General features: G+C 32.3%; 10 protein-coding genes across 11 annotated transcripts in view; 5 read left to right on the top strand and 5 right to left on the bottom strand.

Annotated features, from left to right (window-relative positions):
- The first annotated feature begins 8,868 nt into the window (after positions 1-8,868).
- On the top strand, positions 8,869-18,214 carry LOC120343257 (choline/ethanolamine transporter flvcr2a-like). The gene is made up of 13 exons (XM_039412394.2): positions 8,869-9,493; positions 10,353-10,476; positions 13,252-13,375; positions 13,543-13,643; positions 13,802-13,897; positions 14,150-14,291; positions 14,821-14,949; positions 15,249-15,316; positions 15,903-16,015; positions 16,230-16,340; positions 16,731-16,836; positions 16,932-17,040; positions 17,598-18,214. The coding sequence occupies exons 1-13, from the start codon at positions 9,402-9,404 to the stop codon at positions 17,678-17,680; spliced, it is 1,398 nt and encodes a 465-aa protein (XP_039268328.2). The 5' UTR covers positions 8,869-9,401; the 3' UTR covers positions 17,681-18,214.
- A 198-nt stretch (positions 18,215-18,412) lies between these two features.
- On the bottom strand, positions 18,413-33,034 carry LOC120343256 (P-selectin-like). 2 transcript variants are annotated; one of them, XM_039412393.2, is made up of 12 exons: positions 32,812-33,034; positions 32,344-32,455; positions 31,723-31,846; positions 28,756-28,909; positions 27,559-27,632; positions 26,361-26,543; positions 25,969-26,086; positions 25,258-25,337; positions 21,287-21,448; positions 20,874-20,994; positions 18,892-19,139; positions 18,413-18,591 (listed from the first exon to the last, which is right to left on the bottom strand). In XM_039412393.2, exons 1-12 carry the CDS (start codon positions 33,012-33,014, stop codon positions 18,575-18,577), a joined length of 1,596 nt encoding a protein of 531 aa, XP_039268327.2. In that variant the 5' UTR covers positions 33,015-33,034; the 3' UTR covers positions 18,413-18,574. The 2 variants fall into 2 exon arrangements, with proteins under 2 accessions (XP_039268327.2, XP_077967440.1); XM_078111314.1 differs by lacking the exons at positions 18,413-18,591; positions 18,892-19,139; positions 20,874-20,994; positions 21,287-21,448 and adding an exon at positions 21,859-24,297.
- A 2,895-nt stretch (positions 33,035-35,929) lies between these two features.
- LOC120343459 (protein spinster homolog 1-like) lies at positions 35,930-42,960 on the top strand. The gene is made up of 10 exons (XM_039412640.2): positions 35,930-36,171; positions 37,772-37,918; positions 38,913-39,023; positions 39,151-39,313; positions 39,849-39,990; positions 40,267-40,362; positions 41,042-41,197; positions 41,408-41,530; positions 41,851-42,048; positions 42,459-42,960. The coding sequence occupies exons 1-10, from the start codon at positions 35,984-35,986 to the stop codon at positions 42,545-42,547; spliced, it is 1,413 nt and encodes a 470-aa protein (XP_039268574.2). The 5' UTR covers positions 35,930-35,983; the 3' UTR covers positions 42,548-42,960.
- A 59-nt stretch (positions 42,961-43,019) lies between these two features.
- On the bottom strand, positions 43,020-52,817 carry LOC120343458 (heat shock 70 kDa protein 1A-like). Its single transcript, XM_078111262.1, has 13 exons — positions 52,728-52,817; positions 51,399-51,528; positions 50,757-50,863; positions 50,364-50,615; positions 49,822-49,945; positions 49,225-49,378; positions 48,921-49,068; positions 48,375-48,545; positions 46,530-46,691; positions 45,826-46,056; positions 44,870-45,061; positions 44,482-44,560; positions 43,020-44,060 (listed from the first exon to the last, which is right to left on the bottom strand). Exons 1-13 carry the CDS (start codon positions 52,791-52,793, stop codon positions 44,056-44,058), a joined length of 1,821 nt encoding a protein of 606 aa, XP_077967388.1. The 5' UTR covers positions 52,794-52,817; the 3' UTR covers positions 43,020-44,055.
- Positions 52,818-55,948: 3,131 nt separating this feature from the next.
- LOC144420993 (uncharacterized) lies at positions 55,949-69,590 on the bottom strand. Its single transcript, XM_078110984.1, has 24 exons — positions 69,476-69,590; positions 69,218-69,304; positions 68,174-68,338; positions 67,351-67,443; positions 66,859-67,035; positions 66,585-66,677; positions 65,356-65,532; positions 65,011-65,103; positions 64,577-64,753; positions 64,290-64,382; positions 63,694-63,873; positions 63,247-63,339; positions 62,721-62,903; positions 62,535-62,624; positions 62,220-62,387; positions 61,777-61,866; positions 61,162-61,353; positions 60,797-60,886; positions 60,556-60,672; positions 59,147-59,230; positions 58,884-58,979; positions 58,447-58,542; positions 57,290-57,433; positions 55,949-56,873 (listed from the first exon to the last, which is right to left on the bottom strand). The coding sequence occupies exons 1-24, from the start codon at positions 69,545-69,547 to the stop codon at positions 56,751-56,753; spliced, it is 2,973 nt and encodes a 990-aa protein (XP_077967110.1). The 5' UTR covers positions 69,548-69,590; the 3' UTR covers positions 55,949-56,750.
- A 253-nt stretch (positions 69,591-69,843) lies between these two features.
- Positions 69,844-81,045, bottom strand: LOC120343056 (heat shock 70 kDa protein-like). The gene is made up of 14 exons (XM_078110771.1): positions 80,939-81,045; positions 79,664-79,765; positions 79,056-79,185; positions 77,345-77,454; positions 76,480-76,731; positions 76,017-76,137; positions 73,364-73,502; positions 72,869-73,016; positions 72,502-72,666; positions 71,857-71,964; positions 71,125-71,325; positions 70,820-70,900; positions 70,280-70,351; positions 69,844-69,876 (listed from the first exon to the last, which is right to left on the bottom strand). The coding sequence occupies exons 2-14, from the start codon at positions 79,727-79,729 to the stop codon at positions 69,844-69,846; spliced, it is 1,626 nt and encodes a 541-aa protein (XP_077966897.1). The 5' UTR covers positions 79,730-79,765; positions 80,939-81,045.
- A 1,881-nt stretch (positions 81,046-82,926) lies between these two features.
- On the top strand, positions 82,927-98,284 carry LOC120341972 (heat shock 70 kDa protein 1-like). Its single transcript, XM_039410593.2, has 15 exons — positions 82,927-83,107; positions 83,460-83,589; positions 83,854-83,960; positions 84,516-84,767; positions 84,863-84,986; positions 85,474-85,627; positions 85,984-86,131; positions 92,017-92,178; positions 92,626-92,778; positions 93,752-93,982; positions 94,246-94,446; positions 95,136-95,225; positions 95,353-95,493; positions 95,829-96,017; positions 97,504-98,284. Exons 1-15 carry the CDS (start codon positions 83,042-83,044, stop codon positions 97,531-97,533), a joined length of 2,178 nt encoding a protein of 725 aa, XP_039266527.2. The 5' UTR covers positions 82,927-83,041; the 3' UTR covers positions 97,534-98,284.
- On the bottom strand, positions 87,180-90,804 carry LOC120334093 (uncharacterized). The gene is made up of 4 exons (XM_078110947.1): positions 89,749-90,804; positions 89,494-89,557; positions 88,798-88,963; positions 87,180-87,993 (listed from the first exon to the last, which is right to left on the bottom strand). Exons 1-4 carry the CDS (start codon positions 90,055-90,057, stop codon positions 87,852-87,854), a joined length of 681 nt encoding a protein of 226 aa, XP_077967073.1. The 5' UTR covers positions 90,058-90,804; the 3' UTR covers positions 87,180-87,851.
- An 879-nt stretch (positions 98,285-99,163) lies between the features above and the next one.
- On the top strand, positions 99,164-112,508 carry LOC120343061 (heat shock cognate 71 kDa protein-like). Its single transcript, XM_078111178.1, has 19 exons — positions 99,164-99,677; positions 99,962-100,091; positions 100,827-100,936; positions 101,367-101,624; positions 102,266-102,389; positions 102,667-102,805; positions 103,580-103,727; positions 103,936-104,100; positions 104,516-104,647; positions 105,641-105,817; positions 105,987-106,175; positions 106,451-106,507; positions 106,592-106,747; positions 106,976-107,065; positions 107,337-107,519; positions 108,264-108,356; positions 110,082-110,234; positions 110,342-110,431; positions 110,866-112,508. The coding sequence occupies exons 1-19, from the start codon at positions 99,603-99,605 to the stop codon at positions 110,893-110,895; spliced, it is 2,499 nt and encodes an 832-aa protein (XP_077967304.1). The 5' UTR covers positions 99,164-99,602; the 3' UTR covers positions 110,896-112,508.
- A 6,249-nt stretch (positions 112,509-118,757) lies between these two features.
- The window catches only part of LOC120341969 (heat shock cognate 71 kDa protein-like), a 7,384-nt gene continuing 4,987 nt past the window's right edge, over positions 118,758-121,154 (top strand). Inside the window, exons 1-4 of the mRNA XM_039410589.2 lie at positions 118,758-118,870; positions 119,406-119,535; positions 119,838-119,944; positions 120,507-120,758. Of these exons, the coding sequence (XP_039266523.2) occupies positions 118,805-118,870; positions 119,406-119,535; positions 119,838-119,944; positions 120,507-120,758 (555 nt within the window). The 5' untranslated portion in view covers positions 118,758-118,804. The remainder of the gene's footprint in view (positions 118,871-119,405; positions 119,536-119,837; positions 119,945-120,506; positions 120,759-121,154) is intronic.

Here is a 121,154-nt window from a genome sequence, read left to right as displayed (position 1 = left end):
TTGGAATTGAACATTCTGTGATACAGCTGACAGATGACCAAATTGAGTTCAGATAATGTATCGAGTTGAACTAGACCATTAACCAAGATAGATGTATAAATGCTTTGGCACTGGCATTCACGACTCATCGGCTGTGGCCAAAACGCAATTACTGATTCGCAACCCTATTGGCTACGCGCCACATATGAGATTCATATTCAGTAGCGGTTGCGAAGGCGAGTAGTGAAAAATAATGACACAAAGTCAAGGCAGTCTCCACTAAGCTCTAACTCGTGCTAAAATCTGACCTGTCAATATCAAACTACTTTCGTCAATGACTGAACAAAAATGTCTATTATACTTTTAGAATCAGAAAATGAAAAGGAGAATTTCACTCGACGCATACGAGTGTCCGGCATATTATTTTCCCTTGAAATGTAATCGGATATCTCCACACGGATGATAGCCAAAAGTCGGTAAATTGAGTTCGCTTGAATGCGGTGCATGCTTTACTGAGAAACTGGTTATTTCCAAAAGTTGGAAACTACTATTTGTCTCAAAACATATAGAATATTAAACAACTCATACACGATACCGCAAAATATGTAGGTGAATTCTAATAACGATATGCATATAGTAACTATATTGTAGTAAACGAAACTGCCATTCCCTAATCCTGTTTAAACTAACATAATATAGTCAAATGCTATACCATTCTGAAATATGAAACGCGAAGCATTGTGCCAATTTATGGCCTATCAAAATAAAATGCGGAATGCGACAGACATAAGCGAAGAAAGCCTTCATGATTGCCGTCTTTGTTTCGCCATAATTATATGTTATGCACCCGATAATTACGAATGAAGAAGTACGAAACGGAGTGAAGGAATTTGACAGAAAGGCTTCACAAATATATGCATTCTAACCATAAAAAATATAGCAAAAACGTCAAGATTGAAGAAATGACTCATTTCTTACGCGAGGCAAGCATGCTTGTAGCTATTTTGGTATTCCCCACTTTCCAGTTATGTTTGAAACTCAGAAAAATGTAGTAAATTATTTACATGTGTTGTTATCATACATATTGTCAATCAATTTAATATTCTGACACTACTAACGCACCCAATTTAAAACCCTCGATCCACAGCCGCTATTTTCGTATAGCACATTGCGAACTCGCAGATTTCTGCATTATTTATCGTATTTTAAATAAAGTAACTAGAGACCAATGGTTTCTACGCGCAGATGGTTATCGCCCGTACCGTACCTCGCATTCTACCTGTTTTGATGTAAAAAATGGATCGGTTTACTCGACGGGTCAGTGAACGCATTAAGCGGGCACTTCCTCGTACAGGTGAGTGCTTACATTTTTCATTCGCGTGCGTGTTTACATCTAGGTTAACTATAAAAACCAGTGTTGTCACGGTATCGCTATAAAACTACATTTTTAGACAATGCTTATCCGCAAATGTTGTGAGGTGTGATTACGAAATATTTAACTGTAAAATATTGATACATTTAAGTCATCAAAATTCGGCCATTTGTTCGGTTGTTGCATAGTAAACGGGGCTTCGTAAATGTATTATGTCGTACGACGTTTTTAAAGTCATCGATGAACCTAAGACTGTTAATAAAATGTTAACGTTGCGTTGGATAGTAACGATGACCATATAAATATATTTGATGAAGCATAGACCATGTCCAAACCTCATACAACAAGCTTACATTTGTAACCGACCTGCGAAATCAAAATAAACCGAATCGACCGCTTGGACTCATTTTTCTATTTCCATTGTTGGAATAAGCAACAGTCTAGAAAAAGCTTCGCTAATCCCCAAACACCGCTAAACCGAGCATTATCCAATTACATATACAAATTAAGAAAATACACAATAATAGCTTACGGTTGAGCTTTTGAACTGGTGCAAACATTATCAGAGCCCCATTCAGTCCCATAAACAACATTTGTCGAAAAAAAACGTAACATTTTGAAAACATACGACCGCGACTGCATCAAATAATATGAGCTGCCTCACGTTAATAGTAGTTACAACATTATATTATAGGGAATTGAGTCCAATAAATCATTTTATTCTAGGTATTATTCTGGTTAACATTATTTATTATCACAGCGTACTGACTATGTATCTTAGCTAGCTTGTAATCGAGAATTAGGTCACATACGCTAAAGATATAAAAGCATCCTCATTTATTTTGGCTAATGTAGCCTAGCGCAGTCCACATCTTCAGCAGTAAATAGTATTCAGAGCTATAAATTTCAGTACCGAAATCTCGAACCATCATTTAACAGCCATTTACCAATCTCGCAGAATACTATGTCAACAGAGCCAGTCACAACGTTTTACGGCTTATACAGAAAGAAAACATTCTCACACAGCCAGAGAGTAAACAATATGAATTTGAGAGAATATAGCGGGATGCGTAGACATTTGAAGTAAACCAGAATAAATCGTAGTGAACGGAAACAGCTAGGTATTGAAGGTACATCTATATAATATTATACATGAATCACAACAATATATTTATTAGTTTGCTTTCGATCTGCAGATTTGCCCTAATAGTTTAGCATTGTGTTAGGTACAGCTATTCTACAGAACTGTTTGACTCATATTTGATAGAATTTCGACCGCATAATGCCATAATAAAGTCTATAACTTGGCCCCGATAAGCGCAAGAATCAAATGTGCTTTGAGCCAACAGTTATTCGTGCCGAACTAATCTAAGCGAAATATTTTGAATTGCTCGTCATTCCTATAACGGTCAGCCCACATTTTTAAAACTGAACTGTTCTTCTGGGGGCAATAGATCCCTCTTCAGTAGGTCACGTCACGTTAGTTCATTCCGTGAAGATTTGATCCGTTGCTATCGGTAAAAGCATTCCTTACGCAACAGCGTGTCCTGTGCAAATATTTCGACAACATTTTACACAATACGTCACAGCGATTTATATTGGTATTGTAAATCAACTGACGATTCATGAATTGCAAAGCAAGGTTCGTAATTTTATCGCAATTCACGTGAGGCCTATTAATGAATTGTGTCTAAAATATATAGCTCAATAAAAATGTTTGTGGACCCTTCTATAAATACGAAAATGCATTGCGAAAAATTTCAAACCGAACATTTCAAGTAATTAACTTATATAACTGAGGATTCGAAATACAAACATGTTCTTGATTCCAGGTAGTAAATTTTCATCAAAAGGGAATTCGAAACCGTTAACCTTATGTCATGTACGCAATCGGCAACATGAAGAGATCTCTGAAAATATTTTTCCGAACCCGATATCATAATTGCTAAATAAACTTGAACTTGTGACCATAATATCTATGTAAATTATATTAGCTGCATGGTAGTCTACCAACGACCTTGGAAGTTTATCAATACGACGAAATTGGTACCATGAAGGAAAAAGTGATAAGCTTGGGATTTTTGAATTTACAATTATTCTATGTAGGTATAATATTTATTATTGAATATTGTAATATTTAGTTTGTCTTGAGTTGCGCAAACAAATGATCTGAACCCCATCCTCGTTTTTAATAACAGGGTGGGACAACAGGAAGGTAATAGATATGCAAACAGGCTAGAGCTTTAAACGCAGGGGGAAGAGAATTATTGACTTAAAATTTATCGAATTTTATTGGTTAAATTTATAATATTTGAATCTTTGAATCAAGCGTACCTAAAACCAAAGTAAAAGTCTTGCTGGAAATTTTTTTCATATTTCATTTAAAAATAAGTGGTATTTCCACCGGGGTTCAGAAGTAGTGTACAATATACCTAATGCCTTTCAACTTACGTTTCTTTATGATTTACGAATTTGATGTCTTGTTACTCTAACATAAAAGAACTTAAATTCGATGAAATTGTGAAAACAATAGAGATTTGAGATTAAAAAGTTCCGACATATAGCAATATTTAAACAAACATAACTGTTTGAAAAAAACTCTCTTACAGCATTCAAAAAACCTGATATCTTATTACCTCATTCTAATTGCGCGTACAAACAGCAACATCATGTTAATCTATATTTAGGTTATGTCAACATATTCCAATAATTGCTAGGCCTTGCCGGGCTAAGTTAAAATTAATATGCAACATAAATAAGCAAAATATGTACCTCGAATATCAGTACTACACAAGCATATTCGAGTTCTAGGAAATAATTTACCTTAATATTAAATTTATATTCAAATTTGCGGCATTATCCCCCTTTCTCAATGAAGTATTATAGGCCTATATTTATCTTTGCGTTTTGTTTCTTTTAAATTCAATTTGAATTCAAATTTTTGATGACTCTGAAGAGTATTATACAAAATCTCCTATCAGGGGTGACCACTGGGAATTCCGCCGTGACATGAAGTTCATACTGCGGACAGATGTGGACCACGTAAGAACGTCATATTGGTATGAAAAAGGACATTATTATTTAATTAAAAATAAATGTAGATGTTTAAGCGTAAATATTCCCATGAGATAGCCTAGCCATGATGGCAATCTATATCAATCATCTAGTTCGTTGAATCTTATAATTATAAATTCAACAAATAAATTTTGGATGATGCATATACTCTAGAATTCTAGATACTCCGCCAAACTTGATTGGAAGACTATTACTTCATTATATGTTTTAAAACTAATGATTTTCTTGTATTAAAACCTATGTCCCGCTCAGAAAGAACATTGCACAGTATGTATCAAAGACTAATATATATATTCTAGGGACTGCTAGCCGAATTTATGATACGTATGTGACGTATAGACAGACGTCTTTCCGCTAAATTCCAAATTGTCAGATGGGTAAAACTTAATGTATATAACTAAAATTTTCTGCTTTGGACTATACTTGCCACCTGACAATCTGCGCATTTCGCATCAATATTCTTGATGAACGATAAAATAATTACCTTCTTAGCAAATTGTACACTTTGAGATAGGTCTTCTTAATGTGGCCCATAAACTAATTATTGATTTTAAAGAAAGCTTACTAATCTTTGGAAGAATGTGTCATCATTCTAAGTGTAATATCTATTCTTTGTCGAAATGGCTCTTATCTAACCTAGTCTATCTTTTGGTTTCTCCCAGCATTTTGGTAAGTTTTCTGATAGTGATGTAGAATATCATTGCCTGGGGCAAAACATTTAGGGGAAAAGGAATAATTTCACATATAATTCAGAGAAATTATGGCATATATGACGTCTGCCAGACATATCGTTTAAATGGCCACGGCTCATTATTATTGCTATCTATGGCCAAAGGAGAAAAACAAATATAAATTGCACCATTACTGCCATTACTCGAACGATTTTGTTTTTATTTTCCTAACATTCAGTGATGTGCACGATCACACATGTGTAATGTGTGAGATTACTATGAATATACATGGTGCCGGCGTGTAACTTTGGAAAAAATTTTAAAAGACCACTTGTAAAGATAAGTGTATTTTGGAACCTTTTAATAAGACGAAATAAATGAATAATGATCAATGGCATCACCCATATCATTGAGAAATGAACTTTAGTGCGCTGGGACACCATCTACTGTAAATACGAATGCACATGTTTAACTTCACGTTGAAGTATTTTGGATGATAGCAGTATTCATAGTATTTAATGAAAGTATATATTTTCAACTCAATGATAATTTTCGAACTCATCGTACGGAGAATTCAACTTTACACGAAGAAGTGATTAAAGTTACAAAGTAACATAAAAGAATTACGAGCATGTCAGGCAAATTTTTAGGCATATACTTGGTCCAAGAAAAGCTTATGATTTTAAAATTTTACCTATCAACGAGTAGCTTTGTTTCCTTGTGGACGGAAAATTTCATGAAAAACTAAGCCATGGACTAGAATTTCACTTGCATGATGGCGGACCGAGGCAAGGCAAGCCTAGAATGAACGAAAATTTTATGAACAACTAAACCATAGAAAAAATTATCTATGTGTAATTCAATTTTCGTGCATAAAAACCACTGGCAGCAAAAGTGGGCTGACAGCACGTGAGACTATACTAAGATACCGGCAAAACTGTGCAAGCCTGGTCGTGAAATTACGCACATACAGAGCTCGCAAATTTTTTTGAAATAAATTAGAGTAAACGCCTTCTAACGACAACAACAATATTTAACAACAATCCACTAAACATTTAAAAGAAATTGGACGCGATCAGTTAATGGGAAAAAAGGCAAGTTTTTCACAAAAAGAAATGACTAACAAGAACAGCATAATAGCAAAACGATTCTTATGTATACTTCGTGTCCAATAAATAAACAAAAGAACGGTGCTCAAATATGGAGACCAAATCCAATGAATGAAATCTGAGGACTACAGCCGCCACGTTGTCATAAAAACGAGTTCACGCGAATAAAGTTAAAGCAGCGGAATTGTAGATAAAAGATCTGTTCTCATAAGATATTTAAGAGAAAAATAAGTGATAACTATCTAGCAATTATAACTATCTCGATTCTATGAAAATTTCTAAGCAATTGGTCGAGTAATTGAAGATCGAGAACAACAACAACATCATGACAAAACGTCCCATATGTACATTTCGTGTCCAATAAACAAGTTCGTGAACTAAGCTTTCATAAGCTGAAAAGTCTAGCAAAACAAAAAAATGACTTTCAAATCAAAACACTATGTTATTAAAGGACAAACAGTATACATAAGTGGGGTCATGTGTCATGGTTGTGCAGGATGTCTCTAAAGTAGGTATACACTTTTAATTTTGATTTGCTTTACAGGTAGAGCGTTCATTTCTTCAGAAAACATAGTATGAATAAGTAGTAAAATTTAGGTATTGTGTGCATTTTTCGTCAAATCGCAGAATGACAAGGAGATTAACCTAAGAAATGAGGTGGTAAATTGCTGTTTGGCAAAAAGCATATAAATCAGTAAGCCAAGCTCAGCGCCTCTTTAAAAAATCTTTGAAAGTAATTAGGCTTCTACACAACGAACAACTTATGCAATCATCGTAAATATATAGAAAATGGTTCTGAAAATTGATGCACAAAGATCAGAAAGACTGAAGAGCGGATGACGAGAGAAAAACCTTCGGGTTTTAGTAGAGGCATATGCATTGAGTCAAGGAAAGGCAGCAGTGGAACTGGAGATCAGCCAATCATCTATTCAACGAATGTTACGCAAAGATATTAAAGCGTTTCTTTACAAGTTTCAAACTGTACACAAACTTGAAGACGAAGATTATGACCGTAGGATAGAAGAGTGTGAAACGCTGCTCTATCACTACGAAAACGATCCATCCTTGACAACTTTTGGTTCAGCGATGAAGCTGTTTTTTTTATTTTTCTGGAATAGACACATAACTCGAATATGGGGAAAAGAAAATCCCAAGGTTATCGAGAAGAAAAGCGTGATTCACCGAAGCTTGTTTTGTGGTGTGCAATTTCCGTTAACGGCTTCATAGGCCCTTATTTTTTCGTGATGATGCCAGAAGAACCACAACTGTCAAAGGAAAAAATTATCTGAAAAGACTCCAAAACTTTTTCCTACCAGAGCTGATAAATATTGCTTCGTTTAAAAACTTTTACTTTCAGCAAGATGAAGCTCATGTACATTTTGCCAGGAATGTCAGAGATTATTTAAATCATTTTTTTTCGATAGGTGGATCGGGCGCAGAGGTCTTCTCAAATGAGCCGCACGTTCACATGACTTAACCCCATGGGACTTTTTTTCTTAAGAGTAAAGTTTACTCCACACGACATCAAAACCTTCAAGAGTTGGAACAAAAAATTAGAGCAACATGTGGACTGGTTAAACAAGATTCATTGCAAAGTGTTGGTGGTTGAGGTCTAATACTCTGTCAATAAATAAATTCAACGAAATATTAAAATAATAATCTGTTTTTAATAGTTTATATAGAATATTTTTGTAAACTTTTAGCAAATTTGAATATACCATTCGATTGTTATACAAGTTTTGAAGTGTATACTTATTTTGAGACACTCTGTATAACGCGTTGCGGGATTTAAGACACAAATCACCACAAAATTACAAAAAATCAACACTTGTACTTTGTTAACCATATGGTATATTATTTAAATTTGTTTGTTAGTGCCACTATCAATTTTCCCCAGTGAATAGGATTTTAAATAACTGGGGTCCAGTGTATATATATTGCCTACTAGAGTGTGTGAATTTGAATAACACATAGCTCTTAATGGAACTAATATATGCAATTGTATGAATAGAAAATAAAATGTTTTAAATTGATTGAACTTTATCATCTGCAATTTGGACGTTACCGTAGCCTGGTATATCAACATGACGTCTCGTACGCGTTTCAACGAATGGGTGTATTTGCGATTAGCAACCTGCATCTTGTATTGGAATTTGAAAATCAAACATTGGCGGAACTAACAAAACAAAAGTGAGATTTCGCACCATGAATTTATATCTCACAGAGGTCATTATCTTTGTTATAATTTGTATATATTTAGTATTTAGCGACACCCCGTTTCAAATCTTCGAATGGAAGTTTTAGACAGCTAATTTCAAATACAACGTAGGGATACGAGAAACAATCAAAGGTTAAGTAATATATGAACCTCAATAATTCGTTAGCTTCACTTGAAGGTCAATATAGCTAAGAATAGCAATTTTTGTTTAACATTTGCTACTGTTGAAATAATATATTAACAAATTTATTTTTAACAACAAGATACCGTAAAAAATTGTAATGTATGAGGGTGTCAGTTTCAAATGGGAACATTCATTCAAATGAGATAAGCAATGCCTTTGGTATCATAGTATATTTTTTATTTTTGGAGAAAGTTGGTGATAGCATCAAATATTTATTGCAAAATATTTCAGAAGGAATTTGTTGCGTCGATTATCCGTTTTGTATCATTCACGCGCACAGTCAACATAGGATACAGGAGGAATAACTTAGTCTGAAAAAATCTACCGTTGAGACATTGCTTCCTCCGACTTCCGGTTCAACAAAAATCTTTTCCCAAAGTGTTCCTAAAAAGCAAAGAACTTCCTGTTATCGAGCAGACTTGGTCAGGCGTGGCCGTGTTCTTATGTGTTTATTTTCTTGTATTTTCATCTGTCATGTATGTTAAGAGTTATGTTATGATTGATTTGTCAAAATTTAAAATATTTTGCCTTACGAAGAAATATATATCTGTATTACTGCGACGTATATTCAGAACATTCGTGTTGCTATACATTAGTAGCTCCGTCTTCTTGGTGCTTGCTCGTGACCTCGCCCTTTAGATTGTTATTTTTTATTTTTTTAGCAAATCCTTGAAAATAAGAAGAGAAAATACAGTTGATGTAGTTGCGGAGTGCTTCTAGAGTTGGCAGCAATACTAAAGTTTATTTGCTTTATTTTTAGAAGTATATATATTAAAGTTAGATATATATAAATATGGATCAAATAACACCAAATGAAAATCTTGCGTTTGACGATGAAAATAATGAAGAAAGACAAAGACTCCTGAGCAATCGTAGCGGACGATTGTAAGTAAATATTAAATTAACAAAACCGGATAATAGTTCAATTTGTACAATACCATACTTTTAATGTAATTGAATTAGAAAAATAGTAAAGATTATATAACCTTATTTTTAAATCAACGAGTCATACTTTTTTTTGGAAGAACCATGCAAACCTGATTTTTCTTTCACAAGGACAAAACCTGATTAATACAAAGTATTTCTGATTTTGGATATGTTCAATCTGTACCTTCATTTACGATTTGGATTTATTGCTCAGTTATATGCTTAAGTGAACATATATTCTTATGTCAGATTCTTGACAAATAGCAATACCTAAAATCAATTCTAAATGGGTCAAGCTAAATGTTTGGCTATATTGTCATATCAACTTACTCCCCATATCAGATTTTTATTTCAATACTTTTCAGCCCAATAAAGCTATAGGAAGCTCAAATAATGAAACAGTGAATGTCAGACATTCTATAGTCTGTTGGCATACATGCATTTTTGAGTTCATATTTATATACCTGTAAATAAAATACATATGTTAAAAATATTTCCGAGTCATTATTTTTTTATAAAAACATAATGCGACAATTGAGTGGTAAATGTATGGGTTTTGTCTTCTCTAATTCCACTATCTTAGTACCAATAGATATTATAAATTGAGCGCCTTCAACAAATAAACCCGAGTGATAATTGTTATAAAGTATAGAGAGCGTAAACGTTTTCTATGTTATATGATTGTTGATTTAGTAGGTTCAATTAAGTGTCTAAAATTACTCATGTTACTTATTCTGAGTCAAGTAGTCAACTACTGGGAAACTTAAATAAATAAAATCAGATAAATGTTTCACCTATATTTCTTGGTTTCTTACAGGCATAGTGTCGTGTCATCACAGCGATGGATCGCACTCATTCTTGGTTCTGCTGTTGCTTTAATTAACGGTTTCCAGAATTTACAATTTGCTGGATTTGAACCACAAATAGTGAAATATTATAAGGTTATGTTTTGTGATATTATAGGTACTGAAGTTAAACATTTCAACTATAATTGAATACACATTCAAACACACACAAAGTAAATGTACACTTTGTAATCTTTACCCAAATAATGGTCATGTAACGTGAACTACAAATTCATGTAAAACACAGTTGGAATGGTTGATTAGTCCATGTTTAGCAATTAGAAATGACGAATATCAAATGCTCTAAGTTCTCGATTTGATTTTAATCTTAACGTTTAATGCTTCTATCCTACTAGCAAGACTCCGGTGGTTCCCAACCGCCATAACCATATTGCGACGTCTTTAGCGACACCTTGGCGCCGAGTAATCACACATTTTTCTTTTTCGGCTCCGATTCATCGCGAATGCGCTCTATCAAATCTCGCAAGTTTCAGAAACCTAAAAATCGGCAAGCGTGCTTTTCTGTTCTGCGCTTTTTCCTGATTAGTATGACCATCCATATAAAACGTTATGTATATTTTCTTTATTTAAACCAGAATACAGTCAAGAACAGTATAATATTCCAGTAAGATATAAACTTGTTGCGACACTACATGTGGTCACGAGACGCGCACTACTTTGCAGTCCAGATTAGGAAAGAATCACTGTCTCAATTTTGGATATCTCTTTATAACGAATACCCATCGCTATGTTATCAAGCAATCAAACTGTTGTCCGTGTTTTCAACCAGTTACTGCGTTTTGCGAAAATAAACATTTTCATCTCTAACTTCAATTGAAACGAAGCAAAGAAATCGCCGCTGCTGAGCAACGTGTTGCAGAAACTCATTTGAGGCCTCGTTTGCAATCCTATATTGGAAACGAAACAGCAGCATAATTCTCACTAGAGTTAATTGTGTTTATACATGATTTGGCATGTACATGTTTTTATGTGAGCTATTTTATGCGTGCCTTCCTTTCGCATAATGGATGCCAAGGACTGCATTTTATTACGAAAATAGATGTTATTATTTTATGTTTCACCCATTTCAATTTTTGGCCAGCACATTATTTGATAATTTTTCTTCGTGTGAAATGTTTTTAAGTGTGCCTTTTTAGTCTAAAATCATATTGAATGCCCGACATTGCAATATATTATCTGTAACGGTCATTTCAATTATTTGCCGGTCCGCGAGTAAATTTAATTTAATTTTACCGGTCCGCCAGGATAGAAAGGTTGGGAACCACTGACTAGAGCAGTGTTTCCCAACCCGAGTCCGCGGTCTCAAATGAGTCCGCAGAGCGTTTAAATGAGTCCGCAACGAGTCAGAAATTCACTGCGGGCGGCAAACGTTTTTGCGAAACTTAATTGACTATCAGTCAAGATAGGATTTGCGTTAGAATTTACAAAAAAAAAAACATAAAAAGTCAGTTTATTCACATGACATTAATCGCGTCAATAATTACTGGTTACTGAGTAGGGCTGGGCATATATTCGAATATTCAACTATTAGAATAGCACATTTACTAATCGAAAATTTGATAACACGTGACGCGACAGGTCACTTGCGAGTCGCTTAATCGAGCGATTGGATTTCACAACTCACTTGTGGATTTCCGACCAAAACAAGAGTCTGTACACGCTTCGATAGATTCGTAATAGGTGTTTCTCGCGAGTTCGAACAACGAGGAATAAATTATTTTTCTGGTAGGTGTAAATGGTGGCAACCCAAATTTTCTAAATTTTAAGAGCGGTGCGCGATCGATTAAAAACTCTTTTTTAGACATTGCAAATTGCAAAATTTCGGGTGCTACCGTTGTATACGTACCAGGGCATTTTCCTTTAGGATTCTCTGATTTACTGACTCCACTTTAGTAATGTCGCACAGTAGTAATGTCGAATTCACACAGATTTGTCAAATTCACAAAAATACGAATCAAAACAAGATATACACTTTACCACGCATTTTTGCGTCGACGGATTGTCATGGTATTTTCTGAGTAGTATTGCTCTTATTTCGTCAACACAACCGTAGATTAAAAGAATCACACATGTGAATGGAAAAAAATTATTGAAAAGTCGGCTCTTTAACGAGTGACGTATACGCGACGATTACTTCAGAAGTTGTTCGCGTGAATTTCAAGGCGATTAATATGCAAAGGTTGTCGCCGGTGAGAAAATAGTCCGCGACCAAAAAAAGTTGGGAAACGCTGGACTAGAGCATAATACTGTATACAAAACAATATTATTTCAATTCAACAAGGTTTTTTCTACACAGGTTGTTCATTATATAAGTTTATTATTAACTCACCGTATATGTATAAATATATCATGCTCTATTTTAGGAATTTGTCATAACATAGTCTAAACCGCGAGTTGCGAATGCTGTCGATGCATTCAAGTCTATTAATTAAGGTCGTCGCGGCTTTGAGTCACAAACCGAGTCCGAGAAATGGTAGCCTGGAAGAAACGTTGCATAAATGCCTGCAACGACATAAGATTCATTGAACTTTACTGATCTGAGTTAACTTTTGTAATTGTAAAATTTCTACATAGTCTTTTACCTGTAAGAAAATAATAACAATGTTTTTAACTTGAAATACCGAGTTTATCCGGAGTATATATTCAGTTTACGGGAAGCTGGTTTCTAAATAGAGAAATAAGTATATATAGCCGTTTTCTATAATGTCTATTTGTTGCGTACTAATAAACATTTTTTTTTATATTTCAAATTGTTCTTGAAGATGGGTACTTTTTTAGTATCACAATAAACAGCTTATAAGACTTTAGGGGAATGAATTAATGCGCTAACTTGAACCTTTTTGATTATAGATTTTACCAATTCTCGGGGATCTTTTGACGCAAACCTACTACATATCATTTGTCATACTTGGTTTTCCTGTTATTTGGCTGATTATGAAGAAAGGTTTGCGTTTCACGGTTATAAGCGCGGCAGGTAAGTAAATTTGGAATACGTGAAAGCAACTAAACAAAGATTTATGCGAAGAAAATTTTGATTAGAACTGATTTATGTAAGCCAGATCGTTGGATCAAATAATTATAGAATACTAATCTTAACAACATTTCAAAATATTTATTATATATTTTCATATATACATTAAGCTCTATCTGCAATCGGCGCTGTGTTAACTGTGGTTTCAACGACAAACAATCAATTGTATTCTGTGGCTCTCATTTCTGAATTCTTTGCTGGAGTCGCACAGGTAAGTCGTAGTAAAATATATTTTCTGCAACCTTTATCACCAAAAGTATTTATGTCAATATTGTATGTAATGGCATAAGATAAATTTGTGAAATTTATGCAACATACTAATTGCATGCAAAAAAAAATAGCTCTTCACCAGAAAATTTTTTTTTTCAGGTTTTTGTTCTTTGCCTTCCTTCTCTCCTTGCCGGAAGCTGGTTTCCATCAAATGAAGTTTCAACTGCTTCGGGAACGATTGTGTTTTTCTATGAAGTAGGTTATATTTTCTAAAACTTTGGTAGTCAAATTTGGTTCTCACTGTAATTAGATTATTAAATAAATTTGCAACACATTCATTTTTTACCAATGCTAATTTTCAGCTAATAATGTTTATATGTTATTATCCTATATACAGAAGTCAAGTTAGCAGCTAAAGCTGTTCAAAAATTTTGAGCATTATGTAAATCTATTAGGAAACATATGTTATACAACAATACTGATTCATGTAATTTATATTGTTTTTAGCTGGGGAATGGAATAGCCTTGTTAATACCTCCATTTTTAAAGAAGACTGAAGAATTTCATGGAACACTGGGCAAAAATGCTGTGACAACATTTGCAGCAGTCGCCTTATGTGGAATAATTGTTTATGTTTTTGTTCAAATTGGTAGGTTATTACAGAAACTAAATGTCGAAATAAAGTTGAATAAAAACACTGTTAGTTGTATAATTTTCTGCAGTATTTAAGTATGAAATGCGAAAAGTTGTATAAACTTTACGTAACCGTCAATACGACGTTTTATCCTCATATAGGCTTTATAATATAATAAAAATTTACCTCATTACCTTTTTCTCGGGCGTCCAAGTTATCAAATCAATCGAATTTCGAATTTTGACTTGACGACTGAAATTTAAAAGTTTACCGTAATAAAATTTATGCTATAGGGCGTAGTGTGGCTATAATTGTATCGAGACAATAAGAACTCCTGTCTTTTCCGCTAAATGTTATTGTGACAAATATAAATAAAATAATGTATGACATATAATATTGAAATGCTAATTTATTCTGATAAATTATTGTTAATAAATATACAGGGTGGCCTGAAAAATGGCGTAGGTGCCATTATTTTGGTCTTCATGTATCTGTACTAAACTTCAAAAACTATTTCAGTTTTCAATTTCTCATGTTTTTGTAGCATTCAAAGAACCAGCTGTTGAAGTTCAGCTTGATGACGATAGTGGAAGCCAACCGATACCATCTTATTTACAATCATTGAAGGATCTTATGACAAATAAGAATTTTGTTCTTCTTTTTTTCTCCTATGGTAAACTCAAATTACTAGAACCGTGCAGAAGTTAATTTTTTCGAATATTGATTTCAATCTTCGGAAGTATTCACAATTATTTTTTTTAATCATGCTACCGTTAGCTTTTGTTATCCAGAATATTTCTCTGACGTAATTTGCTGAAACGTAATTTTACTTTCATAATAATGTATGTAAACAAAGACAGTACTGAGATGAACATGAACGTTTATCTTGAACTTGCCCTATATTATGTGTCTTAAATATTTATTATTTGTGAATGCAACTTATTAAACATTTTTCAACAATGAATATCACAGGCATTGACTTCGGAATCTTTAGTGCATTGCACTCTCTTTTCAAGATCATAGTCTATCATAACTTTCTGGTAAGTTTAAGATGAAACTATCGATTTTTTATATGACTTTAAATTGATAACTCGTTAGTTGAACTTGATGAATGAATGAATGTTTATAAATGAATGCTTATATTCAAAAAATTAACCATCGTGCATATATATTCAATTTTCGAAATGCAAACCTCAAATATCCTGCCAGCTTGCGGCTTGGGTAGTCCACCTTCGGATCGTTCGATAATTTGTTAATTGTTGGACATGTTATTGTTTGAAAAAAATAATAATTTATCTCTGTATTTCAAAATTTCCCCCAGTTTGAGAATCATGTGCTTTTCATGATATAATTTTATTTTTAATTTCGATAATATTGAAACATTTCGCCATCGAGAGTTTTCGGTGCTAACGAGAGGGTATAACTGAAGTATATTTTGTGTTTATACATGTGTAGAAAGTACCCGCCAATAGTGCAAAAAGGTGAGATTTTAAATAATACCCCACCCCCATTGAGCACTTCAGAATGCGATCGCCACTTTAGTGGTTGTGGGGGTGTTTTTATTGGCGGAAGTTTTCTACGAAATATCCTAGGTCATAAGCGCACTAAGTGTTTCATTGCATTTAGGAAGAGGGAATAAATCATTTTACAACAGGTCAAATAGTGGCTTTCATGATTCTGGTGGGAACGCCTGCTCCAATTATTTTTGGACTTTTATTGGATTACACCAAGAAGTTTATGTGAGTGATTGTTAGAATATGTTTTGATTTCAAGAATATGTTTGAATTATGCTATAACAGATGCTTGTTCAAACTTCCCAAATTAATCTGCCCAAGTTTACCCTGTGATATACTATACACAGTGATATTACAATTTCAAGTCAAAGAAGATAATTTTTATCCACATTTATTGTGAATTTGCCGATAAATTTCTGATCAAGTAAATTTGTTTTAGATGGATTCTTGGATTGATCCATTTTATCTCTATTTTATCTTCGATGATGCTGATATTTGCTATGGAAACAAAAATCATGTGGTTGACGTGGGTATCAGTGGGTCTGCTTGGGTAAGTTTTATTATTTTGAACAGTACTCGAGGGGCCAAAATATTGTATATTAACGATTTTGGGCCATATTACAATACTACGATTTGAAATGGCGAAATGCTACGTGCATTCACAGCGAAAAATGATAAGGACCTCGAACAATATCGTAATGATTTGAATTGATTTTTGCCCCGGAATCAAAAAAGCTGATAATGAAAACTGGCCCCCAGCTCAATTGTTTTTAAATATATCTTTTTTTATTGCCAAAATTTTAGTAAAGGCCGTGCATTACGAATGGATCACACCAATACTAGTTTTTCATAGTTCCGTGATATCGAGTGCATTGTATGCTGTTGCAAATTACAAATTGATGACCCTGGAAATCTATTTATATTTCCTTCTTTCGTGTAGATTTGGATTGACAGGTAAAATGTCAGTTGGCTTGGAAACCGCAGCGGAAATGACGTACCCGATTCCGGAAGGAACTTCATCAGGATTGCTTGTTTGGTCCATGTCGGTAAGAAAATGAAAATTATTGTCGGGTCAAAAGTAAAATATCGTTTATTGCTATAGTATAATAAAGTATTTTTTTGTTTTACAATTGTTTTACAGCTGTTCACAACAATCTTCATACAAGTTTTCCGTTTTCTTTTGACATTCTCCAATCTATACCTGAATGTATTTGTGTCTTCTTGCCTTATTATTGCGTTCATTTTCACATGTGAGTAGTTGAATTAAATGATTTAAATATTAATTAATTCATTATAAAAATTTATTGGACGATTGTAATAACTCGACAACTATTTTGCGTGAGTAAAATCTTCAATCCAATATTGAGCGACGTCATGTAAGTGTATTATACCCAAAATAGGTTTTCCTGGGAACGTGTCGGTTTACAAAAAATAGTAAGTTTCAAACGGTCATAAGGTTAAACTAATTTGGATTTTTCATTTTATTTAAATTTACGTGAAAAATATGTGCATAACGAGATCTTATGTATTAACTTATGTATCACTTTACCTATTCAAAGGCCGAAAAAACTACCAATAATAACACAATTATTCACCACAAATTAATATGTATATCTTCAAACCAAGGCGCAGTTTATATCTAGTTTACTCAATAATGATGTCAATGTTTTCTATGTTACCAAAAAAAAAGACTTTTGACAACAATTTTGTGTACCCAAAAGGATTAGTTTTGAAATTGTTCCTGCTTAAATAAAAAACAAAATTATTGAAGTCCTACATAGTATGTAAACTTGTTCCATTTTCTTAGGTTTCATGAAAGAAGATTTGCGCAGATCAAAAGCACAATTTGAAGCCATGATTGACATTGATGATGACGAAATAGAGAGATGAAAATATTTACTGATATTTGTTAAATTTTTTTTGAAATAGTGAAAGATAAGGAAAATGATTAATTCATATTTCTTTTGTAAATTTCAAATTTCACATTCTAAAATCATTTTTAGTAATTTTTTCTCAATCTTATCTCTGATTCAAATCCACGCCTGCTACATTTAGTTCTATATTCAAATATTTCGAAACAATGTCTTTGAAGTATTTCAAGACAAATACATTACACTTATATCAAAGTTATATTTCATAATTTATTCGTCATTTAATATTATTGTTTAAGTTCAAAACTCCGCTGTGTGTTACATTGAATTTATGCTACGGCTAAAATATTAATGCAACATAACTTTTAAGTATTGAAATAGAGGCAAATTTTAATTCTTGTATATTTGAAATATAAATTTTTTCATCGTTATTTAATGTTGCATAGAAATGCCTGATTGTAAATAAAGCTATTATTGTGCAAAGCTATCAGTTATATATGACGTCGTCCTATATTCTAGAAGTCTCGATGGTAGATATAATTTGGCACCTTACAAATTAGATCAATATTTCTTTTTAGATAAGACATAATTAAACTCTTTTGAAAAAAATGGCATGCTTCCGTAAATTTTTTATATAGTAATAATATTGCTTGAGCATGACAAGACAATTAATACTTGTGTTTTCGCGTCTTTTACAACGAGAGTAATCAATATTAGTAAATATTTTGCAATGAATCTTGCACACTTATCTTCTCAAATTATTTATTAATTACAATGACTACTAATACATAAACTACAACATTCACTTGATAACAATATGGTACGATATAAATAACAATAACATAATATTCACTGTTGTCAAAAATGCAACATTCTACACGTTCTTTACTTCTCGTCATTCCACATATTTGCTTTATGGGCAGCTGCACTCTAAAATTAATTTTTTTTTGTTTAACATAGGTATTGTGATACACTTATTTGCATCATATAATAAACTTCGGACTTTACTTTATTTATATTTGAGGGTGGAATTTTCAAAGAATCCAAATTATGATATCTCGATACAACAGCAGTAATAACAATACAACACCCTGGCTTGGTAAATGAATTTAACGCAAAACAAAAACAAATCATATAACATATATTTTTGTTTTATGAATATAAAGCAGCTTTGTAATGATTTGCGCACTAATTTTAAACTATAAAAAACGAACAGAAACAATAGCTTACCTTTGCATTTTGGTGCGGCCTTGAATGGCATTGACCATGCGCCGTCCGATTGGCAAGTCATGCTTGCTGGTGTGAGAACTTCACAAACTGATCCAATTCTGTCATCATGTGAACACTTCAGAACACTTTCAACCAATGGTTGGTTTGCAACATCACCACATAATTTTTCTTGACATATGACAGGAGATCCAGTCCATTTGCCATTTACACATTCACGGTGTAAAGTTTCTCCAAGCATGGTGTAGCCACTGCATTGATAAAAGTTTATATTAGTGTTGTTAAACCAACTATTACGCCAAATACGGAAGTAATTTGTCAATATTTGACACTTTGCAGTCAGCTTCATTTTTCAATAAATAAAATATTCATTAATTTCACGTGCATAAGGGTGTAACATTAAATTATTAAAGAAGTGTATTTAATACAGGTACAACGTCATATTTATAGGTACACACATCCTTTCGCAGCGAGGTCAGATTTATGCGTATATATATATATGTATACGCATAGATCTGACGCATAGATTTCAAAAGATTTAAAAAAATAATTTACTCCGTTTTAAGCACTTCTTTGACAGTTCATTATGTTTCACCAACAATTCGGCGCCAATAGATTTTTTAGATTTACTGTTATGCCCAAATGCACCAATTACAGCATTAAAATGTCACAAGATGACTTTCTCAAGACAAAATATGAATATAATCGCAATTCATGTCGAGCATTGACCAATACTGCGTTATTTAGATAACTATCTTACACAATTGGGTCTTTTATTCACAAAACTATATCCTTTTGACACATGTTATCGATAGAAAAATCGATAAAGCATTAGCCACAACAATATTATGGCATTTTGACATTTTTTAGTGTAGGCAATTTATATGTTGTATATTCGAAATACTTAATACAAATATGTGAATCATGTGGATTCGTGCAAACCAATTCATATATCAGCAGTAAGGAAGGTTTTAGTCACTATTTATCGGCTTCAAACCAAAACCAATAACATTTATATAACTAGAAATAAGGAACAAGTACTTTATAAAATGACAACCATTTGATAAAAATTATATATTATACTTAGATTTATTCTTCCAATGTTTGCGACTTCTTCTGATTAAGGGAAACTATTATATAATCTTATTTACTGAACTGCCAGCAAATTGATATATCTAACAGAACAACCAAGCAATTATACCACTGATGGTAAGTAAGGCTGGATTAAAATAGAAAAATTAAAGTATTAGAAAATATTTTTGGAACTTCTCTCAGTTATGCGAGAAACCATTTGATTAATAGCATGATAAGCGCTACTTTACCCGCAGCGTTTGCTCACATAGCTATATGCAAATTTAGACTAAACAAGCGAATGATAAATTGCTATTTTAGACGTAGACTTTGCAAAGTCATAAGTTATCTTTTAAGTTCGTATTTTTTCAAGTTTTTTGATAAAATGAGCTGGCCATTTTAAATTTGAAAATTTAAACCGGATTTATAACGTAATAGCCTGAATAGATTAGAGTCACCTCAATGATTGATTGATTTTGAAGCACAAAGTCAGACAGGAGACTTAATTGAATTTTGTTATCAAATACCAGATTGTTTACTCGATTTAAAGTAGTAAGGATATTGATTGGATTAAATTGGAAAAACGTATTAGGTCACTTGATAAAAATTTATATAATTGTGTTTATCAGGTCCAACTCCTCGTAGTATGTAAACCAAAATGGCGGACACCGGAACGTAGTATGTGTACCAGGTTAGGGTTAGGTCATAATTTTAAGTACAAATATTACTGGAGGCACTTGGCTAGTCCCCGAACTTTTATTAGAACTACAATAAGGAAAATTTGAATAAAATTACTGCCTAACCCTAACCTGCTACACATACCACGTTCCGGTGTCTCACATCTTGGTTCGCATATTACACGAGTACCGAAAAAAATACTTAAACTGAAGAAAATTTACAATTGTTTTTCTCACTTTGCACAAATATATTTGCAGATTGATCCATTATCGTTTTCCTTTGAGCATTTGATCGATCCGAAGTCTGGAGACTTGAGAGTTTCGCATGATCCAAACATCGATTTAACATCATAGTATCCTGAGTGTTGGAAAAATATTTTTTTATTTTATTTAATGATCATACCATATGTATGTATATTCGGGTCTCTGGCAATTTGTAAGTAAATCTAACACGTAATGTGTTATCATAATATACAAATTCTTAAGTGAATGACTATTGTCAGAAATTGATCAACAAATATAAAAAAAAATGTTCGATTTCCTTTTTCGTGTAAGTAAAAATTTAAATTATCTTTAACATTTGAATATTTATATATGCATTCCTAAAAATCGCAATGACTGCGGAGGTGATGAAACATTGTAAGACTCACCAACTTGTGTGCATGTGTGGGAAGATTGCCAATGTCCGTCTCCCTGACAAGTCATTGTCGAGGGCGTCACAATGTTGCATATCGAGCCAACATTTCTGGAATTGCTGCATTCCACGAGACCGGAAGTCATGGATACAGAAGGGCAAAGAATTCCACTTTCTTCTATAAAAAAATATTTTCATTCATTTTTTTGATTGCAAAAATTGTTTTGAAATTATTCATTATCAAGTTTGCAATTTGACATAAAATTATGCTCAATTTTTTATTTGTTTGATTGGAATATCCGCATTCATAATATATCATATTATGTTTGATATATATTATTCACCAAATTAAAAAATAAATCATAGAACACCAGCACCCTGAAATCTTTTAAATCATTTTTCAGTTCAGAAAATTGCAGGAAGAATGTTGTATGCTTTTTCGCGAATTACCGTTTCTGCCAACTTGAATTTCCTCAGAAGAAAGCACTGGCAGTTTGACCGTGTGCAACAAAGTTCAAATTGCGGAAACGAAACTAGCGAAAACATTGATATTAAGAGAAAAATTCAGAACAATTACCGACATGACTAGGTGATTGTCGTTAGTCGTCCTTTTTATTTTTATAGTATAGAAATAGTTCATGCAACATCACTTACTATTGTACAGGAAAAGATATGTTAAGAGCATTGCAAAGACATTTAGATATCTTCATAGAAATTTAGATTTCATATTCAGCTTGTATCGATACACTGTTTCGTAGAGAAATGTTGATTAGGAAAGATTTGAACTTATTTGCTGCCAGTCGAAAGAGCATAAGCCATAAGAATAAGCCATTCATAAGCCATTTTTCGGATAGTTTTAATCACAAAATATGCAGAATAGGTAGAATGGTAAAATGATAAAATTGAAAGCAACATTTTAAAAATTGGAAGACACAAATAGGTATAACAAAAAGTTATTGATATGAAACAAAAGGATTGGATATAAATATTGGAGAGTTGATAGTATAATGATTACTAACATTAATCACTCCACTACAAGTTTTTTAAATACTGTATTCTCGCTTTAATAAAAATTTGTATTCAAGAATAATGTTTCCAGCGTTCATTCAGACTACAGGACTATACTTGTAATATGTTTCAGTCAACTGTCAGCCTAACAAATTTTTTGCCGAATGTAAAATTATAAATATCCGGTATCTGAATTTATTATACAGTTAAATTATTTGCTCTAAGAAAAAAGAAACAAAACTAAAATGAATTTAAAATATATACAAAAAACGACATTAAAAAGCAAACATTATGTATATTATTATTCCCTGGTTAATACCACATTTGAAAATTATGGAGCCCTATTCGCAAGTTTTTCTGCTATTTGGGCATCATCCACCCGCAGAGCATGTCTGTACCCAGGAATTGGCCTCAGCTTAACGCCATTGTCAAATTCGGTAACATCCATAATAAAGCACATTTTGACTGTCGCATAGTAGGTGAACGATTTGCATGGAATTTTGGTTTCGTAGCAACACCTTTTTTCACAATCTTCCAATGTTCCTCCTCGATAACTAATATAATTTGGATCCACGACACCCTTGAGATATGCATTTCTGTACATAACATAACTCATTTTGCAAGCTGGTTTTGGATTAGGATTTTCTGGGCTGATACCTTCTTCCATAAAAGCAACATCGTGGACAGGTCCTAAAACTGGATATCTTGCAGTGAACTCAAAGACTGTTGTATTTAACATCATAGGCGTTGTTTCTGTAGGAAGTGTTTTCGGCTTCCTCGTTCGTCTGATACGTTTTGTAATATCTGTTACAGTTGTGAGTTCCGATGTTGAAATGTAAAGCACATCTGTAATAGGAGTAGTACGAGGCCTGTTTCTACGATTTTTGGTCTTTGTTATTATTGTGATGGGTTTTGTAGTTATAGTCGTTGGAGTAGTGGTAACAGTTGTAGTACGAGGCTTAGTTCTGCGAGTACTAGTCGTAGTTTTGATAGTAGTTGTTGGTGTAGTGGTTGTTGCCGGAGTAGTAGTTTTGATAGTAGTTGTTGGTGTAGTGGTTGTTGCCGGAGTAGTAGTTTTGATAGTAGTTGTTGGTGTAGTGGTTGTTGCCGGAGTAGTAGTGACTGTTGTTGGAGCTGAAGTGGTAGGGGTTGTTGTTGGTGTAGTTTTTGGAGTGAAGGTAGATCTACTTGTTTTTCGTGGGCGAGGAGTAGTACGTTGGAATTTTGTTCTGTTTCGAATTTTTCTATTCGGTCTTCTGGTGCCAGAAATTCGACGTACTCGTTTTGTGGTAGTAGATGCCGTGGTCGTCGGATCAGGCGTTGTTGTTGTAATTGTAGTTGGTGTAGTCGTAGTTGTAGTCGATGTTGTCGTTGGTGTAGTCGTAGTTGTGGTTGTTGTTGGTGTTGTTGTAGTTTTCTTAGTTGTTGAAATTGGTTTTGCTGTGGTAGTTTTCCTACGGGGACGTCTTGTTGTAATAAATGTTCTTGGATTCTTTCGTGGTTTCCTTGTGGGTTTGACACGCGGAGTTTTTCGCTGCCGTTTTGTGGTGGTAGGTACTGTTGCCTTTATTGTAGTAGTGGATGCGGTTATGGTAGTTGTAGTACTGGGTATAGTCGTAGTGGTAGTAGATGAGGTGGTGGTTGGCGCTTGTGTTGTAGTTATTTTTATAGTAGTCGGCTTAAGCGTAGTACTTGTTTTGGTTCTACTCCTTAAAGGACCATTTCCACGAGGACGTTTTAATGCGCCTTTGGGTCTCGATCTACGTGAAGGACTTGTTCTTCTCCTTGGAACTTTTCTCGTCGCCCGCACAGGCTTTGTGGTAGTAGGAGGAACTTGTGAAGTAGTTATGGTTGTGGTAGTAGTTGGCGTTGTAGTTGTAGTTGTCGTAGTCGGTGCTTCGGTGGTTGTAGTAGTCGTTGGGGTAGTTGTTGTTGTTGTTGTTGTTGTAGATTTTGTAGTCGTTGCTGTTGCTGTAGTCGTAGCTTCAGTAGTGGTTGTTGTCGTTTTTGGTTTCTTTTCTGTAAAATTTACTACTAGTGCAAAAACTGATTTTAATAAATCCTGTGATTTAATATTTAAGATGATAAAACTTTGAAGCTATTTTTTAAAGGTTTGAAACTGAAAAGATAAATTGATTATAAGGCCATAAAAGTGAATTTCATTCAAATAATTCTGTTGGAATAGGAAAATCACAAATTGTGAAGCAAGAAAGTAATCACAAAAACTTTTGATGATTTCATCAAAAGTTGGGTAGGATGCCAGCATGCGATAGTTTTTGGGTTTTGTCAATCAATCATTATAGCAATCATAAGAAAAATAATCAATTTAATAATGAATCTCAGCAATTATTAATATATACCGAGACATATGATAATAATTGTTTCTATGGCTGCTTGAACGAAACCCTAGTCACAAATGCTACTTTGGTGTAATAAGCATAGATAAACATTAAATAAGCAAGCTAACTATATTTTTAAACTTTCTATATTTTCAACATTTTGTATGTAATGATAAAGTGATACATCAATGATCAAAATTAACTAACGCAAATTAGTTATATCTTGACTTTGAACGGAAACACGATGTGAAATTATTGATTGCCAAGTAATTAATTTTGCTGCATTGAATATATTAATTAAATCAGGATGTCTGATAACTAATTCCATGCGGCTTGGAGCCAAACATAAAACTCAATCCAAAAGAAATATCCCCTTCGTGTTCTCTAGAATTAATACTTCGATAGTACTCTGAAAATTGATTATATTATATTTTGGACGATGTTGGTATTTGCTACATGTCAGAAATGTTTGAACTAAATTACCACCCTGTTTCACTTATGGCTTATTAATAGTACAAAAATATCATTTATTTTCTATATCTTTCATCAAAATTCTTACAACATGAGGAGTTATAAAATCTACATAAAGTTGTCCAGCTTGAAGATTGTAATTATTTAATATGACTTTTTAGTAACTTACTTGCACATAAAATTGGAGAGCCTGTCCATTTTTTGTTCCTGCATACCATCTCGTTAGAACCACCAGCTTTTGAAAATCCACTAAAATATAAAGGTATTTATTTATTGTTTTTCGAAAACAAAAAAGGTTACAAAAAATATATATTACTGTTACTCGAGAATAGCTATATATGAAATAGTGTAATTTTAATGCTCACACGCTATGCTGGTGATATTTTTTATCTCAAAGTCATTGGAAAAATAATTGAAATCCCAAATATGGTTGGCAATATATATATATCAATAGACATTTTAAAATACCACCAATATGTTTCGTAATTGAATTTCTGTCGGATGGCAAATCACCTTTAATGACACAATGTATTAATATAATGCCGTATTGTCGACCTGTCTAGACAAGTAGAGTCAAATCATAGAAATAATGCTGCCGAGAAAAGCAACACATATAAAATGAATTGTGAACCGAATTAATATATTCTCGACCTATAATAAAATACAGACCACAAAGTGACGCACTTTCATTTCAGAGCATTTCACTTTGATGTCAACATAACTAAAATTATTTTAAAGTAGGAATATTAATTACTTCAAATCAACTTAAACATAACCTATATCAGTACTTTATTAAAACAAACTTTTCCCCAAATTTAACTTATTATTTAACATATAAAATATCGGATATGTAAAAGGAAACAAAAATCAAGACACTCACGTTTTACAGGTGAATTTACAAACCGACCCTTGATTGAACGACCTGGTGCACCTGACATTCGCATTAATATTTCGTGGAACTGGTTTACATTTACGAGGTTGTATTGGCCGTGGATTTGCTGAAAATTTATAACATTGAGTCAAATATAGACAATACGAAGAACTTGCGATAAAATAGACATATTTCCAACGCAAGACAGACAGTTTATTCTTGTCGACAGTTTCAATTACACTATGTTAAGAAGATAAAATTAAATTCAAAACACATTATTGTAAATTTCCTATTTTAATTACAGTATCAATGATTCAGAGATCAATTTGGTAATTTTCTCCGTGTCCACCTACTAGCCCGCATCAGACAGAAAACCATAAAACATAAAATGATATACTTACTGTCGATAACACATTCTGGTGGACTCATAACACTCCAAGTCCTATCCGGTCTACATTTGGTTGCCCTCAATCCTTTCAGTTTAAAACCCAAATCACATGCCCAATTGCACTCGGATCCTACTTTGTTCTTATTTGTACATTTTATAGTACTTCTCAGAGGATTCGGGAGTTCATCCATGCATTCTAGAAACAACAAAAACCACAATCAACTCGGTTCAAGGTAGTCGGATTGTTAGTTGTGAAAACTTATTATAATAAACGCGATTGAATATCAAAATATTTTGACGTAATGGTTTATTTTAGATTTTTATGGGATATTGAAAATTTCGGAAAAAGGGATAAGTTCTATATACTTGATATCAAATACAGACTATTCATTCATGGTGGTAAAGTATAAAACAAAACATACATTTTGAGGTTACATAGTTGGTTTGATATTTATATTCGCGATATACATTTAATGAGTATCATAGTTCAATCAATTTCGTTTTATTGTTTGCCATAATTTTGCTACATGAGCATTCACAAATTTACTTTGACTAATTTTTCTATTGGGATCAATTTCGAGAATTATTCTGATACGCTTGTCAGTAAACCTGTAAAATTGATTGCCTCCGAGCTGCCAAACTTACTATTTACATTTTGAAGGGTGAGACAAAATATTCCTTATTTTGCCTATTTACAATTTACTCCAATGAATCACCAATTGTTTTATAAATGTACTCATTCGGAATATTTTTTTAGGCCCTCGGACATTATGAAAATCTACAAACCAGCATCTTTGAATGCGGGCCAAACTGTTAAAAAATGTTATGCCATTGCAATACTTCAGGGCACAAACCAGATCAACGTCATATTTAAATGTCAACGTTAACGTCATTGAAACTCGTGGATATAAATTCGTGCGAATTCAGATATTTTCAAATAAAAGAAAAATTCATAGTAGTGCATAGTATTCATTAATTATATTTTACAAATCAGATAAAAATAACTTTCATCCGCGATCGCAAGTCTTACATTTTCTATAAATCAGAAAAATAAAATAAAAATAGGTTTGGCATCAAAGTGTTTCATCGCTCAACTTTCTGATGAAAATCTAGAAACATTCCTATTGACTGATATGAAGAAATTTAGCTATCGTGAGACATGATATATAGGGATATTTTGATATATATATAGATAGAGAAAATTAACTCACCGTCAACACAGGGTAACATCAGTTGATTGCAGTTATTACTTCTACACATGCATTTACAAACGGAATTCTTTCTTCTAGAATAAGTAAAATCACAAACAATATTATGACTCAGAAATAATATAAAATGTACTTGTGCGGCTCTTCATAGTAACGAATTTATTCTATATATCCCGAGCAAAAGGTAATTTACTATTAAACTGTTTATCTGTCGTTTACGCAAATGTCGGATGAAGATTTCTATCATTTTGAATTCAGAAACACATTTGACAAAATGCCAGCAAAAAAAATTTACTTGGGTTAACCTCTGATAAACAGATGTTATCAATCGTAAATAGATCCACACAGTAAACAACAATTCACTGCAAGAAATTGCGCGGCATATGGAAATTCCAATGTTTATCTTTCTAAACATAAGTGAAGCCTCTTCTATTTAATATTTTTTTTTATTATTATTGCACATTCACGAGTAATTGTGAACAGATTGAACTGATTAAGCAACACAATCTACAGCATAGTTTTGAAACGTTCCTCTTTTTTATCTGCTGCATGGTATAAAAATAAATTGTTTTTATATCGTCATAAAATCAATAAGAAAATGTTTATTCAAACTCCTGCAACACATAACCTAGAAAATGTTTGTATATTTTATATTGGTTTGATAAACAGAACAATTTGATGTAGATTGTCTTTACACAAACCACTATTATTGACAAAACGGAATATTCTTGCAGAACCTTCAATACAAAAATATTAATATACAATATTAGCAACACGTTAGATGCTAATTTGTTTTCTTTTTTATTTTGCTTCAGGCGCCATACCTTTGGTTCTTATCACGTTTTTAATCAAATAGTTTCATAATCCCAATTTACACTGCAAACTTGTAGACACACAATTCAGCAAAATACAGCGTATCATAAACGTTAATGCCTAAATTTTAATGTTATGAAATTGTTGAATGTTAAAATTTGTTTTCCAATGTTTTACTGAATCGAGGAATATTATGGTGTGAAAAATACTAACGTGACAGTATTTTTCTGAAACACTTTCAATGGTATAGATCATTGAAGTACGAAAAATAACAAAATCGCCACACTTTTTACAAAATAGTTGAAATCATTTTCTGTTTTCAATATATTTCTACTAGAACAATATAGCAGTAGTATTATTATTGAATATACAGGACAAAGTACATACGTTTTACCACAATTTCCGACACTTTTTGATAATTTTGGATCATATTGTGCACATCTCTTGGTAATCGACATTTTATCGTTATCGAACCTAACAACGTTAAGACAAGCATCTTTATCCGCAGGACATTCCACAACATCTCTTGATGCGTCACATTCTGAATAATAGAAATACTTGTTGCGGCATGTTTCGCATTTTTGCATTTTTACAAACACCACTGTATATTTATTAGTGGTCCCGAGGCAAAACAGTCAGGTTCATTATCATATTCAACAATAATACTGGATTACACACAGACCCAATTTAAGAATATTTATCAAATGTTAATAAAAACTTCAGGCATATATATATATGTGTATATTTATTAATTTGAAATTGTAAATTGTACAAAAAGAATAATATAATGTACTTTTGCATAAACGGTAATACTAAAATGATATACCAATTTAGTCGAATATTTATTCAAATAACTTAAAGCTACTGGTGAAGTTCAACATGCTGTAATCAAAGATATTCGCCCAGGGTCAGATTTTGAGCGGTAATGTATTTCTACATATTTTGTTGCACTAATAACATCAACTATCACAACCGAACTGTAATCTGATATAAAAATATGGCTTATGTCACGTGAATTGGCTGTTCGATTAAACCGTGTAAAGTACGCACTGTCACTTATTGCTGAAAAGGCCAGCATTACGAATCGTAAACTTGGCTGTGGGAAAATAAATGTTTCAAAAATATGTACAATTACTATAAAACAAATTATGCAAAATATAAAATTATAAGGTATAGAATTAATTGAAATGAAGTTTGTATTAATCGACTCAGTTTCTCCAGCCAATAAGTGGGCGTGTGATGAACGAATCCATTTTGTTAAATTTTAAATATTTTAGGAAGTGAGAGGGGCTTTCGGTTATTGTTATGATAACATCACGTCTGTCTGGTGTTTATAAATTGCGGTACGATAAAATTCTAAAATATAGCCCGAAGTTAGAGTATAATAAATCTAAAAGAATATTATGCCATGATTTCACATCAGTAAAATGTTGATGAAATGGCAAAACCGCATCTTGATTAAATTTAATAGATATATTTCAACAATAATAAAATTATGAAAACGATGCGGCACCAAAACGTCTATTTTAAGGCGTCACATAAAATAAGGTGGTTCTGACCTATGACATCAAAACAGAAAAAATGGGCATCAAACAATAAGCCGAACACTAGACTAGGTAATTTTTTTGCTATAAAATTTTAATAAAATATGAAATGGCCGATTCGCTACACGAAACAATGATGCGTTCATCTGGCGTATGCCGACACGATGACTGGTACGAGCGGATCGCATAAATTCCTCATGGTATTTTATAGCACCTTGACGGCTTGAACTCATTAGTCAAATTTCCTAATTTGTTACACCGCGCCTACTGAAACCCAAAACAACCGGACATGTGACTGGTACTAACTTACATATGTTTGTGGTATTAACGTATTATCAAATATCAAAACTTGTAAACTTGCAAAATTACATGAAAAATTTAATTTTACAATTCTTTGACGAATTCGTCGACGTAAAGTCAAAACCGGTCTCAAGTATGTTGCTGTTAAATTAACACATTGTGGGCACACCTACATGATGCCTAGAGTTGATTCATTACATATGCGTCATGTGATATCGGAAAAAATTACGAATTTCGCTTATGAAGAGGATCGTATTTCCTTATTTTGAGATCAATATCAGTTAACAACTGAAGAATTAGTAGTCTGAGTCAGTATTTGCCTGTCATTAATATTTACCGATTGGTATAATTAATCTTAACTTTATTTTTAAACTTGTTAAACTTGATATCAAAACATACAAACCCACAAGGTTCTCAATCGTTATCGCGATGATAAATGCGATTACATGAACTTTAATAGTTTTATCTTTACCAAAGACGTGCGGTAGTCCAAGCCTAAACATCAGAAATCCACATAATTTACATAACTAACCCATGATAAAAAGAAACATAAAAATACTTCTCGCATCAATTCCACTACATGCCAAATATAAAAATCGATATTTAAATGTGAAATTGAATAAAATTGTGTACAAAACAAACAATACCAGATCAAAAATTCAAAAACAATCTCATAATCTCGTGCGTGCTATCTCAATTTCCGATGTTTGTATTAAATTATTTGATATTTTCATACAACTCCAGAAAAGGCCAAATAAGGTTAAAAATCATTTGACTGGCGTCAAGTAATAGAATTAATGTCTAAGCCAGGAGATTAAGTGCATGAGAAGCTTGCAAACAACAAACAACTGCGAATTTAAAGGGATTAATATTAAGAAAAAACATTTGGATTTGCATATTCTATTGCTGGTACATTAGCAGATTAGCTTAGTCTAGTACAAACAATTTTTTTTGTTTACCATGCAATTTTATCAAATCTGAAATCAATTTAATATTCTGGAATATTCTTCTTCTCATAAAATAAAATACGTCTGTTATGTCATATGAGATTGGTAAATTATAAATTGTACTAATAAACAAATATACAGTGTGTTCATCAATCGAATGAATTTTTTTAAAATTATTATTGGGATTTCTGATCACTCTGTGTATTGTATTCAGAAACAGGATTTGTAATCATATGGCTGCATAGGCATATATGGTTCATGTAATATACATGTTAAAATATTCAATATTTATATAGAAAAAACTTTCTGATTCGAGGAAATCAAGAAATTGAGATTTTTAAATATATTTTTCCATGGTTTTTAAGTCATTTGCAGTTGTAGTACGTTTTTAATGAATAATGTTACATATCCTATTTTTTGGTTTCGAGATAACAGAACACATGTTGATCTACTGTTATTATTAATCGGTATATATACTTGCTGTCAAGACAAAGACATATTCATCATAAAGTTTATTAATTTGATTGATTCTATTGATATAATTCACATTCCATTTTTCTAACCTTCATTGGCTTCTACTCCATTGCATGTATAACACATCTGTGCTGTTCGGACAAGTTTTTCTTGTACCGCGCCCATCGGCTGTCTATTTTTGTTTGTGCCTTGTACTTGTATGACATATTCTCGCTACAATGAAAGAAAGTTGCTGGTTAACTGATTGTCGTATTTGATACGAAATTTCACTTTGGAACCTAAATTCAGTATTCAGTTGTTTTTTTGCAAAATATTGTCTTTAGAAATTGTTCAATTAAAGTACTAACACAAAAAACGCAACTCAAAAGAAACGGTGCGAATGGTAAAACTATGGATTGGGTTAAAATTTTGCACATACATGGAACACTTTCAATTAGTAAAATTCTCTGAATTTAAATACAATCGGTTGATTTACCTGTGTTTGAGTCCTATTATGTAGAATGTACCAATAGCACATTAAATTATAACACATTTTAAATAGGGCGAATGAGTTGATGCTATTGGAGATATATTTACTTTTATTTAAATGAACAACTAAAACACAACAAACAAATAAAACAACAGCATTTTCAACGCGAGTACAAAATAGCTTACTATACATCTATTGAATATTACTATTCCAATTTTTCAATTTTATAGCATACACTTACCCCGGGTATGAGATTTCTCAAAACGGCAGATCTTTTTTGTACGCTAAGTATTTGACTATCCGTTGCTACAGATTGCTCAAACTTTCCATCTATCCATTCCTTTGCAGAAACTCTGAATGAGATAGTATAATATCATCACGTTATTCAACTCACAATACCATTACCACATTAGTATTAAATGTTTGTTCAGATAATTTCCTGTTCTTAAATTTTCAGTCGTAAGAGAAGTTGAACATATCATCACATATTTTCTACATTCTATCTAATGAAATAAAATGAAATTAATTTTTCAGCATTTTTATACTAATTTTATGTAGTATCGGTGGATTAATAACAAATACATAGACATATGGTCATATAAAATTATTTGTGATAGAGCATACAAAAATATTTAAATACCGTAGCTCACTATATATCAATTTCAACTGAGAATCTAATATCATGGGTGAAATAATAAATTTTGCTTACAAAAACCCAGAAGCTCCTTGAATAAAAGAAAATCCAATTTCTACTCTTGTTGTTCGTACAAGTTGTATATTGATATTCGACTCCTTCTTCATAGCCTGAATCCGCTTCGGTACATCGCTTCTCCTAGCAGCTGGTTTTTTCTTTGCCGATAATACTGATATAATTAACAGATAAAATACAAGCAATTGCAATAGTTTCAACATTTTCTCGTTCTAAGGTTAGAATGTCGCAACGTCTATGTCAAAAGAAATCGGTTTTAAAACTGTCGTTTCATGGCATGGCAGGAATATTATATATGTCTCTCTCGTATTCCAATAATTTATTCTGTGACGTTAAGTAATGTCTCGACCGATCAGACAATTCTCTCGGATTACGCATTTTTCATAGTCGCCTACATATTTGATGAATAACTCTATGAACCTACGTACATTGATGTTATTACTTTTAGAACGATCGTGAAGTTGAAATTCTGATTTGTTCAATATTCTATTTTGATTGTACTTCCACTATATTTTCACAATATTCCACGTACTTAGTTCATTGATTAGATATCGTCATTACCATATGTTTGATATATTTTAATTATGTTTTGCGACTGACATGTCTATTTTTATTCAGATGTTAGGTTCGTTATACCATTGAACTCAAAAGCATGATGCATATGCTTCCAAACTTTTTCTTACAAAATAAGATGCATCACAAATCCATGATATATTTTTGGCAAAATATTTGACAAAATACCCTTCCGCTGGAATAGATGTCATAAATTTATTCACGATTGCATGTGAATACATGTGGAAAAAGAAACTTCTTGGCCCTTTGACGTAAATGATATCAACCATACCGAAATTTACAACGACATTTGACATTTATGTTAATACAGAAAATTGTATTAGTAAAATGATGTCATTCTGTGAGTTTTGCACAACATTAATTGAAACATGACATCTCGTTGAATTATATAGAGTTATTATGTATATTCAAGAAGAATTCACCCATGTCACGTAAGCCTGGGTGTATTATTATTCGAATTACCAATCATTCTAATATATTATTGGTATTTTGCAAAAAATGCCATATTCACAACAAATATTCTCCATTAATTAATTGACGCGGAACACGGAAATTCATAGACAAGTTGGGCTCAGCTTTGTTCGAACGTTTCATCATTTTTTCATGATAAATAAAAGTCAAAAATTATCTATTTAGTAGGTTAGTGGCTGTCGCGAATTTATTGAAAGCTATCGATTTTATAATGAATGTGATTTTCGGAACCGATTGTTTTGTTTTAATTAAAAGTCGTGTTAATGGTTTTGTGCCATTGTGTGTCGGAACTAATATTCCAATTAATCAAAATTTTAATAAACACCGAAGCATAAAAGTAATTGAGGAAATTAATGGCATTTCCGAAAACCACAAATATATTTCGCGAATTTCAAATCTAAAAAATGTCAGAATTATCTAATATGTTATATATACGCTCAACAATTGTTGCCAAGTAATATTTTTGGAAAAAATTATGAATATTAAAAATCTTATTTTTTATTGAAGGAATAATGGAGTAAGATTTTTTCTGACATTTTTCTGAGTACTTTTTAAAGAACTTTTGTCACTTTGGGCAACCCTTAGGTTCGTGGACATAACTCGGTTGAATTTTATTTTTAGACACTTTGGAAGTTAATACCATAATCATAATATAATTTGTAAAAGTTGGTGGATATGGTATTATCTACTATCAAAATTATAGTAGCTCCGTGAGTGTGTAGCACCTATTTCATGGCCATGAATACATCATTGAAAATCTAACTTTTTTATAGTATGTAACTTATATGACCTCACAGTGAGCGTTAAATGGTACGGATTATCGTCGTATCGTAAAAATTTCTCACCTGTTCTTGTTTCACTGCCTTGCAAACAAGTTATACGATAAACAAACAGTTCTATTATCATGCGACGTCATTCATTCATTCAGAACAAACATTTCCTATGTAGCCATTTTATAAGAATGCTCATTTATTATACCATTCAATATTGCGTACAGCTTACGCTTACGAACGTTCAGATGTCCGGTTTAGGTCATGTTACGTAGCAGCTCACTGGTATTAAAAGCAAAATCAAAACTTTAAGAGGCGTTAAGTAAAGCAGTTGGCTCCGAGAAAGATGTACAGTATATCTTATAGGTGGAAGGAAGTTAAACCGGAGTCACAGGTATAATTTTGAATATCAATTCAGATTATTTTATTTTCATGCTCCACAGGAAGGTTTTTGTTCAAATGTATATCGAGCTTAGGCTGCAAATATTCATTTGCCCCACAATTGGCGACTGTAATTTGTCTGTAATCTCGCCAATGGATGTTGAATCTTCCTCAGTCCGTTTTTCACCACAAAACAAGCGTGTATCACGCGATGGCGTGAATTAGTAGGAAAAGTTATTATCTTGTAATAAATAACACGCTAAATAGCCTGCATTGGCTAAATATTTGATTACAGATAATAATCTAAAAATTGTCCACTTCTGCCTTGGGCTGTGCATGGATTAATTGAAGCTGGTCTTACTCATATTGGTGATTAAACAAAATTTTTGCTACGTCTTCTCACGTTGCGGGCAAAATAAAAACCTTAGAGCGTTTTAAATATGAAGTTTGATAATATAGTTTAGAACTTGTAATCGCCAGAAAAGGGCAGGCCCAGGGTTTTAAGTCGATATTGATAATACGGAAATGAGATCGCAAGTCTGGTTTTACGAATTACCTGACATCTTGAAGTTAATGGTGGGTTAGTGGGTTAATCAATTCGGCCAGGAATTTCACTGCAGCTTCAAGATTACGATAATATTCATTTATTCGAATTCTAAATAGATTAAAGAATATCATGCCCTTAATAAAAAACCAATGATTCGAGAGATTGTCTTACGACATTTATAGAAAAATTCAAACTTTCTGCTTTCCGTATCTTTCGTACAAACACTACAACAGCAATTTCTGTAACATATGTACTGTCATAGTGACGCAGATACTTTTCCGCTGATATCACGATGTTACCGTTGTTATTGAAAGAAATTAGTCAATGATGAATGAATTTGATTTCTATAATTTTGAAACGTTTTTCAGTTGTAAAAGATCCAGTCAGCTAGTTTGTGTTTAATTTAGTGAATGTAAAAGACTGAAAAATTATGTGGTTATATCTTATACCATTAATGTTGGGATATGGATGTGGAGAACTCGGACATTATCTTCTTGCTGTGACGTCTCGTCCCATGGCACAAGATGTTGGATTTGGCGACAAAGGGTGTTTAGCAAAAAATCAAAGCCTTGAAGAAGATTATCAAAAGCAGTGTACATCGATATCAAATGAATCAAGGTAACAATAAATAAATACCCAATATCGGTAAACGAACTATTTGTCTGTAAAACTATTTTGTAGCCAAATACTTCGTATAGGCATGTATAACAAGACTGGAACCTATAATAATTTATCTTTATCTTCATCTGTCAACTTCTTTTTATAATGAAATTTATCACCGTCGACGGTCGTGAAGTGGTATCTCGGTACTGAAGTTTGAATGGAATTAATCATATCGCCAAAGTTTAAATGCATTTCAAGGTGGTGTAATTTTTCATGATATGTATGACGCAGTGGCCGTCTATATGTGATGCGTCCTCTACGTATACAACGTACGTAAAGTCCAATCTGTCTGGCCTTCAGTGACCTTCTTTGTTTTTTCATTTGCAAACGTGATCAGACTACGCCAACTTGTTCCATGCAGTCTGAGACAGATACGAATAAATTCTTGGAAAAACAAACTTAAAATTTTGCGTGCATGAGTCATCGAATTGAATGTAGTTTGCGAAGGAGTTTTGAAATAAATTTGTCGCAATTTTATATTTTTCGATGATTTGGAGGACAACATATGATTAAAATTGAAAATATATCCACTACCCTAAATATGAGGAAATATTATAAAAACCTCCACTGAGGAAAATGATAGAGGTGTGTAATTGGAGATGACATGAAGCAAACACTTTATGATTGATTTGAAAGAATGTCATAATTTGCCGACTCGGTGATGACAATACGTTAGTGTATATTGATAAATCTCAATTAGAAATTATGTATTGGCCGCGCAAAGCCAGCCCCAAATGAATCTACCTTGATTTTCCGCCAGAATTATAGTACAAATCTAAGTTTCACAACCCATTGGAAAAATCATTTTTGTTCGCAATTTTTCCAAACCGAATAATCAGTTTAATGAAATGATGAATAGCAATGATTTATTAGATTACTATCTGGGTATGCCCTATCTTTCAATTGTACGTATGATTCGATAATATTTTCAATCCATCAATCTTCGAAAGTTAATAAACTAAAGCAGGGTTGCGCAACCTTTTTCGTAGGCGAGCCAGATATTGATAACTGGGTAAAACCGCGGGCCGCACCTTCATTTAACATAAGCTCTCTATCAGTTGCAGACACAGAATAGTTTCTTTTTTGTATTGATCTTATGGCGTTATTGGAGGTCCTTGCAGGAAAGATGAGTTGAAACGCAAAAATGTTTGAAATCCTTTTTTCAAATTCAAACAAATTGAGTGAGAAATTTGCTGCTGGATTATTTTCCCGATTACCTTTATCCATATTTGCTTTAATATAAGTGCTAGTAATCCGATATCCATTTCCAAGGCTTTGTCATTCAGGCGGTTTTATAAGGCCCACTTTGGAAAAAATATGTTGAGCCGAAATTGTAACGCCATATGCATAGATAATGAATTGGAGTCGGATATAAGCTTTGCCACGAAAAGGGAACCGGATTAAAATAAATCGTTCCGCTGGCTGGACACCATTCGAAGTTAGCACTTCTCCGCGGGTCGCACAATTTTCCCTTGCGGGCCGCATTTGGCCCGCGAGCCGCACTTTGCACACCCTTGCACTAAAGCATAGTAATCTTATGTTTTGACAATTCCAGGTGTATCAATGCGTCGAATAGCGAGACCTGCTCATGGGATTACACTGGGCAAGGAATTGAATATCAGATTCTTGCCGGACCAACATATGTGGTTATCTTTACAGTCGTCGGTGTCATTTTTGGAATTTTAGGTGATAGATATAACAGGTATTTGTGAAATAAACAGCAAAAAAATTGAAAACCTTTTTGAAAAATATGCATTGCCAAAAAGTGAAATTTTCAATTTGGTGTTGATAATTTGTAATGAAGTGAAAACATTACAACGGTTTGGAATCAAACAAACACCTATAATATTGGTATTTTTTCTTTCTAAAACATAACCCCTGAAGTGGTATAATTATGTAATCGTTGACCCTTATATTTAATGTTGGAAAAAAACTTTATAAAAAACTGAAAAATAAATAATTTTAAACATAAATTAGTGTTATTGATGACCGTGTTTGGCAAATGTGAATCAGATGAAAAACTGAATAAACGACTAAAGCAATATCAAGGTATATTCCAGTGTATGCTTTATCAATGACTTGGCATAATTTTCAACAGCAAAAAATAAATATTGTCTTTGTTGACACATTATATTGGAAGCGTGGTAATGCGCGGTCTGCTCAAACATGTTTATCATATTTCAAACAACGTTTCTATAGTATTCGCTTCTATATGACACAAATATAGAGTGGTATTGTTTTGGAAGTTGTCATGATTGGTTTACTCGACTTTCATTCGGTAACCTGTTTCAAGAACGAAATTCATTTCAAATAATATTTAGTTTTTATATTATTAGGTTTAATTAAACATTTACAAGGCCTAGCCCAGCTCAGTACCGCTGTGCCTGAAATTACGTATCATTATAATAATTCGATAAATTTATTTTAATTACTAACTTTCTTCATCAAGAATATGTTACTGTAATGTCTATGCATTCAAAATAAATACCGAAACCTCAGTCTCGTGCATTTCGAATACCTATAGGACTTGCAACGCACCACATGCTCTTTGTCACGTGACCCATATGAAAGCCCAATTTTCTTTTTTTTACATTTTTATCATTTCGAATCACTTAGAAACGTATTGTTATCATCGATTTACTCATATCTAATGTTATTTTAATAATCTGAAATGTTATATTTAATCCTTTTTACAGAGTTCGTATGTATGCTATCAGCGTCGTGTTCTTTTCCGTTATGACATTGGCAACTGGATTTTCACATCAGTACTGGCAACTACTGACGCTGAGATTCCTATTTGGAGCTGGGTAATAAATATATATAAAATCCAAAAATGTTCGATTCCTACATTCATTTTTCCGTATAGACAATATCTTAATTGCCTATAACATACTCACGTAAAAATAACACGGCAAAAATATCTTTTAATTTCAGAGAATCAGCTTGTACTCCACTAGCATCGTCTTTAGTTGCTGATTGGTTCCCAGCAAGATCACGGGGTCGCGGAATGAGTATATATAATTGGGGAATTTATTTAGGATACGGCCTTGCATTTGCAGTTGGAAATTATATGACTGACGCGGATATACTTGATTCGGTGAGTTAATCATGTAGGATTGTAGGGGTCTATTTTTCTTTTGAAGCGTTAGCCATATTTTGCGCTTCACCATAGCCTAACGACTATGCTAATTTATAAACATTCCGATCTATAATCTACTCACTGTCACCCAATTCGCCCTAGACCATAATCGGATATTAATAGCTAAAAAAACAAGAAATGAATCGGTGATTTCTGTAATTACAAAATTGGCGACAAGATGGAGCAATCATCAAATCTGATAATTCGGAAACACTTTGTGTATCTACCCATCAATTAGGATATGCTGCTGTGTTGTGTAATGAAGATTGTGATACATACATTCATTACAGTTTATGCTAATACATTTTTGATTATTACAAAAAAACGTAATCTCATCCCTGATCAAAGTTAACTGTGACCATTCTACAAATACTTCAATACAAAAAATTTTAGCTTCGAATGGGCTCAAATTTGTCTTTGATAGTTTGTCATTCAGCTTCTTTTAAATTGTGTATCACTTAAATTGTTTATTTAAAACAACTTTAAATTTCAGGGGTGGCGAAGCGGGTACGTAGTGACTGGAATTGCTGGATTTGTTATGGCAGTAGTCATAATCATAGCTATACAGGAGCCACCACGAGGAACAATAGAATTTCAGACCAGCATTTCTTATAAAGAGGGAACTAATGCAGAAGGTTGATTTTTTTAATCTGTATTGTTCTAAAATACCGCAAATCGCAATTTTTTGAGTTGTTTTTGTCACCCTTCTGAAATATGGGCTTGTTTATACAATGTAATGTACCACAAAAATTTTCTTTTATACCCCTGTCACTAGACTATTTTAATCTGATTACTTATTTTACCTCAAATTAGATGTAATTCGTAAAAGGTAATAATAAATATTCTATTCTCATTATTTTTCTTCTTTTATTACTTTATGTATTAAACCATTCAAATTCTTCAAATTTTAGAAAAGAAAAAAGGAAAATTCCGCGAGGTGGCAGCATTAACATGTAAAAACGCAACTGTGCCATTGCTACTAATTGGAGCGTGCTTTCGCCATTCAGGTATTTAAATTTCGGGAATTATTGGTTTATTGATTATTATTTATTTGTTTTAGGATATTTTCCCAAAGCAAGGTCACGAGAACTCATCCGAATTAAAGATAACGGTCCCCGTTTGATATATTAATTTAAATATATATTGTTCGTCTTATTTCTCTTAAACTTGTATCAAAGTTAGACTCTTATCACAGGTGTCGCTGCTCGATAACAAACTTTGGTTTTTCGCGGTTTTTCACCATGAAATGTCATTTTCAACTTTTTTTAAGTTTATTTTCACTGTGAGTGCATTTTCATTTTGGTGAAGAATAAACTACTGACTGGCTGACCCCGGGATGAGCCACGGGCGATCATTATAAGGACAAGTGCTAATGACAATATAAAAAAATATCTTGTGGCATTGCTCGTTAGTAAATACCATTGTAGCTATACTTGAAGCAGTTCATGTCATTACAATCAGAAAAACAGTTGAAGTAGCGGATTCCGCATAACTGAAGTTCTCGGCATAGAATTTTTTTGTCTGGTAGGTACAACGAATGTAAACGAATGAGAGTGTACAGCCAAGCAAGTTGAAAAAAAAAAATGTATCAGAAACTATCCAAAATTGATTATAGAAAAAAAAATTCCATTCAACATGTAAGTTTTATTTATATGTGTAATAATTAAATTATTTCTTATATTTCAGCTAGTTTCTGCTGGTCCTACAATGCACAATTATACTTTGATGATTATTATCCTGGCACAGAAGTTGGATTTTTCATGTCAATCACATCGATAGCTGGGGGAACAATTGGAATTGTGGTTGGCGGACTTGCGTCCGATATATTGGCAAGAAAATATGGTAAGTAACAAGATTTCGTCTATTTACAGACTATTGTTGCGTAATGAAAGTGTTGATAAACTGGTGCAGTACTTAATAACACGAAGGTTAAAATTGAATAAAAATTTTACAACGAGATACACTTGATATTATATTAAATAAAGAAAATGCCTGAAGGAAAAGTTAGACTAATCTCTTTCAGTTTTAATCACATACCTCTCCTTATTTAAGGCGTCAAAACTAGACTTTGGGTCCTCGTTGTATCCCAAGCACTTGCGGCACCTTGCGCCGCCGGAGTTTTACTAGTTGAACCACCTGAATGTTTTATTTCCCTTCTCGTCGCCTATTTATTTGGTAAGTTAATTTTATTTTACTATGCAGGCTATATTATATTTAAAGACTTGGAACGTTTGGAATTGTTCATGTCTTATTCATATAGTAACACTACTAGTAAAAAAACTGTTCACTCAAAATTGTGAGCTCAAAACGAAAGTATCCGATCGAATTTTTTTTCTAGTTATGAGCAGCACGCTGACTGCCATCGTGATATACTGTTAAATGCATGCGTGATTAGCGTAAATAACAAAATTTTTATTTCACGATTGTTGCAGCAACGAATGAACATTCCAAAACTTCCATTGAATTGATCAATTATTTGTTGTGTTTTTTTGCAGCCGAGATGTGGTTTGGAGTCTTATTTACAATTCTTGTCGAATTCTATCCAGCGCACGCTCGTGCAAGCGCAGTGGCTTGTTTTATATTCGTCATCAATAATATTGGTGGAAATGCACAACTCATTGTTCCTCCTCTAGCAGATTTGATGGGATTCAGGGAATCATTGTACCTTGTTTATCCAGGATTTTATTTGACAAGTAAGCTCAAATATTGAATAAATATTTGCAATTTACCACGTGGTTTTAATAAATTCAAGAGATATCGATTAAGTAGCAAATGTCAAGTTTTTATTTAGTTGTCATAATAAGATTGGCAACAATCTAGCGGTTTCGAATAGGTGTCTCAATATATTTTTTTTTTGATTTTTTCTATGACGTATAATTGTGGCAGCGTAGAATTATGATATTAAATGAATATTGATCAAAACTATAGCTAATACAATGAATTACATAATGAAAACCATACTGCAAAATATCTCACCTGGCACATTCTCAGTGGCAAGGAATGCAGTACCGAGGGAAATTAGTTATATATTATAATTGATACACATTTGATTTTCAGTGCATGTTCATAACCTTTGTTCTATATACATATTAACTTTTTACAGGTTCGATATTCTTTCTGTTTGCGCAACTGTCACTTCTGGTAAAGACCAATACGTCTAAAGTAGATCCGTGTGAAGTCACTAAATTGTGATAATAAAGAAGAAGAAACAACTTTAAATAATAAACTTTGAATTTTTTAAATAACTTATATGTCACTGAATTAACAGTATTTTTCAAAGGTGCAATTTAGGTTTTAGGTATCGTTTGAACTGTATTACAAAATATCTCCAAACATTTTTTGTTCTGTTATAATGACTGTTCTATACTTCAATTATAAAATTTTCGTCTACAAGATTATAAAATAAAAGAGAAGCATCATCAAACCAGGCTATCTCCTTCATACAGATATGGAACAAATGTTCAATGTTGTTCAAGCCAAGCAAAAATTTCGCATTGCTTTCTGTTTATCTAAAAACTAAAATCAGACTTTTTATTTTTTTAATGGGCAAGAAATGTTAGTAATATATATTGTGGGTATGGCAATATCTGTCCACGCGTGTCCAATTTAACGTGACGATTGAGATACGAGACGTGTTCCATGAACAATAGATGGCACACCGTCGAGCAATCAAATAAAACAAAGGAAACGTAGGGATTTAATAACCGAGACGACCTAAGGCTTAAGATTTGGAATATGATAGGATTCGGAATTATATTGAATTAGCTTGTTATGAGTTATAAACAATGAAGTAGTAACATTTCTAATATATTGTAATGTAGGCTCTCTGACGGCTAAACACAGATATGTTATGTTAGTATATTGCTTACTATAAAGGCCAAGTCTCTATTCTTGTTTATAAACTATGTGTACATGCAAAATAACACATTATTTAGAAATAAAATCAAAATCATTCCAAATAACGTGATATGATGTTTATCAATGTGGCTGCAAGAGCAATATTCAAAGCTGCTATTGAATTTTTCCGTCTTTTTAAAATCAATACTTTTTTAGAAATATCAGGAAAACTTGATTTTTAATCTGTTACACACTTCGCCTGAAATAACATTTGAGCTTCGAATGTACGGTCTATCTAAAACAATGCGAAAACTTTCATTCCTTCACAGTTGTAATTGTTGTGCACTTTAACAATTAATCAATACTTAAGTTTGACAAACTGAAATTCATGAAAAATTATTATCATTGCTCAATAGCAAAAACCTATGCTCTTATTTTGATTGAAAACTATATGTAAAATTGTTTCCCCAAAATTAAAGCTTTCTGGAGTATGTATAATTAAACATATGGATAATTTGGAAATAACAATTTTTGTTTATAAACTCTATATACAATGAGAAATAAAAGATAATTTGGAAATATCAGCTAAACCATCTCAAATAAAGTACTATTCACATAATCAAATTAAAATAATATGGTTTTACGACTATATTACAGTAAGTTCGAATAAATTAGATAAAATAGGCATGAATTTATATTTTATATTTACAAAAAGAAACTGATCTATATATATATGCAAATATTTGAAGCTTGAAATCAACATTATACATAAGAAATCAAAATGAATAAAACGACGACTAATGAAGTGTTAGTTCGAAACACTCAGCAACGTCATGCTCTTTCCAGTTGATGTGAATATATTTTCAATCTGGAAATATACAGTATGTAGTAAACATTTTAAAAATTTGGATTAGTTGTTAGTTGATTACTGTGTTAAAAATTGTTTTCATCAAGTATTTTACCAGTGAAAAATTCTGTTCATACCATCTTAACGTATACATTTCAACCCCATTTTTAAGAGAAATAGTATTTTTTTACCGTATCTTGAATAAAATTTATCTTGAATAAAATTTAAACACTGGTTAATAATAGCAAAATTTCTCTTTACCACCAAGACAGTATTAACTTAGATATAACTGGTGGAATGAATAATTTCACCCAGAAGGCGCACAACCTGAACCCTAACCTGGTACCTGAAACCTAACCTGGTAACCCTAACCTAACCTGGTACAGATACTTGGTGCACATACTTCGGAAGCACCGATTCTAAAGTGAAATATTTAAAGTACCTGACGAAAATCCAATCATGCGGTTGAAAAGATCTCTTAGTTCTTTAGTTTTTTGGCGTATGCTTTTACTTTCAGTTTTCTGCAAAATTGGAAAATATATTAGTTACTGTATCATGTTATAATAATAAGTCAAAACAAACGTTTTTAGGTGCTGCAACTCTTATCTCAGTTTTAGACATTTCAACCGTATTTATTAATAAATTAAATTTTTATCATACTATAATGATGAAACAAGAATTGAATTTTAATGTATAAATTGAAAAATTTATAAGGATAAATTAAACAAACTTTCCCAGACTTTACAACTATACTCGCGCTCATAGACATTTCAACTGTATTCGTTAATAAAATGTAAATATAAGCCCAAATTAAAGTAAAGTAAACATACCTTGTTTGTTTTGACCCAATCCATGGTCGCTTGCGATTTTAGCAAAATTTTCTTTTGGTCACCATGGCTTACACTTGTGTCTTTTTGAACCTTCTGCTTTATTTTGTAAACTAAATCTTCCAACTCATTCTTTGCGGCACTCTTTTCTTTCCATTCCATATCTTCTATTTTGAATTTTTCCGCCGCAGCGATCTGTAGATATCATTGCTTATATTATAAATACGGAATTGAATGAAGATGGTAAACCGAAAATTACTGATGAATAAAAGAAGCTGATACCGAGGTTTGAAGAAAGACAGCCGCGCATAAAATACAGCCTGTGTTGAGCAAGAAAGTAAGATCTTTAATACTTGGTCAAAACGTTTGTTAAGTCAGAGATGAAATAAAACGATATTTACGTATTCCCCGGGTTTAATATTCGATTTTTAAAACTACAAAGCCAGACCTTGAACAAGAGGAAATTTATGAAAATGTTGTATGAATTATATTTATTTTTATTAACAAGACAAAAAATTACTTAAATTTGTATCAGCATTTAGTCGGAAAAGTGGAATATTACATGGCGCTCCGGAAGTATGTGTACCGAGATGACGCACAACCCTAATCTGGTACACATACTATGTTCAGGTTGCGCGCCATCTTGGTACACATACTTCGGGAGCACTCATTACATTATTAGTATATGAAATAGTGTACTAGCCTTGTGTAGCTAATTACTTATTAGTGTGAAAATAAAAACTTTCATTTGGTATGTTGGACGAATTATAAAAGGAATCAGAGATTTTCTTTTTTGAACTCATTTATTATCAAATAGAATTATTTAATGCTGTCAAATAAGTGTTAACAACTAAGCATTTTCACATATAACAACAATTGCTTATCCAATTCGACATTGCGTATATTCAAATTATGATTAAATACGAATAAAACAAGCATAGTTATTGCTATACACAAACCATTTTTTCAATTTCATTCTTTGCCATTTGTTTCTCGTCATTAGTAATCTTTATTTTGTTTTCACTGCCTGATATTGAATCGTACGCTGTTACGGTCAGGATGCCGGATCTGTCAATTTCAAAGACTGATATAACGGTCGCCACTCCCTTCGGTGCAGGTGGAATTCCTTCGAGAACAAATGTTCCAAGATGATGATTGTCGTGAATGCAGGGTCTTTCACCTTCATACACCTAAAACGCATAAATATTTTTCCAAGTGTAAGACTTAAAATATTGGAACAACTCAGCATAGCAGTGCGACTATTAAAAATTTATTAGCCGTGTCGATTATTGTTGGGACAGAGATTTATATATATATATTATTTCAAGTGAGTTGAAAAATTTTCTGAACAAAGTTTATTTGTTTTCAAAATTTTTATAACATTGAATTTTAAAAATTCGTTCCCCGATAAATTTATCAGGTTATTTGTTGATGAGATCAATTAATGAGAAAAATCAAACAAAGAATTTTGTATTCTGATTACTGTGATGTCAATAATTTTGTTGAATGTTGGTCTATGCTATTCTGAATTAATGCAAGATTTAGATAAATTTACAGAATCAGTTTGAAGCATTTGCTGTAGCATTTGAATGTAATGGGTTGTAATAACTTATTGTATATTTAACTTGTATTTTAAATGTGAAATGAAAAGAAGTTCATAAACCTCAAAATTAAGAGCGGTTTGATTGTCCCTAGAAGTTGTGAAGGATCCCATCTTTCGTGTCGGAATTTTTGTATTCCTTGGAATAATGACACACATGTCAGACTCTCGAACGTCGGTTCCAATGGAGAGCGGAGTTACATCCAGAAGTTGCAAACGCTCTTTCTAAATAAATTAACACAGAATATAAAAGTTTATAAGCTACATAAAAATGGGTATCCTGTTTTAACGCCGGCGCTTATTTACTGATCCATTTTATCATTTAATTTATCGTATCTTTTTTCATCGAATCTTTATGCTTTGTTTGAATAAGATGGACTAGAGAATTGTGAGGAAATGATCTAGTCTAACCCATTCTATCGTGAACTGACATGGAATAAACAAAATCAAATAAAACTGAGAATAAATGAATAACAATACAACAAGAGGGCTATGCTCAAATATATGGACACGTAGCGCCACTTAGTGGCAAATTTGGATAACGTTATAGCACACAAAAAACGAATCCCGTGCAGCTCACTGGAATATTTGAAATAAATAAAAGTAATGGCCTTCTAGCAAAAAATTTCATCTTTCACCACTGAAAATTTTAAAGCGACAACAACAACATAATACTAAAACGATCCATAGGGCCACTTACATGTCCAATAAGGTGATAACATGTTAAAACAATGCCGCTTTATGTGAGTAATTGTACATTATTTAAAACGTTAATATAGATTAGGGCATACGCAATTTTGAATGACAACAATTACAATCAAGCAATGTGGGACTTGAAGTTTACCAACTTTCTAATTAAGGTTATTTAGCATTGAGTTTAAATTACATCCATGTTGAACATAAATTCACTCGCAATATGAAAACTCGTACAATGCTAAAATTCGCAAGGTGGCGCTAGTGCGGTCTTCAATAGGCATAATATTTGACAATTATGTAACACGCTGTCTTGTGAAATTTGAGTAGTCGACTGTTTCCATGGATTATCATTTAATATTTGTTGAATTCAAAGCCACATTTCGAATAGTATTCGCAATATATAATTACCCTATATGCATGTCAGCGTACCCTTGGCGCTTTTGTATGAATATAATTACCTAAACCTATAGCTCACATTGTAAAGAGTGTCTCAAAAGTAAGTACACACTTTTAATTTTGAGTTGCTTTACAGGTACTCATCATAGAGCGTTTATTTCAATCAGAAAACATATTATGTATACGTAGTAAAATTTGGGTATTGTTTGCATGTTCATCATCCCACAAAATGACAAGGAGATTAACCCATGAAACGAGGTGCAAAATTGCTGTTTGGCAAGAAGCATATAAATCAGTAATGCATACTCAGCGCCTCTTTAACAGAGAATTAGGAAGCAATTCGGCTCCTACATGACGAACAATTTATGTAATTCATCTTAACTTTATGAAAACTGGATCTTGTAGTTGATGCGCAAGATCAGGAAACCGAGTAGCGGACGTTCTGTGAAAAAGATTCAGAGCCGAATTCATTCCAAATACTATGTTAAAGAGGCGCTGAGTTTGTCTCACTGATTTATATGCTCTTTGTCAAACAGTGAGTTTGCACCCCATTTCTTGGGTTAATCTTTTTGTCATTCTGTTGGTTGATGAAAAATGCGAACAATACCTAAATTTTACTACTTATCCATATTATGTTTTCTGAAAAAATGAACGCTCTATGGTGAGTACCTGAAAAAAAAAATCAAAATTAAAAGTGTATACTTACTTTTGAGACACCCTGTATAGTCAAAAGTTCATGTGATTCTCTTCATTTTTCATAAAATGGTATGCCTCACCCTTAATTCATTTATTAATTCATAGTAATTCAAGACTAACCGTTTCAGACCCTCCAGATCGAATGTTTTCAGCTAATGCTGCAGCTCCATATGCTACGGCTTCGTCTGGGTTTATTGTTCTGCATATCTCTTTCCCGTCGAAGAAATCTTGCAAAAGTTGTCGGATTTTTGGAATCCGAGTGGACCCTCCTACAAGGACGATATCATCAATCTGATAAAAAATGAATTTTGATCAATTGAACATTACGATGAATATTATTCTATTATTTAATTTATTTTTTTAAATATAAATTTAGGTACTCCTGAAGTATGTAAACCAAGATGGCGGACACCGGAACGTAGTATGTGTACGAGGTTAGGTTTAGGCCATAATTTAAAGTACAAATAGTACGAGAGTAACTTGGCTAGTCCCCGAACAGATAAGGGATCTAAAATTGGAAAAAAATGTTGGTCTAACCCTATCCTGGTACATATACTACGTTCCGGTGTCCGCCATCTTGGTTCACATACTTCGGCAGTACCTAAATTTATATATAAAACACAAAATATTTTATTAAGTGTACATTTGAGAAATATATCACTTTACCTGTTTTTTGTCCATTTTTGCATCAGAAAGGACAGTTTTAACTGCGTCGAGAGTGCTATCAAAAAGATCCTCATTCATGGCATCAAATTTTGCTTGACTGATATTGCTCTTGAAGTCTAATCCCATGAACAGCCCGTCAAGCTGAACTCTGGAACATTTTATTCGGTATAAGTTTCAGATATATCAATAGAAATTTCTCTTGTGTGTAGCTCAAACATTAAAAGAATTCTATTCGATTAATATTTAGAATCCTAATATAGGTTCTTACATAATAAGATGAATTCATTCTTATTTTTACGCTTACTTTGCATTGGTAGACACAGAAAGTTTTCGCTTTGCTGCTTCGCACGCCACTCTCAGTCGACTAATAGCTCGTTTGTTGCTTGAAATATCAACTCCGTGTTTCTTACTGAATTCTTCGATAAAATGATCGACCATTCGATTATCGAAATCCTCACCTGTGTTGTAATACATTTTGCATTTAGATATTTTTTATTTAAATTCTTTAAAATGAATCTGAATATTCATTAAGGTTTGAACCGATTTGATTTTCAAACTGATGTTGGTAATGTCATTTATAACTTCTAAAAGATTGACATGAGTATGCTCGGATCAACATTATGTTCATTGGACGAAGCTTAAAATCCAGGCTGAATAATTTTGCTTTAATTTAATCTACCCTATAAACCACAGTTATCATTTAATAGATTTTTGATGCATGATATTAGAACTGCTGCAAATGAAATAGCTTATTTTCAATGTCAGCTAGTCAGCCTTTAACCTCTTTAAATACACCTAAGAAATATTATCATTTGATAATTCCAAGAACTGAAATGGGTTTGTGTTTGCTCAATTTATAAAACTTGTGTAAATACTGACAATACTTTACACAACAACTTACCTCCTAGATGAGTGTTCCCACCAGTTGCTTTGACATCAAATATTTGTTCTTCGATTGTTGCGATAGTTACATCGAATGTTCCCCCTCCAAGATCAAAGATCAACACCGTTCGTTCGTCATTGCTCTGAAAAATATAACATATTATTAGTATTAAGTTCATCTTCCCAATCAAGTATGTCCAATGACTCCATTCTTCATTTCTGGTTTATGGCGAAACGATATTTATGTTATATTCGATTCATTATTTTTTACAGTGGGTTCCAACTAACAATAAGTGGGTTTAACCTAAAGTTTATGTGCATTCCTTGTCAATGTTCTAATGAATGATATTAACAAATATCAAGATATAACTGTAAGCATGAAAAAGTATCCTAGTATTATTATTTGCCGTTGCCGGAATCATGATGATACAGTCAAATATAATCAGCGTCTTAAAATATAGCTAGAGCCTATTATAAATCTAAACTATTATTTTCATAATATTTATCGATTCTCAAAAAAACGAAAATAGTCGTTTTGTGCGGAATAGTGCTTTAACTCACTTTGTTGTCCAGACCGTATGCAATTGCAGCTGCAGTTGGTTCATTGATCATTGATAAAACATTCAAGCCAGCAATTCTTCCTGCATCTCTAGTCGCTGTTCGCTGAGCATCGTTAAAATAGGCTGGGACCGTGATTACAGCGTCAGTTATTTCTTCGCCCATGAATGCCTTAGCTGCTTCCTTTAGTTCTGCCAGAATCATGGCGCTAATTTCCTCGGGAAAAAACGTTTTAACTCCTTCTTTGTAAGTTACCTATGAAAAAAAATTGTATCCTAATTTTTTCTATCTTGCTATTTGAGTAATCGCTCTAGTTTTAAGTAAGTTAAAAGGTAGATATGAAAGAACAAAATCATTTGTATTCGGCATATCAAGATATAATTTATATATAAAAACCTGCAATTTTGGCCGGTCACCATCTTTGACGATTCCAAATCCCCATCGCTTCCTATCCTTTTGCACAGTGGGATCGTTAAATTTGCGTCCAATTAACCGTTTTATCTCTAACAAAAATGGTAAGCATACATTCAATATTGAATTGAAACAATATTAATATATTAGGTTACATCGGAAAACATCACTTCAAAGTCGATCATGATATATGAGCTTCAATTCCACAAGAAGCACTTGAATCGAAGATTGTTATATTATTATAATAATGTGATCAAAGAAACGTTTCGGTTTGATAAATAAGTTTGGTAAACTTGATGAGGCCTTATCAATATCAAAATATTACAATGAAATAATATGTGGTATAATGAGCTCTTTGGCCCATTGCCTTGAAGTAAATATTTAGTAATTTTTATTTAAAATGACGGTTTAGAATATATTCAATAGAATTCATATAAAATTATTACAATAAGTCCACAAATCAAAAAAAAAAATCAAAAGACCAAATACAAATATGACGTCTTGAATTTTTGTACTCCTAATTTGCGAGAAATGATTTGATTGAGGATTAATGAGCTCAAGAAAAACTATAGGGATTGATATAAAAGTCACATGTTTTCAAACTTCAGAAATTGAATAATATCTCACGGAATAAGGTATTTTCACAATTCATCGAGGCTTCCTCTTTTGCTGCTTCTCCGACCAATTTTTGTGAGTCCGTGAATGAAACCCATGAAGGTGTTATTCGACTGCCTTGATCATTTGCTATGATTTCGACCTAGGGTGTTTCATGAAAGAAATAATGATTTTACATGGACAACTAAATTAATTATCAAACAAGACGGTAAGCACCCAATATGGATATCCGCCAAGGCATTGTAATCCGCCAGCAATATTGTGCAGCGAAAATTGGGTACTCCCGTAGTGTGTGCACCAGATTAGAGTTAGGCCATGATTTTATTACGATTTTCCATATTTTAGTTCTATTACGAGTTTGGGGACTGCCCGTGTTAGCCAAGTGAACATACTCCCTGTTCATAGATGATGTAAAATAGGCGAAAAAAAATTAGTTACTTCCATATTGGTACACCTACTTATAGAGCGCCATTGTATCAAAAGTGCCAGTTTATTTTGAGCGCTGTGCATCTAGCAGGTATCTTTGCACAAAAGTGATTCTGTGGCTAATAATCGGAACATGTTAACTAAAATAAAATTTCTAAAGCCTCCTTAGTCGTCCCTTGAAGGACGACTTGTTCGAAAGATTATTCTTTTCCGCGGAGGGTAGCATTCTCGGAATTTCAATATTCGACTTCCTTGACGAATGAATGACAAAAAATTATGAAAAAATATAAAATGTTCAACGATCGGCATGTTTTTTTCGTTGCTGCCATGGAAACGAAATATCAATTCGGACTTTAGGTGATACTCACATTACGAGGGCGACAGAATTAGCCAAGTGAATCAAATTGGCCCGGCCGTTTAGACGCTTCAGCGTCAGCTTAACAGACAGTCAGACAGAACGACTGATAATAAAGGTCTCCTTAAGCAGAGATCCAAAAATCGAAAAATAAAAAGCCAATATCCAGTTTAGCGCTCACGAATTTTCACTAAAATTGCCTATGCCGAAGACGAAATCGGGTTTACAGTTTGACTCTTAAACAAACCATTCGTTTCGTTGATATTACTCAAATACCTTAATTTAATTTTTCCTGAAATGAATATTTCAGGCGTCACAATTTTACTTAATAGTATGTATGCAATTCTACTCAAACCAGACAGTTGACAAGGGTATTGTCGACTTGAAATGAAATGCTGCATTGTATTATTTTGTGAGACTAAATTGGCAACGAATCCGTATTATATTAAATACATCTATATATGTTCATTTAGAATTATATGCCCATTTAAACTCTGCAGAGCTGTTAATCAGCCCACTCAAAACACTATACAAATAACACGTCGGGCTTGCATACTTACTCGGTTGTTCCGGTAAACAGCGACACAAGAATTTGTAGTTCCCAAATCAATTCCTATAGCAGCCATGGGTAAATATAAAGCTCTATAACAATACTTCAATAGGTATGCAAGGTATAATTTGTGAAAATAATGATAAAACACAACTCATATATAATACAATATACTTATTCAACCAGATTTTTCAAAGTTTGTCTCTGGTTAAATCCTAATATTTTTTAAAACTGGGGTAGCAAGTATTGAAAATCAGACGGTACAAGAAGATTATGCATCACTGTTGTACCAAAAATATCCGGTGAATAAGATCCTGACTGTTAGCAGATAACCCCACACGGAATGGAAAATAATCTATTTTTGAGAAGGGACCACCGCAAAAAAATAACTGGATTGAAGATGGACGGGATGTCATGTTGAATTAAAATGATAAATCAAATGCCTGTGACTGACCTAACATGCATTTAACTTTTTTTAATCTCAAAGTTCTTTCCAAACATACCTTGAAACTTATGACCTAAATTCTGCAGTTGAAATACGTTTGATTTCGTCAAACCCTAGTCTATAGTCTGACTTGGTAAAACACTTTAAAATAAAAAGGTATATGAGCCATATCAAACGAAAATCGAGCCTTTCAATAAAAGGGAACCATCAAACCCATTCAATTCTAACAAGTATCATTCTATAACAATAATGCACTCACGCGTAACATTGTTTGGCGCAACCTGCCAGTTGTCGAATACCTCATGCTTTCCACACATGAGCCAAACATAACTCTCGAATAACCTTATACTTTAAAAAATCATTTACGATCATTATTTATTGGCAACCATTTCATACGCACGGGCAGCAAACATTCGTGTATAAAGGGCAATTCTAATTTAATACCAGCCATTATGCGACTTATAAATCTACCATATATGGAACAACAAACCTCCATAGTATGTTTCGTTGGATAGATGTGTTCCAGATACTGCATACCCTGCAACTTACAAAAATAAGACATTTAAAATTCTTCCTAACAGGTTAACGTTTGTTTGTTAGGCAAACAGACCTGGTATTTGGGTGAGCACGATTTATCTCTTAATTGCTTTATTATTCGACGTGATAAATAAAAATAGTCCTTGTTCAGGAATTTGTCATTTTGATAAGCTTACAATGATTCGCGAATGGTTCAGGTATCAAATTACCTCCGAGAGGGCACAGGGCCTGTAACATTTCAATCATTTCTGTGGTTTGTTGTGTCCGACAATATTAGTTTGCTTCAGGTCATTACGTTGGACGAAACGCGGTTAATTGGCCTACATAACATTTTCCGACGTACGTGCTGATAAGTCACTCATACATCGGGAGATTGAAGACATTTTACGAAAAGTATGAGTATTGAAACTACCACCCACAACATTGTTCAATACTTCAAAACAAGAGCAAACTTCTCAAAGCTAATTTTGTCCGAAAGTCGATCCATCCAAACTGGACAATCCTACGGACTGCTTGTTGCGCCCTTCTACTTATTTTTCATTCATGGCAGTTTTACCCATTTATACTTAAGGAAACTGTGCCAAATGTTATGTCTAGTTTGTACCACGAGATACGTTGCAATTTGATTCATATTTATATTGCAAGTACTGCTACATATGCATGTATCCAACATTCTTAACACGACCGGTAACATAAAATATAAGTTTTTCTTTAAAAGGTAAAAGTAAAAATATGTTTATATATGAAATGTTTTTGAACACTTTTTTCCGTACGTATTTGCTTTCGCACTAGCACTGTAAAATGAATAATGGAACAACTGACCAAACAAACAGCTGTTTTTTGATATATTTAGTGTATATTATCGGTACTTCGTTACCTCGAAGGTAAAGAATTATTACGCGGAAAGGTTGCCTTAGAAGTATAATTTATCGTATTGCTGTTTTTGAAACACATCATTTCTCAATGAAACTGCCTTGGAAAGTAAGACATGATCAAGCGCAAATGAGCCAGATATCATCGCAATATACTTTACAAACACCCGGCAGTTTAGTATACATTTTCGCCATTTTCAGTATTCATAAAGTAATGTGTCATTACCTTGAAAAGTGGCGTCAGACACACACAATTTATTTTGTATCATTGTTCTCAGCAAACATCTCTACTAAGGGACATGCTTGCTGTGTCGAGTAAGACTTCGGAAGTTGGGCTCCAATTGCGAAGTCAGCGCTGTTATTTTAGTGATTTGATACTTATGAATAATCGAAATTTGTGGTTTTCTATTCCAGATTCAGATTCAGATTCAGATTTTATTTTCGTCATGCAAAACCAGTATACGATATGAAAAAATAAAAAAAGACATATAACAAATTACGAAGACAGATATCGGCTTGTTGCAATAGACGAGGGATCGCGAAAGACTCAAAGAGTCATCCAGTCAGCGACACCTTGTAGCTGCATTGAAGCAGCAAATATAGCAACCGAACAACTCAATATCAAATAGTCACTAAATTCGACACAATCATATATATAAAAGGGACAACAAAAAGAATGCCACAATGACCACGAAAATTTACCTAAACATTCACTTAATTAGCCTCAATCACAAAAAGGAACAACAAAGTTTGAAAAATAAAATACAGGATGTCATAATAACTATGGAGTATTAGATATTTACCTAATTAAACTCGATCATACAGAGTAAGAACAAAATAAAATCGAAATAAACACCTAGATACTACAATGATTACATCGTATTATATGACTTAACAGCGACATCTGTAAGAAGGATATGCCTCAATGACAAACAAGAATTGCGAAATAATGCTGACTAAGCATACACAGTAAACCAATATGGCGTGCCCAGCAACGGGCTTTTGGCTGCGAGAATCAATACCGTATTTAACGGATTTTTATGTTGAAAGCGATTGTTAGTGGCTATTCCACCGAACCAAACAAACGTTTCCATAGGCTGTCTATTTATTCTAGCTAATTCCGAAAAATCTAATGTTTCACACTAATTTTCAAATCTTATCTTATTTGCTAAAATAAGCTTATGTCTCTGTTTATTATTCAATATTAGAAACATTCATCTCACCATCGATTTATACTCTTTTTAATTCCATCGTACAATTATAAAATGTTCAATTTATAATATATATATATATATATATATATATATCAAACGTCTGTGCAGTTACGTCGCTTAAATCCATCTTCTATCAGACCAGACAAGAAACAAATACCAGAAATCATAATTTGGAAAGAGTTTATTATATCTACATTAGTCAACCATAATCATTCAAATTATATATTCTGGAACACAGTTCTAATAATAATAATAATCATAATAATAACCTTATATACAATATATACCGCATATGATAATTCTAATATGACATAGACAGCATTATCATAAAATATAAATTTACACGAAACGATGTTTAATGAACAAAACATTAAATTGTTGAAATAAACAGTTGAATATTTTTAAATACCGTGTTGTCCAAAATATGTTAAAATGTCAAGCTGTGTAACAAGCCCTAATTACTATGGGCTGGGGGTGTATTCACTTGGCTAACACACACTGTCCTCGAACTCGTAATAGAACTAAAATAAGAAAAACCGGAATAAAAGTATGCCCTAACCCTAACCTGGTACACATACTACGGGAGTACCCATTTTTGGCCAACCCTGAATTTGGTCAAAGAAATAAGGGTTTAAGCTTAAATTGTAAACATACAATATAAAAAACTTAGCACAGATAGTTAGTCGTTAAACCTCACGTAATTGAGACGGAAAAAGTTTCCTGGATCATAGAGTACTTATTTTGAAATCATGTAGTGCACAAACCATTTATTCATGTTTATATTATCAAAATTTGACATAATATAAACATTATTGCCATATGATGTCAACGCCTTACAGCTTTTAACGTTTGTATTTGGTCATTATGGTACAGTTTATATCGTCGCCTGCTTTATACGTCACGTACAAATATATTGTTTCTGCTTAATACGCGCAGTTGTTAAGTTTAAATTGGTACAAAATCGTTCAATAGTACCAACGCCTCCTAGTGTCTTTTCTTTTAGGATCAGCATTATAATCGATGGATCCAAAAATATCCTTACAGAAGGTCTTTAAATCCTGTAGTTCTTTTTCAGCGGTTCGGTTTGTCTGAAAGAAACGTAAAAAAATCAAAGTTTACTACAAAAAAAAATTAAATTTCATTATTCTATATAGTATGACTTACTACAGAATATATATAAAAGGTCTGCAAAATACAATATTAGTAATTAAATGTGTGCGTGATTGGTATTTTATTACATAAATGTCGCATATGGGATTATCTATAACTATAAAATTATTTACAAAAGAAAAAAATAATTATTTTTTTTTAAATTAAACTGAGTGGATGAGAAATAATGGAATGCGGCACGTAAAACTGCAGCAAATCAGCATAAGCAGGACAATTTCTGCTAAGTATTTAAGACTCCAGTTGCTAGAACGATTTATTTTAAGGGAATCCCTATAAAGCATATAATCAAATTGATATATTAAAATGAGATGAGGATACAAAACTTTACTCTTACCCATACGCCATTTATTATTTTTTTCTCTTTGTGAATAATTTCATTCTTGTCTCGTTTCGATACCTCTTCGTTATACATGGGATCGTGTATTTTGCTCCTAGCCTCTTTTGCTAAGGCAATCAGTTCCTTCTTGCTACTTTTAGGCTGTATGAGTGCATATAAGAGTATAATTTAGATAAATTCCCATGACATAGAAAATACCGATGAGTGTGTTCCATTGCCTTGTTATTTTTTATGATCACTTAGAACAGGGGGTCTCAACCTGGGCCCGCGGGCTACATGTAATCCGCTGTGTCATTATCTATGACCCGCGTGACCTTTACTGATATATAGAAAACAATTAGTGGTAACTAAAATACCCATGGTATATTTTCGTTATATAATGAATCGAAAAATATTCTTATACATTGTCGCGATATTGATCGTTAAAAAGTCGTTGAATTTACTCGTGACAGGGATAACTGAGTCGGTCAGTGGACAAAACTGATTTTTGTAGAGTAATTGATAGTGTGCACGGCCATCCTGAATTGATTTAAAATTCAGGTATTCAATTTCGGCACCCTGGGATGACCTGAAACTTTCACAAATTGATCTTTTCCTTCGGCAATATTCGTAATCAATATTTTAATACCTACATAGAAAATTGGATTCGCCTGGCACAATACTCTCTGAAGCATTGTTGTTTTGTAATCACCGTGAACAGAAAAATAAAATTGCTAACGGAAAACAAAGCCTCCCCAATGCTTGATATTTCTGCAAGTTTTGTCGGGGCTAAAAAAATATAATCCAAAACGGCATGCTATCGGTGTTCGAGAGCGCTTCATTCATGAAAAAAAATAATCAAATTTCTTGGGGCCAACGTGGCCCGCAAACAACACAAAACTAATATTGTGGCCGACGACGCCACCGACAGACGTGGACCACCATGACATAGAAGATGACATTTAGTTTTGAATGCACTAGCAAAAGCATTAGAAAAATTTAATATCAAGTCAAGAAATAAAAATTCGTGAATTGGTTTTGAAATGCTTGGATATAAGGAAAATATATACCAGAATCGACAAATGAGCTAGAATTAAATTTGCTACCGTAATGAATTTTTTCGGAACTCTTTTTATATGAATTCTGACTAAATCATAAAATAGTTGCGTACTAACTTCTTCTCTCGAATATCGACTTTGCCCGTATGAGGAATCTTTTTTAGGCGAGCTTTCCTCAGAATTTGATCTTTTCGATCTACTTTTTCCAGTGTCCTGTATATGAAAAAGATCTTGTAAAACATGTATTTATTGATACAAGCTCAAATAAATATTTGATTAAACATTGTATACACCGCTAGTTGAACACTTTACTATTTCTGGATACATATATTTTCGTTATATTTTAGCTTGTAAAATCAATTCAACTTTTCGTTTAATTTTACTGAATGCGAAAGTTTATATTAATTATTTATTTGAATTGCTTGAATATTTAAAAAACATATTCCAAGATTGAGAAAGGTTATTGAATTATATTTGTTGTACTTATTTTTCAAGATTTTCAAGGATTCTTTTTGACGCTTCCTGACTAATTCTAAAATAAGTTGCTTACTAACTTTTTCACTCAAACATCGGCTTTCATCGTATGTAGATGTTTTTGCTTGTGAGCTTTCTCTTGAATGGGATTGTCTTGAACCACTTTTTCCGGTGCCCTATTTAATAAAATGGCAATGTATTAGTACAGGCTCCAAATAAACAAGTAGTCAAACATTGTATACACCGATATAGAATACTAGATTAAATATGCTACAGTAATAAATTTTTTTGAAATTCTTTTTCCATGAATTCTGACTAAATCTAAATATAGCTTTGTACGAACTTTTTCACTCGAATATTGGCTTTGCCCGTATGAAGAATCTTTTCCAGTTGAAATTGATTTTTTTGATCCACTTTTTACGTTGCCCTATGTAAAAAAGAGATCATGAAAAAAATGTATGGTATTATATAATGTATAAATACCGATAGATGAATACTGGATAAACATATTTTATTTTCGTTTTCATAAGAACAAACAGTCGGAATCAATCCAGCATTAATATAATTTTACTGAATTCGAAAGGGTAAATTAATTGTTCAATTATGTTGATGATGGATGAATGCATAAATGCATGATAAGGCAATACAATGTCCTAAACGACTAAGTATCGCTACAAGCTTCGATAAAATAAAAATTTTACGCACGTTTTACTAGGACTGGGCATTTCGAATCGAATAGTAAATTTTTGAATCGCTTCAGAGCAAAATTTCGAATAGCCGCTAACTTTTTTTCCGGCTGATGGTCGAGGTAAATTTCTTGATTGTTCATCGAAGCCATATTTTTCAACGAAATTTGAACATATGACTCTTTTTTATAGTTATTTATGGAAACGTGTCTTTTATTGTGTGTGAACGCTTAGCAATCTGCTTGTATTCTATGATTTCAGTAATTTATGTGTCTGGAAGATCTAATACAAAAAGGAAGTTGCATATAATTTTATATGTCCCAAGTATTCGCGATTTGATTCGGAACAAATTAATCGATTCGATTCTGAACATTTTACGCCTAATACGTTACTATCACTAGATCAGGGCTGTGCAATAGGCGTCCAGGGAACTACAACTCGGCCCCAGCCCATTGACTTTTTCGGGTACCTATGGTTATCGCTAATGTTTTTTCGTAAACATGGAAAAAATAATCTTTTATTGTATGGTCCAGCTAGATTTTTAAATTGGTTATATGGCCCACCGACAAAAATGTTACACACGACACGCCTGCACTAGATACATATAAATTATTTTCTTTTCACAAAAAAATCTCCATAAAGCTACGACTATGAATCAAATATTTACTGTGCTCATCTAATAAAAACATTGGCATTCCAATATAAGACGATTAAATTTATTTTGTTTTCGAACGAGTTGCATTATTTAATGGAGTGAATGATATTTTAAACCTGAATCTATTTGGTATGAATAACTTGATTGAGATTTCTCAGAGTGCCTAATATTTTGAAAATAATAGGGTATTAGATAAATATATACGCATGTGTACGCATATGTTTTCGAGTATATATCAAAATTTATTCATAACAATTGGACTAGAATTCACAGAAAAAATTGATAACAAAAATCTATAACTTATCGTTTTACTTTTAATAACTAAAATAAACAATATACGTATTAGATGAATAAAACGTTCGACAAGATCAAAATTACTTCGGGTATGTATGGGAAAATATTGTGTCCTACCTTGTACTCTGAAGGGGAATATTCACTATGATATTTATAACGAGATGTTGGCGGTTGCTTCCGAGAACCCGAATATGAAAAATATCCAAAATTCGCAGATTGTCTTCGATCTACAGCCTAAAAAATATTGCATAAATCATTAATGTGCTCGTATATTCCCTGAAAAATTTAAAAATTATCTTCATTTGTACACAATTCATTGAAATTTCAGTTTTTCGTGAAAAAGATTTTAATTCATTACCTCTGCCCTTATTTGCAAAGAATGAATAACATGATCCCATTGTCCTTGTAATATCTCTATTCTGCGGTCCGCTTCATGTTTTGTGGCATTCTGATATATAGACAGAAGGGAAAATGCGGAATATTAGTTGGTTACTAGAAGTATTTTAAACGTCGCAATTCTATAAGAAAAATATATATTTATTTGTTCCGTAAAACTGCAATCTAATAATAAGTTGTGCGGAATTTATGTTGGGATAAAAAAAAAACGTGCATATAATTCAACTAAACAATGAACGCACGGATGACAAATTTGACTTAACCCAGTATAATGTAATTATTTCCATGCTATTTAAAATAACCTCTTACTATGATGTATATACTCACAGGTCTTTTTGTGCACCATTCATCGTTACTTTGACACAGTTTCAATAATTTTTCTTTCTCCGATATAGACATTGCTCGTTCATTTCTAATCCTTTCTCTCATTTTGTCAGTGAACTTTCGAACCTTCTTAATCGATTTGTTTTGTTTAATGTGTTCATGGTTTTGCGGAATATATTTTGTTACCGTTGTTCTCTGAATTACAATACATTTAGTTTAAAAAACTTAATTAGCATTAGATGATACAAAGATAGGGTTTAGCTAGTTTTTGAAAGTTTTTACGGATTTATTGTATTTTTGCACTTTCAAATATTTGCTAGGTTCAGACTGTTTCGGTCGTTTTTGGCACGTCCTAAGCTCCCAAAAGTGTTATTTAAAGGAGTTTATCATTTTCTATCCAAATCATGCAACTCAATTGATTTGCATCACATTACTAAATTCTGTGTAATTGTAGAAGTTTGCAATAATGAACTCATACGAACAAATTCGCAACAGCATTGAAAGTTTCTTAACAACTTCGAAAAAAAACCCAGCTCAGATAACATGTTATTAAGTAATATTTCAGTGATATATATAGACTATAATAATAAAAATTTAAAGAAACACTCTCAACTATACCTGAAACTTTATGTTGAGTTTGCGACAATCATTCTGAAACGCTGCAGAAATATTTTTATGCATTTCTTCAATGCGTTCTACTGATAGAGTCTTCAAAAAAAAAAAGTTGGTGACAAAATATTAATGGGTGGTTAGCATGCAAATATATTATTGACTATAAACGTTATAACTGTATAAATACAAAATACGCGAATCAAAAAAGGATTTATTGTTATGACCAAGGCAAAATAGGAATAGCATATTATTATAAAGAATTTTTTCATGGATTGTTCGAAACTTGTGATACAAAGAATCTCCGCATGCAAAGTTACGAGAACGCACTATTTAATTTGTTACTTTTTAAAAAGATGCTCGCGGTTTCGCTATACAATGAAATCCTTATGGATACAAATTAGATCAGTATTTTCGAATATTTACATCATGAATATAAAATTATATCTTACAGCCCGCTCAAAATGAAGATATTTTTCAACTTTCTCACAATAAGTCACAGCTGGTGGTACTTTTCTCATGAAGTAATCGTTTGAAGTCAAAACAGATCTGACATATTTAATGTAATCGTAGACTTTTTCTTCGGCTTCTTGACGTTTTCGTCTTTCTGCGACTAGTAACTAAATTAATGGAGTATTGGGGGTAAGAATGACGTAGATAATATTTTTGTCAATACTTGGTGTTTTGAATAATTGTGCTTAGAGCTAAATAAAAGTTATGACAAAATACATTATATATATGCATAAGAAACAGGAAAAAATTCTAACCCTTTTCTTGCGATCCAACTCGTCACACAATTTGGATACAGATTCCTGTAATTCTTCGTGGCTGCTTACTATATCCGATAATCCGTAACTCTGAATCAGCAATATTTGCATAAAAATATCACATATTCTTTTTCGCAATAGTATATGCCATTTTAGTTTAAACTATATACAGTAATTAAGTAGCACCTTGTAAGATGAAGCTATTCGATCTGCCCGATTGCAGACGTCATAAATCCAGTTTTTGTATTCACGGGAAATCAAATCTTTGTATTTATCAGACCACAAAAATTGTTTAACATCTTCAATATAAGTTTCAAGATTTTTTGCTGCTTCTTTCAATTGTTTTTGTCGTTGCTTTCTTACTTCAAGCTAATAAAACATGGAATATTTCATTTGGTTTGGTTTCGGAGAAACAGTTCAACTCATAGTATTTTTGGTTAGCGGGTGCTGAAAATTAGCAGCTCAGATTTTAATCTAATTTTATTGCTTTTATTGCATGGACAAAAAAATATTATAAAAATATATTGAAATTCATGATTTAAAACCTAATTTTTAATAAGCCACACATTTACAAGTCATGAAAACGAAAACTTATCCTCATTTTTTATTTATATAAATGTATGTAAAAGAAAAATTATATAAAAAATAAATATATATTTATGACATGATGTATTTATATTTTCATTTGTGTACTACACATTTAGAATATTACCTGTTGTCGTTCACCTAATCTGTTAAAAATTATCTGAGCAAAGTCTTCCAGTTCAATTTGAGATGCTTCTATGTGATCCGAAGAGAAATATTTCTGTATAATTGATGACAATCATTGTCTTTGGTATTTTTTTAATACACGTTATTATGTTTCAGGTTGAACTACGGTTAATGGAGTTTTCATAAGCGACATTGAAAATTAATCAATTTAATTTGATATTTCAAGATAACCGTTCAATAAAATTGCATTTACGAAAGTCAAAGAACATATCAAGAGATTAAAGAACATATTAAATAATAGGCTGTTACAATCCTTAATATAATTTGAAAAATTCACAATATCTTTGCAAAGAAAATACAAGGGCTCTGTTAGCAATTGAAAAATTAGTATATTTAGGTTGAATTTGAATATTAACAAATTCTTATACAATTTAAAACTCAAACTTACGGAAGATTCAGAAAGCCACTGTTTCCAATATTTGCATTTTTCTTCAATTTCTTTTTTATCAGACGCATTCAATTCGTACGGATAAAAATATCTACAGGATTCCACGTCAGATATACACTTCATAAAATTGTTTATAGCCGTTTTGTTTTTGATTTTGGCTAATTTTTCAGCCATCTCAGCCTTCACAAATCATAAGAATATACAGTTTATATAATTGTAATAACCACATTGTTTGCATTAAATATAATTTTGTATAAAATATCTTATGTTATCTTTGTTCATATTTAATATTTATAAGTACAAAAATATCATATATTACATTATATTTGAATAATATAAATTTCTTTATAAAATTTTCTTGGTTGCTTTATAATCCAAATAGTGGAAGTTTTAGAAATACCAAAAAAAACAATTTGCTATTGAAAATGGAAACGAAAATGGATGCCAGTTTTGCAAGTTTAATTATTGTGTTAATATTGTATATATGTGTCTCATTTATTGAATAAATATTTGATAAGCGTGAGACAAATTAAATTTAAACAATTTTGATCTGTATTAAACTTTTATTTCACACCTTAAGAAGATTTAAAAATTACCTTTTTTCTTGCTTTTATGTCAATTAGAACTTTACTATTTTCCGATTCTAATCTGGATTTTTCTGAAAATATTTCGTCCGAAGTGAGATAATTCTAAAAAAAAAAACGTCGAAAAATAATGGTGATTTGTATGCCAATCGTTATCACTGGGAAATAATAAAAATTATAATATTTTTAAATAGAACGTCATAATAATATAATAATAAAAGACAAGTTTCATAGTCGGAAAGTTGTGATAACCCTATTTTTTTAAAAGAAATAATATAAGAAAAATAAGTAATATTTACGTAATTAGTATCAAGCCACTTTTTCCACTCCAAATTCTGACGCTTTACTTTTTCAGAATATTGTACAGATATACAGTCGTTCTCTCGTTCGGAATCAATATATTTGATCATGCCATTAATATAGGTTGTTAATTTATCATATGCCTCACGACACCGTTTTTCTTCATCAGTTGCTATCTACGAATGATAATAATACTATTTATTCTTAACTTTGTGAAAAAAAAGCAAGTCACTCAACCTAACCCTACAAGTTTGCAGATGCAGCAATTGCTGTAAATTATGCAATTCAATTACCAAAACTCCTTTCTCCAATCATTTATTCGGAAATATTGCTGTGATAACTTAATTCTAGCAAAATTTAATAAAATTTGTGTTTGTTTGAAAACAACTGTGTTTTAAATCAACTTTAGTGCATTGCTGCATTAGTATTTTACCTGTTTTCTTTCCTGCATTTTTGTCCAGATTTCATTAATTTTTAATTCAAGTTGATCTGCTTTTACAGTAATTTCGTTTCTGGTAAGTTTATCCTGAAACATATTTCACCAAATATGCGTAACTTTTCATATTATAAACAATTTTATTTACATATTTACATATACACCATTATAAAGGATAAAGGAAATTATTAATAATTTTTTCTCGCAAAAAGTTACAGGAATGTGGTTTATGTTTATCGATTCCGTTTTGTTTTGAAACAAAAAACAATAATCATAATTTTTTTAAATCAAAGTAACAAAATCTAGAATCAGACTTAAACAAGATTTATAAATTGTTCGTACGCCATATTTCTCCAACAATTCTCGCGTTACAGTGCATCGTTGATTTATTTTTAGAAGATACTCATTAGTTATGTTGTCATTCCCCTTTTTAGTAGCAACGAAGTCCAAAATATTTTCGATGTAATCCATTAATTTCTTGTATTCTTGATTACGAAGTTGCATTTCTGCCGTGAACATCTGAAGTTTTCATGGAATACAAAAATCTCTTTTTTAGAAAATAATTCTATTGAAGGCAAATGAAAAACAGATACGATATCAGTTTTAATAACTCTGAAAATTCTTAGAAAGATATTTTCAGGTCATGATATCTTTTTTCGAAATTTATCTTTCCATCTGAAATCTATACTGTCACGGACTACTGCCACATTCATATCTTGCAAACAACCGTGATCAAACCGTCCCAAAAGAAAGGAATAAATTTTGAATTTTCCACAAAGTAGACGACTAGTTTATAGTACGACTAATATTATTACTTATCATTTTTTAGATCGGTAGGTATGTGGATAGGTATTTGTCTGTTTGATTGTCTGTTAGATGCACGCGATATCTCACGAAAACGAGGTTGAATCTGCTCTAAATTTTGCATGTGCATTCATCAAACCGTCCCAAAAGAAAGGAATAAATTTTGAATTTTCCTCATAGTAGACGACTAGTTTATAGTACGACTAATATTATTACTTATCATTTTTAAGATCGGTAAGTATGTTGATAGTTATTTGTCTCTTTGTCTGTTTGATTGTCTGTTAGATGCACGCTATATCTCACGAAAGCAAGGTCTGCTCTAAATTTTGCATGTGCATTCATCATATCTCGGACCAGGAGCCTATTGATTTTGGATCAATTATATCGTATAATTAGAGAGTTATTAATTAATTAATTAATTATTTTTTTTTATTTTTTTTCGCGGTCGATCGATACGTCTTCGGTCTCCGACCGATAATCTCGTTATAGGTTTCTTTACAAACATTTGATCTTTTAAATTCATAAAAAAAATAACAATTATTTTATAGTTGAATAATAAAAAATTGCAATTCTCTCAGTATTTACCACTTCGTGTAAAAAATATATGTTTTTTTGCTGTTATTTCATCCAATTATTATAGGTCTATATACTGTAAAGGTATACTTAGAAATATGGTGAGCAGACTGTAGGAAATTTATCAATACTAAATAAATTTATTATTGGGTATTATCGTTCACGTTGCGGTATTAAAAAATTTTGGTTCTTACCTCTTGGCTAGCTTTCAATCCTCTCAAGATTTCAGTTATCTTTGTTCGTAGTTTAAGTTCTTCAGAATTCATTTTTCTTGGTGATATTACATGCTGAAAATAATTATAAACATACTTTAATATCACAAAAAATACACAAACATATCCTATTACTTATTTTTGTTTAAAATTTTTGATGTTGAATAAAATAATTAGTTATCGTGAATAAAGTTTAATATAAAATAAAATTAATTTTGGAATACAAATTATTTTTCCTAGTGAAATTATTACTTACGTAATTCTTTTCAATCCAATTTGTTGTTTCTACACATTGATGTTCCATATTTCTTAGATATTCATCATCTATATCGTTTTTACCTTTTTCGGAATTAGTATATTTTATGACTTTACGGGTGAACTTTTTGAAACTACTGTAAACTTCGGCACGTTTCACTTCTTTGTCCCTTTCTTTCTGTAATAAAAGACTCATTTGATTCAAAACCAAAACATTTAAACAATATAAATATTTTCATATGATGGGGCGCGAATGAACATGAACTAAAGAAAAGAAATACAAGGCGCGCCTCCATTGCAAAAAATTTAGATCGAAATTTTAGGCTGTTGTTATGGATTGAGTATCATAACAAAAAATGAACATCAAATATTCAACCTCTTGTCACTTCAGAAAAAATTACGGAAATCGTTGAAGTGATGACCCAATAATGTATTTGTTTCAATTCGTCTTGTATGAGCTATTTTTCAAGATATTCATCATCATAACTCTAACCATTTCGAATTCTTCATATCTCCGTTTGATTTTATCAACACAGTATTGAAATTCCGTGTATCTGGACTTGATTATTTCCACTGATACCGAATTCTAAAACAATAATTTAAAGCTTGAACAATTGAAGTACCTAACATCGATTTTTTTTGCATTGCTTATGGCAATGTCTCATCATAACTGCATGTAATTTTAGATTTAAAACTAGTCATGAGATACAAATATTTTTGTACGGTGGCATTTACGATTTCATACAACATGTACAGATAAAAACTGAATAGTGAACGAGAATATTGGTTGGAAACCGAAGACTTATCGATCGATAGTTGGGGGATCCCCCAAAACAGAAACTGCAGTTTCGATTCATCCGCTCTTGTAACTTGCGCACTGCGCATCGCACACACACACTCGGCGGGTCTCAAAATTCTCTCGCTTTACAAAAATCTAGATCACTATATCAATAATTGATTGATAACTCGCTAATTATACGACATAATTCGCCCAAAATCAATAGGCTTCTGGTCCGAGATAAGATGAATGCACATGCAAAATCTGGAGCAGATTCAATCTAGCTTTCGTGAGATATCGCGTGCATCTAACAGACAAACAGACAGACATACAGACAAATACCTATCAACATACTTACCGATTAAAATCGATAACTAATGACTACTATTATTTGAAATAACAATAAACAGATTTCACTCTAGGGCACCTCTCGCCCCAAAAAATGCGAATTGTCATTAGATAAATTTGGGCATAATGGTAACCTATTCAAAATTATTACAACGGTCTTCTAGTACTATCGGACTTGAATGAAACGTACATAATTACTTTTAAGCCATTGTTCTGTTTCATCGCACGCGGATTTAATGTCATCCATGTACTGAAATGTAAAATTGCCTGGTTTTTGTCCTTCCTCTGGCTTCCTGAGATAAGAAATATATTTGAGAAGTTTTACGTACTCGTCGTTCTTCTTTTTGTCGACTTCCTGTGATAAGATTATATAAACATATATAAAATTTATTTTCGGAACTATACCGTATTTCCCGGCGAATAACCCAAATTTTTGGCCTGATTTTGGGGGTTGTCTTATTAGGCGAGTATGATAATTTTTTTGGTGTCGCCTTATTATTCAATTCATAAAATACCAAATACCTTTGGCGATAGCATCCCCACGTTTTTATCATCGCCGTGTTATTTTAGATAGGTAATGTTCTTATATGGTGGACGCAAACGCGAGTTGGGTTGAACACAATTAAATTGAAAGACAGTTCGAATTCTCGTAATTGTTATGGATTGAATATTACGCTACAAGAAAAAGTTATTATAGGCTATTTTAACCAATGCGCAAAGGCGGCGACCGCCCAAAAGCCTCTGCATGGTAATTTGAGATTACGATGTTGATGCGATTTTACTAACCGTCTTATCGGCAGAATATATGCGAAAATCCATTTTTCAGGCTCAAAAACGGGCCTCGTCTTATTCACTGGGTAGACTTATTGGCCGGAAAATACGGTATTTTAAAGATTTTCTATGCTTCAATTGTTTCTCAGATGTATTTGTTTTAAAGATCGGTAAAGAATAATCTATAAATCAAAACCATTCGGACGAAATTAAATAAACTAACGTACATTTGCTACATTTCAGAAATAATTTCATTTATGATTTGGAACACATAATATTGAGATAAATATTTATGGAAAAATTTTGATAATAAAAATAGGTGGAAACTTTCTTTGTTGAATTCTATAAACGTTTCTCATATATTTATAAGGTGTTTTATATCTTTGTTAATAACAGGAAACTGCTTGAGCACATATGAAGAGAGCGACAAGGTTAAAAATAAACTATTTAAAATGCTATTCACCTGGTTATGCTGCAATCTGTGCAGTATACTTTCTACAATTATTTCTAATTCCATTTTTTTGCCATTTATCTTTTTGACTTCCATATCCTAAACATTTAACACAAAACAATAAATAGGAATATATATTTTTCCATAATTATATTACTTTTTAAATTATTTATAAGAGTCAACAATCATATTTGCAGCGAATAAACGCCATTATCCCATGTAAAATAAATACATTAGAAGGGTAGTGGTGATATAGCGAGGAAAACATACCTGGCTTGCGTTAAAAAACTGCTCTATTTCACGACATTTGATATCTATTTTCTTTTTGATGTCCGACGTCATAAATTCCGTAAGTTTTCCGAATATTGAATGGGATTGAACACTTTGAACATATTTATGAAGATCATTGATTGCGTTAAATTTCACCAGTTCTTGTTCAGTAGATTTATTTGCACGAGTTGACTGTTTGGTAAAGATTTATAAAGGGTCAAATATAAAGTTCTGCTTTTCCCAAAATTATATGAAGGGCGCTCCAGAAGTGCGTGTACCAATATGGAGGTATAACTACTTTGGTCACCTGCCTCACATCAAGTTTTGTAAAGAGACTGAAACTTATAGAAAGGGGTATATGTACTTTGCTAACACAGACCATCCCCGAACTCGTAATAGAACTATTAAGAAATATCGGAATGAAATAATGACCTAACTGGAACAAACACTACGGGAGTGTTTCAACCTTTTTTCTTTCGTGGCCCACTTTTGTTGCATAAACATTCTGTGGCCCACTAGCTTTCTCATGCAAGGGAAAAACTACAAGAAAATCAAGACTATTTTCGCAAAAATAAATACTTTAACTTTCATAATTATAATGAAAAGCAGCAGCATCATTCATTGCAACTACAATTAAAATTTGACTATATTAACACAAATGAAACTAAACTTTTCAATAAACATTTTTGTAAAATGCTTGTGTCCCACATGAAAATGTATCTATAGCCCAGCGGTGGGCCATGGCCACTGGTTGAGAACCAGTGATCTAAGACGACAAATATTGTTTGCACGTTGTAATCTCACCTGCATTTTTCCTGTAACGATACCTTTTGGACTTTTCTCCGATCTCACATATGGTGACCTCATTACCACTTGCTGAATTAGAAAAATTATTTAAAAATTATTTATATAAAAAACTAAATTTGCTTCGATGTTGCTAAAACTGAAAAAATAAAAACTGTAATAAGCGTCTGAAAGAGTAACATCTACCATCAAATTCAAATGTAATCAACATATATATCATGGATTTAAAATAAGTTCATGTTTTGTGAAGATCAATATATTTAAAAATGACACGATTAAATTAATTCGCAGTCGAGGATTCTGTAATTCTCCGATTACCTAATCACTCAGAAACAGTTAGGTGGTCGTAACCAATTATGTAATTCTTATCCTGCCAATAGGAATATTGTCGATTAAATAATTTTTAGTTTTCGATTTTTTAATGGTGCCAACTTAAATCAACAACGTAGAATCAATTTTTACACATTTTACCACTATGAAAAAACGTATGTTATAATAGTAATGTAGGGAATCAAGCACTAAAAATAATCTAATTTCGACCTTTGTTGCTGACTTTCCATCGAATATCGCTTCGCAATATTGCTTCAGTTCTTCAAGTTTTTTTTCTACTACTTTTTTCCGCTTCAAAATAAAAAAAAAAACATTTTATACCTCTAAACCATGTTACCAAACACCGCGATTTGTACAAATTCCATGCTTCTGACGACAATAGATTAATGAACTCTGCTTCAAGCCAACGTAAAGTAAAATACAAGAAATTCTCTGCGGCATAATTTTATAAATAAAAACTTTCGGCGTATATTGAAAGCATTAGTAAGCATGTTGTGAATCATTTGAATACTTACTTTATTCGTTTCAAGCCATGTTATCGCTAGATCACATTCATGGAAAATTCCTTTTTTGTCTTCAGCAGATAACTTGTCTTTGTATTTATCTGTGTGAACCTTTTTCTTGGTACTGTAAGCGTATTTCTCGAGATTATTCCGTGCATTACTTTCTTCCCTGAGCATTTCGTCATGTTTATCAAACTCCAGCACTTTTTGAGTCTGGAGAAAAACAAAAAGATGAATTATTCAACAAGCAAGGAATAGGTTTGCAACTGAAACAAGGGCAAATATTTGAGGTAAAGAAAAATTGTCATAGATAAAAGCGGTTTTCATTGCGTTAACCTATCAGACTAACCCCTTCGCTATTAATGTTTCGGTTTAGTACACGGTATACCAGGAGAACTATATAGTTTGCTAATATTCTGATTCGGCAAAATAAATAAAACATATCCGTCTGTCTTTTCAAAATTGTGAAAATGTAGTTTTAAGAAAAAAAATATTTTTCAAATTTCAGAAATATTAATGGCTAATACTAACCAAAACGGCGCTTCGAAAACATGTGCACCAAGATGGCGCACAACCTGAACCCAAACCTGGTACACATAGTATGTTCAAGTTGTGAGCCATCTTGGTGCACATACTTCGGGAGCACCACCAAAACATTACAACATGTAAAATATTTCAGAACTTAACATAAACATTATTTACTCGTCGTAACTATCTTTATACTTGAGTAGCCCATTTACATACCATTTCCGTCAATTTTGCTTGACTCGTCTCTTCTATTTTACGTTTTTTATTTTCAGGTACTGTATTACTATTATTCAAAGCAGTCATCTCTCGAACCTGGACTATTTTCTAAAGTACAAAAGACTAAGTAAGAGTTACAGAAGAATAATTTAAAAATCAATATTTGCAAACAAATTTTAAAACAATTTTCACAAATACGATATTTTATTTCTGGAATTATTTCAAAACGGCATTCCACTATACAACATTTGTTAACTATATGTTTAGCGTAATACTATATATATATGTATTCTCAAACATGGCCATGGATTGTCGTCTTTCATGAGATGGAATGGGACAGCAGACATTTTACTTCTCATGGCAATTTAAACGTCAAATTCAGTTGTTTTTTTATTTCCCAAGAGCTGTTTACATCTATTGTTTATTTTTATTTTGTGTTGGGACACCTATACATAGATTCCTTATTTAGGTGATTTTCCAGAGTTGGAAATAGGAATTCTATACGAAACGTTTCATTGATGGGGATGAGTGGAACGGGTAAAAATTGCCACAGTATTAGACGGAATGAGACGGAAAAATACGTTCCGTGGACAAGTCTGTATACTCTGCTTATTTTCGCAACAAAACTATTAACCAATAAAATACCTTGCAGTTAGTAAATTCATTAGCCGCATGTACTGCTGCACCGTATGCAACAGCTTCATCTGGGTTAATTGTTCTGTTCAAGTGTTTGACGTTAAATGAATTCTGAAGAATGTTCCGTATATTGGGGATACGCGTTGATCCTCCGATGAGAATTATTTCATCAACCTAATATATTTATAATAAAAAATATAGATCTGGTAAGCTATTCTTAGAAGTATGATTACAAACGTCGGAGGCAACTTTCTCTAATATTAGCGTTTAACAGCGATAGAATTATATAGCAATGAAAATTCTAAAATTAATTATTTATTTCGATTAAAATTATAAACATTCTTTTAAATAAAGAATGACGAACACTAAAGGAAACCTTATGACGATTCTTTGTCAAAAACTTCGACATTTTTTGAACAATGGAAGTAACTTTTTCAAACAATTCCTCGTTTATTTTGTCAAAATCTTCTCGTGTTATAGTGCTTTCAAACGGCTCATTATTGTATAAATTGTCAACTTTTATCCTGCACATAAAAAAGTTGAATTAATTGAAAAATAAAATTAAAATAAATTACAATTCAGCTTTATTATGTCTGAAGGATTTTAAAATATCAATGATGTTTCCTAATAACAAAATCGCATTTAAATTGTTTGACATATATCAGACATAAACTAGAACAGAAATATTTCTTGCAAAACATTGAGAATACCTAATTGAATTTGCATTTCGTTTGTTACCTACTATTGGGACCAATATTTATCAGACTTTATGAATGAGATCTTAAAATCATTACATGCTTCAAGTATTTGGACAAGCACCAATCATAAAATTCATTTTTTGTTAGCAATTATTAGCAATAAATGAGCTTACCGAGCGCGAGAAGCTGCTGACAGACTTTGTTTTGCTTTTTCGCAAGCGTTTCTCAGTCTAGTTATTGCTTTTTTATCGTGAATTTCAATTCCCAAGTCTTTACCGTACTTCAGAACCAATCGGTTGTCAAAATCATCACCTGTTTGAAAAGACTAAGATAAATGAGCCAATGTTCTTTTTATCAGTTGTGTCTATGCACATAGTCTAAAGAAATAATACACATAGCCTAGATCAGCGGTTCCCAAACTATGGGTCGCAACCCACTGGTGGGTCGCAAAAGGAATCTTAATGGGTCGTGAAAAGATGTGGAAAGCTTTGATTAATTACACTGGTTTTTAGGATCGGTGGCGACTCGAATACGCAAATCTTCAAAAAAACCAATTAAATTAAATTGAATTTAAATTCTTATATGTGAAAGTTCTGTCTGTGAAATTCTAATCTGTACTTTTTACGATCTTCTCAAAGGAACAAAAATTTGCTACACAAAGAATGACCATGTGGCTTTTTTACGCACAGCAGTTTTGTACACTGGACAGCACTTCTTACTGTGTTTCACCCTAAATTTAAATAGGATTTAGATTTATTTTCTTTTGAAGAATAACATTATGTTTCTTTGGAAGAGGTCTTTTGTGTTCATTTATCAAAAATGACCTTACATTGTAGAAGATCACGAGATTTTTCAATAAACATTATATAAAATTCGACATCCATTGTTTCTATTTGTATTTTCTATACAAAAATCAAGTGTCAAATATCATAATTGTGGTAATCTTGAATAGTGGTGCAATCTTCACCTTATCTCACTCAGGTCATTGAACCCTTCCTCTCCCACACATTTTAAATTTCAAAGGTAGGGTTTAATTAAAATCATTTTCAAAATTCAAATTATGTCTTATTTTCAGTCCAGGTCTTATTTTCGAGGAAACACGATAGTTTAGCGATGATTAGCCATTGCTGTGTTCTGTGTTATGTCATAAAACTTTAAATGGGTCGCCATAAGCTGTGGTAATAAATAGTGGGTCCCAACTCGAAAAAGTTTGGGAACCACTGGCCTAGATACATACAAAATTTAAAATATCTTTTTTATCACACATATGTTGATTATTCATTTAAAACAAGGTGGGGCGAACCCATTTGCTATCGCCGGCCATTTTATCAGTCGAGTACCGATGAGTAAGTGGCCCGCACGCATGATATCTATTGATTTTCATCAACAAAAATAAACAACTGCATCAATACAGCTGAAGGTAATTTGATGTTATATTGCAGCATAAAATAAAAATAGAACATTTGATACATGTTTTTCCTAGTGATATTTGGAAACATTTTTGCTTCACTAAACGCTTAATATTAGGACGAATTGACGATTCGGAAGCTTCCAACGGCATGCCAGGATCGATCGAGCTCATTTTCGGTTGGCGTCATTTCTCTCGGCCGCGAGCTCCGCTCGGTTCGGGTATTTGAGATCCTAATTTCAGTTGGAATACCGCAGCATTTTTGACTCGAATGAACTGGTTGACTATCGAGGTATCACTGTACAATCAATTATTATTGTTTTGATATTCTCTAGCAGATCTAGGGATTTCTCTAACGTTGATATCTTGAAAATAAAATTTGGTGGTGGCATTGTGATAAAGCAAAGCCGGTGTTGCAAGAACATATCAAATTTGTATAATTATTAACATCGCAAAAATACGAATCAAAACTAGATATCCAAAAGTTTAAACACTTTTTATGGTCGTAACATTTCGTAGTAATGTTCTTTTGTCGACGCACAATTAAATTAATAAAGGAAGAGACTCTTTGTGAGATACTTTGTGCGCAACTGCAAAATAAATACACGACAGTTTTTCTTTTTCTTTTGTCAAATTCCACATTAGCGGCGTGGGCTTTGCGTAAAAGATCCATAATTCGCAAGCTTTCGAATACAAAAATTATAAACGAATCCATTCTTTCGCGATAAACCTATTTTTTAATGTAGGCATTTTTTTTATAAACTCTTTATCACTTTCAAATATTTTCACAGAAAAAAGTTACCCTATCCTCTAATAATCCATATTTGTTTGCTGATGAATATCGTAACTAGTACAAGACAATGGTTATTGTGATCCATCGTCGTTTTGATTTGTATTTCCCAAATTGTATTCACTCTATTTTCAAAAATTAATTATTTCATGTTATTGACGTCTTCTGCTTATCTTAGCAAACACGGTGTCGCTGACACGATGACTTTAGTAGTCTCTCGCGGTTCCTCGTCAATTGCGCAAATATTGTATTCCAGTATATTTTAATTGATGTTTTGTTATATATTTTGATCAATTTTGTTTGTACAATATTTCATGCACGACGAAAATAAAAATCTGAATCTGAATCTGAATCGTGATTCAACAAAACAAAATATATTGGATATATTGGATACGATTAAATTATGGCCGAATAACAAGAAGGAAAACATAATTTCATTGACGAATAATATTTTAAAGCATTGGTATTTTTTTGCGATCTTCATCCTTTTTGAAAACCCTAAATTAATCCGCTCTCCTTGCAACTTATTAATATTTGATTATGAGCCTTTTTTCGCATACTCATAAAATAAGCTCAAATTAATGAAAAATATTGAAAGAAAAATCAAACAACTTGAAAATAAACTGACCCCCGAAATTTTCTCCAAACGTAGATATAATTTTAACATCTTTGCTTGTTATTTTTGCAAGACTTATTTCGGTTGTCCCTCCACCACAATCAAAAATTAAAATGTTTTCAATTGTTTTTAGCTGAAAGAGAAAAAATGTGTGTCAATAAAAAATTGCAATTGATATCCTTAAAAGCGTTTCCAAATTTTGTATTATACATTATGGTTTATTTCACTATAAATTATCATTGCCTTTGAAGTTTTGAAGAAATGACATATATTTAATATAAAAAATAAAATTTATAATTTTGAAAATTTCTGTTTACCAAATCCAATCAAAAATTTCCATTTCATCATCAGTAAACACGCTATTACAATTTTTAGGCGAGAATGAAAATTGTGTGATATTAATTAATAACATAACAATATTTTGCCTTTTTGATATAATTTTTTATAAAATTGTTTGTTTATCATTTTGTTTAACCTGTTTATCATGCCCATATGCCAGCGCTGATGCCATTGGTTCGGTTATGAGCTTGACGTCTTCAAGGCCAGCCATCCTACCAGCGTTTATTGTAGCCTGGCGCTGTGCCTCGTTAAAAAATCCGGGGACGGAAATAACAGCTCTAGATACTGTTTCCTCAACGTGTGCTTTTGCTATGTCTTTCATTTTAACAATTGTCATTGCCGTAATTTGTTCTGGATATAATTCTACTTGCTTTCCGTAGCTAGATATCTGGAAAAGTGAAATTTTGAAATACCAGTATGCGAGTTTTTCACTTTTAATATTGAAAGTGATTTTTAGGTCAATATAAATGATAGATCCTAAAGTAATAAATTTGATGCTATGTCCAGAGAATTGTAGCAATATTTACTTAATTTTGAATCAAATCTAAAAATTCAAGTAGATATGGGAATCTAAAAGCCTGAAAATTTGGTAGGTAGAAAAATTTGGCTCGTTTGTCCAATATGCAAACAAAAACTTTACATTTGTTATGCTTCTTCAAATAAAAATTCCCGAATTCTAGAATAAAAAATTGAACTTATACCTGAAATTGAGCGCAATGACAAAGCCAGGTATTGAGAGAGAAAACTTTTTGCGCTAAAGGACAACTAGGTAATATAACCTCAAAAATCATTAAATTAATGCATCGTCAAGCATTATGGTAACTAATAAATACGGAAAGGTTTTCATCTTTTCCTAATTTCTCAGTGATGCCAAAATGGAGGCTTTTTAAAACGACAATAGAATATGTATTTTACAATGACAATATAATCTACATTTATTTCAAGCAGATTCTATTCGATATTACAAAAAATTGATATCAGAGAATCGCAAAATTTCTTACTGGTATTTGGCAATATCCATTTCTGTCAGGTTCGATAGTATATCCCAAATATTTTTTGTCTTGTTTCAATTTTTGATCGTTATATAACCTTCCGATTATATGTTTGATGTCTGTAGAAGTATAAAAAGAATTGGTTTAAAATATCAGCTTTAAAAATAAAAAACTTAGCTAATGATTTCAAAAGTGGAAGTTATCCCTGACTAAGCCATATTTGCAGCATAAGTAGGTACATCTCATTTTCGTTAATTTCGTAAATGTTTTAAATAGACTTAAAAAAGTCTATTTACACAGTGGAGCAAAAACAGTAAACATGTATTAACTGGTAACAAAATAGAAACGTGTTTTTATGAATAATATAATTTGCAGAGATGATCCAAAGGAAATTCATCAGAACGTAATATCTTCGATAGCGTGAAAATCTATCATCCGCTTTCAGATTTAAGATGAAAATAAATTACATAACAGTCACGCCACTGTGGTTGGTGATGGTGAGTAATCAAAAGATAATTCCAAAGTATTTTTATTTAGGTGAAACAACGTGGCAAAATAAAATGTAGTCACTAAAAATGTTGGGTACATCAACAAATAACAAAATCTCTGCTGGAGACATAAAATGGACTGTGCTACCGGTGGACCTGAAATACTAGTTTAGTTCATCGCGCATTGGTAACGATTATCACCGCAAAATTCATCTTTATTAATTTAAATGGTATTTGAAAGCTTTACCGTTTACACAACGAATTGAGACTGCGTGCAATAAGACCTTCTTAGGATTTTTATTATTATTTTGAGTGTACTCTTACTTTCAATTGGTGTACTCATTGGATTCCTTCACACTAACGGAATTTAATCGTTACAAATGTTTGTTTTCCGAATCGACCCAATTATTTATTGTTTAGGCTCTCTATACAAGGTGTCTCAAAAACAAGTATACACTTTTAATTTTGATTAGCTTCCCAGGTACTCATCCTAGAGCGTTCATTTTTTCAGGAAACATAGTGGATAAGTAGTAAAATTTAGGTATTGTTTGCATTTTTCAACAACCCACAGAATGACAAGAAGATTGACCCAAGAAATGGGGTGAAAATTGCCGTTCGGCAAGAAGCATATAAAACATTGAGGCAATCAGCACTTCACGACAAAGAATTACGCAATTCATGGAAACTTGATCTGTAAGATCAAGAAAACCATGCAGCGGATGCTTTGAGGAAGCTGAATCAGTTTCAAATTCTCTGTTAAAGAGGAGCTAAGTTTGCCTTACTGATTTACATGCTTCTTGCCAATCACCAATTTGCTTTTCATTTTTGGGCTTAGTCTCCTTGTCATTTTGTGGGTTGTTGAAAAATACAAACAATATCTAAATTTTACTGGTTATCTATACTATGTTCCCTGAAAAAAATGAACGCTCTATGCTGAGTACCTGAAAAGCAAATCAAAATTAAAAGTGTATACTTACTTTTGAGACACCCTGTATACGACGTTGATCAAACGAAGACGCAATTGAAATATCGATATAGTAAGAAATTACGTACACATTTAAACCATATTTTCTGCACTCGAGTATAATCCTTTTGTAGTTATTGAAAAGATCAGTGCTGTTATATTATTTCTTTTTTTGATTTTCAGAAAAAAAAGTTCAAAATAAAATCCGTCATTAGGTAATAATTCAAACATAATTCATTGTTTGTTTTATTTTCAATGTTGCACTTACTATATACAGTATTTGCTAGGTTCAACGGAGCTTGATGTTTTGCGGAGTCTCCGAATAATCTTTCCTCTTCGGTAAAAGCCACATATGCTGGTGTCAACCGTTTTTCGTGTTCATTGGGTATAATTTGCACCTGGAATTGGTATATAGGCAGTAAATAAAATGTCAATAGAAGGGAAAAATTAAGAAATAAAAACGAAACATAAGATGGATGTTAAAATTTATTGATACAAATGACCATCATGGCCACTGCTGAGGTCTCAGCTGAGCAGATAGCTAGTGCGGACGTGACAAAATAAATAACCCCATACGTGATAAAAAGTGCTCCGAATTTAAATTCTGAAAGATGTTAGAGTAACCTCCTTCGTTGCACCACCTTTTTTGTACGAAGAATTAAAAGTATATTGGTGTATGTAAAAGGCTGACCAAAATAGTGAGGTATAGAAGATATCGAAGAGGTATACTAAAATAAAATGTTTGAAGTAGAGCAATCATATATAAGAAAGAAAAGAAGTACGCTGAGTTTTATTGTAGAACTCCTAGTGATGAAAATCTGAAGACAAGATTTTGACTTTTTGAAGTACGCGCCGAAAAAATAATCTTATACTCACTATTCCATTCTTGCAAATAGCAACGCAAGAAAATGTTGTACCGAGGTCAATTCCAATTGCCGCCATTTTTCTTATGAGCAATTTCTACTTGACTGGATGAGTCTGAATAAAATTACATCAAAGGCTTAGTCTAGTGGAGATATCGAATGCCTGCAAGGAGAAGTTGCTAAAATATGTTGGTTAACTCATGATGAGATATATCATATACACACTTTGGAAATCTTATCTGAGAACATACTCCTTTTTTAAAACATTATATAAAATTATAGCTACAAAAGTCCACAAATGGAGATAATTAAAAATAAATAGTAAAATGCTTATTGATACAATTGTCATTTTGGTGGCGACAACTAAGTCATAAACCACCCTAAAAGTATATCCCAAACAACAACTACTCAATACCTTATATTTCAAAATAAATTTGTCAGAGTGCACACAAAACACATAATTATGCCATATATATAATTAAAATGCCTGATGATCATACACGCAAAGTATTATTATGTGTAGTTTGAAAAATTAAAAAAAAAAAAAAACATTAAACTTTCCATAAACAAAATTTGGAGGTTGGATGTTCGGCATATTTAATGTGACCACTCTTTCATGATTTTATCATACATAATTATATAGGTACTCCCGTAATATATGTACCGGGTTAGAGTTAGACCATCATTTTATTTCGATTTTCCCTATTTTAAATTTATTACAAGTCCGAGAACTATCTGTTTTTGTCCCCCTCATAGGCTTCCATCCCTTTACACAACTTGATAACTTGATGTACAGTAGGCGAAAAAAATTAGTTACCTCTATATTGGTATAAATACTTCTGGAGCGATGTTATATGTACCAAACCACACAGAATTAGAGCCCTAGCTCTACAAAAACCGAATTTTTGTAGCGTCCTAGTTATTAACCTATATCCAATCGTACTCTACGGGCTTTCATATCAGATCTTAAGATTTTCCTATCAGCAACAACTATCGACAATACTACGATAATATTATACAATTATATGTATCAAATTCAGAAAAATATTCAAGATAAAATACAAATTCTGCACTATTGATCAAATTTGCACTTATAAAAATAGAATATTACTATGATAGAACATATGGTTCGCTCATTGTAACCAAGCAATTGTGCTCTCTGTAACTAGAGAGCATACATTATCTGCTTAGCATAGTAACATTGGCTATTCCAGGCGTAAAAAGTTTTTAGATTACTGATAACGAATATATATATATATATATTTTAAATACCACATAAATTTCTCACCAAACTTTTCTTCATATAAATTGGCTTCACGTCTTCTCTACATGATACATGATTTACATATATCTCTATATTACATACAACATTACCTGCCTATGATTCAAATCGTGAATGCGGAACGATTCACAAACATTCCAATTCAGTCGACGAGTTCAGTTACCACAGGCGTCTCTGTCTATTGAAGTGGATCGATTATTTGCAGCGCTATTTGTAAATCTCTGGCGCTATCTATCGAGTCCATGGGACACACTAGAATTTATTGAATTTCAAATGATGGTATTTTATGATTTAAATTTATAATTTACTTTTGTCAAGAATGAAGTATTATATAATCAATACCAGATAACATTATTACGGTTTTCTCATTTCATTGACCTTTATCCCTCACAACAGTTAAATAGGTGGCCTGTACTAATTTCGTTGCATATGAACACGTTGTTTAAACGTTCCAATCCTATATCAATATGCCCATTTTGATTTTGTCATGGATATTTCATTTTGCAGTATAGAGGACATTTACAGAATCGGAAGCTGTTAAATGCATAAGGATGGTTAAAGTTGCATTGTCCTCAATATCACTGAAAATCACTTTTATTTTCCTTTTAAATCCTCTTTGAAATGTTTAACTGGCAAATGGGTATTCGTGCTTTGTTTGCGCTGATAATAAAGGATGCTACCCGTCCGTCATACGATACTTTATACGACCTTTGTAAATACTGAATCTGTTTACCAAGCGCCGCTTAGATATAGCGGCAAACCTTGCTGACACGCAAGAATCGTTGTAGGAGTTGGGTCTACTGGAAATTTTATTATAGGTATATTCGATTCACGTATGTTTTGCAAAAAAACACTCATTATATTCATAGCTAAATAAGCTTTAAATTCTTGGTAATAAATTAAAATTTAACTTAATGACGCTGTTTGGCCCCTTGTATAATTACATGATATTTGAGCGCATCGATTCTTGAGATTTTCGATTAAATTAAAATAATTTAAGGAAAATAAGAAAAGTAGTACAATTCATAAACGGATATAATTTTAGTATTCAATATGTAATGGGTTAATTTTAACACAGAGTTAAGATATTTGATTTCTTATATAATTCTGACGCCTGTTTACATTAAAACTTATGATCTTATTGTTGTTTGCGGAATTTATTGTTCTGTTTGTCAAGTGACGATAACACAGAGATAGAGACTGTCGTTATGTGACGAATACCAATAAAATACATCCAGCTTTGTCTAATTTTAAATCTAAAGTCTTATTCTAAATCTTCAATTATTACAAGCAAACACAATGTATTATTGATCGGTGGCTTCTCTTAATACCCAAAATGGATAAGCTATACTTGGTGCCGCTGTGGAGCGCTGTGGTATTGGTTAGATGCACCGTTTGTCGCGTTCAGGCATTTTAAATATTAATTCATATAAGGTCATTTCACGCATGAGAAAATCAACACCTCGACTTGTATATAATATTACAATTGGATGAACAGGTCACAACTTACAAAGGTGACTATTCATTGTCAAAGGAAAGACAATATGAAGAAATGCGATACCTCATATACCATTACAGATTGTTTCATGTATGGATGGCTACATAAAGATCGACATTAGTTAATTGTATTATTTTGGGATAAGCAAAGACCAAACTTAAACGAAATCAACATGAATACACCAGATCCATTTCATTCAAGATGAATATAATTCCATAAAATCAGCGAGGCTTGACACAACATAAAATTCTGATTTTAACAACTATATACAAAAAATGAAAAATTTCTGGAATATTTTCTACCAAAACACTTTACTATTTAGGATCATTTCCCGTTTTATTTCTTGCCTCAGAAACTACGTAAATCACGTTTTCTGTTTTCAAATGAGCAATCCGGTTCAATCCGGTCTCCTTATTTCGACTCCATCGCGGTTTGTTGGTGGGGCGTTAGTCTCAACAACTCAAGCAAACAACGACGCGATTCGCTGTTTCCGAGCACGAAATAGTTTTCGTCTGGGTACATTGTATTGTAAAAAGGGAAGTAACTCGTGACTGTAATTTCAGGCTATGCAACGCAGGGTATGATTCAGTACTTTTGGATTCACTAAAAAGATGACAGCAATTGGAATCGATCTTGGAACAACCTATTCATGTGTGGCAGTTTTCAGAAACGATCGGGTATGCCAATTTTATTGAGTTAGTACAAAATACGTATACTTGCTGACGATTTCGGCTTATTGGGTTATAATGTAGGCTTAGTAGGCATCCAAAATTGTGTCAACTTTTATATTATTTACGCCATACAAGCGTAGAGCTAGCTCTATTATGTATCACAATGCGGATCGTCTAACACCTGTAATACGGTAAAATTCTGGAAGCATTAATTGATATTTTAGAATAACTAGTAGGTTTTAAACCTGAAGCTATCGTCATTGATAATATGGGCTTGTTATAATAACACAAATAAAACATGTTCTCATTCATATCGTTTCTGTCATTCTAATATTGTATTTACATTTGAATATAACAGGTTGAAATCATAGCGAACGATGAAGGCAGCAGAGTTACACCGTCATGTGTGTCATTTTCAGATACAGAGAGACTTATTGGTGATACAGCAAAATCTGAAGCATCATTAAATTATGAGAATACATTGTTACGTAAGATATTTTATCAGTGTTTGATTGGCATATGCTTTTGTAATCATTATCTCAAATGTATCTCTATCTCATTTAATTATGTTATTTTATCGATGCAAATTAACCAGTTCTTGAAAAGAAATAAGGAGCGATAATTGTTAACTGAAGTAAATTAAAATTATAGGTTGCTAATTTTTATTTTAAAATTCAAATCACCAATTGATTTTGTTTATAGATTCTTTACTGTGTATTCATACATATATATTATCTCTTTTCCTATTACAGAAATCAAGCGTTTAATTGGTAGAACATACGACGACCAAAACGTCCAAAATGATTTGAAATTGCTTGGATTCAAAGTAATCGACAAAGACAACAAACCACAAATACAGGTAGAGTAACTTTCAATTATGGAATATAGAATTTAGACTCAATTTTTTCAATTTGACATAAAGCATTCCAAATACAAGCCAATCGTAGTCAATAATACCGAAACAAAAATATTAAGACAAAAAACTTGAAAATAATAATGCTTTCGTTCCAATATGATTTGTATCTAATTATTACGGCAATTATTGATATCAATCAGCTGGTGAAAGTCAAAGCTGAAGCTATGTCAATGCTTGAGTTAACTTCAAAAGTAGTTGGTTTATAGATTTTGACAAAGTATAACATCTTTATTTTTATTTTATTCTCTGAAATAAATGGATTCGGGTTCAGTCGCTAATTCAGTGAATTTGATTATTTATTGTGGTAAAAATTGTTGACTTGTTTTATACATCGACTCGCATTTTTGTTTTTTACATATGTTGAGAGTGAACATTATTCATTTCTAACCCGCAATATTTATTACTATTTAATTTTGCTAATGCCAGGCCAGAAACTTCCACATACTTTTGTATTCTTTGTATTTTTTGTGATGCGATTATAATAATTCTATTTGACAGGTCAATTATATGAACAAAGTGACTACTTTCTATCCAGAAGAAATAAGCGCTATGGTGCTTGGTGTTTTGAAAGAAGCTGCAGAAGCGTATATTGGGAGTAAAGTCACCGATGCCGTTATAACAGTTCCTGCTTATTTCAATGATTCGCAACGAAAAGAGACTAAACATGCTGGCGAAATAGCTGGGTTTAACGTACTTCAATTATTGAACGAACCCACTGCAGCCGCAATTGCATACGGAATTGAAAATAAGGTTTTTATAATTTTTTTATACCAAGAACCAAAACGATTTAGTGATCTGCGTAAAGTATATTTACTAAATTGTTGCCATTTTTCAACAACTTACAGGATAGAGGCCCGCGTGATATTTTAATATTTGATCTCGGTGGAGGAACGTTTGACGTTACGGTGATGACAATGAAAAATAATGTATTTGAGGTTAAAGCAACAGGAGGCGATACCCATTTAGGAGGTAAATTACGTTTTATGTCGTTGTGATCCTGTTTTATATAATTTTAATATCTCAATATCTTTTTTGAATTATCAAAATTATTGCTAAATCTACTATCATTTATACAGCATATAAGATAGAGCCGATACACTTGCGAATTTAGGATTTTATGTAATTTCATTCTCTGTTTCGAGTTAAGTTTAATGTATAAGTTATGCCAGAAGAACACGGCATATTTCGTGATATATAAGTCATAAATTTTTATCTTTTTCTATCACGCCAATTGAATAATAATTTCCCGTTTACCTCAAAAACAAACTGAATCAATCTAAAATTTCTGAATCTTGAATTTACTCATAAAGTATTGTCACTTTTGATAGGGAAAGCTTCGAAATGCTCTTTTCAAAATTTTTCGTTTTTAATTTCTAGTGGAATTGACCACTCCTTTTTAAACATGTGGATAGGCTAATGTTTTTTTAAAAATATTTGTTTTATTTGTTCAATTTAGGCGAAGACTTCGATAATCGAATGGTTGATTACTTTTCCAAAATGTTTAATGAAAATCACAGTGCAAATATGATGAATAATAAAAGAGCATTGAGTCGACTACGCGTCGCTTGCGAAGCAGCCAAGAGAAAACTATCAGTTGCTACACATGCCAAGTAAATTATTTGTTGTTTTACAGTAAAATCGCATTTTAACTTTCTTTTTATTAGATATAGGGCAACCGATACAATTACTGCATTGCAATATTTCTTTGTAATTAAACTGTGTTAACTCATTTTTTGGACAAAATTATTGCAAGTATTCGTTTTATAGATTTTGTAAACGATTAGTGTATTGCGCAAAATCTTCAGGAGGTGTTAATACGAAGAAAAGGGTACTTAATACCCATATGGCATATGAGTTTGAAAAATTAGCTGACATTTTGAACCAAATACTATTACACGAATGAAATCAAGTTTATTCAATTTATTGAGACAATGCACAATACAATCAGTTTATGTAAACTTCGCAGGATACAAATAGATGGCCTTCATAGCGGAATTGATTTTAAAGTTTCTCTCAGTAGAGCCAAATTCGAAGATCTAAATAATGACTACTTCGAAAAGGCAATTAAAACTGTTGAAAAAACACTTCTAGAAGCGAAGTTGGACAAAAACAAGGTATGGAATATTAGAAATTAGGGAGAGTCAGATTGTTTTGTTTCAAATCGGCAACAAAATGATTGCTTTACACTGTTAAAATTTTTTTTCCAAATTTACTAAAAAAAAATGGCAGCAAAAGTACTGGCCCATGTAAAAAAATTTACAGGCCCTATCAGTAGTATTATGAACAGTATTTTCAGTAAATTTACAGAGATTGATGGTAGCAAAAATTACTATAAAACTGTAAAAAATACTACTTTTTTGACGGCAGTAAACCTACCCACCAGTAGTAATATTTTTTACCTTAAAATAGTAAATAAAATTACCATCTCGATGGCAGCTACCTTACCCGACAGTAGTACCATACAATACTAGCATGATGGTAATTTCTCACTCGCGATGACCGAACCACTACGAGAGTAGCAAAGCTATTTACTGGCACGACACAACAGTAAACACACAGAATATTACAGTTAAAATAAAAAAAACGAGATTCTGGAAACGAAAATCATTTTATTACAATTGATATTTTTATAAAACCATAAATACACACTGAATGCCTTTAAGGCTTGTAAAACAGTTTCGAAAGAAATTTCAGAAAATATATGGTCTACAGTCAAATTTAAACACCTATTAGCAGACGTTGAAAGCTATCCATGCAATAAAATGAGGGCACAAGTTCTTGTAGGACATAGGAATTCTGTATGTAATTGATCAAAATTGAGTTTCTATCGGCACTTGTTAGAAATCTGGTCTATACATTTCGAGGTCTATTTATTTATCTCAATAGATCCAAATAAAGTCAAACAAGAAAACGTTCTAGGACTGGGTTGTTTAGTTGACAAACTTATTTTGAAATCAAATTTCTGAATACCAGGCTATGAGACGCTGGCAAACGTGACATAATAACGAGACTATTGTAGAATTTCACGATTTTTTGCACTTTACTCTAATTATAGTGTTTCAAAATGAAAATTTTGGGAAATTTCATGCAACCTCTTTTGTAGCTATGGCAAGAGTTTCAAAGATGACAAATTCTAAAATTAATTATGCAAGATAATTTTCAAGATAAGATTTCAAGGGGTGTGAAGTCGAAGAGCGGGAGTTTGAGGATTTTGGTAGGAGCATGAGTGGGAGTTCTAAATTTTGAAGCTTGCAGAATCTATAGAGTTAATCATAGTCGGAGTTTATCCACACTTATGAATAGAGTTTGACTGGACATTTTTAAAGCTCATGAGCTAGGAGCAGAGTTTGCAGAATGTGCAAATTCGAAAATGTTAAAATTGATAAAACTGGACAAAAAGTTACACTAAAGCAGCTAGCATAGCAGCAGTCAAATCTTAAAAGATCAGGGAGTCAAGAGTTTTAATTCATATTTTGAAGGAGTCTTGAGCAGGAGACGGAGTCATATATTTGCAAATGTGGGAGTTGATAGTCATGAGTGGAAGCCAGAAATTTTGTGGTTGAAGAAGATCACGCAGCAGAGTTTGTTTAAAATTATCCAGACTTCACACCCAACACACAGCTAAATCATTTTTTTATCAAATTAATCGATCAGCCAAAAGCAGGGCTGCGAACTCGAACTTCGAAAAATTCTATCAAATACATGAACTCAAACCCCTGACCAGGGTAATGAACTCGAACTTGAGAAACTCAATCAAAGGCATGTGAAAATTTGATCGAGTTTTCACCCCTGGTCAAAAGTGATGTAAGCTGCAGTAACACCACCAAAGTTTACTTAAACATCAATTTCTAACAACGGCACATATAACGCCTGTGATAGATTCACTCTTCTTGCAAGGCCGATTACTTTTGCATGAACGTCTTTGCCTTTACTTTTTTTCGACTTAGTGACTCTGGGGTTTATGTCACCGAAGAACCTGAAAAAAGACCGAACTTAAATGGCGAATAGGTTTCACATATGAAATTTGGAAAACGTTCTGTCATCTCACCACCAAAATAGTAAAAACACAAACACTGGACAAAAATAGTAAAAATGTCAGGTATTTATAATGTATCGTGCCTTGCCAAGGGATGAACAAAAAACTGTCGGTGGGCCAGGAATGCAATTGCCAAACCAGAAAGCTCCAGATCCTTCTAGCCCCCAGTTGTCGCAAATCGCAATAGGCTCATCCGCTCGTTGACATTCGATTGCAAATGCAGCAATTGAAAAATATTGTATTAATTTCTGTCATTAGTAATGATTTTTTGCAAATATATCAAAAATTTCCTGCTACAAAATGGAGAGCACAGTGAGATCGTTTGAAATTGAAGTTCACTAAAATAGGATTGTTGTGAGTTCATTTTTCACAGATGGATGTAAAACATATTAGATTAGGAAGAAACATGTGTGGTAACGCCAGTCAGTCATGATTTATTTTAACCATTTATCGGTACCGTACCGATGAATGGTTAAAATAAATCATGACTATCATTAACCACCTAAAAACTGTTTAACTAATTAAATTCTTCCCAGCCCTACTTATGGCCCAGTCCCCAGGGTATGGACACCATGAGTTTGTTCAAGTCCAGTCACATATTTCATTTTCACAACCCATTTTTTGTATTGTATGTCAACAAATAACAATACATGACAGAAGTAACAGGTAATTCGTTAACAACGTGTACATTGTGCCAACAGCAAGAATTATATCAGCACTGTAGACTAGCAATTTTTTTCTTACCTCTGAATAAAATCAAACGTCAGCAAGGCCTTCTTTGGATATTCTATGTTGAAAACATAGAACGAAGCAAACTGAAAAGCTACCGCTTCAAAAAACGATCTACAGGAACACACCACTTCTCGTTCAGCGATGACGTAAAAAGTCTCAGCAGTCGCTACCGTGTTACCTGAAACACAAGATTGTAAACTTTAGCTTCGAATCTATAGGCTCATGAATAAAATGAAAGTCACTTGACAGGTTGATTAATCTTATTATCTCAACTTCTAAACATACACTTACTAGAGGTGGACGATTAGTGATTTTTTGATAATATGCAATTACACAATTATTAATTGTATAATAGTACGGTCATCTCAAAATTGGCTTTGGCTATATGGCTAACATAGCAGACATGGATTTGTTCTTATTGCCACTCACCAGTGATAGCAAGCGTAACACTGATAAAACGAAGGGAGAACTTATTACATTGATGAGGCTTATGATGCGCATTACGTTCTTTCAGAAATATTATATTTCATATTTCAAGCAATGCATACTGTGACGCAACAGTTAAAGCAGGCTGCATGACAGAAGCTGGTGATATTATTTTATAATAATCACAACTGAGAAGTATATGGCGACACAAAATGGCTATCATATCATATTTCGAAATTGTTCCTGATATTCGCAATTACATCGCTCACCTCTAACACTTACCTATGCAAGCAATAAATGGAGATTTTGGAATATCTTCTAATATCTGGGAAAAAGTGGTTTCTTTCTGAAAATAGGCAAAGTAGTGAATAAATATGCAAAAATATTCCGTTAACCACTATCATGCAGTTAGTTTCCAATTAATTTGCAGTCGGCTCACAAAACTTTATACGAACAGTGTTGTGCAGAAGTTACATTACTCTTGATGCCAAAACTTTCAAAAAAAAGCACTTTACACAAAAAAAGCATAGAACATACCTGGAAACACTTAAATATTTGGTTTAGGTCCTCTCCGAAATAATAGGCGATCAACGTGACCACCCCAGTCGATATTGGTAATTCAGTTTTCAGACTCTTTGATTCCGATTTTGAAGAACTTATAAATTCATAAATTTTTTTATTGGTTGAATATTTCAATGTCCTAAATAATAATGCCTGAGTAAGTGATCCACTTTCTGATTGAATGACACTAAGTACTGGTAATTTCATAGAGGTTGGGTCATCGACCTTGCGATTAGTTACATAATTTGTTCCTATTGCAAGACTGAAGAGAGATGAAAGTAACATTAAATTACAGCCTGCTTGGAAAAGAAAGGGCAATTATTGTCAAGTAATTATTACACAGACATGGAAACAGACAACCTCTAGAGCACACTATGTCGCATGTGGTACCAGTCTGCAAGAACAGGTGCACAATAACTAGGGTACTTGACTATGAAGTAAAATAAAGAATAGAAGAACTTTAGAATATTTAAGTATAGCCTAACCTCAGATAAGTTATAACCTCTTATATTTTTCCAAAAACAAATAATCCTTATTTTAAACCATCACCTCAACAATAGCGAATTTAGTTTCAGTCATTTCAATTTATTATTTTCCGTTGTTACAATTATTCGTACTTTAGGATCGGTCCCCCATATTGTAAGATTTTTCATGAATCAAATATGAAATGACTAAAATCGTTCTGGTTCATTTTGAGCTCTCGAATCGAGATTCGAAATGACGTCATTTTACTGTGAAGAATAAAATGTCCTAAAAGTATTAGGATATGTATATAATACAGTGTAAATTGTGAAAGCGCCAAATACGTTCCGACCAAGATGGCCGCCTTGTAGACTTTGTAGCTATAGTTGAATTCATCTGTCTGTTACCGGTACCGGTACCGTACTTATTGTTGCTACTGACTTGTAACGTTTGAACGTATCATATCACCATAGGCTACCAGTAAGTTACATCTATTCCGAAACAAATACTGAAATAGCCAATTCAGATTTTTACTCTTGGTCGTCGATAGATACCGGTAACACGGCGAAACTAACGCAGTGTGTAAGCATGTCGCTGTATACAGGTACGGTACCGGTACCATTAGATGCTGATGTACACGGTATTTAAAGAATATTTTGGTCTACCAACTACAAGTCTACTACTGTAACACAAACTCAATTAACTCATGAAAAGCTACAAAAACCAACCGCCTAAAATAAACATCCACTAACGACAAAGAGCCTCGCTTACCGAGTCCTAATTCCTGAACCAGAAAAAGCGCGGGCTACAGGCACGTGGCATTTGAGTGATGTCATAATTGGCACATTACCGGTACTAAAGGACCTATGACGGTAAAGAGAAGGATTAAAATGTAGGAAACTTTGACCTATGACGGTAAAGAGAAGGATTAAAATGTAGGAAACTTTGATCTCTGCAAAAAGTACCAGTACCGGTACCTCAATAATCAGACCACTACCCGTGGTAAATCCGCACCTACCGTACAGACCGTTGCTAACACAATCATCAAACTCAGACTCACGCTATTGCATACTTAACATACGTAACGCATTCAGTTTTCATACGCACGCAACCGATCCTGAGCTCCCAAACAGCATAGAGTCCCAGCCGAGATGGGCGGCACAAGTAAACTCGAAATCAAAAATGCTGCGCACGCAACCTGCCTCGTGGAGTTTTTGCGGATGAATATTTGGCCAAATAGGTCCGCTTACTTCCGGAAAAATAATATATAAAAACAATATCTTATCTTGTCTAATGCAATAGCAAAACAATCAGAATTTTTGGGTGATGCACCAAAATAATTTTAGAATAAAATTAATTCAAATTAATACCCAGAGCAAAATTTAGATGAAATTCTAAAGGAGTATTTAAATTTGCTCGTGACTATATCGCATGCGTAGGTAGATAAATTCGTTTATTGGAAAGAATAATTACTCGTAAATTAGAGGATCTTAGATTTTTTTTACTTTTTCCAAGTATACTGTTCTTTTTACTATTTTTCTGTTATATTAATTACTAACTGATCAGTGGAATTACTATTCATTAGTAAACTATTAACAAACAAGCACCCTGATTGGCTCAGCTAAGCAAGTCACGTGATTTCAATAAAATACTCATGTAGAAAGTAAAATTCAACGAAAAAGTAGTAAAAATTTACTAGAAAAATTAGTATATTTACTAATTTTTTTAACAGTGTAGGATCAAAACTTCAGAAAGTACTATTTGAAAACTATTTATTATCAGATTGACGACGTAGTTCTTGTTGGCGGATCTACGAGAATTCCAAAAATTCGCGAGATGTTGCAAAATTTTTTTTCTGGAAAAACTCTGTATAAAACCATTAATCCAGATGAGGCGGTGGCACATGGCGCTGCAGCGCAGGCGGAAAACATAAAGTTAGGAAAGGTAATTTATCAATCAATCGGGAGACAACGTTTAAATTTACTAAGATTACTAAATTAATAACTGTAAGGTTAATCCTACTTAATTTAACTTATGTGTGGCTTCTTGAAGACCTCTCGAGTTACCTCACGACTCCGGTCACACAAATAATAATATTAGTTTTGTATAGTATAAAAATAGTATTTTTAGTTATTAGGTATTTATTTGAAGCATGAATTTCAGTACAGTTACTTTTTATTTGTGACGGCAAATAAGCGATTGACTGTTTCAATTATGGCCGTTTTATATAGCAATATTTTATACAGTGTTAAATAAATATTAACGGCAAATTATCCTGTTTGTTTTTTCTGAAACTTTATTGTTACCATATTGAAGTGGCTGACGCAAATGGACCCACATGGATTTTTAAATTGTCTTATTTCATAAATGTAACATACTATTTTTGTTTAGTTTATTCTTCGCGACATCGTTCCTTTATCACTCGGAGTTGAAGTAGATGGAGATTTCATGTCAGCAGTTATCATGAAAAACACAAAAATCCCAACTAAACGCACCATAAACGTTACAACAGCGCGTGACCAACAGACAACTCTGGCCATTTCTGTAAGTAGGCGATTGTTGATATGTCGAATAATTTGCGAAAGCATTCTTAATCACTTATCTTCGAACATCCACAAACTGGATTGAAGATCGATTTTATAGTTTTAGTAGATAAGTATAGAAAACTTTTCTAATTATTTCTCGTATTAATCATTTTAGTTTCCCCTTGGTAGCTGTTAATTTGAAATCAAAAACATTTCCTGCTGATTGATGTCAAAACTTTTTCAGATACCTAGATATCTATAACAATATTCTGTCTTCAATTTGTTTTTAAAAGCAATTTGAAAATAAATATTTCTAGAACGGGTATTTGCAGGGTTGTCTATGGGTATGGGATTTCCATGGGAATCTCATGCGAAACGTCCCATGGGATGGGATGGGATGAGACAGCACAAATTTGTAATTCCCATGGGACTCGTTGGACACAAAAACCGTATGATTTTTGGGGAAATGATGGTAAAACATTTTGTTATGTATTCGTGTCCATATATTTGAGCATAGCTCTCTTGTTAGTCATAAAGAGCAAAATAAGATTCAACATTAGAAATATACTTCGTGAAGGCGCTGATGGACTAGTTATGAATACAAAGTTGAAAAGACCGTAAATGTTGTTGTTTTGCATGTCCCTTGGTATATGTAGTCCTATTTAGTGGACGCTAAAACTAAATTAAACACTTTTATTGAATTTTGTTTCAATGGGAATCCCATGGGATGGGATGGGATTGGATGGGACAAGCATAATTTTTATGGGATGGGATGGGATTGGGACCGAAAATATGTCCCATGGACAATTTTGTATTTCTACGACCAATTTGTATTACTATGACTAATCTTGAAACTTTGTAATTATTTTGGTTCGAAATTTGATCAAATACGAAAACTTAAAACTATTCGATTCGAACATTTTAGAAGTTGAAAGTATTTAGTTTAATATACAATTAAGATAATTAATTTATTTGTAAAATTTGTATCTTAGATTTACCAAGGAGAGCGTGCAGCTACCACCGACAACATGTTTCTGGGAGCGTTTCGACTTGAAGGAATACCTCCAGCTCCGCGCGGAGTGTCTAGTGTAGAACTTTGCTTTGAAATAGATTCAAGTGGTATTTTGAATGTGAGCGCTCACGACAAGAATTCGGGTCGAAAAAATGAAATTACTATATTTGAAGAAAAAAGATTACTGGCGGAAATAGATATTGCTCGAATGGTATGTAGATTATGTTATACAAATACATGACTCATAAAATACCTAATTAATGCTGACTCAGAGACCTGGTCCTAAATATACCCCAGGCAAACACATAAAAACGCAGTCAGACCACACACAGTTATTACCGTCGTTAAATAACGGAACTACATTCATGCTAACATAAAATTATTGTTTTCGCAAAAATATTTGCATTTGAGTTGAAAAAGAAACAAAAATTGACAAAATCAATATGTCTCATTGAAAATATATGTTCTATCTAGACTGCGGATGCTGAAAAGTTTAAACAGGCTGACGAGGAATTAAAAAATCAACATAAATCAAGGAATGAGCTTGAAGATTTAGCTTTAAGAACTAAGCAATCCGCTCGAGACTTACAATCTGACCAAAAAATCACAAAAGATGAAGAAAGTCGTTTAGTGAAATTATGTACAGAAACGCTCAGTTGGCTAGATTTGAATAAGGTAAACAATATTATTTTTGCACTTCAGTTAGAATGCCTTTACTGATTTTTGCTGCGATTTATAACGAGTCGTATTTTACCTCGTTAACCAGGGAAGCATAGGGAATTATAGTGAACATTCTGAAGTTGTAAGCGACTGTTAACTATTCAAACAAAGATGCAGACTAGAGGCGCAGCGTTTAAATGAACTGGCAGTTTCGCTTACACCGAGACCACAGTACGCAGCCGTTATTAGTCTGCAATTTCGATTGGGTAGTAAAGATTTATGGAGTAGAATCTGGCATTATTCAGCAACTTTGACAAGTTTGGATAGCACATCAAAACTGCAAAGAAGTTTATATTTATCATTATGACAAGGCAAGTGAGTGACTTTCGAAATGCGGCAGAAGGCCAACAACGGATTACACCTTCATCTCAAACAATCACACACTTATCATACCGTTTTCCGTCCCGCACCCTTCGACATTTTGTTCAGTCATCATCTCATATCGTCATGAATCTATACGAGATTTTGCTCCTAATACCACCCCCTCTCCCCCCCCCCCCCACAAAAAAAATCCGGTTTGTTTCGTTTTTATTCAATTGTATGTATAACAGTTATTACGTTAGTTAACTTTTATACTTATATATACAGCAGTGTACTTTTGATGATTAATACCTATAAACGCATTTTAATTGTCTTAAATTCAGAAAGCTGATACAGCAGTAATAAAGAAGAAGAAACGAGAACTGGAATCAATAGCTCATCCCATCTTTACGCGATTGTATCTATTCGATCAGGTAGAGCTCAAATGTTTTTGGACTATTGATTCAGTAACTACAGCCACACTTTGTTATCATAATAATAAATTTTATTTTTTGGTCGAAGTGGAGGTACAATTTTTTAATAAACGACTTCGATACTTAGATAAACCCAAATTTGGAGACTGATTTCATTGAAAATAGCGCAAAGTCCGACGACGAATCCATTCCTGACTACGAACATGTCGACGAAGATTCTGATGCTGATTCTAATGCTGCGACTTGTTCCTCATCGTTATATCTTAGCGTAAGATTTTTGAATTTTTAAATACTTTTTAGTGCAATTATGAAAATCACAATTGTATAAAACCGCTGCGTTTAGGCGAACAGTGACTCGAGAAAAAGCCCGGAAGGCCACGAGGTATTTGATATTGTCTCGGCTCATATTTACGAGGAAATTGATAATTTTTCTGAAAATTATTCTATTGAAGCAACTAGTTCGTCATCAGCGTCAAGTATAAGTGTTCCAGATTTTAACAACAGTAAATAATATGGAAACAAATTATGGCAAAAAAGTATTACAAAGAGATTTATATCGTGGAATGTCGAAGCAACGTGAAAGTAAACCAGATTTTCATTTAGACTGATGATAGCACAACTTCCAGTGATTCCGAAAATGAGAATGGTGCAACTATGAATCAGCCATCGAATTGGGGAAAAGGGAGGGGTACTCTCCGCGCTTCATTTCTCAGTAGCGGGCAGGATGAACAGGAAAGTTTAAACAAAGTGACAAGTTTTGATCAAGTACTGAAAAGTCTATGCCCTAAATTGGTCAGTATTTTATTCTTTCTTTGTTATAAAATATGGTGCGTGTTTGAATGGCATTGGTATAAAACTACAGTTATAATTAAAAACTAGATATAAACTTTATATCAGAACTGACCTAGAATTTTTTTCAAGTTAGCTACTGGCTTTGCAGTCAAACAAAAATGATTCAGTGCATTAAATACAACTGGTATTATCATAAATACGCATTCTGCAATTCGTCATAAGAAAACTTTAAACGAGTTAAGCCCTGAATATTGAAGTTCATGTTTTAACATATGAGTTTAAGATAGAATATTTAGATGTATGGTAGTAATATAGTAAAATACTGTTAAATTAAAGTATTACCAATTTTCTATATAAATTGAAAATAATAATATGAGATGTTGGAACAATCGTGTTCCTCAGTCGTGAACTTCGACATAGTTACATTCAGGTATGGTTTAGTTTTGCAATCAAAATTTAAAGCTTGTCTCTGATATTCATACAAAATATATTATAAAAGGCGTGCATTGTTGCCATGATTTATAAATGTATTCCATTTAATATGAACTTGAATAAACTACGTACTTTGTAAAGTGTTTGCCTTTTGTGTAGCGCAATTGATAGCATTATTAACCGAACAGAAGTGACTTTATGATCACTACTGGTGTTATCAAGACAATGATACTAAGTATTGCTGCAGAATAACGCTTTAAATCAGGGGTCTTCAATTCAAAACATGTCGCGGAAAATTTATTGACCACGCGGAAAACCAAGAAACCAAACCAAGAAACTAGATACAAAAATGGGTATCTGAAGAATTGTGTTGAAATTACACTTGAATCTTAGAGCAAACGAGACATGAAACATATTCGATTACTTGTGCTGGATATTTAGTCTCGATGTTTGGCTTTATATTGCGTTGGTTTGCTAGTCTTAAGACAACATGCAAATGCTCGTCCGTTAGTCGTGTGCGGAGGGCTGACTTGCTAACTTTCGTAGTTGAAAAAAAAACTGGTCGCGAATATGAGAACTGCCAAGCATCGCAGGTATGCGACGTAAATGTGCAATTAGCTTTGCAAATATTTCTTCGGGCACAATGGACTGACCGAAACTAGTTTATTTTGTAATAATGAACTTGCGAAATGAAATTATTGCATTTATAATTGAATTATAACAATAGAATAAAACATGAACCTGGATAAAAGGGAAAAATATTTGCTCCACTTTTTACAGTTTGTTAGACCTGACTCTTGATGATAAATGACACGATAAAACTTACTAGTAGTTGACATCGTACTATTTTAGTTTTTTGTTTAAAAATCCCAACCATGACGCGGGGCGGAAAAAAATGCCTAGCGGGCCGCGTGTTGGAGACCCCCTGAGACCCCTTAAATGTTTTCGATTGAAAAATTTTTTTTTTTTTCTATTGAAGAAAAAAAATGTATTAGATGAAAAATTGAAGTTTTTGAAAATCGTTTTCATTAAAAATTGTTTTTATTTTTAACAGAAAGAAACAGACACAAAAGACGATTCATGAAACTTTTCATTAACCTTTTCATCATAGTATAACGTTTTCGAATGGTGTTCTTGGCAATTAATATGACAAAATGCTATTGCCAATTTTGTTTCTATAATTTATCGAATTCCACTGGAGATTAAGTTTCTTCTTACTTAATCGATTTTGTTACAATCATCTCATTGATAATCAAAAATTACTTGAATACCAAAATAATTTTACTGATACTTATTTCAGATACCGCAAACACCCCCTTAATTAATGATAACAAATACGAATAGAATTTTTATATAGTATTTCGTTTAAACTTCTTACTTTAAATAGTCGATTTATTCATATTCATGCTGAATTATTACGTAATATGCAACTATATGTGTGTACATTATTTTCCTGATAATTAATGAGCGTTGATAAAATAACGAAATGCATCATAGAGTCAAAATGATATATAATTACTGAGTCTAGTTAGCTCACCACATTGAAACAACCCGATCTGTATTTAATGTGATCAAGGTTAATTTTGACAGACTTTTAAAAGTATTAAATAATTTTATATTAACATGTACAAGTATCCACGAGATTAAAATGACTTAAATGCGTTTAAAATAGCACATTAGAAACAATGGGAATATTCAAAACATCTCTCAATTTGATAGCCGATCTTACTATCCCAATGCTGGTAATCTGCCAGTACGGTTCCCCCAGATAGACGGATATATGTTGCAAATTTTTCATTACATAAAAATATATATATCCACTGTATTTCTCTATTTTATTGAAAACATCATATTGATCATTTTTCTTTATTGCTGTTTCTGTTGAATTGACTCTTGTTGCTGGTATTTTTGGTAATGGGTTCATTTTACCGTAGTTTGAAAAAGTAGTCAGGAAGGTAAATACTTTTTTCGTTAACTCTTTTTTTCAAATCAGACCGAACCTGATATTTACCCAAATATTTTTCGGCTTCATAACATTAGTTTATACGTTATTTTATACAATTGTCTGCTACAAATATTTTAGGCTCGATGTTTAACTAATGCTTTACCGCTTGCGGTTAACGACAGATTTTTATAAATAAACTTTAATTTTCAATAACTATACTTGGAACTTTTACATTTTATGTTACATACACGGAGGGGAAATATGGAGGTTATTATAAAAGTATCCTTTAAATTTCAATTCTGTACAAATGATAGAAATTGAATTTACAAACTGAATTTAATCTACCTGATCCCTTTAAAGCTGTTCACTGCTTGTTAAATGGCTGCACTATTGTACTAGACATATTTTGTTTGCTTTAATTCTCTCCACGTTCAGTTGATCACCCTAGGAAATGTGTTTTTGTCTCTTGTATCACTCGTGATTTATTGGGCATTTATTCAATGTATCTGCTTACAACTTTGAATTTTTTTTCTATGTAACAAACTTTAATAACGACAGAAAAATGAAAATTTTTATGATTGTTATCTAAAAATTGTTATCTATAATCTAATTGTTATCTATTTGAGAATTATCTATTGTATAGGATTTCGGATAGCTTTGTAGGTTGATTTGGTATAAATTTGTTATCTGATATATGAAATTAGACGCTTGATTAATCTCACAGCTATAAAACGGGGAAGTATAATAAAATATGTTCCTATTTCTAGCACCATTTGACCCTGGCGTTTTATTTTTTGCAGTAATTAATATTGAATTGCGTGGATAAGTCAAAACATTTTTGGTTTTTTCAATTGTGAAACCTTCTTTGCACAATATTAGTATTTATTGTATTCTGTTTAAAATTATTGTGAATTTAGGTATATAATGCATTGAATCTGCGGACTAATACTAGTGTCTCTTTCTACACTAAAACTATTTGCATGCATAAAATCGTGTAAGTCTTCTTATATAGGTGTTATACACTTGCACGATTCGAACTGATTTATCAAACTTAACATTACAAAAATACAAACTTTTGTGTATAGCAAAAATTCTTTTTCATTTAACCAACATGATGTCATTTTTTTTCAGAAAGAACTTGTTAAATTATTTATGCCATATATTATATTACTACATATATGTTTTGACTGCTGAGAAACCAGAACATCATGAGTAAAGATATAGCCATAGGAATCGACTTTGGGACGAATTTTGTATGTGTCGGTGCATTAATAAATGGAAAGGTATAAGATTTCTTAGATATTTACTTTACGTTTAAACCGGCTCCAGAAACATTGCCAAATTAATATATCTTTTGTCAATATATTTAAATTGTAACGTTTATCATCATTTGTAGTTTCATTTTATTTTTATTTTGATAAGCAATTTTTGTAGTATTTTTTTATTTAATATTTTATTTTCATGCTATATATTATGTTTATGTTTTTTATAAGGCTTTATATGGCATTTTGATATTTTGCGATAAGTATATACATTGTATAGTTTTATATAGATTCCATTTTCCTAGGTTGAGATCATCCCAAATGAGCACGAAAATCGACTAACACCAGCGTACGTTGCTTTTACCGATGATGAGCGTCTGTTTGGAGAATCTGCAAAGCATCAAGCACCAATTAATCCAGACAACACCTTTTACAGTAAGATATATTTTTAAAACTTACTAATTAGCTCCTCGACAACCCATTTTATGTGTGAAAATTTATTGTATTCATATTTGTAGATATGTAATGTTTTTGTCTAATTCGAGCTGATCTTACACACTTAATGCCAAACTTGGGCAGCTTGGACAATTTAAAAGATAACTATAAATACTTTTTATTAGATTTGAAATGAATCTAATGTTTCGCTTGAATGGGTACAATATATCTAATACACTCTAAAATCTCAGCAATCCAATTCTCACAGGCTGTCTTTGTAAAAGATTGTATTGAGATAGTAAGAAAGGGTTCCGACGTTTTTCGATGTTTTTTTATACATGCTTGTGTAACAATGCTAAAAACGTATGTAATACGAAGTGTTATTTTTAGAACGTTTCTTAAGATTAGATAACACGACATATTTGTCTTTCATTTTTAACAGTCGATCTATTTTTAATTTGTTTCAATTGCTATCAATTTTTTATCTGTAAATAATATTTTTGTCATGGCCGATTAGTTTTAAACAGTTAAAACAGCTGTATCATACTTTGCTTAGCTATGCAATTTAAATACAATATTGAGATCGTTTATTCAAACTTCTCTCGTGAATTTCATTCCAAAAAAAAAAGATATTTTTTAGCTTCAATTTTGTTTTCCTTTTACGTTTGCAGGCCATTGAAAATATAATTTAATATTTCTATTCTCGCGTCTTTATTTATTTAAATATTCTTGCAGATGTAAAGCAGCTTGCTGGAAGATTGACAGATGATCCAGTTGTGAATAATATTCAAATAATGGTCGGCTACCCGATAACTGGAAATGAAGCCCATCAAATTAAGATTCCGGTGGGCTTATCATCCAAATATAATCATTTTATTTTTAGTTTGGTTGTCATAACGATGAGGATTTTACGTCAATCGATTGTAAACCAATATTTGGACAATGACTCATATATGATTTTTGTTCAAATCATTTTTGAAATTTTTATTTGTTTCTTAAATTTGACTTTCTACAATTATACAGCAGATAAATTGAGTCAAAAGTTTATACACATAATTTGATAAAAAGATGTTCAACCATTTCTAAGTAATATGCAAAACCTTTCTTATTATACAGTTAAAATCACAAAATTGTAATCATTATATTTCATGGTGGTATAAGATTAAATTACGACAATTCCTCCATCTGAAAACGGATAAACATTGTTCTATAAATATTTTGGATTGAATAACCAAACATATTATAATGAAAAAATGACAAATAAATTTGTTACAGTTATCTTATGAAAAAAAAACTGAAACACAGACGTTACATCCCGAACAAGTTATCGCCATGATTATAGAAAGGATGAGGAAGTTATCAGAATCGCATCTAAATGCATCAGTGAAAAGAGCAGTTATTTCCGTTCCTTCAAGTTTTAGCAATGCACAACGTCAAGCTACCTTAAATGCTGGGGAAATTGCAGGTTTTGAAGACATTAAATTGATCTCTGATTCGGCGGCTGCTGCACTTGCTTATGCATTTGACGGGCAGGTTTGATATGTTTTTATAGTTAACCTTACTTAACATTTTTTGATTGTTTCCAACTTTATTAATATCATGAAATGAATATGAGCTTATTCCCGTTTACATTTTAGCGAATGAATACTACAAAGATTAAATTAAACATCTAAACCGTTCATTAAATTATTTGAAAGATATCTCTTTTGGATTTTTTAAATTTCATTATCCTAGTTGAATTTACCAGGCATTAACATTCAAACTTTATTGAATGTTTTTAATTTTGCTCTTACACAAAATGTAAAACTTTGTAGACAGAACATATACATCTCACAAATTGTTAGCTGAAGGAATCCGCAATTAATAGTCCTATTTAGTCATGATAAAGAATTACGAAATTTAAATTTATTTTTAAAATATGATAATATTTCAATTGTATAGGCCTTGTTATCATAGCCATGTTATCATATAAAATATAAATTGCGTGTTATCGATATGAATAGGGTAATACCACTAACATCTTTTTACATTATTTAGTAATATTGGCAGCATTTCTGCTTCAATTTGCTAAAACAGGGAAGAAAAAATGGTGAAATTTAACTAAAACAAATTTAGCTTTGCTAGGTATGATAATTAATCTTTAAATTTTAATATTCTTGTTTTCAATATTGCAGGCAAATCAGGAGAAAAAAATATTTATTTTGGACTTTGGAGGAGGGTCATTGGATATAAGCTTGGCCACAATACATGGCCCACTTATACAAATAGTTTGGTCATATGGAGACTGCAGTCTAGGAGGTATTTGTAACAATTAAACACACGCGGTTTAGTGTGAAAACAAAAATATATTTGATAAATATTGTCAGATAAGAATGTGTTCGTGATATATTATATAAAACAAAACCGATTTTGAAAATCGAGATTGTTTTCTTGTTTATATACAGGGTTCAGCGGCCCAAAAATTTTGTGAAACCCTGATTTAGACAGTCGGGCATTTTGCTCAGATTTTTATAATTAATTTACAATTTGTTTAAATTGTAAATTATTATTATTAAATTTTTCATCTTTTTTCTAGGCGAGAGTATAGATTATGAACTGATTCAACATTTTGGTAAAGAGTTCAATATCAAAACCGAAGAAAAAAGGAATTTAATTCGTCTAAAAAACTCATGTGAAAAGCTAAAACGTAATTTATCTGTGGCATTTCAGGCTCAGTAAGTGTATTGTGTTTATTGTTTTGTTTTGTTGAATAGATCTAAGTATTATAGTTCAACTCGACAATGGCCTAAAAGAAGCTCTATTGCACAAAACGAATGTTAATATTGTATTCTTATGCAGCTATATCACTAGTTATAATATCAAAAAAACCCACAACTGCAAGATTATGAAAATAACTTATGCACGTTATAAGCAAGCAAATTCATACTTTGAGAAATTAGTGGATATTTTAACAATGAAACGAATTTACCGAATGATAATTTAATATGACTTATTTATTGTCGATAATGATTTATTGTCGTAATTCGTAAACTATATGCTAACTAGGAACGAATATTTGATTGGAAATATGATTATTTTAAAGATGTTATTTGCAACATTTTCATCCAAAAACAAAAAGACTCATTTGACATATTTGTCGTTTTTAAAGTCAAAAACCTCAACCACAATTTAAAATTATATTTTGTTCGTATGCAAATTTAGGAGGGAAATTAATTTGCAATTTTATACCCCTTCAAGTAGTCTTTGTGCGAATATATGTTGCTTACACTCGAATCCGAAAATAGCAGAGAAACATCATCAATTTTCCAAGACAAAATGTTGGTGTTACAAGCATTATCACACTTACTCCCTTGTCTCCTGCATAAAAACGCAACGCATGTATCTATTTAAATTTATTATTACAGTAACATTACCGGGGTTGCCACGTTTTTTTTCAATTAGCTTATTTAATTTTGCATAAATTTATCGATAACTTTTTGTTATTGCAGTTCGGAAGTGGATATCGTATCTGAAAATAAGTCAGTCAAATTGTCACTAAATCGAGATGAGTTTGAAAAAATTAATAAAAACTTGTTCGAAAAAGTCGAAGAAATTATAAAAGAAGCTTGCGAGTCTAACAAGTTAAGAAAAGAGGAGGTATAACGACTTGTCAAATTTTGATCAATAGTGACTGGTAGTGCACATTGATTAAAACCTATATATGAAATATGAAATCTTTTTGCTTCGACTACTAGAATACATTTTCTGGAATAATTAAATCTATAATTTCCTAAAAATTATTACAAAAAGCGCCACATAATATCAAATTATATAATATTTAATGAATAAAACAATTTGTTTTAAGATCGATGACGTCATTCTTGTTGGCGGCAGTTCACGTATTCCCAAAATTCGAGCATTTCTTAAACAGTTTTTCAGCCGATCGAAATTTTACAAGTCAATTAATCCAGATGAGGCAATGGCATGTGGCGCCGCTATTCAGGCGGGAATTGTGTTCGAAACTAAAGAAGTAATTTTTATTGTTTATATATTACGCCAGCAGTTGGTAACCCATAATGCCGGAGGGCCAGATACGATTAAATGGGTGAAACCGCGGTCCACATCTTTATTTAACACGGGGTTTCTAATGCCTATAGGCACATTTTTTGGTTATTAGTTGTATACCATGCGTTGTTCGATTCGCTTCGCTTCTCCCAATTTTTCTTTGTGGGCCGAGTTTGGCCCGCGGGCTGCAGATTACACACTTCTGAATTAGGAGATAATATATATAAAGTACCATGCAAAACTATATCATTAGTATGAATTTCATATTGAAGCGATTGTACTTACCAGGCTGTGCTGATATTTAATGTTCATATCAATATCGAATATCTAATAAAAATGTTTTTACATTTTTATTTTCATGTATTTTCGTCTCTTTTAAGATGGAGAAATTCGAAGTAAGTGAAGTTTATCCACACAGTGTATCTGTTTCTGGAAAAGAAATCTTGGCAAAGAACAAAAAAATTCCCAATGAGAAAATTCACGAGTTTCCTGAGACACCAAATGATTTGAAGGTGATTAGTTATCTAAAACAATCGCTTTCGTGAACTATTCAATGGGCGATAAAAGCGAAAATTTGATCCCTGTTGAAGTCATGCGCGTGGAAGCTGTAAATTGAATAAGGGATTGATTTTAAGATCATATAAAAAAATAATTCGCGATTTGGCTTAATGTTATAATTATTGTTCCGAAAAAGACACGGCTGTAGCAGCCGGGTGTTTTTCGTCTTCACTGCGTGCGAGAGAAGAAATTTTATTTTATTTCTGCTTAGTTCTGTAAACCATAAATAGGTCATGTGCGTTATTTAGGTTTTGCCTGTTCGCCAGATCTTGCAACCTGTTGTGCAATTTTTCCAGTATTTGTCTTGGACAAATACTGCTGAGCCACTATTATCGGTGACCTCTTATGGCTATATGATTACTAAGCACATTTAGCGTGGCACTGTCCCGAACTATACAAAACCAAATTTTTAATTCTTTATATTATATGCTTATTGGACACTTTGGGAGACTAATAATTATTACAAATTGTAATTGTTTGTACTTTTGCAGTTGACGGTGTGTTTGTTTTCTTTGAGACACTGCGAGCGTCGTTTCTTCCGGTATTTGAGAATTTGATAAAAGGCTATTACTTCAATATTTGTCAATTTTACCCTGATTTCTATTGGAACATGACATTTCATGTTAAACATTTTGGGGTTCACTTAAATTATTAAGAACGATTTTTATCCCTATCGAACAAAAAACGTTAATGATAAAAGTGTTACCTTACACAAAAATATGTTTTTATAAATTTGAATGAAAATGCAACTTCGGGGGTGAAATATCGAGCGTAAAGTTCAGAATAAATTCCACGTCTTCCGACGACTCCTATCTAAAAATTTGATATAGGGGTCATCATTTTAGGAGACACACGGTTCTTTTCTAACGAATGCACATTAATAACAATTCATCAAAACAATCCATATGTAAACTCAGTTTGCATTTATAAAATTGTTCATTTTTAAGGTATATGAGAAACTGGATTACAGCGTTGAGCCCTTGCTAATATCTCAAACAAAATTAGAAGGATCAACTCAAAAACTAAAGGTGACGCTCCGGATGGACGAAAATGGTATTCTGGACATCACACCGAGTGGTGTAATATATAATTCTGATTGGAACGAACTTAATATTAAGCCATTGGTAAGTTCTTTTTGGTAATAGCATTGCATATTAACTTTTAATTGGGCAAAAAAATTTTACATCATCTTTCATTCTATATGAAACCAATAAAATATTAAAAACCTAAATTATTTATAATTACCTGTTTTTGTGTAACCTAGTCGAGTATCAATAATTATTTATAATTTAGATTGATGAAAACAAGAAATTTGACGAAAATGATATAAAAATGCAGCTGCAAGATGAAGTAAGAAATAATTTGGAAACGTTGATATATGGCCAAATACAAAATATTCCATGCTTGGAGTTATCGAAAACACACAAAAATAAAATATCAGAAAAGTGCAATGACATGTTGGAGTGGATTGAAAACCATCGAGTAAGTATAGTAATACTAAAATTGTGAACATTAAGATAAATTGTTGTTCAAAAGTAATTGCAAAATTTGAATTCATCCGGGAAATTGTTGTGGTTCAGACAACAATATATTGAATATTTCATAATCGAAATTGTATTTTAACTTTCATAATACATAAACGTTCTACCATTCCAAAGGTTTGACTATTATACGTAAAAATATCACTTCAGTGCAATTATGTTAACGTTTTTTTACTACTTATATTACTTATCCTGGGCTATATTTTTATTTTTAAGGATGAAGAAGAGGAGGTATATACAAACAAAAAAAATGAAATCTTCCGACTAATAAAGGTGAGCTAATTAGCATATGTATTTTTACATTTTTTTTTAAATAGGCATTTCATCTATACAAAATCATACATATGTTATGTCCAGGAATGTGAAGAAGAAAAGAAAGCAAGAGACAAGCTGAAAAAGTACATAGAGCATGTCAGAAATGCAGTCAAGACAAAAAAATATGATTTCAACTCGGACGATTCAACAATGCTGATTGACTTGTGCACAAACGGAGAGGAAGTTTTAAGAAACCTTGTGAGATTATATGCAATTTATTTAATGCCAGTTGCAACATTAAGAATTTGAGCAGACTGTCCCAAATTGAATGAAATTTCAGGTATTTTAGTTTTATAAATCTTTTGATTGAGACTGCTTAATATGGCATTAAAAATATATATAAACAAAATAAAAATATATCCAAATTTGGACTCAGTAACCAAATTTCTAACTGAAAAAATAAATTACATTTATTTTAATTCGAAGGATTCCTCACACGTAAAGCTGCAGTCAACATTTGAAAGTATTTGGAATGTATATTCTGAAGTATTAAAACAATTATGGGGGAAAAACAAGGTATGCATAGTTTGAGAAAGACTTTGTTTAATGTTTCAATAGACTGTACGTTACATACCAAGTAAGTAAATGCATTTTCCCGCAAAAAAACCCATGTACACAAAGCCGCTGGTATGTAGGATGCTGTTTTATGTTGTTTTCGGCTCGGTATTGCCCCGGATGAGGTGGTGGGCATTCTTAATTCTTTTTTGATTCATTTTAAAAAAAGAACTTTTACATTGTTTGCATTCATTCCATCTGTCTATTTAGAAAAAATGTATTTATGTTTCAGAATTTAAGCATAAAACATAATGCAGATAATACAAAGATTGGAGGAGACAAAAACCTGCTTTCTGAATACGTTAAGTACGTAAAAATTGATATTGAAAATCCTGAATTAAAATTGGAGCCTGCAGACAAAAAATTGATCATGGGCAAATGTGACAGGACAGAAACATGGATTAAACAAAACCCAGTGAGTCAAGAGATCTAAATTGATAATATTAGGGACACCACAATGCAAGATTTGCTGAATGTCAATTATGGTTTATTATAGAACATCCAGTTTACTGATCCTAATTTTATCTTGAATATATAAAAATGCTGAAATAAAAAAAAAAACTTGCAAAATGCATCGATAATTGATTTACAATAAGTTCGATTACATTACGGTACCCGATGGCTCCGTTATTTATTTTGCGCTAAGTAATGGTAAAAAAAAATTATCTGATATGAATACTTTAAATCTTTAAACATTCAGCAAATAACATCTTTTTTAAAACTGCCTCAAAAAGAAATTGGTTTGTTGCGATGAAAAGTTTAAACGTGTGTAGACCCTATTTAATAAGTTTGAATATTGATGCTGAACGTATTTTCAAATATATATCCCATAGATCTGAATAGATTGTCAAATATTAGTCTATCTTTAATGTGTGAATTATCAGACGATTTTCTTAATGGGGGTAGTTCAATTAAATTTGTTGATAATAACTATATTGTACTGTGATTAGATAAAATTTAAAAAAACACACAATTATTTTTTATAAATATATATTTCTATACAATGAATGCTTCTCAAATTGTTGATTACCATTATTACCAAAGTTGACAATAATTTTTTTCACCTCGTGATTTAGTAAAACGGATTTTAAGTTACTTAAAGTTTACCTTCAAATGAGCTTCCTTTAGATGAAAATTACTACTTTGTAACTTATTATAGGAAGCCAAACAAGAAACTTTGAAAGAAGAAAGGAATGAATTAAAAACCTACTATGAGACTGTGTTCAAGCCATCCATCAAAAAAAGACTGGAGGTAAAAAAAAATCGTAAGAGCAAATTTAAAATATGATACGGTAAACTAGACGAACAGTCCGATTACATGTTTCAAAAGTTACTATTAGATAAGGATTAATTAGTATTCCGTTTGTTGTTGTTTTGTTTCTGACAATGTGTTACTGAAACAAGTCGTTAGATCATTGTTGTTTAAGTTGTTACTGTTGACGTAATAAAATGTTTGAATTGTTTATTTCCTAAATATGTAGGAAATCACTAAAAACTTATGAACTTTATATATGTTCTCTAACTATGTTTCACACTGAAATTCATTATATTTTCGTATTGCGCTATTATGTAGCTTTCCATCAATCTAGTTTCATATTTTTTGAAAGACCTGAACTAATATTTAACCAGGCTACGAACGTGAATTGTTAATGTGGTGGACTTGGTTATAATTTAACATATTCCAATGATCAGCGAAGGAATTATTGAGCAGTTCGCAAACACTGATGCTCTATACACTTTGTCCGAGTAATTTATATTTTAGTTAAAATGTAATTATGTATTTTTCCTTCTAACTTTTCTCTTTTCTCCTTTATTCATATTAAAATTAGATATTGGGTTTAGATAACGAACTCTTTATTATTATTAAAATTTATTCTTCCATTATGATATACTAAACTCAAATGTGAACTTTCTCTTTATGTGTTGTATGAAGACAAGTATTTCCATAAAAAAATCTGACATTTATCGACGTGTTCAAACGCATGTGACACGTCTAATTAATTATTTAGTCGCCCTGTGACATTGTAATTGCATTGTAATTGCCTTCAGTAGCCTATTTTAATAATATCTGTGCAGTCTGTTTGTGGATTTCTGCTAGATCTAACTTATGCTTGGTTCAACGATAATCTAGTATTCACCAGAATTTTGTTTACCTTTTTAAGTTGATCTCTTTTTCTGTTCATGTATGAATTTGCCACCAGCACCCAGTCATCAGGCCACTGTAGAATTCCATGAGTACGGTACCGTATAGATTTAAAAACCCCTTTCGGAACCTGATTCCAATAATATTGTTTGTTATTAATGTCTTCCGAATGAGGTACTACCCCCAAAACAATGGCCCTCACTGCAGCTGACAAGCGAGGTTTCTTAGTTCGTTTATCCATAGTTACCTCATAATGCTATGGTTTATCACTTTGATATCTAATAAAACGCGGTTGACATGGTTACCCCGCCTGTTGTGACTGAGGTCGCTTGCTTCCTTCGTTATGAACGAGACTCGGATATTCGGGTCGCCTGAATATATTCTATTTCCGTATTCTCTTAGTATTTGATGTTAGTCTTTTTATTTCTTTATAAAATTTGATGTTAGACTTCCTTGTAGGTGACGCTGCTCGATAGCCATTACTGGTTTATCGCGTCTTCCTTCACACTAAAATGCATTTTTTTTCTTTTTTTACTTGATCCTATTCGTATAATGTGTATTTTCGGCATGTGTAAAAATAAACTACTGATACTGATACTGTGACGATCAGAACCAGGAGTCAATAATAAAAATTCTAATTCTCAAAATTTAAATAATATGCTTTTTTGTTAGACATCCTAATATAAGTTCACAATATATTTGAAAGTGTTATTTATATTTGAATATAAAAACCAGTTATCAAAACTTAGAAATGCAGGAATCTAGAGTTTGACATAGTGTACATCTTTTTCTATATCTTCAAAAGTTAAAATACGACTATACTTATTGTAAAAGGTTCCAAAAAAAACAACTGCAAATTCTCTTGCAAAATATGTAGATGATATCATCAAAATCATGTCCGGAACTGGAGCAAAATTTGAAAAGAAAGAAAAAGATGCCATTTTTCAAAAATGCAGAAGTATACAAGAATTTCTGAAACTTGACAAGGTACATTTATATATATATATATCTTATGAAAATGCGTAGCGTTCGTAAAAGTTCCTAAATTAATATGTTTGATTGTTTGATAATATAATATCTTATATCTTCTTTAGAATGCTTCGACGGACAAGTACAAAAAAATGAAAGAACAACTTGAGCATATCTACAAAACATCATGTACAAGACTAGAGCAACAAAAACAAGTACGAAATATATGAATATGCTAAAGGGTATCTAAATCTCAATGAAAAGAAGTAGTGGACAACGGCGCAATCATATTGGTATAAAAAACGAACAATTTCGCGCCCGTCTTTTATATATTTCCGATGTCCGTATTTTTATTGTAAATTTTAGACTTGCTATGCGGGAATGCTAAATGGTTCTTTAAAAATTTGCTCATTTATACTTGCATGTATATTTAATTTACAAATTTAGCCCATAATCGTAAAACAGTCATTAAAAGTTCAAATTATCAAAGTAATGATACTTTCATTTGACTGTTACCTCTTAAATGTGCCTGAAAATATTGTCAATTTAGACGCGTGTTTATACGATCATATAAGTTAAAGAGTATTTTAGACTCAATAATCTTTGTAAATTATGTATCTATGTATAATATCAACCCATTTTTTTTTAGATGACCAGCGTCTTTGAGACAGAGTTGTGAAATTTGAAATACTCCTTTGGCTGTTCCTGAATCTGAGGGACAATTTTGTTGGAAAAATGTAGTTTATTTACAATTTTAATTTTATTTAATATTTTTTATAATTCATCGTATGGCCAAAGGCGGATTTCGACCAGAAGCATTAGATTATTCCGTGTGCGAGATCCTTTCCAAATGTGACGTCATAAGGCTATTCTTATGAACCGGCATTATGACGCCATCATATTCATATCTGTACTATGTGATCTACAAATGATTTGTTAAAAATTTACATAAAATAAAAAAATATATTGAGGGCAAGATACATACGTCAATAATGCAAGTATATTGGATAATAAGTTTAATTTAAGAACAATCCATAAAGCTCAAGGAATTATGTTTGAAAGGTTTACGGTAAAAATATGATGAAAAAGTGAATTTATATACAATATGAATTAGATGTCATTATGAGAAATTAATATAAATTTTTGATTCTTGGGATCGAAATTATTCAACCTGACTAAAAAATGAAAGTTCTGGCCCATGAATTTAACATTTAAAACCGAATTAACGAATAATTTTAGTTCAAAATTGAAACGCGTATGGATTTGGAACTTCAGACTTCCCGCCTACCTTGCCTATTGATAAATCCGACTTTGTGTATTAAGTTCAGATGTTGAATTACAATATGCGCATAACCATATTTTTATGTTTTAGAATATTTTCCCTCTAATAACAATAAAATTTGATTTTTGACTGATTTAAAGAGTTTTATACAAATAAGAGTATTTTCAATTGCACAGCAATGTTTAAGTAATTTACTAATAAGTAACTGTTTATTAAGACGCAATTTTTCTATTTAAGTGATTATATTTGTCATTACTCTAAAGAAGATATTTAAAAATGCAGATTTTTTTATTCTAAACATTGAAACAAAGTTTACATCATTGTTGATGAAGTGAAATGCATAATCTGAATTTATGTATCAGATACATATAGTGATGTATTTTCGAAAATTTACTTAAGCTTATTGATAACAGTTCAGTCGTATACTTATTATTCAACAAAGTTGTATTGTCTATGTTGGAAAGCCCTGTCCTTTGAAACAAAACAAAGAGATGTTATTGTATTGCTCTTCTGTGCTGACTGCATTTAGTGCTGTAAGGGCCCTTCTGTTCCATGGTTACCTTACTTCTCTGTACCGAGTGGGTGTCCTTTATTGGATTATCGGATCAGACACGTTGAAGTATATCTCTTTAATATCTTATGTTCAACTTTTTGCTTTTCTTATTGTCATACTTCATTGCGGTCTCATAACCAGTAATGATTTTCCATTCACCTGTAAATGCAATTTTAATGCTATTTCTATATTCTTTTTGTACAAAGTGCCTTTTCAGTATAATGCAAAAACTACTGATTTCTAATTGCGTAACAAATTTGCAAATGCTATTTTGGTATTAAACATTGGAATGAGTTATTTTTACCTACACGTTTTTGAAACTTGATCTTTGAAATTTTTTTAACAAATCATTGTATATTAAACATCATTGGTTAGTATGAAAAGATATATGATTATGAGTCTTTTCATAAATCGTGATAGAGGTTTTCATATGCATCGTTATTGAGTTTACCCATGAATCATTATTTTATTTATATATGCAATATATTGAATCAGTACAAAACTAGTTTTAATTTTAAATTTTCAGGGTAGAATCAGTTAGACCTATTTAGTAATAATAATCTTTGTAAGTATTTTGGTACTCCCGTAGTGTATGTACCAGGCTAGGGTAAGGCCATAATTTTATTCCGATTTTCTATATTTTAGTACTATAACGAGTTCGGGTTTGTGTTAGCCAATGTGAATATACCCCCTGCCCATAGGCTCCAGTCCCTTTACACAACTTGATGTAAAGTAGGCGAACAAAAATAGTTACCTCCATATTGGTACACACACTTCTGGAGCGCGAATAATTCATATGAAGTTATAACATTTTATTTATAAATAGATTCAGAAAATTTATAGATAACGTAAAGCAAATCTTATAAAGCGAGAAAACGGTGAAAAAATTCTGTAATATTATTTGAATAAAGTTTTGTAATTAGTCATACATGCATCGCGTTAAAAGTACACCAATATGTCATGTATGTAAATTTGAAAAGAGTGGTTTTTACGGACTATCATTGATGAATGTTGAAAACATTTCACCGATTTTTTGTGATTTTACGACCCTTACTATGGTGTCACGCGTAAAATTGAGAAATATTTTTATTTTGAAAAATTTGCTTCTGCTTGGGACCAACGTTGCAATGCATAATCCTACACGCACAAACGGTGTTCCCTGAGTTTCTAACTCACTACTGATTTTCTTGAGCAATATTTAATAAATTCACAACGAAATGGTTCCATAAATTCCCTTTGCTACAAGTTCAACTAGGAGTAATATATTTATAATTATTATAAGAGAATATAGAATTGAGTACGAAAATTCGGGAAATTTGTTTTTACGTGTGGAAGGTAATTGAATTGGAGAATGCTGCTCAACCGCTCAGTTGTCCGGACACTTTTGCGATACCGGTACCGCCTGGCCGTACCTGTACCCATGCAATCACTCATGAAACAAATGGGAGATACGGATAGTCTAGCTAGTAGAATATAGTGAATCGAGTGATGAATTGAGCGCAGTCAGTTGCAGGTTGTACGTAATATTATTTACAAGCATGGTACCGGTTATTGTAATTGTCATGGAGGTACGGTAACGGTAACATACAGTGAATAAAATGTGAATAATTTACATAGCACAGACTTGAATTAATAAAAAAGGACTGTGTGCATAAAGTAGCCTAGTTAGACTCGTCCGTCGGCTCTAGCCTCTACTGTCTGATCGTACAACCACGAGGCTGGAAGGCGAATATAGTTAGACCTGATTTCAATGGAACGTGCATTTCGGCAGGTGCATACGGTATGGCATACCGTACGGCATACCGATCCAGACGAATGATAAATAGCGCGGGCTCAACTTTTTATTTCAATCCATCCCTCGATTCACCATATTCTACTAGATAGACTATCTGTATCTTCCACTCGTTTCATGAGTGACTGTATGCTGGGTACTGGGTACGATCAGACGGTATCGGTATCGCACGAGTGTCCGGACAGCTGAGCATTTAAGCAGCATTCTCCAATTCAATTACCTTCTACAGTCTACACGTAAAAACAAATATTTCGAATTTTCGTATTCAATTCTATATTATCTTATCAATATTTTAAATATATATATTACTTCTAGTTGTACTTGTATCATGGAGAATTTATAAAACATTTGCATATTAAATTAATTGAATATTGCTCATGAAAATCAAGAGTGAGTTAAAAACCCAGGGAACACCGTTTGTGCGCGTAGGATTATGCATGACAAAGTTGGACCCAAGCCGAAGCAAATTTTCTTTTTATTCACGTTTTTTTTTCAATTTTTTTCTTTCTTTTTTTTGTTCTGTTTTTATTTTATTTTCGTTTTTATTTTTAATTTTTTTTTTCATTTATTTTTTTTTTTTTTCATTTTTTTTTTTTTTTTTATGTTTTTTCTCAACTATTTTTTTATTTTACTTTTATTTTGAGTTTTTTTTATTTTATTTTTTATTTCTTTTTTTTTAATTTTACGCGTGACAAATATGCGCCACCATACCTTACCAACCATATTATTGGATACTATTTAATGTAATACCCAGTAAGTGTTTTATTGGCAAAGCTTAAATACTGGCATAAAAAATTTTTTGAATTTGAAATTAATTTAACTTTCCAAAAACGCAGCATTCGTAATGAGTGGAGTAATCTCACTTTTGTACGGGCGATCAATACTCATTGTCCATAAGTATTCAATCTCACCAGTCTTTTTGTAATTGACTGTAAAACGTGGGTAGGATCGTCGTCATGCTTGTATAAAAATGCACGAATGCACATTGGTTGCTGAACCTGGGGTATTTATCGGTCGAGTGAAAAAAAGAAGGATTCTAAGCATAAACGACGAATTATTTTAAAAAGATTGATAACACATATTTATACTATAGATTATTTGGTTGATTAGGAGTTGATTTAAAAATTTTGGTAAATCTATGCCAATATAATCTAGGACGACGTAAATTTGAAACAATTTGAAATATTACAATTGTACTTGTTCAACACTCGCAGTTGGAGTTATTGTGGATGAGATATATTTGAGACGTACACTACACTGACACTGGTATATATTTGTGGTCCAGAAGTATGTGAACCAATATGGAGTTAACTAATTTTGTTCGCCCATTTTACATAAAGTTGTATAAGGGACGGAATCCTATGGGAAGAGGTATGTTCACATGCCCAACAGAGAAAGGTCGCCGAATTTGTAATAGAATTAAAAATAAAGAAAATCGGAACAAAATTATGCCCTAGTAAGTAAGTAAATTCGTGTTGATGCTATTCAAATATAATATGCACGTAAAATTTAAAAATATCACAAGATTTAGAAATGCCATGAATATTGGTATTGGTACTGTAATTCGAAGTTGAAGTTTTATTTTGCATTCATTGTATTCATGTAAAAAATTTGACTGAACTTGATATGACTATTCAGAACAAAGAAAATGTTGAACGTCTATTTAACGCTCTCAATGTCTTCACTTGTATTTTATTTTCTAGAAAACGCTTCACTGACCTCACTGGGGGTTGACACAGAATATAAATTTGATTGCTGTTTGTTCTGCAAACGAACGATGCGACGGCATTCGATATACCTCGATAAGTATGGAATTTAAAGACCTTACGGATGTATAATTTTATTTACCTAGTAGCGATAAATGAACTATATTTCGTTGTTATGGAACATTTTTCAAGACAATTTGTATGACGTCAGTTTGTGTTCTACTTCATGCTTGATATCACAGAGACAAGTCTGACTTATGCACGAACTGCCATGCGTATCTATATCCCTTAGAGCAGTGGTTCTTAAACTGGGTTCGATCGAACCCCTGGGGTTCGGTGGAGCTGTTCCAGAGGTGCGACGAAGGTGCTCTGAAACAGTTGCATATTATGAGACTTTTTTATCACCCTGCATACTAATTATGCAAAAATAACTATAGTTCATGATGACTAATCACTAACGACTTGAACAACTGAATGAAACAATTAATTGGTGTTACCCTTATTCATATTCTACCGTACTAATAAAATTTAACTCAATTTTACGGATAAATCGAAGATAGGCAGTAATTGTACATGAATGAATGCAAAATCAGAGCGTGTTTGAATTTCACTAGGTGATAAATTTGCGACAAGGAATAGTTTATCGCAGAGCTTTATCCGAAATTATTATGATCCATTCAGGACAACCTCGATATGGCGCCGAATTAATCCTATCTCTATTTCTGTAAAATAAAACAAGTGGCAAACGATTTTATTCGCATTTCAGCGCAGTTTAAAGTTTGAGAACAAATTGCTTGAACTACCAACGTTTATGGAGTATATTATCATCTTTCGGATTTTCAAAGTTATTTTTTATCAGTTTTCGCCGGTTCACTAGCAAAACTTATACAACAAAAACCATCTGCTCTTTCTGCCGCCAACGCCATTGTGACAAAACAATGGTTATTCCCACATGGTTATTGATATCTAAGGTCTCATCACCATGTTCATATTCTATAACCTTGCAAGAATTAGCTTCCGCTTTATAACGTTACGGTTTGGCTTCTAATTTCAACCGTTCAGTACGATGGGGTTCGGCGGGAGCTTGCAGAATAGCGCAGGGGTTCGGCAGGCTCACAAAGGTTAAGAACCACTGCCTTAGAGTATTTTTGGTTTTACGTGTCTATACTCGAATGAAGGTGTTGAATTTTTTTTGTTGAGAAATATAATATAGAGTGGGCCAGAGTTGTTAACTGACGTAATATGTTAGATTGAGCCAGATTGGTACATTTGGTAACTGTCTTCTTTAAACTGTATTGCATCACATATTTCCTCAAATGCGCATTGCGTGTCAAGATACCCTGTGAATAGACAATGAATAAACATTATATGCCAAATGCCACGCATGTGTTGTTTCCAATAAGTTAAAAGGATAAGGGGCAAGATTTCAGGTAAATGTCGATGGTTATGTTTAGTATTTGCTTAATTTCAATAGGACTAAAAATACTCCCTTCAGCACAACTTTTAATTTGAAAATGCAAATTTCAAACTTTGCAATTTAATAAACATGTATCTTTGGCGTAATTAAAATTGAGGTCATATGTTACAATCATCTTTTTATAGCATAATAGTGTTTGAATGTTTCAATTCGATTAATTTCCAGCTTTAGCATAACACACTTTACAAAATAAAAGTTAAGGAGAAATACTGGTTCAGTAATTCGTATTTTTTAACTATATGTCGTATTCATTATACAAATGTACGGAAATATCTCGGTTATGATTTACCCAATCAAGTCAACGTTAGTGGTGCAATACCTATTTCAGTGGTAAAACGAGAATAACTTATGTGCATCCTTAAGTGCGTCATCAATCACACTGTGGCATTTTGTTGAATACAAATCCTTATGAGTGTTTGTCTTGCAAACAATCGATGCGATAGCAGTATATTTCATACCTATCTATTTTATGCCTTTCACTACAAACCATACTGCTATTTACCTTATGGTAATATTAAACTATAACTCCGCTGGTATGTGACAATTAAAAAATGAGTATCAAGCATGTTTAGATTTTTCTGATTGCTTGATATTTCACGAAAATGATAGGATCATGCTTAAAAAGTATATTTACTAGCAATTCTACTTTTAAACAAGGATAACTTTTGGATAAAACAAATGCTTAAATTCATCTAATTTAGTAGAACAGTATTTGACTTGTATAGCATTTTGAGGGTGGCCATCATTATACCCGGTCTGAATATGCTGGATCAAGCGTGGCCGAATTCAGCCTATACGGATCGTCTAAATTTATCGGAAATTTATTTGTTTGTAGTTCGTATGAGACTGCTGCGTAAACATAGATACCCATGACTAAAGAATAGGTCTTCGTCGTAACACATGAGTTGTTCCCAATGGAATAAAGGTATAGCGTGATAGCGAATCTCTATGTCCGCAAGGTATAGTTATAAAGTCCCAGACAGCTAGAATCAGAAATATAGATAATGACGTAATCTTCATTTGATGTGTAATTGTAATATCAGAGAAAATTTCATGCGAGCATATAGGTTTATTCTAGTAAGGGACGCGTACTAATATTAGAACATATTATTTCATGCCTTTTTAATGTAATACATTCTATACAACTTATTATACACACTTTATACCGTCGCTCTTTATTATACAAGAATTCACATGCGATGTCGCTCTTGAGTCGTTATTCACTTGCGTAAGAAAGAGGAAGTGCTTGCTGGGCGTTTTAGATTTAGCTGTGTGGAGAAAAAAATCAGAATATGCAAAGATTATATTCACAGTTATAACCCTTTTATTATAGAGATAAAGGGTATTGTAAGTTGTTGTTGTTGAGAACTTTACAATGTTCGATTTTTCAGTGCCCAGGCTGTGACGATGCAGCTATAGTCAAGTTTTAAACTCAGCTGTAGAGACATTGGTGCCTGTTTGGTAGGCTATCTCACTTGCTCAATGTGGTTTCAATTGCATACCAAAGTAGCACCAATTTGTCATGACAGAAAAACAGATAAGATAAAATAAATTTATGTATATTTATGAAGTGCGATTTGTTCCAGTTATATCGGGAAGAAACAAAATAACCCAGGCAAACTTTTACTTTTGTAAATAGGCATGATAGGCACCCCAGTTTGGATTGATTTAAAACTGCTTTAATAGGTATTATAGATATATAAATATAGAAACCTATTACCAACCAATGTTAACGACTATTGATATTCTAGATTTGTAAAGTAAAATTACATATAACAATGCCTGCTATCGGGATTGATCTAGGAACAACGAATTCATGCGTGGCCGTTTTCAGGAAAGGACAGGTATTTGATTCTGTTTTCATTACTCAATTAATTGGCATAAACCTAAGTTTAAATTTCAAATATTTTAGTCATCCACGCCCTTGCCACGTTCATAAGTGACTATATCATTAGAGTAAAATGTAAAAATCACTATACCATATGAATTTCGTATCATTTTCACATGTTATTCAATCAAATCGATACTGTTTTTACCTTATAACTATTGTATGTGGTTAATGAAGAAATGAACAATTTAATACTCAATTAGGAATGATTTAATAATTAATTAAGTCTCAAAATTATAGCAATATATATCCGCTAGACTTACTTCATGTACCAAATATCAGTTTGGCCCAGAATTAACTTACTTCATGTTCTCAATATTTTATTTTAATTAAAAAAGTTAGTGCTCATTTTCCCACTGCTTAATGAAAGCAAAAGTAAATGCTTATAACATCGAAAATATCAATCCACGATACAACGTTACAATCAAAAAGCCGTTGGTAATGTGATAACCAATAAAGTGTTATTTATATTGTTACTTTTACTTTCAAAGGTGGAAATTATTCCCAACGAACAGGGTGACCGTTTAACACCTTCATGTGTTTCATTTACATCTGAAGAACGTCTAATTGGGGATGCGGCGAAACAGGAGGCTCCAATTAACTTTGAAAACACCCTGATTCGTAAGATATATCACGTGTTCATTCTTCACGAATATGATTGAGTCAATTTTAAATGAGTATATTTTATTGGTGTTTGATATTTTTTTTAGATAGAACCTAAAACCTCACTTTAACTACTTGAAGACATATTCAACTTATTGGGTAGTTAATTTGTTAAAACCTGTATGTCCCATGCTTGTACGTTACTATTTACAATACATTAGTAACAATTACTAAAATAATTGTTCTTATAGGGCCATGTCTATAAAACTGATTATTCCTTAATTTTGACCTCCATGTAACAACAACATATATTTTCATAGAAATCAAACGTTTAATTGGAAGAACATACGATGACCCAGTGGTGCAAGAAGATATGAAACTTTGGGGATTCGTAATTCTGAATGATGGAAATAAACCCAAAATACCGGTTTGTATATTTCTTCCTTTTAATATATTTTGTGAAAAACATGCGTTTTTTAAGAAATAACGGTCAAATAAACCCCCCATTTGCGTTATACATCCCTAAAAAATAACGGAGAAATCAGACTCTCATAATACGTAGTTAAGCCTTAAGAATATATCCTTTCAATACCACATTCAAATAACACGTAGCATGTAAATTATTAGGCCCAAATTTTGGACAAAGAAAATGTTATTATTTCATACAATTGAAATATCTACATACAATAGTTTATTTTTTTGTATTTGTAGTCAGTTGATCCTGTCAGTTATCCCATGAAACAAAAAAATATTATTTGTTTTTCAACACCAAATTTTTCAAGTTAAGGTTTCTGCAGAATTCGCTATTCCATAGTTGAACTGCTTTGAGTATCAGGTCAATCGGCATTTACAAAGCGTAATTACTATGCTACATGGAATTTTCGTGGTCGCCCGTAACACCGCAAAGCGATCAGTCTATTTTATTTCAGCTTTCGGGTTATTTTTTTTTGAAGAAATCACTGTTTGAAGTTGTTCTGATATATTTTTAGGTTGTTCAATGCTACGAACGAAAGGTATATTACCCAGAGCAAATCAGCGCAATGGTTCTGGAAGAAATGAAAAAGACTGCTGAGAACTACCTTGGCGAAGAAATCACTGATGCTGTTATTACTGTTCCTGCTTATTTCAATGACGCTCAACGCAGAGCAACAAAAGATGCTGGAAAAATTGCCGGCCTCAATGTTATTGGGATGATCAACGAACCCACTGCTGCTGCGGTGGCGTATGGATTAGATCGTATGGTTAGTAATAGTTTCTTGTCCTTGTTTTGAAATTTCAATGATTCCATAAACAAAAAAATAAAAGCAAGCCTGTTATTTATATTCCTCAATAAAAGTGCCACGATGAGCATAGCCTTCAGAATTGAATATATCACTGTATTATTTGTTATATGATACTGAATGGCAAAATATTCGGATTAATAAATATAGAACATAGCAAAATCATCTAGCATAAAAGAAAAACACAACTGTTTGGTCCTATTTTTAAATGTAACAAATTAACAAAAAAAGGGTAAGTTTTACCTGCATTTTATTATATTTGCATTTTATTCAAAGTCAATTTTTGAAACAATTAGACGCATAGTTCATAACGATGAATTGTTCGGAAAGGGCAATGAGAACTAAGAGCTATGTGAT

This window comes from Styela clava, chromosome 3, assembly GCF_964204865.1.
Source record: "Styela clava chromosome 3, kaStyClav1.hap1.2, whole genome shotgun sequence".
Classification (NCBI taxonomy): Eukaryota; Metazoa; Chordata; class Ascidiacea; order Stolidobranchia; family Styelidae; genus Styela; species Styela clava.
The sequence above is the reverse complement of the archived record's forward strand: the minus strand, read 5'-3'. Positions and strand labels throughout refer to the sequence as shown.

Coding starts and splice junctions, on each gene's coding strand:
- LOC120343257 (XM_039412394.2), top strand. CDS start 9,402: ATGGATCAAATAACACCAAATGAAAATCTTGCGTTTGACGATGAAAAT. Junction 14,292..14,820: donor TTATGTTTTTGTTCAAATTG/GTAGGTTATTAC, acceptor ATGTTTTTGTAG/CATTCAAAGAACCAGCTGTT. Junction 16,837..16,931: donor TGCTTGTTTGGTCCATGTCG/GTAAGAAAATGA, acceptor ATTGTTTTACAG/CTGTTCACAACAATCTTCAT.
- LOC120343256 (XM_078111314.1), bottom strand. CDS start 33,014: ATGTTGAAACTATTGCAATTGCTTGTATTTTATCTGTTAATTATATCA. Junction 27,633..28,755: donor GTCGGAAATTGTGGTAAAAC/GTATGTACTTTG, acceptor TACTTATTCTAG/AAGAAAGAATTCCGTTTGTA. Junction 26,087..26,360: donor ACCAGAATGTGTTATCGACA/GTAAGTATATCA, acceptor ATAAATTTTCAG/CAAATCCACGGCCAATACAA.
- LOC120343459 (XM_039412640.2), top strand. CDS start 35,984: ATGTGGTTATATCTTATACCATTAATGTTGGGATATGGATGTGGAGAA. Junction 37,919..38,912: donor TTAGGTGATAGATATAACAG/GTATTTGTGAAA, acceptor TCCTTTTTACAG/AGTTCGTATGTATGCTATCA. Junction 39,314..39,848: donor ACGCGGATATACTTGATTCG/GTGAGTTAATCA, acceptor TTTAAATTTCAG/GGGTGGCGAAGCGGGTACGT.
- LOC120343458 (XM_078111262.1), bottom strand. CDS start 52,793: ATGGCTGCTATAGGAATTGATTTGGGAACTACAAATTCTTGTGTCGCT. Junction 50,616..50,756: donor GTGACCGGCCAAAATTGCAG/GTTTTTATATAT, acceptor TTTTTTTCATAG/GTAACTTACAAAGAAGGAGT. Junction 49,379..49,821: donor TGGGAACACTCATCTAGGAG/GTAAGTTGTTGT, acceptor ATTACAACACAG/GTGAGGATTTCGATAATCGA.
- LOC144420993 (XM_078110984.1), bottom strand. CDS start 69,547: ATGACGTCGGACATCAAAAAGAAAATAGATATCAAATGTCGTGAAATA. Junction 67,036..67,350: donor GATATGAAGAATTCGAAATG/GTTAGAGTTATG, acceptor CTTTTATTACAG/AAAGAAAGGGACAAAGAAGT. Junction 61,867..62,219: donor ATCTTCATTTTGAGCGGGCT/GTAAGATATAAT, acceptor TTTTTTTTGAAG/ACTCTATCAGTAGAACGCAT.
- LOC120343056 (XM_078110771.1), bottom strand. CDS start 79,729: ATGGCGGCAATTGGAATTGACCTCGGTACAACATTTTCTTGCGTTGCT. Junction 76,732..77,344: donor ATGGATATTGCCAAATACCA/GTAAGAAATTTT, acceptor TCACTTTTCCAG/ATATCTAGCTACGGAAAGCA. Junction 71,326..71,856: donor AAGCAAAATTGACGGAAATG/GTATGTAAATGG, acceptor GTTTTTCTCCAG/ACTCAAAAAGTGCTGGAGTT.
- LOC120341972 (XM_039410593.2), top strand. CDS start 83,042: ATGACAGCAATTGGAATCGATCTTGGAACAACCTATTCATGTGTGGCA. Junction 83,961..84,515: donor ACAACAAACCACAAATACAG/GTAGAGTAACTT, acceptor TCTATTTGACAG/GTCAATTATATGAACAAAGT. Junction 95,226..95,352: donor GATTGTATCTATTCGATCAG/GTAGAGCTCAAA, acceptor TTCGATACTTAG/ATAAACCCAAATTTGGAGAC.
- LOC120334093 (XM_078110947.1), bottom strand. CDS start 90,057: ATGTTACTTTCATCTCTCTTCAGTCTTGCAATAGGAACAAATTATGTA. Junction 89,558..89,748: donor AAATATTTAAGTGTTTCCAG/GTATGTTCTATG, acceptor GCCTATTTTCAG/AAAGAAACCACTTTTTCCCA. Junction 87,994..88,797: donor ACGTTTGATTTTATTCAGAG/GTAAGAAAAAAA, acceptor GTCTTTTTTCAG/GTTCTTCGGTGACATAAACC.
- LOC120343061 (XM_078111178.1), top strand. CDS start 99,603: ATGAGTAAAGATATAGCCATAGGAATCGACTTTGGGACGAATTTTGTA. Junction 99,678..99,961: donor GTGCATTAATAAATGGAAAG/GTATAAGATTTC, acceptor CCATTTTCCTAG/GTTGAGATCATCCCAAATGA. Junction 105,818..105,986: donor AACTTAATATTAAGCCATTG/GTAAGTTCTTTT, acceptor TTTATAATTTAG/ATTGATGAAAACAAGAAATT.